General features: G+C 41.0%; 8 protein-coding genes across 15 annotated transcripts; 1 reads left to right on the top strand and 7 right to left on the bottom strand.

Moving 5' to 3' along the window:
• Positions 1–41295: 41295 nt before the first annotated feature.
• Positions 41296–58829, bottom strand: mst1rb (macrophage stimulating 1 receptor b). The gene is made up of 21 exons (XM_080460629.1): positions 58697–58829; positions 54856–56165; positions 49643–49819; positions 49438–49560; positions 47872–48042; positions 47610–47770; positions 47355–47490; positions 47105–47241; positions 46608–46787; positions 46140–46239; positions 45786–46001; positions 45542–45688; positions 44795–44948; positions 44545–44634; positions 44235–44450; positions 44023–44103; positions 43650–43831; positions 43423–43532; positions 43101–43266; positions 42795–42931; positions 41296–42239 (listed from the first exon to the last, which is right to left on the bottom strand). Exons 2-21 carry the CDS (start codon positions 56059–56061, stop codon positions 42008–42010), a joined length of 4122 nt encoding a protein of 1373 aa, XP_080316755.1. The 5' UTR covers positions 56062–56165; positions 58697–58829; the 3' UTR covers positions 41296–42007.
• Positions 58830–59753: 924 nt separating this feature from the next.
• On the bottom strand, positions 59754–69288 carry mon1a (MON1 secretory trafficking family member A). Of its 3 annotated transcripts, none has more exons than XM_080460730.1 (7): positions 69004–69288; positions 68473–68624; positions 64397–64765; positions 63541–64306; positions 63248–63395; positions 60598–60771; positions 59754–60542 (listed from the first exon to the last, which is right to left on the bottom strand). In XM_080460730.1, the coding sequence occupies exons 2-6, from the start codon at positions 68594–68596 to the stop codon at positions 60631–60633; spliced, it is 1548 nt and encodes a 515-aa protein (XP_080316856.1). In that variant the 5' UTR covers positions 68597–68624; positions 69004–69288; the 3' UTR covers positions 59754–60542; positions 60598–60630. The 3 variants fall into 3 exon arrangements, with proteins under 3 accessions (XP_080316856.1, XP_080316857.1, XP_080316855.1); XM_080460731.1 differs by having other exon boundaries at positions 60703–60771; positions 69004–69284; XM_080460729.1 differs by having other exon boundaries at positions 60686–60771; positions 69004–69143.
• A 244-nt stretch (positions 69289–69532) lies between these two features.
• On the top strand, positions 69533–75985 carry traip (TRAF-interacting protein). The gene is made up of 16 exons (XM_080461824.1): positions 69533–69709; positions 69846–69964; positions 70050–70107; positions 70189–70275; positions 70393–70432; positions 70520–70647; positions 70751–70845; positions 71037–71150; positions 72650–72737; positions 72825–72914; positions 72998–73086; positions 73179–73334; positions 73420–73462; positions 73575–73679; positions 73752–73802; positions 74917–75985. Exons 2-16 carry the CDS (start codon positions 69867–69869, stop codon positions 75022–75024), a joined length of 1350 nt encoding a protein of 449 aa, XP_080317950.1. The 5' UTR covers positions 69533–69709; positions 69846–69866; the 3' UTR covers positions 75025–75985.
• Positions 75506–94837, bottom strand: grm6b (glutamate receptor, metabotropic 6b). The gene is made up of 11 exons (XM_080461823.1): positions 94472–94837; positions 92778–93364; positions 88655–88871; positions 86893–87028; positions 86582–86736; positions 86138–86278; positions 85806–86006; positions 84914–85053; positions 82799–83422; positions 82409–82720; positions 75506–76957 (listed from the first exon to the last, which is right to left on the bottom strand). Exons 2-11 carry the CDS (start codon positions 93306–93308, stop codon positions 76718–76720), a joined length of 2697 nt encoding a protein of 898 aa, XP_080317949.1. The 5' UTR covers positions 93309–93364; positions 94472–94837; the 3' UTR covers positions 75506–76717.
• A 772-nt stretch (positions 94838–95609) lies between these two features.
• On the bottom strand, positions 95610–103756 carry comtb (catechol-O-methyltransferase b). Its single transcript, XM_080462180.1, has 6 exons — positions 103595–103756; positions 102305–102476; positions 97058–97175; positions 96765–96958; positions 96554–96685; positions 95610–96476 (listed from the first exon to the last, which is right to left on the bottom strand). Coding segments are annotated over exons 1-6 (798 nt in total). The 5' UTR covers positions 103597–103756; the 3' UTR covers positions 95610–96296.
• A 110-nt stretch (positions 103757–103866) lies between these two features.
• LOC308109019 (SRSF protein kinase 3-like) lies at positions 103867–111681 on the bottom strand (the record flags this gene model as incomplete). The annotated part of the gene is made up of 14 exons (XM_080462358.1): positions 103867–104735; positions 104946–105038; positions 105121–105190; positions 105315–105422; positions 106762–106859; positions 106991–107336; positions 108931–108987; positions 109079–109104; positions 109268–109433; positions 109536–109642; positions 109838–109925; positions 110196–110283; positions 111282–111390; positions 111468–111681. 14 exons carry the CDS (start codon positions 111679–111681, stop codon positions 104551–104553), a joined length of 1755 nt encoding a protein of 584 aa, XP_080318484.1. The 3' UTR covers positions 103867–104550.
• An 8249-nt stretch (positions 111682–119930) lies between these two features.
• On the bottom strand, positions 119931–125339 carry ccdc120b (coiled-coil domain containing 120b; the record flags this gene model as incomplete). The annotated part of the gene is made up of 9 exons (XM_080462143.1): positions 119931–120042; positions 121202–122239; positions 122462–122563; positions 122715–122868; positions 123715–123774; positions 123881–124001; positions 124097–124198; positions 124836–124966; positions 125291–125339. The coding sequence occupies 9 exons, from the start codon at positions 125337–125339 to the stop codon at positions 119946–119948; spliced, it is 1854 nt and encodes a 617-aa protein (XP_080318269.1). The 3' UTR covers positions 119931–119945.
• An 8040-nt stretch (positions 125340–133379) lies between these two features.
• On the bottom strand, positions 133380–143887 carry mbd1b (methyl-CpG binding domain protein 1b). 6 transcript variants are annotated; one of them, XM_080462136.1, is made up of 17 exons: positions 143765–143887; positions 142757–143287; positions 142281–142421; positions 141582–141723; positions 141213–141487; positions 141031–141113; positions 140860–140900; positions 140527–140667; positions 140351–140422; positions 140250–140270; positions 140070–140162; positions 138573–138734; positions 138312–138491; positions 138110–138163; positions 137941–138018; positions 135624–135746; positions 133380–135526 (listed from the first exon to the last, which is right to left on the bottom strand). In XM_080462136.1, exons 2-17 carry the CDS (start codon positions 143125–143127, stop codon positions 135056–135058), a joined length of 2448 nt encoding a protein of 815 aa, XP_080318262.1. In that variant the 5' UTR covers positions 143128–143287; positions 143765–143887; the 3' UTR covers positions 133380–135055. The 6 variants fall into 6 exon arrangements, with proteins under 6 accessions (XP_080318262.1, XP_080318265.1, XP_080318263.1 ...); XM_080462139.1 differs by having other exon boundaries at positions 138312–138470; XM_080462137.1 differs by having other exon boundaries at positions 140070–140159.
• Positions 143888–144179: the final 292 nt, after the last annotated feature.

Below are 144179 nucleotides of genomic sequence, written 5' to 3'. Positions count from 1 at the left end.
TTTCTGGATTTATTTAAATTAAGAGGCTTGCTTTAGGAAACTTCCACTATCATTTAAATATTTTGAATCACTTCCAAAAGTATCTAAAGTTTTTGAAACACCAACGCCACCCACACGTCTCTTTTAGACACATTTTGCTTCACAGTAGTATGACTCAGTAAAACAAGTGTTGAACTGACCTGCCTGCAAATCAGGCTTTCCACCATAAACACATATTTGGCCTGAATGAGACGACGATGCAACGACAACTGGTCATCACACATCGGAGACAAGTAGGTGTTTTTGTTACAAAGAGAGGGAATATTATACACGGAGGTGGAAAGAGTACTAAAATATTCTACTCAAGTAAATGTACAATTACTCTGATAAAATTGTATTCAAGTACAAGTAAAATTACCACTCTACTCAAGTATGAGTAAAAAGTCGCTCATATATATAATGTATTCAAAGTAAAAATTTACTTAGTTATGTTTTTCGACAGCAGGAGAACGGTCTCTCCTGAGGAGCACAAAAAAGTCAATGTGATATTAATCATCCTCGACCTCTGAGCAAACACAGCTTACACTGCATAATCATGCTGTTGCCTTTCTTGTGCTTGAAGCCAAAGTGTATTTTTCAAGTTCAACTTCAGCAGAAGCAGACGATGTTTCGCTTTGCGCTGGATCCGTACCACTGATGTCCGAGTCAGTCTACACCTTCATTGTGACATTAGCAGCAGTTTGTTCTCCTCCCCATCATTCACTGCAGTATTTCCGGTGGCACGATATTTTTAATTCAATAATTTTATTTCTGAAATTTTTACTCAGTAACAGACATGATTGAAAATGTAGTGGAGTAGAATACTTAAACAAAAAAAAAAAACATACTCAAAAGTGAAATGAAAGAGTTCAAAAATGAATTTAAAAAGTAAAAGTACACAAAAACTACTCACTTACAGTCACGTGAGTCAATGCAACTCGTTACATTCCACCTCTGATTATACATCATTAAACTTACCCATGTCACGACCTTTCTGATATGTGTTGCTGCTGTCCTTCGTGTTTTTGGAACTGAGGGTGTATAGTTGCGTCACACTGGATTTCCCTGCTGCATGTTTCCCTGCTGCACCGTCACCGCCCTGACCTTTACGTAAAGTCTAATGCAATCCAGTGTCTCTTGATGAGCGATCCCTGTTGTTGCAGTTGATTTAACTCTGTGCTGTATGCAGTTCATGATTCAGCTCTGTCACTTTCAACCCTGCAGGTGAAATACCAGTGACCTATTACAATTATCAAACTCAAATAGCAACTACAGGAGGTGCTATCTTCAGGTATGAATTTTGATGCGGTGGCAAGCTTCTCAGGGTTGGTCCTCTGAGGATGTTTGTGTGGTATTAACTGGGGGCAAAAAGCCTACAAACACATTCCACTGAGAGTTGCTGTTTACGACAGAAGGAGACCCCCTGCCCCTGTGCGACGTTCTAATGTGCATCAGTAGCGAAATGTTAACAAACGATTATCAGACAATAGACCCCGTGTCTGTACCCAGGGCTCTGTGGACCACAACCCTCTCCATCCAGGCCGGAGTTGCAGTTGGAGCTCCGTGGAGTTCTCGACTATGTCATTAGTATGTATTGCCTACCTATGTCACCAATAGTAGAATACTTTCAATTTGTTTTTTGGTAAATTCACTGCATCCTTTTTTTCTCAAAACATTTCGAAATAGTAAAATGGATAGACAACTAAATCACGTTTTAAAGTTATTTACTATGATTTATTTTTTAAGAAGGCGAGCTGTGCTAAGCTGTTGTCCAAAGTTCATAGCCCGGATCACTCGGTGTCCGCCATTCATCTTAATGTAGTTATTCAATGTTTTTTAATGTGGGATACTCAGTGGTGATCTTAGGTTTCTCCATCTGGCTGTATTGTTAAGTGTCCTTTTCAGCAATGTCTCTTTGTGTACTTTTCTTTATTTGGTATCTCTGTGGTGATTTTGTTGTTTTTATGGCTTCTTTATTGAGATCATTCTAGTTTCAGGTGCCAATCATTACAGTCTTTTCATGCACTTTTTTTTTTTTTTTTTAATCCAGGGAGTTGTTATTTAAGTTACTTGAAATAAAAATAAATGTAAAGTATAATTACAACTAATGCTCCCTTCACCAATTTAGTACATCAACCTGTTCCCAGTCGGGAAACTCAGCAATCCATCCATGCATGTAAATATTCAGCTGTGGTTGATCTTTGTAAAACAGTCGTGGAACAACCTCACCTGCAGGTTTACAAGGAGAAAGCTGAGCTGACACTCCAGCATGGGGGTGGGGTGGGGGGTGGGGGGTGTGGGGGGGGGGGGGGGGGGGGGGACGACAATATACCCACAACCACTGGAAGAAACAACTGTGACCCTTCAAAAACACAGTGGGCATCACAGGATGTAGAACTGAGAGACAAGAAAAATGGAGATCAGATGAGTTGCAATAGTGAGTGGAAGGCGAGATGTGAATTAAGCCTCCTGAGCTGGCGCGCTGCTCGCTGCCCCCCACACAGTGTCTGCATTACAAGCAGCTGGTAGGTGGTGAGATGTGGTTGACGTCTGCTTGTGGGCAGATTGTCTGTAAGTTGTTGGGAGATAAGAAGCTTTCCATTGACTGGGAGGAGGAACTGCCTTCATATCGTCCAATCTCATGTGAACAACTGCCGTAAGAAAATATACAGTACAAAAACATCTTTTCCCTTCTACCTTACAGTAGCAACACTATAGTTATGGGAGGCAGGGCAAATACTCAGCTGAATGGCAAAATTATTAATAAATGATGACAACAACTCTCCAGCGTGGAGCTCGCCTGTGCACATGCACAGCAGAGTATGCTAATAGCACCCTGCCTGAAAAAAGACAATAGACAGTTGGATGAAAAAAATTACATGGCTGCAGAAATACGTCACTTGAGTAGTTGTTTTGGATGAGGTCCATTTAGTATTTCATTAACAGATTAGTGTATTTTTGGCCACGTCGATGGTGCATTTGCTGAAAACAGAAACTCTGAATGCCCTCCTTCCACTGAACAAAATTTGGCATTTTCAGCCGTCCTTAATCCAAGACCCACAATAGAGTGATTCATCAAACTGTGAACAGTGCCTGTTTTCATTTCAGGTTTGTGTTTAAAACTGATAACCGTGGCATATTGAGAACCCAGTTTTCTCTACGTGGAATGAAATAACAATAGAATAATCTGCCACCCAATCCTCTTGACTCAGATACGACATTGTTTGATAAGGCAGCAAAGATTTGCAGTGCTGGAGGTGGTCAACATTGTGTTGTAAATTGCTGCATACACATGTGCTTTCGATTCAGCAGGAAAGCTGGGATTATTGGTGTACTTGAGGCAAAACAAAAGTTGTGGGGGAGTCAGGAAGGAATGATCCTGGACTGTAAAACCATTACTCTTTTTAAAAAATACTTCAAACATTTCAGGAAGGAGAGTTTGGACGCTTCACAATGACAATTAAAAGACCAGATCAACGCAGCTCAGGAACAAGCATTAAACATAGATGGAACCAAAAGTCAGACATCTGCAGTCAGCGTGTCATCACCTTTTTTTTCATGCACACATTTTTCTGCTGGTATGGCATGTCACAACTGTTTTATGAACTTAATGATTAGACTGAAGAAATGGTGAAAGATGGATGATGTTGCATTAACAGAGGCAAAGGTACAATAAGTAAACAATGGGGGTGGTTGAATAGATTTTTTTAAGAAATTCCATAAGAGGTGGGAAAGATCCCACTTCTGTGTGGGAAAAATGCTTTTCAAGGTGGCCAAACTGGGAGTTTCCCACCAAGAGAATGGAAGGCTTCATAGTGCTCCCAGAGACAAGGCTGACGTCGTTCAAAACATCAGTAGTTTTAGTGAAAGTTGAGTACATTTAGTTGCTAGCGCTCAATTGACTTATTTTTGATTTGGTTGTACTCATTAGCATAAATTACCACACCTTTAAACTGAAACAGGCCTGCCATTTAGTAAATAACAGCTGTCCAGCAACTGCACTTAAATAAATTGGACCCGAGCTTAATTACATCGCATCTGTTTCATTGTGTCTTTTCTGGACAGCAGCAGGAGAGCGGCACAGCTGAAGGCGGCCATGTTGCTGGTTTGTTGCTGTCATGTAAATGATGTAAACTGAGACATGGGATGTTCAATGTAACTATCTGTCTACGTGTACATGCTGATTTACTAATGTGACGCGCTGCATGATTGCATCGAACGGAAGCCCAAATAACACAATATTGATTTAGTGCATTAGCCTTCATGAATATGAAATAGCGGGTGTGTCTACCAGACTGAGCAAAACAGATGTTTAAATTTGTGTCGTTTTTGATGGTCTGTTGTGAAAATTGCCTGAGCATTGAGAAGTGGTTGTGCTGTTATTGAGGTGAGAAACCTTTGCTCGGCTGGCTGTCCCATGACTTTTATGACATATTTTCTGTGTTGTGCGCTATTGTTTTTTCTCCATATTGTTTTTCTTTCCTTTTTGTTTTCTTCATTTGTTTTGGTAACATTTATTTTCTGTAATCCTATGTTATGTTTGTTCCACCACCAAAACCTCTGATTAAATGGTATCACATTACACATAACATCAGTAAAACTATTATTTAAAAATTCCTGTTTGTCCATGCTGTGGCTCAATCCTGGTCAATCGTCTGTAAACAGCGCACAAACTAAAAGTGCAATGTTGTTGTGTGAACATGTACTTTAATGCTCTACATGCAAGACTCGAGTAAATCAGGCCTGAGGTGTGAACAATCTACATGTGTTGAAGTGCTTTTGAGCAAGATACTGAACCCTGACTTGCTCCAAATTGTCCTCGAGCACCAGCGAAGCAGCCGTCACTATTGTTGTCTTAATGGATGAATGACACGAAGTGTAATGTGCTTTGAGAATAGTAAAAAGCAGTTAGACTGTGACTTTTTCATAAGCTTGCTATGAGACACATCATGATTACGTTAATTGTAATCCAAGCTATGGACCTTTCTTAAAACGAAAACTTCAACTTCAAGCTGTGATGGTATCACACTGCCCTCAACAAACAACACAGAAAAAGAACAAGACATCTTTAACTGATGTCCAAATGTATTTATATCAAGATTTCTTTTTTTTTATCTGGATGGGCCTGTTGATATGCTTCAGACAGAATAGAAACTGTACCTTTAAATCAACCATCATTTGATCCTGGCAAGCTGCTTTCTTTTACCCTTCTTCACCCTAAGCTAAACTAATCATTTCCACCCAGACAGGACACCGGATTCAGTCCTCTCCTCTAACTTTGGCAGGAACACACGTCAACATAAATGCCAGTCGTCATACTGAAGCTGACAGTTGGCAACACTACATTAGTTCCTTCAGGGCTGCCAACGCTTGACTCCAACTTGGAATTCATTGTTTTTTGGGGTTTTTTCCCCAGAGGTTGGGGGGGATGGCACATATGTGTATACATGCCTGCACATAGCTACACACGCGAATATTATCCTCTATATTTCATTCCATCTATATTATATTCTGATGAGTAAAAACTGCTAGTTTGTCATTTAGGGAACTTGAAAAAGAAGATATTGTAGAAAATGAGAAAAAATTCTTCCAAAACGCACAAAGTGTACTATTTTAATAGCAGCAGTAGGAAATAAACAGAGCCTTACGATCACTTTCAGGAAAAGCTTCAGACTGGCAGATACCAAATTGTCGCCTTTGCCTCAGTATCCTAATTATACCCCAAACATATTTTTTTAAATGGAACAGGAAGTTTGGCATTTAACTAATGCCTGCAGCTCAGTGTGACAAAAGGCTTGTAGGGTGAAAGAGTCTCACTCTTAAGGGGTGAGAGCTGGCACCCCTCGTGAATTTCTGTTTGCTATGTATATAATTTTCAACACTGTGTGTTGTCTTAAATTTGTTGTGTGGGCTTCTACTTTGACTTCACCTCCACATAGACCCACATGTTTGACTTTGTGAACATGGATCATTTTGAGTCTGAAGTAGAAACAGGGAGCCAACAAAACTTTGTTGACGTATTAATATAATTGATTCTATTTACCCTGATCTATACCACTATCTTCATTCAGATCAAGTTAATATCTATTTTGAGATCTCACAGGTCACAGTACTCCTCCACTTGTAACTTAAAGCCAATATACGTATCCGCCGAGACTGCAGTCGTCTGTGTGCGGGCATAGCAGGTATTTCCATGAAGAGCAGGATAAAGCATGACGAGGCCTTGGATTGTGAAGCAGAAGAAAGACCCAGCCTTCAGCTGTCTCCCTTTATGCAAAACAGTCTTATGAATCCAAAAAGATAAATACATGAAGAGCAGCTCGAGTCAGCAGAGTTAGAAGGGCACTCGACACGTTGCTGTTTTCTCACCCCGAGCCACATTGACACCTTTCCGACCCAGGTGCTTTCTTCACTTTCAGCTCATCAGTACATATTCCTTTCCACGTGGCACATATCAAGGATCATCGTGCTGGGAAATCACAATATGTCTCCTGATGGGTGAACAAGTGAACAGAAGAAGCAGTGAACTTTGTGTTCCCAAGTCAGGAAAGGGAAAAAAAGGGTTTAATCTTAATGATGAGCAATTGTAAAATAATTTAATAAATTATCTTTGTTACTTTTTCAATCTTTGTTAATTTTATAATACCCACCATAATATCCACATTGATTGTATAATGTCCACCGACTTACCTTATAATAGGTGCATGGGTGGAAGTCTCTTTTGGAAATAGTCATTTATTCAGGACAAATCCTCCCAAACACCAACCAAGGACTTGACAACACTTGGCAGTGACCTCTGCTGTACAGGCGAAGCATCTCTAATCAAGGGCCTTAAAGCATCTAACAAGCATCAATTTTCAGTGATTATTTTCTCAGTTCACAAGAGGCCCTCGATCAGCCCATGCAATAAAGTGGCCTCTCAAAACTACGTTCCATGAGTGTCTTCCTAAGCCCACAAAAAGAACAAATAGAGAGGGCCACATTGGTGGTAATAAAGACGAGGAGGATTAAGACATAAGGACGAATCTATTCTTTGACAACAGTTTCAGCTTGTAGGAAATTGATTGGACGGTCCCAGAGAATCTGCTGAGATCAGCCAGGTGAATAGTGCAAGGAAGTGTTGGGTGGGTGGGCAGGTGGGTGGGCTGTGCCTCTGGCGGTAGGCAGACCTGTGGAGCGGAGGCAGTGAGTGTGGAGCTAATGGTTTGTCAGCAGGGGGAGAGGTTGCTGTGAGGGCTCTTCATTGCACTTGTGTTGGCTTAATGACTCCACAGCGTGATTACTCAGATTGGTCCACACAGTTACATAAACCACATAAACCTCCTCTCCTGTCTACATGCTAAATGGGGCCATCAAGTCTAAGCTGGTGACATGCAGCTGGTAAAAATAGTTTTGTTTTCTAACGCAATGGCTCAGAGCTTTTCATAGAATTGGAGGATGATTGCCAACATAGGGCTTGAATCACATTGTCCCTCCAACTCGGTTCAAGGCCGCTGGGATAGAAAGGTATTGGAAATATTTGATATGTTCATTTATGAATACAATATATTCTGCATAACTGTGGTTACGCAGTTCGCCATGAGAAATACTAATCAATATGAATAGGACCCATATTGGTACATGTCATTGTCGGTGCTGACAGGGGAAATCAAGATCATGATGCAGAGTAAAAAAGTCAGTTCGGATGTCGGTGGGTGCTTGATTGACCTTTGACCCGGGGGACCAGTGCTCAAGTCATTTTGGAGTTATATCAGTTATAAGTTATATCAAAGAAAAATGTTGTAATTTTAAATTTAATACTATTGTTGCCCAAGCCAAGCAAAATTACCTGTATTTTGCTGAGCGCAATGTGAGTAAGGGCCTCAGTGAAGGGGCACACTGTGTACGAGGTGCCCAGAGCGTAAAACAAGCCAGGACCACCACTGCATGGACCATCTAACTGTTTGCTGTGATGACAAATATGTAGACCATATGTGTAGACAACACTCTACTTGTGTGAAATTGCATAATCTGTTTGTTTATGAGGACATGTTGGTCCTATGGTGTATTGGTTCTATACCTGGGGTCTTGAAACCCCTTTGAGGCATTACAGGGAGAGTGTGACGCTTCGCCACCTCCGACATGAGAAATACACATTTCTAGAAACAATAGCAGAAACTGTTCACTGCTTTTGTTTTTACTCAGTTATAACTCTTTTGTCCGCCTCGTATAATTTATTTAGTGTTGGTAAAACAGCAATCAGTTAACTTTTCTGTCCTGTGAGGAGTTGTCTGGATGATACATCCTGCAACCAGCAATTCCATTCGAGCTGTTTGCATCAATAATAGATGGTATATCGATTTGCCATTAACAGATGGGACGTTTTCACAGGAGAAACTGTCATTTCATTTGTCTCACTTAAAACGTTGTCTAATTTATGAGGTGTTATTTATGCTGTTAATAGGTTTTTAACAGATGCAACCTGGTTTGGCACCGAGGTTGAGATAGCTACTGATTATTGCCTCTGTCTCTCCTGGCAGTGAGGAAAGCCAGAGATGTTAGCAAATCTGTAGGAATTGTCAAACGTGTGAAAAGATTTTTTTTCTCTGCTGCTGACTTCAAATTAAATGTCCAACATCAACAAAATGACTGTTGCAATTTACATTGTCTTCTTTGTTTTTTCTGTCCTTCTGCATCGATCAAAGATTTTTCTCAGTGAAAAAAACTCCTTCAGGAGCTGTTGCGTATGCTACGCGATAATACTTGGCGTGAGTAGATTCAAACATCAGTACGGACTCCTTTAATATAGCTCCAATATGTAGACAGGGGCAGTAACCCTCCATGTAATTTTAACAGGGCTGTTAGCGAGCAGGCAGTAGGGGGACCACTTTGCTTGTCACCTTCTGCCACTCTCCAAAAGGTCGACAATCTGAGCTCCAAGGAAGCTCCACCGCTCTCCCTTTGCTTTAATTACAGACTTCCACTGGACAAGAGTTGGCAATTAGAGAGTCTCCTCAGCTACTGTATGTCCCCAGGGAGGTGCCAGGGGGAACTCCCACTCTCCCATTAATGTTTAAATCGGACTGATTGAGCTGAATTATTCAGCAAATCCTTCATGGTCTTGAGGTAAGTACTCGTATTCTTGTTGGTTTGGTCGACAGTCCTGAAAGCATGCAACTGCTTTGATTTACATTTTGAAAAATATAAAAATGTACATTTGAATAAAAACAGGGTTATGAAATGGTTAAGATCTGCCTGAAGTGTTTATTCCTTCAACCAGAGAGCAATCCATTTCTAAATAGCTTTGGAATGAAAAGGTCAACTGTAGTTAAAAAAATAAAGAAGCGTCTTCATGTTATTGTTGTCTTAAGGCCCTAAAACTAACCTTACTACTTAAATCGTTTGGATGAATTGTTAGTTAAAAAAAAAAAAAGAAGATATATAGTTTAGCCAAGTTTTTGTTTTTGTTCTGCGTTTGTGCGGCGACATGTTTGTATCAGTCCAACGTCACAGTTGCTTGTACCGATTTCTTTCTTTGACTTTGCTGTGTTGTTTGAATTAATGGTGATGACGAGTGGTGATTAATGGTTTGTTACATGATATCTCACCATAGTGTGTGAAGAATCAGTTTAGTTTTTTTTTTTGTTTTGTGGCTGTGTTCCCACAAATGATATGTCTGTGGGAGAGGTCTGCCTCTCTCGACACCGGGTGGCTTTCCATGGTTTGTGTCGACAAGATCCAAAAAATGTGAGGTTAAGAGACGGAGGGCTTGCTGTTTTTGTTGACATGCACTACCACTTTGATGCCATATGTGAGATTTCCAACTGTTGTTGGTGACATATGTCCAGGAAATACTTGTTTTGAATGACTCTATGTTTTTTATTTCACACAAAACCTTTTTTTTTTCCATCAAGAATGGACATTTTTCTAAATGAGAAGAAACGTGTCTTTTTCAGATTGTTTGTTTGCTGTTTCAGCGCGGTATGAGCATCCTCACGAGAATCTGGAAATGTCACTGAGATATCCTACAATTTGTGTGTTGCGCGTGTGTTTTTCTGAGGCCGTTAACTTATTTTTCTTGCAGATAATACTTTTGCTTAGTGCGATAAAATGTATCTGAACAAGGTCAAACTGAAAACTGGGGAAGAGGGAGGCCTAAGAGAGCCCCCAGAAACCGATAGAGGTGGTTCTGATGAAAAAAGAGAAATGCAAAAAGATTAGTTTTTGTCATATTTTCCATTTGTACTTATCAACATGAATCGCTGTCTCTCAGAACTGTTAATATAAATACTGTTACTCACTGTGAAGTTTTATGGTAATAACAATCGTCACATTTGTTAGAGGCAATAAATAAATACCAGCTGTTCACCAGATGTGCATAAAGAAGTGCAGAAGTAAATTATTCTTCCTGAGCTTCACCTATGGCCTTGTTATTTTCACTTTAAAATGTAAACTTCTAAACTGGCAACAATCACAGTTACCAGCTAGATAGAGGCACAATTATGCTTTTTAAAAACTTTGAGGAATATTAAAGTATCTTAAGGCTGAGTTAAGGCTCTTATTCTTTGAACAATTAAATATGGTCACTCTTGTAAGATCCCATTGTGCAACGCACCACATCATATAATAACTTAAATTAATAAACTATGCCATCACTAACACTTTTTTTTTTAACAAAATGTGATTTATTTGCATTGTTTGCAGTGTTCATTAAGAAAGCCTAATTTCATAATAGTCGAAATATTCTTCTATGACATTGTCATTAACAATATGATACACATGTTTTTCCCAATCATAGTTATGAATGACATGAATAAAGATTTTGAAAGAAAATACTTATGGTCTTAAATTAGGTTTGGGAGGTATACTTGAAGAAAATGAAAGTTATTAAAATGTATAATGATTTTTATGGATGAAGACATTATTTGTGTCTGGTTTTTATGTAATACAACTGATTACTGCATTTTCTAAACAAAGAGATAAAAAAAACCTTCATCTTATCAGGACCACCACAACATAGAACAATCTATTTCAAAATGCAATAAAAGCTGTTACATGTTGTATTTTGGCTATTCATTACAGATTGCAGCATATTATTACAAAATGTGCATGTTAAATGATTAAGGGAAAATGTATTACATCTTGTTGAGTTTTTAATATAATGTTGTGTTATTACATTTTGTACTGTCACATCGTTATATCGCTTGCCGGCAGCCAATCTGCTAATAAATACTTATCACCCCCTAACTACAGTTCAGTATCTCTGGACACTTGATGAAATATTGAAGTTCTGACTTTTGCAAATAACGTAATGTTTAGTAAGGCCAGTGAAAGACTTATATGTCCTCTGTGGAGTAGTTTATAGTCTCTTATGCAACACAAAGCCAACCATTTGATCGTGAATAGAGTTGTGATTCTCGATCTTTATAATTCATGACCGCTTCCATTTACAGGCAGCAGCACAAGAAAAACATTGTTAGAAGTTTGATTCATAGAAGAAGAAAAAAAACTCAGTATACTTTGTCAATGTCCAATTTAGGCTAAACCTGTTTTGGGGAAATGCATTTCATGACCCAGTGGAGCTTATGTAACATTTCAGAAGAGGTGCAATTTTGCCTGCAGTTCAGATTGTCCATGTACACACAATAGACAGAGTGTCTCCAGCTGATCCTAATCCATTATTCACTATGTTTCTTCCTCTCACAGAAGCAGTCAGAATGGCTTTTTCTTTTTTTTATATCTGTTTTGAGAAAAGAGAAAAAAAATCCTTCAAAAGTGAACTGACTTGGCTGTGCATTCTTACTATAACGGGGGCATTTGTAGTACATATCCATTTTTTAACAATCCTGTTGCAATGTGCAACTAAAGCCCGGGTTATCCGTATTGAACTGAATTCTGGCATTGCTCCTGGCATCCTACACATTCTCATTGTGAAAACAGCAGTTACCTTGGTAACAAGCACACCACGATAAGGGCATCTTAGGAGACAAACACATCGTGCAATGCCGTGAAGGCTTGGGCCGTGTGATAGATTTACGTAATCAAGGACATTTACTGTACAGCCATTCTTACCGTGATCTTGAGCATCTCCATGGCAACGCTCTTAGTGGTTGTTCTGCTGTGTGGACACATCCCTGTCTCTGCCACCACCGCGCACACAGACGCTTAATTCGCACTGACCAACCCTGCTCATGTTCCCTGAAGCCTTTCCGCACTTGAGCAAGAAAAAGAAGGGGTTCAGAGCAACGGCTCTCGCACATGGAGGCAAAGTTTCCCTCAACAATACAACAGCGCATCAATGTCTTCCCCCTGCACACATGCTCGGGGCAATCTTCATTTGGTAATTGGATGAGTTTGTTCACTTAAGCCAACAGATGTTCCTCTTCAGTCACAGCTGTTTGACACAGAAGACATTAGAGAAGATCTCAAAGCAGTTTTCCCGAGAGAAAAATTATGCAAATTCATGTTTTTGAACATCAAGCTTTGCTTCCGTGGACTGTGAACAATAAAGACATTGTATTTGTGGCTTGCACTTCACACGGTTTGTGCTGCCATGCTTTAGTATTTTGGGAAATTTGTCATATTCCACTAGTTCAGAGGTTTTGAAGGCACTTGCACCACATAGCACATCGACTCAAATGTCATACAGCACATGTAAGTTTATTTATTTGTTATTTTTTTCAGATCATAACAGTAACATTATGATACCAGCTGTTGGGACCCAAAGGCAGTAGAAGCCATAACATGTGCAAGTTAGATACTATAAATCTGAATATATAGTAATCCATCATGTATAGGGCTACATTTATTAAGACCTTGTGTAACACGTCCACAATCAACATATGAAGAATTACACCATCGGGCTCCTTAAGACAAGGATAATCGGCTGAAAAATATGTTGCTTCAGTGTTCATTTGCATGCTTGCACCACAGATTGGTTGGATGAAGAGATGAGCCTCCACAAGCACAAAATGAAACGAAATGTGATACCATGGACTTTGACATATTGATGGAGAAAATTGTCAAACATATCATAACATTACAACATGTAAATCTGAATATGGAAAGAAAAAAAAGAACAAGAAATAAAAGCAATATGGGGGATGATCAATCACAGTTATAGATTCAGGTACAACACAGAAAATACTCCAAAGTCTTGATGAGCCAGTAGAAGAAATGCATCGCTCCACAATAGACGATTTATACCTAATTTTCAAACCTGTTAAAAAACACACACAATCATAAGTGACGCAGGCCTTTTTTAGAGGTGGTGAACAACACTGTGAATCTTGTATATCTTATTAGTATAAAACCATGCCAGCAATTTGGGAGTGTACATTATTCCATATTCATGAAGGAAAACACAGTAAACCATTAGTGTGTGCACTTCTCAGACACAATCATGCCAACACAACTGTGTGCGATTTCTCTTTTTTAACATGCAAACCTTTAGTAGGACGCACCGATATTCAGCCAACTTCACTAGTCTGGTTTACATCCTGCATAAAGTGTGTTACATTTCCCCTTCACACAAATCAATTGCACTTTCAGTTTGCATGAATCTGGCGATAGATTTACACAAATAACAAAATGACATTGCATGCAAGCAGGAGCACTTTAAAGAGGATGTTATGCTCTAGACTTTGTTTACAGGAGGACGATCAGCACAGCTGGGGGAAGTTGTTGAACATGTTGAGGTGTTTCTGCTAATAAATCTGAATTTGACAAAATAAGAAAATCCTAATCGGTCACAAAGTCGAAATTTGGCTCTTAGAAAAAAGTATCCAAACAAAATACTAGATATAACAGCAAGGCATTTCAAACGCATAAACCATTACTCCATTTGAATACACTCGCAAGATTGTGCACCAACTGGTAGACATGCCCAATGCTACTGTACATATTCATGGAGGAAAACCACTAAATAGATAGTGTGTTTCTCATGAAAACTCCACATAGGAAGGACCCCAGCCCAGGGAACGTCTTACTGAGAGTGGTAACCGCTACATTACCATGCAACTTGGCGGTCATCGGCAGTCATCTAATTCAGAATTATAGCACCAAATACGGCATATTAAAAATGCTGGAGCTTTGTGTCACTATTGCAAAAGTGAGCAAAAAAACCAAGAATATTAGTGAGAGTTTACTCAACGGAGGGAGGGAAAGGGAGAGGAACTATTTTATGGGGAGGGGCAGCAAAGTATTTCATGTTTTCTCAGGGGGACAGTCATCTTTCTAGATTTTGATACCTCTGTGCTCACGCTAGGTCGAGCTTCGGCTCGCACGTTTATCAGACTCCTACTCCCGGGCCGCTGGGAGTCGCACTGTAAAGTTGGCTTTATTGGGGGACCATCATATATTGGAAACTGTATAGGTGGATACTGTATGTGTGTGTGAGCAGCAGTGTCTCACTACAGAAACAGTCTCGAATGAATGTTGACAGCATATATTCCGTGAGCCTGGAGGAACAGCACCCATCTCAAATTTGATTTGCCCCACCCTTGCTTTTCTGTGCAGCGAACCAGATTCAGTTTGTTGACACTAAGTCAGTTAGAAAGTTCATTTTTGTCCCATTATCATTTCCTGCCACTGAGAGACTTTCTTTTATGTAATATTAGTTCTTAAAAATATATGCTCTGAAAAGAATACCACCAAGTTTTACATTCATGATAAAACATTTGATGTGTATTGACAAATCTACATATATAACCAGATAGAGATACATTTCTTATGAGTAAAACCTTGTTAGGAAGTAACCAAGTATTTCTGTGTGTGGTATCATTAGGCCAATCACTAAAGAGCTTTCTGAGGCCTCCAGATGAACAGTGGTAGATGCCTCTAAGCTTTGCAGGGGTGAAATTAAAAAAATATATATAAAAAAAAAAAATCCTCTGAAGTGGCTAAAATAAATCATTTCACTGTGAGGCAAATCATTTATAAGTGGGATAGATGTCTTTGCTCTTGACAGTCAAATCAAAGATGCAGTCACTCAGCTTCAGTATCAGTGTGCACGATATTGCAGAAGAACCTCTCAAACCATCTGAGAAGCATGTTGGTGGAAATGATATGGTTTGGGGCTGCTTCACTGCCTCGGGGACCCGGCGGCTTGCAGTCATTGATTCAACTATAAATTCTACATCACAGGCAGAACACTTGAGGATAATGTGAAACCATATGTCTCGAAATTGAAGTCGAAGTAGAAGTGGACTTTCCAAAAAGATAATGAACAGCATCGTATAAACAAATCCACCAAGGAATGGTTAAAAAAGCATAAAAGGGAGTTTATAAAAGAGAAGGCAATCCAGTGTTCTGTGGGAACCGTAGGTTTCATACAATGTATTTTAAGTCACATTGGACTCCTAACCTCAGGATATGGCCGCTGTTGCACAAATGATTACTTTCGCTAACGAAAGTTGTGGCAAACGTCATTTATTTATTTAATGGTATGTATGTATGTATGTATGTATGTATGTATGTATGTATGTATGTATGTATGTATGTATGTATGTATGTATGTTACCAATGTTTTTGCAAAAACTACTCACCCGAATTGCATGAACTCTTCAGGGAGGATTTATCGTCATCCAAGGACCAATCGATTTGATTTTGGCTTCGAGCAGATCCTGGAGAAGTAAGAAATTTACTCGGTCGTGGACATACTTCATTCTCCTCCAACCGCCCGCACACACACAGGCACTCTCCTCACCCGCACACCTGACCCGCCCCCTTCCTCCACTCTCAGCCAATCACATGCCAACTGACTCTAACAGTGTGTTCAAGTGACGTAAAATAATAGGAACCAAGAGAACGTCATCATTTAACCTTAATATTGCAACAACATGAAGCAGTTCAAACGATCATGATAAATGATCGAAGGAGTGGTGTGGTGTCTCACATTATCTTGTAATCCATTGGTTTCCATGGTGACAAATGTGGTGTTGGCAAAGGTAAGTGCTCTACTGTGTGTCCGTTCTAGTTAAAAATGCATTCAGTGGAAATGTGCTTCAGTTTTGCTTTCTGTCAAACCAACTTAATAATATTACTTCCCTGTTAATATCAAAAGTTCACTGAATGCAGCATACACGGTTAAACCATAAAACAACATATCTAAAAGAAATTATCTGTTTTAAGATTCAATTTAAAAATTTCGTTGGGTTTTGGAGCTTACATTGCAGCTTATATTAGTCATTTATTTGCCTCAAATGAATTTTATGTCACAACATAAATGCGGACAATGAGCTGATACTGTTATAGCATTTAGAATGTCCTTCAAATTGATAAAATGATGTAAAAGTAAAGATGACATTTGCTTTACTTTTACATTTGGTCAAATATGATGGGTAAAAAAAAAATCCTGATATAACTATTCATTCTAATATTTTAAACAACCAAAGCACATCAGTACGTCAGTATTTTACACTTGTTTCCTCATGTTTAGCCTGAGAGACACAAGGAGTTTAGTTCAGTAAATTAAAGTTACCAGATCACACTTTACAAAACTACAAAATTACAAATGTTTAAAAAAATATGTGTACATGTAGTAGACGCTAATCCACAACCGAAAATACCAGTTCTACAAGTTTGATCACTTATGTTGGAGTCCAAATAGCACCGTCCACATTAAAAGGACACAGGGACCATCAATGAAGTACGAACCTCACACAAGATACAATTTAAAATACTTAATGACTTTATTCCTGTGCGAGTTGTGTGACCAAAACAACTGTATACATAAATTCAATTTCAGAGATTACACTTCTACAGCTGAATGTGTGGAAATGCTTTTATAGCCCATGAAGTGGGTTAATAATATCAGCGCTTAGAGGAGATTATTGTAATTTAGGGCTGTTCAACTTCTTTATAATTTTCATTACAAAGAATTCATGAGGTCCACTTAAACTGGCTTTACTGGATGTGAATTTCATGCTAAAGTGTGAGTCCCATTTATCCACTTACCCATTTCTCCACCTTCCTAAGAGTGCTAACCCCAACACCATCGTTGCCTTTAGGCCTGTTTAGGACCGACAATAAAATGTTATATTTGAGTTAACAAACTTAAATGGTTTACAGCAATCAGTTGCCTCAAGTGGTTTCAGTTGAACTGACTCACCGTGTTTTACAATGTAAATCCTGATGAGTTCGATGCAATTCTGACCAGTGGTAGTTAATATTAAACATGAATAATATTGAACATTTCAAATGAGTTTTAGAACAATTTCACTTGTTTGCCATTTATTCATCTGCCTCTTTGTACAGTGTGGTTGTCTTCAGACACACTAATAAAAGCTTCCATCTGTATCATTGATCATACATTCATTGAATCTTTATAAACTGAAAGTATAATGCTGCACAAGTCTCTTACTTTTTTGTAATGTTTGGTTTGCCTGACCGGTGATGATGTTCTTTATGATGTATTACAAAAACACAGATTTCTGGAAGTAGTGTGGTATGAGTTCATGCTCCATAAATCTAATGGGTAAAGAAATCCCATGACCCTCCGATTTCCGGGGAGTGATCCTCTATGTTGTCAGGACTCTCTTGGGGAGAAAATAAAGAAATAAATGATACAAAAGATAATATCAGCAAGACTGCTTAATTAAATAAAATCAGATAAATAAATATGAGAACAAAACACCAAACAAAAGCTGCATTAAATTGATATGGATCTGTTTCTGACACATATAGCCTGTCACACTTGAATGCGTTTCACAACCCTGAGCAGTATCTTTGTCATCAGAAGCTTCCAGTCTGTGGAACTGATATGAGTTACAGTGTTAAGCCACAGCCTCAGAAGACAAGACCAAATTGGTTTTATGAAAGTGACGGTGTAGAATTACGTTGTCATAAACCTGTCTCCCAATGCTGTCACGTTTTATGCTGCATAAATGTAATACCCACACCACTACATACAGCAGGATGGTTTACTGACATGTTTGTACAGTATATTTTGACAAGATCTTACTGGAGGCACATTGCAAATGTGCTAGTTAGACAACAAACTATGCAGGGTACCGATCTATTGTCAGAAAGCACAGTTAACACATTGTTTCTTATTCTATTGAAACACAAATATGTTTGTACAGTAAGTATACATTTAATATGACACTTTTGTTTGGTAGAAATATTTGTTAAGAATTGCATTGTAATGTTTGTTGCACACATTGCATTACTGTTGACCCTGTTTTTAGACTGACCTGTGTGAATAGTGTTGGTGCAATGGTTCTAATGCTGTTTTCTGATTTTTGGGTGAATCTTACCATCTTACCATAAAGTTTAATGTTGTATTGCTTCATATCGTATCATATCATATCATATCATAATGTGGCTTGGTGATTATCCTGTATTGTATCATATGGTATGATAATGTATCATGATGTATTGAATGGCATACTGTATTGTATCATACAGTATCATATCATGTCGTATCATATCGTGTCGTATCATATCGTGTCGTATCATATCGTGTTGTATCACATCGCATCGACTCACATCACATCGCATTGCATCATATCATCAGTCGCAGACCTGGCTTGTTTTACACCCTGGGCGATCACCCGCCCCCTGCGAGCACAGTGTGCTGACAACTGTGTTCACATGGGGGGTGGCTCCACATGACCATATCTGAGGTGGTGTAATTCTATTTTCCACTAGTGCACGGTGCACCCCTTCACAGATTGTGCCCGGGGCTGCCCACTTCGCCCATAGCAAAATGCATCACTGTGTATCATATCATATCATATCATATCATATCATATCATATCATATCATATCATATCATATCATATCATATCATATCAAATCGCATCGCATTGCACCACACCATACTCTACTGTGCCATACTGTACCGCACCGCACCGCACCGCACCGCACCGCACCGCACCGCATCACATCGCGTCGCATTGCATCACATCGCGACGCACCGTATCATACCGTGTCGTACCTTAAGTTTTTTGCAGAACAATGCACCCAATAAAAAAAAGTGATGAATATTGACATTAGTAATGTCTGTGTTTGGATTGAAGAAAGGACTTTTAGTGAAAATTCTACTTTGTTTTTCTCTGTGTTGTTGCCGATCACACTGTGATACGTGACTCTGTCCCCACTGTAACCCATTCTTGTTGTCATTCTGCTGGTGGATCTAAGTTAAAATACCCTCACCTGTATGGACACTGGGTTCTTTTTTTGGGTCAAATTATATTCAAATATGAGCAAATAAAACCCACTGAACAAACAGTCACCATAATAGAAAGCCCATGCACAGCTTGATATGTGACTAAACCAGGCATCTGGTGGAGTGTTGAGTTGTTTGGCTGAAATTTAGGCAGTGTTTTAATTGGCCCATGCAGGGAACAACAGTATTTTGTGAAATCACAGCGAGCAGGTTGAGCTGAAAAATACAAATGAGGTAATGCAGACCTCTGCTCCTCGGTTTTGTTTACCTTCGCATTAGACTGACAAAGAAGAAATGTGGAGCTGTCTGTGGTGCTGAACCTGCAGCTGTTGAAAATGAAGTGTTTTCTTGTTGTAAGGCTTTTTTTTTTTTTTTGTGGAAAAACAAACTGAAATAGAGAAAAAAGAATGAGTCAGTGAACAGCATGAACTTCATGAATTTCTTTTGTATTTGTTCATTCAGTGACGAAATTACTTTACATTTTCTTTACCAATATTATGGCAGCTGCTCATTATGGGTTTTCTACATTTCATCTTTTATTCCAGACAGACTACTTTTTTTGGCCTAGTTACACTTCTTTCTTGCTGAGGATGATTCGATGATGCTGAATCTCTAAAACAAAGTGATCGCCCGAGCAACTACAAATTACATTAACACCAAGTAGTTATACTGCAATGTTTGCACAACATGAGGGCTTCTTGAATTTGGCTCACCCAAGCAGTGTGCATCTGAGACCACATGAAGGTTTCATTAAAAATATTTATAGTACACAATAAAAAAGAAGCATGTCTGCAAACGCAAATAGACTGCAAGCTGTACTTAAAACACCAGATGGGATCATGTATTTGAGGACTGGGAGTTGAATGTTGGGAACTTTTGGAAGTAGAACTGAACAATCCATCTCTGTGTTCTCTGAACCCTAATAAAGAGAATTCTCTTTATATTTAAACTGCAATTTACACCTCAAAAATATTGGAAGGGCCAAGAAAATGAGCAACATTGAAGTCCGGGCAAACAGATAGGACTGCCAGAAGTAGCACTGCAGCATGAATGGAAGATAAGAGAAGCATTTTGTAGTATGAAGCAGGCTTCTTTTATTGTATGATTTCACTTCTCATTCCCAAGCAAAAAGCATTTTGGGTCATCTAATTATCGAAAATGGCTTACAAGAATAAATAAAGGGTGGAAAACTCTTCTGTGTATCTGTATGGACATTTGAAATAATTGAAAAGCTGTTTGAAAGGTTGCCTTTACTACCTTAAAGTCCCAGTAATGCAGCGATGAATCTTTGCATTTTGCATTTTGCATTTGTCACACCACAGACAATTGTTCCAGGATTCACTTTTGCACAGTTCACACATCTCACATGATTTCAGCACATTTTGTCACAGGTATTGTGCATTTAGAATCAAATGTCTGAATGTGTTTTACAGAGGCTTACATTTACACCTGCCCACTGAGACTGACACATTTGTTGGCCATGCAATGGAAAATTTTGCAACCATCTCTGGCTCCCAGTTCTCCCAGTAAAGGGTTTCAGCGTATACTGGCTACAGCTGCTGACATTCACTGACACTGAGCCTCCATGTGCATGATAGACAACCTGAACTGGTCAAACAGTATTGCAGCTTTTGCCAAGATAGCTCAGGAACAACATAATATTTCTGCAAAGCTTGGGAATGTAAATTAGACTCATCACAATTTTCTACAGAAACTAAGCATTGTGACAAAACAAACTTTGGTGTGGTCTGTTTTGGAATCTGCAAAGTCGCAGAAAATTGCCAAGACACCACTGCTGATCAATCATAAGAAAAATAACTAAAAACAGCAAAGATCAACATATGCTAGTTGGATTTGGATTTGGTTAGTATGACCAATAACATATTTACTGCAGGGGGCAAAGACATCTGCTAAATGTTTTTTAACTTCATCCATAGCATAAAATCTAACACAAAAAACTCAGTATAGCCTCATCAGTTACTCACAAACCAAATGACTAAACCATTTTAGTTTTTTACCACCTACTGGCATACTGAAGTATTTGTTGTACAGTTTTTTGTACCGTGTACAGTGTTTTGGGATAATACGAAATAAGTGGGGTTCTGTAAAAATGTACAGATTTTCATTCCACATCAATATACAGCTATACTCCTTTATTTATCTACGCACTGTTTCTAAGATTACCAATTAGCCTTTAAACGTATGTTTTTAGACTGAACGAGGAAGTTAATTCAAAGCTACCTCTCACTGATCCATCGATTCCCACCCGCCAACATTAAGCTCAGAGTCAGACGACACTAGAGTGTACAGAGAAAACACGTGAAAAATGTGCAGGGAGAACATGCAAACTCCACCATGAACTCGAGCCATAGATATTCTCCCTGTGAAGGGAAAGCGAGCTAACCAATACCACACTGAGCAACTCCAACTGGCTGGAACTGAAATCTAGACCTGCTTGTGAGACCGTGACTGTTTTACTTTGCATTATTCATCCAGAGGAGAGCAAGGATGCTCAAGGATTTTTCTATAACCGCAAAAGTGAAATCCACAGAAGTGAAGAGGATTTTGACACGGTCATTATGTGTAATGATTCACAGTCTGAGAACAACTGACAAACGGCTCGTCTACTATAGCTTTCTTGGTGTCTCTCAGTCTGAATAATGGTGTTGAACAAACTGGCCAACACAAAGCATTTCAGAGCCATTGCACATTGTTAAAAGTAGAAATCTTTTCTATTATTCCTGATAGAAATTTCTAAATGAAACCAATCAAAACAGATATCTGTGAGAAGGTTAGATGGATTATGTTGTGATGACATTTGGCAGTTCCAGGCAGTTTCCAGCAGGGCCCTTGAGGTAGTGAAATGCCCAAATGTCCAAAGCTATTCAGGAGGGTGCTTTGACAGATCTTTTCTGTAGCAACAGGGGACGAGCAGCTCATCTCCTCCCATGATCTGATCTGCCACTCTATCCTGACAAGCCCCAGCAACGATTCTCGTGGGCTGTCTGCGAAAAGCGTTTTGATTAAATGTATCAGTTTTTCCTAGAAATGTCATTTCACGGCGGAGCCGGTTTGCCTCGTGTTTGTCTCGCAGCATCAATAAGCAAAGTCTTATTTTCACTTGTGGTTAATGAACCAGATTTCCAAGCATTAGTCTGCAGTAAGCATTCCCATTTACAGTAATCATCACAGAATATAGGGCACACAATGGCATGCTAGATGAGCTGTAACCACATACTGATACACAAAGATAAAATATGATTCACAGCCACAGGTCTGTACCCAGTTACTGCTGAAAATATGACAGTTTGCTTTCATTTTATTTTTTAATGGAGCACGTTTCAGGGGTTTCATGCTTTGGAACAGAAGATTTTAATTAGCTAATGCTTTTAAAATGCACAAAGCACCATAGAGTTCTGAAACAGAAACCTTCATTACTGCCATGCATAATGTACAGAAAAAGTATGTGCAAAGGAATCTTAGCTCTCTCCAGTTTGGCACGTGATTTATTGCTGCTCATCTGATCATGCAAGTTGAACTCACTTCCCAGTTTGAATTCCTGTGAGATGAGTACGTTGTCAAGGTAAAAACACGCATGATAATTCTAGAGATTCCTGATTATGTTTAGTTTGGCAGAGTTTGTAGTACATCACTGTTTCGCACTTGGCTGTTAGTTAAGAAACTTTCCAAACATTCACAAAGCAAAATGACAATTTCACTTCCTCCAAAGGAAATAGAATAGACTATGAATACACTGAGACTCATTAACTTTTGCCATCTCAACACGAGTCGATATCCAATAATAAGTATATTGACTTTCTACGCACGCACACACGCACACACGCACGCACGCACACACGCACACGCACACGCACACGCACATGCACACGCACACGCACACGCACACACACACGCACACACACGTACACACACCGCCTTGCACCTCAGTTTAAGAAAAAAATCTGGATATCTGTGATGAATGCGACACAAACCTACCAGCAGGACCTTTTTGGAAAGGGAACAAAGTTAAGAAGATTTATTTTGGGGGTTTTGTAAGAGACTGCACTAGTTGCAACTGCATGTCCCTAATAAACAAACAAGTGAACGCCCATCTGTCTTTGTAAAATATGTACTGGTGAGAAGAACGCAGTAATGCACAGTTAATGAGAGAGGAGCTGCAGCAGGAGGGAACATCACCTCATTGTTTCATCATTCTCACATACCTTATCAGAAAAGCATGGCCTGTGCTGAACTCCTGGTTGATATTGTTAACGCTCCACCTGCGGAAACTCATCCAATTCAAAGTCTAGTTTCGTCAAGGTATTTCAAAAGATACTGGAAAACTTGAGGAAGTCTCAACAGAAAGGTGCTTAGAGTGCAGTCCACAAAGAGGTTTCCAGGTTGTAACATTGAGTAAAATGATTGTTTTCACATCAGGGCAGAGGAAACAACTATGTATTAGGTTAGGTAAAGGCCTATTCAGTTGATATCGTGAATAGATGTGAACGAAATAACTATCCAGAGATTTTTATATGACAGGTTCTGCAAAAATTCTATTGACTGAATATAAAGTGTCAGTTACTGAAACAATAAGCTGAAAATCATTGACATGTTCCTGGTGTTCAGGCAACCTACTGTCAGCCCCAACAAAAGAAGTATACACAGATGAAAATACCTCTTTAATAGAAATGTTACCGTTGAGTCCAAAATATAACCAAACCTGAACCTGATCACAGATTAAAGTCAAACCTTATTGGCTAAGTCTAGCTAGTGACAAGCAGAAAACACAGGGGGCAAATCTGAGACCCAAAAGACAGAATGAAATTAAAAACAGACGGGCAGGACACAAACTGCCAGGAAATGGGGACAGCTAGTCTGAGTTAACCACCATGAAGGGAAGGGACAAGAACACACTGGGAAGTAATGAACACCCAAGGGTGATACAAAGAAAAGGTTGCTCAGCTGAACACATCTTATCAAAACTCTGAAGACATCAGAAGCAAGTGATACATTTTCAGTTGTTAGATTCATCTCCTCTAGGATGTTACTAAAACTAATCTCTCTCAGTCATTGATAATCTAATCTATTCAATAAAACAGAGGTTTTTGGGGATTGTTGCTCTCGTGGTTAAAAGTCTTACCTTACAGCCAGAAAATTCCTTCTTCTGTTCAGGACTGCATTTTCTTCCTGGCTGTGGAGAAACAACAGGGAGACAATATTTTGAATTTGATAAAATTCTGACACTTGGCCCAGCTTTTCAAGATGAAACTCAAAGTTTACTTACATCTAGTGCAAGGCCAGTTCATTTAAATACATGTTTAATTGTCTTTTTATTTTTTTTTATTCAGACTTTCTCATTAAATTATTGGGAGAAAAGGAGCTTGGATGTCTTGGACCGGACCTTGAAAAAGAACATATCCAAGCCAAACAGGCCATTTTGATAACCTAAGAAACTATAGATTCTGAATTGGCCATAGCAGTGAAAATAAGTCTCTGTATTTGTATAACTCTTTGCTCTTTGATGAAATCCTGGGTGACGAACCAGGGCGTATTGTTCTTTTGCTCACTGTCAGCTGGGGTCAGATCCATAATAGCTCTGCATTATACTGGCCACACAATGTCTGTCAACTCCAGCACTGAGTAAATTGCACTTACATGCTTTAGTCTTCAGCCTAGCCATGCTCACGATAGCGACACTGATGCTAATGAGGAAATCTACAAGTCCCATATCAAATTAAAGCTTCTGATCAATTGGGCCTTTTACGGTCACTTTCTTATCGCGGACGGACAAATCTGAGGACAACACTTTTAAAGCAGCCTGAGCTATATATACTTTCCCCTTCATTTGAAACCACATGAGCCATGAATCAAGACACTGAGACAAATTCTATACAATTATCATGTGAATGAGCATGGGTAAACCCTCTAAACAAGTAAATGCAGTGTTCTTTGCTTAAATCTGGCACAGAGAAGCGTAAGTGTAAAGCAGAGATTTCAAAGGAATTAATGGGAGCCGCGCTGACGGCCACCCTTATATTCTAGATGATTGACGGGAGACTTTTCAGTGGGAGATAAGAGGTGAGACTGTGTGAAGCAAGGCGTCAGTGGAGCTGGAACGATAAGTCCAACAAAACACCCAAAGAAGACTGCAGCTGGAGAGTCTGTCGATCCTGCTGTGCACCAATTTCTGTGAAACCATCCTCTGCAGACGCTGTATGAAAGGTTGTCTAAATGACTACTGTGCATTGAAACATGAATTCACATAGGTGTTGGTGATCCATATACAAAGTACAGTAGACTGTGAAAACATACTGACTCTCCATTCAGCTGCATGTGCTTTCTAACATTACTTAATTTCAACCATTACTTTAATTAACTGTGATTGAATTTCACCGTCTGTCTTTACAAGTGAGCGCACCAGACACTGCTTTAAATGTTAATGCTTCATTCACCCAATTTGACTGATGACCATCTTTTATTCTTAACCATATATTCTAAACAGAACTACAAACATAAACCACATGCTATCAGTATCAAAACCCTAAGCTAATCTAACCCTAAATTATACAAATAACTGTAACACTTCATGTGGATGTTTAACATGCGTTACAGGTTATTTCAATGCACTGATTGTACTCCTTTTGTTTTGTATTTTCTCTCAGCACAATATGTCCCGAAGAAGTTACTTTAAGAGTTATTTTCTAAAATGTACAAAATCCATGTGAATTTGAAAAATAGGAAAATATCTATTTGTTGTAAGCTTATCCTATAAACTTTGTTGTAATATGATTCTGATGCACTGTAGCCTGTTTTTTTTCTGTCCTACTTCACTTTCTTTTAAATGAGTAAATCAGTGTCCTCTGCTGTGTATAACAGGAAAAACATCTTTAAGTTATGTTTCAATGAGGCATTATAGCCTTTTATGGACAAAAATTCCAGGTGTTTTGGAAATAGTTTGTATTGTGTGTCAAGTAAGTTATTTCAGTTATGGTAGATTCATTGAGTTTCATACTGTCACTCCACACTAACATAGTTTTTGGACACTGATTGTAAGTTTATTGCTCACAGCAACACAGAACATAGATAAACAGTAAACCAGCTTTTAATCAGTGTCCCGTCACTTTAGTTTTTATTCTTTTGACTTTTCACGTGCCCTGAGGGAGAAACTGGAAAAGCTGGGTACCAGAAATGTTGTAGTACAGCCGACCAATCACAGCCCACCCTTGTGGCCTGCATTGCTTTGACGTGTGGTTGACGCGGTGCTATAATCTGGGATTAATGAATCCTATTTATTCCTCTGGGTCTCCATGAAGGTACCAGGCAAACCTGGACAAATCGTGTCCTCGTGTTATTTAGGAAAATTAAGATTGGACATTTTTCAAGCCTTTTCTGGTTTCTTAAGCTGAAGTTGAGCTTTAAGTGAAAGCTCTCTGTTCACCAGTGGCTCTACACCCTCACGCTTATATATGGCCAAGAAAAGTCCAAATGGGATTAGTTTTTGTTTTTGTTTTGTTGTTGTTTTTTTCTTAATCGCTCCACCTCTATTCAAATCCAAACCTGAATCTGAAATCTCCAGACATTTGTGAACAGTTGTAGTAATCAATCAAGTATCTAGACTAAGAACAATGGCCTGACGCGATTAAAAAGAAGCCTCAGCTATTTTTACTATACGTTGAATTATACTTGTTCAGCTGGCAGGGGTTTGTTTTGCTGTCCTCCCCCACTGTCTTCGCTATGCTGTAATTATTATGCAAATTCCCATCATAGGGATTGAAGAGCGTCAGGTTTTTATTAGTTTGGCGATGAGTGCTAAATTTTTAAGGGGAAGAAGCTTTGTATATCTAATTTTGTGTAAAGATGAACCACAAACGTCTTGTTATTCTGGGGGGTTTTGTTTTGTATTTGTTTGTTAAACAAGTGGGCTGGACACATTTCCTCTCTATAGTTGAAAGATTTTCAGAGACGGCAAGATATTTATTTAGCCCGTTGTTTACAAGCCATAATGAGATGACCCTCTGTCTTTTGAGGTCAAAGGTCAGTCCAGCTTCATTGTGTGAAGACATGAGTCATTTTTGAAAGATTACGTTGGTATTTGCGCTCAATCTTTTTAACAATTTATCCATTTCAGGGTCACGAGGTGTTGGAGATCCCATCTCATAGTCACATCTTCACCTCAGACTTTTAGACTCTGCACAGAAAGACCCCGAACTGGAAATATTCTCACTGTGAGGCGAGAGGACTAACCACTACAGCACTGTGTTATTATGGCCCCTTTGACAGGTCATCGTCTTCCCCTCACCGTCGCGCCGTCACTCTCGATCCATCAGCTGTTGAAATGACTCCCGCTGCCGCCTCCTCCTCCCACTGAAATGCCTTGCACCTAGGTTTGAAAGACACTCTGTCTAATTGCACTTTCTGTTTTGTGACTATCTTCTCTCCCAGAGAACTTGTTGGAAAACTGTCAGTGTGAGCCAGCTTCAGGCTAAATCACTTAAAATGAGCCTTAATGTGTCTAAGTATGTTTATACAGCGCTGCTGATAACACACCTTGTGTTATGCTCCCTACAATCATCTCTCCTAATGTATGTGCATCCATAAAGCTACTCATTTCCTTCACAATCCTATTACGCCCTAGTTAACCAATTCACAGTCTCAGATGACTTATTATGCTCGAGAAGTTCATTAGTGGATGATAAATTGGAGTAATTTTTCAAACACGGGGACTTTAAATAAGATCGTAAGAAATAAATATCAATTATTTCACATTTTGCATAATTTGGGTTTTATATGAATACAAACTCACAATAAAAGATTAAATGAGATCTACTGGTAATCTATTCTGTTATTTCATAATAAAATGACACAAGAAATATGATTTTTCAATTAATTTGTGGAGCATCAATTTGGTGTTTGCTATGCTTCAGCTTGCCTGCTAACACTGTGAACTGAATACTGATTTTTCTTTTTCCCATCAAGATGAAAACCCTGCAGACCTATCGCTGCAGTGTGTCCAGAGACCATCTTCGCAGATTATATCAGTAAAATGGACCATCATGGGGGCACAATAACTGCATATTAGGAGGTCTTGTCTGATATGCAGAATAATCATAAGACAATATGATTTGTTGGATAGCTCCCTATATTATTACAGATGCACCCCCATGTTTCAACAGTTTTCAACAGGCATTGTGGGCAGGTGGATCACCCCAAGCGTAAGCTTTATGAGTGTCAGAACACACAACAGACGTACACAGCTTATTGACATTGAAGTTAATGATTGCTCTGCAATATGTCATTCCAGTCCACTCAGAACCAAAACAATTAGACAAAGTCTCTCTGTGCCGTATTGCATATAAAGTGGCACATTGATTAACTGAATAATCAGTGTTTAAAAGTAATGCATCATAAAGTAACACGATGCAGTATCGAAAGAACTGTTGGTTGTAGCATGGAACTATATACTATTATAAAAACACAGTTACTATTACTGAGGCGTTGGTGATCTCGTTTCTTTTGTTTCTTTGTACATGAAAACAATTTTTTTTTTAAAAGACACTATCATTAGGAGTCATCAGCTTCTTGTTGTAATTAGCTCAAAAATCCCATTCTTTCAGGGGAACAGGTGTTACGTAGAGTACTGCACGGCTCTGAAAAAGTGCATCCTTCTCACAAGTTTTGTTTTCTGGATTTTGGATTGTTTGCTGGTGTCTTGTCTTGATTTCCCTCGTTGTTCTGTGTGTCCTTTTGTTTCATTTGTTTCTGATTCATGTTCACATTAAGTTTAGTCATATTGGGGGATTGCTTTAAATTCATACCTAACCTGTTTTTGGTTCCTCACTAGTGCACACACCCTCACAGTTGGAAATACTGGACTTTCACCTTTTGTTCGTCCCATGTTGAAATACTTGCTATTAGAAAATGTTGTTCTCCCACAGTGTGAATATAGTGTTAACATGTACATATGCATACATTATGTGCCACATTTATGTCATAAAATAAAGTGTGAAGTCAATAAACCAACCCAAATCATCTATTCCAATTGTAGTTTTAAAAAACAAATTCTCACTAGATTCCTGCAAACAATTTTCAATGCATTATTGAGCACAATTGTTGCAAAAGATGCATTATAAGTAACTTAAATATGGTAACGGGCATAAATACAGTTCAGTTCAGGGTGCTCAGTGCATATCTCAGTTTTCATGATTATCTTTCTTCATAATAATAAACAACTAGTTTCTCACTGAGAGGAAGAGAAGCTCATTATTATACCAAAGCAAGAGGTTAAACATAACAGTATCTCCTATCTCAGAACAACATAACTATACGATCATATATTCAGTGATTCTCATCACTTTACCATCAATACTTTGAAAGAAACAGGAAGTTATCCTATATGGTCACTGATGATGAGTTAGTGATGCCTGACAACCTCAAACAAATAACAAATTATAAAGTCACTTCAGCCAGACTTAATAAATGAATCAGTCATTAGGCTGACCTAAACAGTAATCCAAGTAACTACCTATTTGTATCAGTAACTGGCACAGCATTAAAAACTTGCTTTCTTGAGACCCGAACGATTTTTCCAATGTTTGAAAGAAATCTATGCTCTTCCTGTCATATAGAGTTATGAGGAAAATATCAGTGGCTTTGACCTGACTTGGCAAAAGTGAAGAAACTACTAACACAGCAAGTGCTTCAGGGCAGCAATAATCCATATTAACAATGAATAACATGAGTACATGCATGTGACAGTGGTCCCTCATTCTGTTGAGTCTGCAGAGGATTGATATTGACTCTGCAGCTTATCCACAGCTCTGTGGACCTTTAGTACAACACACATCTCGCTGGAAACACACAGGAGAGTGTGATTTAGGTATTCAACATCCTCTCAGCTCTCTTTGCTGTTTAAAAGGTACAGGACTATGTACAAATAAAAACCTGACTTCAGCTTTAACAATTTGGGCAGCAAGCAGAAGAGGAAATACCAACAGGAACAGCAATCCCACCGCAATCTCTGCAGAAAGTGCATCGTGCTGCAAATAGATTGTGCAGTGTGTGATCAGCATCGACCAGCAGACAAACTCAGCAACACAGTGATCATCCTAGTGGAGCAGTCAGTTGCTAAAGTGCAGATATTTTGCTGAGACGTTGTTTGCGACTGTTGCTCCCATACATTTGTTTGCAAGGCTGTTTGCAAACAAGCTCATATCATTTTAAACTGGCATTAAGTCATATTGTGTTTTCACATATTTTTTCCACTGCTCTCTGTGGCCAAAGCTATGCGCAATAGTTGTTTTGTTTTTCTTAATGCAATAGGCTCCTGCATCTTCTACACGTCACAGTTTTGACCAAATGCCTTCCAGTATTTCCTATGATGTAATGATCAAAATACTGAACCTGTGGGGGGTGGAAAATGCATAGCAAGACAAAGAGATTCAGTCACCACCATCAAACAGATGGAGAAAGATTCTGAAAAAATATATACAGCATACACAGCTGGAGGAATAACTAGATACTGAATAACAGAACAATGCAGTTAAAGACATTTCAAGACGAATATTCAAATTATTTGAAGGACTTGTTAGCACAATGTGGGAAAGAGAGGGCCTGTTGTGAATGCCTTACGTAATAATCGCCCAACTCTGCCACTCCACAGATGGTCCAGGAGAGGTAGGCAGTTGTACCAGCACATCTATTTCCACATAGCAGCAGTAAGAGCTCTTATCCCTCTCAGCAAGCCCACACTCTGACAGGAGGCTGATGCACTTGACGAGCAGCAGCGAGGCCAGATACCTGATTAAAAATGGATGCTGATGCGAAAGAAAATGTCAGCATGATGCTGCCATAACACATTCATGTAAAAAAAAAAAGTGAGATCGCTGTCTCTCGATGTGGCACTCATTGGTGGGTTATTGATTATGGTGAGTGAGCAGAGTGTGCAAAGAGACCCGGTGGTGTCCAGAGATTTGCATGACTGATGCGTTCTTTATGAGACTCGTGTCCTGTGCTTGTCAACTAGTCAGCTCAGCAGAAAAAAAAAGCCCATCCCATGCCTGATGATAAATGGGAACTTGTTGCAACGTAATCTCTAAAATATTGAAGATCTATGGACCTGCATGCAGCGTATGGCAGCTCGAATGGGAATGAGCTCCTCATTATGAAATTTCTCCAAGTGTGAGAACAGCTTGGTTTCCATGCAGGGGGAAATACAGCTGGCACTGCATGTTTGTGTATGCAGATCTCACAGCAAGTTGTTCTAATTCAAAGGAAACATCAGGAAATGTGTGCAATGCTGAATCAGATCCACATTGCATGTATTTAACATTTGCAGCAGTGCCCTTGGTTGGAAACAAATCCCGACTAAAACAGGCATTTAGACTCTCAGGTCAAACAACCATCAATGCAGTGGAAAACAGTTAACCAGAGAGATTGCGTCAGTCACATAGGTATAAGGTAGTACAGCTGAACCTACGGGAGCAGGAACACAATAAGATGCAAAATGACCAGTTGTGGCTGCATCAAACATGACAGAATTATGGTGCATTTCAGCTGATCACTGCCTGGATCGCTTCAGTAGAACATTTATCCTGTGAGCTGGTTTTCATGATGCAACAGGAGCAGGCTCCTATTTAGCAGTCCTTGTTGCTCATTGAGCCACAGTGCTGTCCTGTCTGCAGCAGGATTTAAGCTCTTTTGTTTGTACTTCATGTTTCATGTCCTTTAACCTGACCGAAACAATGGAGAAAAACATGGAGATAAAGTATGATATGACAGAAAGTCGACAACAGTTTGTTTCTTATTGATGGCTGGTTCCTCATTTACCTTTGCCATTGAAAGTACTTTTGATGTCGAAACCTTTTTAGATAATAGGTGTGCTTCAGCATTGACTGTGAAAAGCATTGCTGGAATCAAATGGATAAGTAAGTAAGTTAATCAAGTAAATTAAAGACATTTTTGAAACTAAAGTACCACATGTTGGTACTTCAAAATCACAATTCTTTCATTATCATGAATGTAAAGGTGCAATAAACTTGTTCTTACTTAAACTTGTTACTCACAGTCTCCAGTTTTCATTCAACAATGTCCAAAGAGCATATTCAAGATTCCTTGGCCACGCTAAGAGATTATATATATATGGAGTGGCTAAATCCTGTCCAATGAGCTTAAACTACCCTAATAGGTTTACATATGCTCCCTGCTGTCAGTGATTAACTGCACTGATGATTATTGAAGGATTGTGGTCACTCTATCACCTCATCAGTTTCCTATATGAAAATGTGTGGAGGCTGAAAAGAACGTTCAATAAAAAGTGCCTAATAGCAGAGAATGTGCTAAGTATGGGCTCTTGTGCGTTCTATTGTGTTGCAGTGTTATCAGAGTTCAAATTACAGACATGGATGTCCAGAAAAGATGTGTTTGTCGTTCATTTTGCTCTGTCCTGTAGCGATAGAATATAGGACTCAGGAAACGGTTTCACACAAAAGCATGGAATGATTGAGCTCTGCCTCCTGCTGCTGGCATCAGACAATTGTATTCTCAGAGTGTCAATGCCGCATTGACGGCTGAGCAAAACACATCTTTCCCATGTCGGTGAGCAAAAAGTGCCATTCGGGTGGTGGATGTTTGAATGTATAACACAAGGATGTATTTCTGGAAGCTGTGCAGCTTGATGCTCAGCTCCGTTTCTAAATGTTCCTGTGCGGAATAAAGAGAAGACCAGTTTCATGAAAAGAATAGAGATGTTTTTGAGGAAGATAATTTACACCACTCTATATGCAGCCTGAAACAAAGAGGATAGTAATCCAGTGGCCTTGCTCCTGATGAATAGAATAAGTTTCTGTGAAACGGCTGAACTTCCCTCGACCCTGCAGAAAAATGTAATGAGATAAACACTGGCAGGCAAAGACTGGGGATATTTTTAGGGTTCAAGAGTCCGCAGATCGATCAGTTCATCACCGTTGTAGTTTTAAGTATCCATTATTAATAGCCTCATTTTTGTGTGCTGTTTCTCAGCAATAATAGGCGGCGGCCGTCTCATCTCATGGTTGTGTTCAATGCAATACAACTAACTGAAATGAAAAGATTTGTCAAGGTGCTATCACTGATAACAAATGTGTGAGGCTTTGGTCAAAGTGTTATCAGTTCAACGTGAGGTATTATATGTGTAAACTTTTTTCAGTACATGTTGCTCACAGTAGATTTCCTGTCGACTCTTAAGCAACCGCCCCTGAGCGCCGATGCTTCAGTTTCCAAAGATATGCAGGATGACCTTTCTCAGACAAGATCTGATGGGGTTAGTTTGCATCCGCACAAGAACAAGTGATGTCAGCCTGTGGCAACAACATTGTTTGTTAATAATTACCCACCTGGAAGTTTACCTAGGACATTGCTCAGTGTTCGAGCACTGCTCCACTTTATTACCTTTGCCTTTGGTTGTTTTAAGCAGAAGCTACTTTTGCCTTCGGAAAAATCCTAAATTATTGAAAACCCGGATTCGGTGAGGTGCTAGGAACCCACCATAGGGACTCTCAGTCCATTCACAGATGATGGTCTCATCGCTGCTGCAGATTTTTTGATGAACCGTTGACTCACTTTCAGCTCTACTTCCTCCCATACAGACCCTGCAAAGTTGAGATCAGGGGACACATCAATCCCTGTATCTTTATGACACGTGAATCGTTCGCTTTCCCTCTCCAATATTCCTCAAGGTAATTCCCTCTTCAAAGGACAGCTGTGACACCTTTTTGAATATTGCATGAGGCACCTAATGGAGAGGAGGAGACACTAATGAAGATCACATTCAATAAATGTTTTGTTTGGTGCAATGAATTATTCAAATAATGTGCAATTTCACTTACCTCGTGGTGACATTGTAGGGCCAGCAGCACAATTTTATAGTCACAGGGAGATTAAACAAATATTTCACCCTCTGTTACTAGAGAACATTTTCACATGCCGTGTCAAGAGCATCGCTACGAGCGAGTTTAGGCGGAAAGAATGCAAGACACTAAGTCCTCAGACACAACCAGATCTCCAGGTGATGTGAGTCAGACTGAATTCACATCAGTGATGATATTTTTATAAAGTACTTGATCCTTGTTGTTTTGTCAAAAGTCATCTTATGTGAGCTAATTAACATACAATAAGCCTACATCAAAAGCCTTCATACACTTTTTTAACTTCTCCTAATTGTAATATTGGCCTTGCTCACTGACAAAGATCATCAATTGAGTGAGTATTTGAAAGGTTTGAGCGACATCTTTATTATGTTAACATCCCACTTCTGTTTCTAGAAATGTCATTGCAGTTTAGCATATCAATATCTGGTAGATAGTACATCTGTGGATATTGACAGATGAATTGATGGATAATATCTTGATGATCTGCAGGAAATCCACCAATTCCAGGAGTTCTAATCATTCTTTCTATGTGCAGTATTTGGCCTGGATTTGATGGAACTATATCTGATGCTTGCATAGACATTTAAACACAGAAACACAACTTTTAGCTTCATTCTGGTGTCCCATTATGAGGTGGAACAATTCAGCTGCTTATCACTCGCTAACATTCAAAATCCCAAGTTGATTCATGCTGGGAAGGAGTGAGGGAACATTTCCTCTTTTTGGGGCTGAAAGAAAAACACAAGACCATTTATAAACTATTCTCTTCACGTGGTGATCCGTCCCAGAGTTGTTTAAGTCTGGGTATTGTCATCGGGATATCAGGCAACTTTCCAGAAGGAAAATAGCTTCTAAAAATGTTCATTGTCTCTGGCTTGATATGCTGTTAAAACTAAAATATAGCTTTTTGTGAATAAACTGGCAAAGACACTTTTATTCTATGTGTCAGTTATTTCAAAAACAATCAGAGGAGAACTGTTATTTTAACCTGATTTTACCTTTAACATTTATTTGACCCCAAAAAAAAAGTGTTATTGTGGCTCTACAGGTCAGGTAATTCAGATCCGCCACATACAAACCATGGTCTTAGGCAGAACTCTGTGTTTTTGGTGTCCACCCAGAAAAATCTGGGTGTCTTAAATGTTTGGCCATTATTTTTGATGCTGCATCCAATAAACGTTCTTGCTTTGTTAACAAGTATTTTTTTTCTTTTAAGATAAAAGCTTGGTGATGGTTTTCACCTGTACCTGTGCCTGTGCCTGTGCCTGTGCCTGAACCTGTACCTGACTCACCTCACTCCAAACTGCGTGTATTTGTTTATGCCCACTGTAGTTTCACATTGCTTCCATCTGCACCCCTAAACTGTACACCTGTAAACTCATATTAGTTTTTAATTGAATATTAGATGCTTATTTGTTATCTGCAAGCCTCCTATAGCTCGGTCCCAAGACCTGAGTATGTCACAGTCACACATAAATTGGTGATGGAACAAGCATGATTGTCAATACTTAAATCAAAATCAGCATTTTCACAGCAAAGAACATTTGGACGCCTGGCTACCTAAAACTATGATACAAGATAACAACACGCCAACACTAAGAGCTGTCTAAACCACTTGCTGCTAAATATAAACAAATGACGGGAAACAGGTTAGATATAAGTTTGGTTTAAGCCTTTTTAAAGAAATTCTTTTGCTATTTTGCTCTGTGATAAAGACTGAGGAAGCCTGGCACCTTCAGTTGCCAGATACATTCTGTGTATCACCTCATAAATGTAAGGCTATACAAAGATAAACAATGTACTGAATTGTGGTTTGCTTGCATTTTCCTAATGTGCCAATTTTTTTGCGATTTGTGTTTTTAATTATGTGGAAAAGGAGAAAAGTTTACATTTTCACAAGCTAATATTCTGGCTCCTTAAAATGTATTCAAGGTCGCCCCAAATTAAAAAAAAAAACACAAGCAGTGTCTTTCCCTCCTTCACTTCCTAGATAAAATAGCTCAGCCATGATGTTGTAAAATCAATAGCTTTTAACATCACTGTAGTTCAAACTCGGGTACTGAACTGATAACAGGCTGACAAGCACAGCTCCTTTCTGCTGTCAACACTGGCAGGGAAGAAAAAGTTGGATTTTTTTTTCCCTCTGTCAAGAAAAAAGTTTAGAAGAAAGAAGCGCGTGTAAATTAATAATGGATTACATTACAGATGCAGGCAATAATTCTCAAGGGACTCAAGGTTTTTCTTACCAATGCAGACCCGACTTTGGCCCGTCAACCGGCAGAGCTGAAGCCGGACTGCAGGGAGGCCGCGGCGGCTGATGGACGGCCAAACACTGACGGGCTACCTTGTTAGCACACTGCTGTTGTTCAGATGCGCAACACTAAAGGTCAGGGGGAGTTTCCGCCAAGACTCAAATCATGAAGCAAATCTTAGAGGCAGCAATAGAAATAAACAGACTTAATCAGCTCAGGCTCCATGGTGAAGATGCCATTCAATAACACTCAGTGACCAAAGGACAAAAAAACAGGTATAGATGGTTACTTATAGCTTTTTCTTGTTTAATTAAAACTAACCATTGTAAATTGATAACAATTACAGAACACGACATTTTGGGGGTAAAAACTGATATTTGCAGGACTGTAGTGCCATGTGGTGATTAGGACGTAACAAAGATTTTTTTAGAGGCATTCAGTGAGAATTTTAGTCTATTTAAGTTGGCAAATATGGTGTCATTCTGGTGAGTGTTACCACTGCCTCTATAAAGACCGAAATGTAAAATAGCAGTTCTTGAAATATTCTTCAACAAGACCGGAGTGACATTTTTCATTTTCAAATACTTCAGTGAGTGTCCTAGCAAAGGTTGTTTGGTTTTTCTGTTGTTAAAATGACATATGTGCTGCATGTAAACCTTGACTGTCCCCTTTACCAAGGTAAAACTAGTTACATTTTTGTTTTGTACTGCTGCATGGTGAGAAGTATCAGGAGTTGTGCTGTGGACGAAGGGTTTTAAAGTGTGGGCCCTTCAAAAATATCATGCCATATTTTATATTTATAAACATTTGGGTTGATTTCCAGGATTTCCTCATGTATACTATTAGTAACTGCTGCTGTGGATAACTCGTATAACACTGATGTTATGTATTTCTTTAAATATCGCCGGCATCTAATTGTTCTACTTATAGTTTTTGGGCTAGGGCTTATATATCATTTTATTTTGTCTCCAGTACTCTTACGATGAATTCAGTTCTACAAATGTGTGTTGTTGTTTTTTTTAAAAACTGCTGGTTTTACCCTGAGCTTATTCCTTTTTAGTCCAAATTTGTTCTCAAACATTAAAAAGAAGAAAAAACTATTCTGCTGGACCATACAATAAATCTCTTTGACATCCTCAATAAGGACCACCACTCACTTTTAAAGCCGCTGGTCCAAAACTGGAGAAAATCCAAGTCTGCCAATACAAGCGCCACATCTCTCTTTAATATAGATTTATGAAGTCTGTTGATGTGCTTATTGAATCTCATTAATGTTTCTTCTTTTATAATGTTTTTTCTCTGCATCTCTGATCAGCTTTGAATTTCATATGAGACTCTTTGAGTTGCACAATGATAACCTCATATCCATTTTCTATACTGCACACATACACAGACACTGTGCGTCTCCAAAGATGATAAATATTCAATAATTACGGTGGGGATGCGTGTTTGTATAAAGTGAAGGAACCATAGTTAACAGAGCATGACTCAGAAATATCCCATTTGATGTCTACTGTCGGTTAAAAACACTGATCTTAAAATGTGAATTTTAATGACGATAATTGATGAGTTTCTGTACAGAAACCATTAAATTGCTTTCAATAGTAACTGGGAGACTCTAATGAGGAACCATCAGAGATGTATATTCAGTTTACATGGTTGTTTTGGGATATAAATGCTAAAGATGGGTAAATTAATAGACTTTTCTTCCAGCTCTCTCAGTTTGAAGGGGAGCGACGATGAATTTCGCCCACAACTCCTTTTCAAAACACAGTCTCTCACTGACTGTAATGTCAAGGTTACATAAAGGATTCAGGAACAATTTCAAAATGATGCTAATCTGACTACGTTCACTGAGTTCCACTGGGTATTTTTATTTCTGGTGGTTTTAGTAGTTTCCGGCTGTGTATATAATGATTGGATTGGACGCTGGTTCTATAGACTTCTTTTAAGCTCCAGATCCTATTGAAGCCGAATTCAAGAGCACTCACTTTGCCCTTAGCATTTATTTGTGAGCGTGCCATCATCGTGTGGCAATGGAAATAATTAGCTGAGCAATTTCAAAACATCTTCTTCTGATGGCGAGCCCCACATACTGTGCTTCTCCACCACCATCACCCCCCGAAACTTGAAATAGCACTCAAGCACCGGTTATTCATGTTTCCATTGATGGGGCTGCCATGTAGCACGTGGACATAAATCATACACACTCTTCTGCAGCATGATCGACCGGCGTCAAAGGACTTATTTTATAGTCTGTTCATTCATTTCGAAGCTCATGTCGATAAGAATCAGACGAGGAAATTAATGTTAATGTGCGAGACCCACAACAGAAGGCCGACAGTATGGGACCTCACGCTGAACCCACCTCAGGGGAAAACATGGAAGCCTTGAGACGGTCACACAGCTGACAGCAGCAGCTCCCTTCACAGGTTCTGCACTTTTTATAGCCCCATTAATGCAACTGGGAACGAGACACCGAGAGAAACAGGACAGAGGGAAAGAGGGGACGATGGCCATCCTGCTTTTTTCTTTACTGTGGCTCCTGTGAGCCCGATCCTGTGAAATGTGGTCTCTCTCTCTCTCTCACACACACACACACGCACGCACACGCGCGCGCACACGCGCGCGCACACACGCGCACACACGCACACTTCTACAGCTGGACTCAGATTCTGTGTTTTATATCAAAGGCCCCTCCAAGCAGGGATTGACTTTTGTTCTTGGTAGCATGAAAAAAAGAGAAAACTTTGTGATGTCTATCTCCCTCCGGTTTTATTTGACTCCTGTTTTGTTGTGGGGAAAGGGAGCTCAGTGCGTGTCGTCTGTTTACAGCTTTGGGAGTTGCTACTGTATGCTGCGGAGGAATTTGCTTGGTTTATTTGTAAGATTGACAGATGGCGTGTGTGCGTTGGCCCTTTCTTCGGCTCATTTAATTGAAAATGCAGTCTTTTGGTCCTGCCAAATGTCTGAAGGCAGAACAAGGGAAAGAAGGAAGAAAGCATGAAAACAAGCCTTGCTGGGTCCACTTTAGTGTTCTTGTCTTCTTTTTAATATCTTATGTGGCATCTAGAGGGCTTATTGGTTGATATTCAGAGATGGGGGGATAAGACCTGGGTCAGTCGTGTTGCTATGCTACTGCAAAAATAATAAAAACACCACACACAGAGATGCTGCTGGTTCCTCATGGCACAAAGCATCGAGCAGGTTAGACCACTTTTAACTAAATACTGACCTCTAGTGGGGAGCTTCAATAAAGTAAACTGGGATTTAAAGAAATCCATAAGATAAACTCTCACTGTGTGATGCAAATCAAACAGCTGAATTTTCATATATATGCAAATTCCACAGCATAAAACCAAACTTATAAACAAATAAATATTTAATTAGACTCTACCCCGAAAGCATTTTGCCAGAAATACAAAGCAACATGGTGATGTCAGATTTCTTATGAGATACAACACTGTCAAGCAGAGGAGCAACACACAGATGAATGACAAATTAAAGGAAAATAATCAGAATGCTTGACTGTGGTCAAGAGGACACAGGCCGCTAGTAACATGTGGATGTTAGATGTGCATTAAAACAATAGTTTTGTTGGAAACGGTTCACTCATTCGCCGCCTCCTACTGCTTGTATAGAAAGTGGTCTATAATTGACAACATGGTAAGCGCCTCCTCATAGTACTTACTTAGTACATACTCTTTTCAACCTTTACTTTTTTTTCGCAGGAGCATATTTGACATTATTGCCGTCAGCTGCCATTTAGTCTTTTTTGGGGGTTTTTACAGATGCAGTGCATGATGATATATCGTGTGATACTGAGGCTATCTAACAACCAATAATGTCATATTGGCCATTAACAAAATGACTCTGGCCTTTTTCAATGTAATAAAGCCAGTAAGGTAATAACTTGTCCATAGTGTGATAGAATAGTTGAGCCAGTATCATAATAAAAATAATCTAATAAAATATTAATGAAGGTGTAGCATTAAAAAATCCTTAGAAAAAGTAAAAAGTGCAGCCAGTATTGTTATGATACATAAAAAGGGCTGTATTTCTTCAAATTAAAAGTGTTTGTTTTGTACTATGCAGCATTCTCTTTTGATCATGGTTAAATAAAAATATATTACTATTTTATTACTTTACTGCCAAGTTACTACATTATTGGCTTGATCACATTCAGAAGGACCAACAATATTACATTACTGGAAGGTATTACGTTAGTAGCCGTCATTATATTAGTGTCGTTACAGGTTATGACTCCTTTGTACCTTTTCATCATAGAGTCGTAATCCACTGAGAAATTGAGGGCTCCCTTAAAAGAGCTTCATGTCGGGATATGTAGTTGAATTGATGATTTTGCTAAATGAATTTCAGTATCTGCCTTTGCAACACAAAATGAGGGAATAGTTTTCCATCCAGCTTCAGAGAATTGTAGAATTAATGTAGATTATGGGATTAATTTTAAGGTCTCCCATCATCTTAATCAGATGCTTTGTGTTTTTTTCTTTAATCTGTTACAAGTAAAGTTATTAAAAAAAAAAAAAAAAAGAAGAAGAAGCTTAAGCTTAAGTGTTTCTCGTCTTCACTACATGGAACAGTTGATTTCTCTCCAGCATTATCTACATTAGAAACTGTTTTACATGAAAAAAACAACAATAATTCTTAAAAGCTGTCAGAAGAAATCAGTTGAAACATAACAGATATTTGGTTCTTTTTACAGTCCTAGTCAGTGCTTTACTTTAAATACTTCAGTGTTTTAAACACATAGCCAGTTTGAGCCAACTGTAACAACTGCCAGCTACTTTATCTGCAACATCATATATCAAAAGAACATCATGTTAATTCGTGTCTAAAACTTGTGCTTGAGAAGATGTTTTTTGGAAGGATAGTTAAAAAGCTACAGTCAAGTGGATTCATCTTAATAAGGACTGCCACAGTGGAAGTATACACAACTAAAGTCCAGGTTGAAATTAAATTCAGTTATTTAATATGGTGGCGACAAAATGTGTTTTATTTCTAAACCTCCAATCTGAGGCTCCACAAAGTTAAATAGATTATCTGAATGCAGTTCAAAGCCTTTATGTCTCAGTTTTCCGTGACTAAAACTTGTTTTCTTCTCAGCCTCAGGTTTTTAATAATTCAAAAAAGTAATTATTCTACACAACCAGGAAATTTCTATAAGATTATGCTGATATTCCATTGTTGTCAGTTTTTAATACAGATGCTGAAAACACCCATCAGCATTTTAAGAAGAGGGAAAACAGTGGAAATTATTCAACATACTTGTTTTTCTAAAACAAATCATACTTTTTGAATTTCAATGGGTCTGAAAAGACTTACAATAATACAACTTTCTACAGGAATACGTCTTTGACATTCAACCACTTTTTGTATACTTTAGAATATTTGTTTCAAATTGATTCATTTAAGCAAATACATAAAATTCAGGTTGTCATTTTAAACCTCTGTTTTCTTTGTTTCAAAGAACTTGCATTTTCTCCCGTCCGTAGTTTAACCGCCTTGGCTTTGCCAGCTTAAAAGGTGTCATGATACTTTTCATGCCCTGAAACAAGCCCCAGCATCTCAGTTTTAGATCCTTTGAGGTAAAGAAGTTCTGGTTGCAACCTGGCAGAGGCTTTTGAACCAGTTTGAAAAACCGAGATGGGACAAGCAGTGGATCAGGAAGACACAGAACCCGAGTCTTCGACATCTGTTGAGTCATACTCATCAGCGGACTCTGTGAGGGCGGGGTACGGCTGTGGCTGGTCCAGGTTGACATAGGTGATGTTCAGGCTGATATAGTGTTCTCCCTCCAGGCCCGAAAGGATGGTGGAAACCGCTGACATCAGCGTAGCAAAGCTGGGCCGAAGCTCTGGGTCGGGGTCCCAGCACTGCAGCATGATGCTATACCTGGAAAAGACGTGATCATAGTGAGACAGTCAGTACCAGCTGTACCCTGCCTTCATCAATCCTCACATAGAATGAGCTCCAATGCCCCGCAACCGTAAGTGCCTTTTTTAACCTATAGTTCCTGAGCAAATCTCTTCTAGTGAGTGCCGATCACCAATGAAATGTATGACAAAGCCTCAGTGGACATGGTGTATGAATGGATGATTCATTTTCCACAACTCCATCAGTTGGTGGAAACACCTTGACCAGCAAGAGATTTGTCATTAAAACGGCACAGTGTGCAATTACTCAACTGATTTTGTGACCTTGTGTCAACATGACTCACTCTTCCCTTAAGTGTTGTGCAAGCATACACATTTACTTGATAACAGTATTGCCTAACTTTGAATACCGAGAAGTTGACAATTCACAGACTTGATAATCCTGAATGACAGCGAACATCCTGTTATTTGTACACTTTGCCGACTGCTGCCTGGTCGATGTAAATCTGTACAGGTATGGCTAAATGCTGTGCAGTCACACTAGTGCAACTGACAATAGCATCATGATACTTACAGAGGGTCAGGGCAATACTGTGGCTGGGGAAGCCTCCTGCCCTTTAGTAGGTAATGTGTTATGTCATATGGGTCCACCTCTGGGTACGGGCTCGCTCCTCTGGTCAGCATCTCCCACATCAGAACACCAAAAGACCACTGCAAGAGAGGCAGCCATCATGCAGGCACAAGTAGCAGCACACATGTTGGGAACCTCGCTGTCACTCAATCGGTAATTTAACATCAAAAGACACTAACAGATATCAGCAATGTGAGGAACAGGCCTAACACTTCAATTACTCATAGTATCACAAAACTTCATAATCACCACGTCGGACTTGGAGGTAAATTTCTGTGTTTGCAAGCTCTCAATAGCCATCCACTTGACTGGCAATTTTGCCTTCTTGTGGTCCTGAACACTGTAATACTCCTTATCAAAAACATCTCTGGCCATCCCGAAGTCCGCCACCTTCACCGTATATGACTCGTCCAGCCTAAAGACAGGAAAATGAAGAAAGTGTCTCTGAGAAATGCACAGTAAACATCTTTCCAAACTGAACACAAAAGAAAATCAACTATAATGGCATTGAACCTATTGAACTAATTGAGTTACTGATGTGTCACATTAAGAAGATGTTTTTGTGACTCACATGCAGTTACGTGCAGCGAGATCTCGGTGTACAAATTTCTTCTGAGCTAAATACTCCATCCCCTTGGCAACCTGCAGGCCAAAGCCGATCAGATCTTTTACAGTGGGGTTCTGAAAACATATGACAAGAAGACTCCATTGAAACAAACTGAAATATTCAGTAGTTTGACAGACTGTTGGACACAGATCAGACAGATCCTTCTCATTGTTTCAGTGCACATGTCGCACCCGCTTCTCGCAGCGTATAAAGTGCCGCAGGTCCCCGTGTTTCATGTATGGCAGCACCACGAGAGGGAGCCCTTCCTGGGGCAGCAGGATGCCCAGCAGAGACAGAACATTGCTGTGGTGGAAACCCTTCATTATGATGCCTTCCTTCAGAAACTGTTCAACCTCGTCGACATCTGTTATTCCTGATGACACACACACACAGAAATGCTTAAAATATGTCAAACCAACAACTTCAAAGTGCCGGTATATCTATAGGCCCCCAGAGAACATAAATACTGCTACAATTTGTCCCACAGCAGAAGAAGCAAAGTGGCTTTGTGGTGCTTTCTTAAGCCTTATGCATAGAAAACTGAAGAAAAAGACATTACTCAACTATTCAAAGACTTGACAGCACAGTGGATTTCTCTGTGGCTGGGGTCTGTGAAGTAACCGTGATAGACAGTTCCAAAATGGCCTGCAGCAAAAACAAAAATGACAGATATGCCCAATGACAAAGGACTCACGCTGTTGCTCTAAAAATACAATAAAGCTGAGACTTTAAAGAAAAAGTTTTTTGATTTGGATTCTGACAGACAAGTTTCTTACCCTTCCCTATGATCCGATGGTGCTGCACGATCAGCATCTCTGCAGGAATGAGAACATCCTTCACTTCTTCCAGCAGCTCCGGCCTGAAACTGGAGATTGAGACCTTCTCTGCGGGCATGAGAGGGGTGAGGGTCGGATCTATGCTGCCTGCAGCATAGGCCAGGCTGGGGAAGACCACGGGACCCACCAGGGGGGTGGGAGGACTCCGAGAGACGACTGGTGAAAATCAAACAAGAGAGTGTTATTGAGACGAGTTCTAAGAAAATATAAAGCTTTTGTAGTCTAAATGCCTTCTGTTCTGGATAATCACCTCTTCTGTAGTCACCAACAGGTGAAAGCTCCACATTGTTTGATCCAGCATGACTAGCACTGTGGGCCAAACGCATCTCTACCATGGAGGCTGGAAAAAACACCTGATATAATCATGGACTCCCAACAGCAGAACACATGTACAACCCATGTGCAAAACTTAAGATGCTCTAGTTAAAAGACTTGAGCAATGTATCTGCTAGTTGTGCTAACAGGTCAGAGCAAGGTCCACGCAAGAGAGAGGAGCTCACCTTTCTTCTTCTTCCTCAGGTGCTTCATGACAACAAAGGCCAGCACCGCTCCGGCTACGAGAGCTGCAAGAATCCCCAGAACTATCCCCACCATGTAGTGGCTACTGACCCTCACCACCGTGCCAACATTGTGAACCTGCCCATTGATGGAGATCTGAAGGGAAAGGGGAGAGTGAAAGCATCAATTTTGCAAAATTGTCCATGTAATGTAAACATCCTTCACATGAGCAAGCTCACCTTTTTTAATTCTTCATCTCCTTACTCCCAAATCAGTTTGACTCCGTATGGATGTTTTTAATCTACTAGATTCTGTGTTTAGGATACAGACTCTATAATCCAAAGTCTATCTTTTAAATTGAATGACTAATTTAATGTTATCCAGTGATCCTCAGACAAACAGCATGTGTGCTCAGCAAGCACCAGTGTGATTTTAATAGAATTTCAGTTCAGGTTGATTTGTTTACCCATCATCATAGAGTGCAGGTAATAAATAGAAGAAAAAAAAACATGTTGACCCTGGGTATTCTTTTTATTACGTGTGTTCTAATAATGAACAGAGCTTCATGTTTGTGATACATGATTTGATAGACTAGCTGTGTAAGTCTGTTTGGATTTCTAAATGGTTAACTGCCTGTTAATAATATCCACCCTACTTTACAGATGTTAATTAAAGTTTTCACCTCTTGACAGCAGCTTTATGGACACTAACTAATGGCTAGTCAGTGTCATGCTACTGACAATGCTTACCTTCACTGGTAATCCCTCACTGGGGAAAGTCATATTTTTGGGGATTCTGCAGGTTATCTCGTTATCCAGGACCTTAGCATCACAATCGACACCGGCCACCGTCATAACAATGGTCATGCAGGAGCTCACCAGGTTCAGCTTCTGATGCTGCAGAAACAGGCATCAGAACAAGAGACAGGACTTTACAGCACAATTAATGCACGTCAAACTTCAGAATTCAAATAAAAATGACTTCCTGACTTACATGCAGCGACACTTCATCAAATCCTGGGTACAAACTTAGCACATGTCCTTCGGTTTCAAAGGGTATCGGTTTGCCATACGGGTGGTAGGAAAACTCTTTTTTCCACAGACCCAGCGCTCCATCCATGTCGAAGGACAGCTCTCCTTCCTCAGTCTCATCTTTGTGGAACACGGGAGTGATGCACTCCATCTTTGTTGCTGACTTACCTATGCACTCCTGTGGCAGAATAGTTTATTTAAAGCTTAAGTGTTCACTACAAACAGTAAAATATCATCATCCTGCAGGAAATCATAAACTGTATTGTGCAATGTTCATTTGTATGTATTTACTATGGTATTTCTATAAATACCTTACCCCTGTTACAGGTTTCAGGTGGCTTTCATTTGGCTTGAAATGGATGACGGTACGATAGACAGAATCCAGGTTCTCTCCTTCGATCACAATCTTTGAACCCCTACATGTCGAAGACACACATAGAATTAAAAAAAGAAAATCTTTTCACAACTGAGTCAGTCCATGTGTTTGTCAAAACATTGTGATTTTTATTCAGGAAAATACAAAATGCATTTATACATTGCATTGCATTTGTCATCTAAACCACATTTTTAAGTGGAAAAACTTACAATCATATTTTGAAAACCTTAACAGTTTACTGCGTTTGAAAAACATTTGCACTGATCATGAATGTTGTAAATGCTTCATTGAGCAGTTGAGGTTGTTTAAAAACTAAAAACAATTTGTCTGTTTTTAATTCACGCTTTAGACAAAGCAAAAACATTATTGGACCTGAGGCTGTAGCAGTCGGTTGTTTCTGTGACCTACCTGTCAAAGCTACAGTCGGGCACGACGGCTGTAATCGTAGGGTTTTCCTTGTAGTAAAACACCTTTGTAGTGAGGACGGGGGACTTGTCAATAAAAACACTCAGAGGAACATCCCTCACCTCTGAGATGGGCTTGGACAGACAGATGATGGATGAAACATTGTTTTTTGGCTTTGTGACTCTGCAGAGTGACACAAAAGTGTAAGGACAAAAGAAGAGAATTGAAATGCTTTGTGCTTTAATGTGTATGCGTTCAATAAGATATCATCCACAGCACATCATAGCTCAGAGCTGACTCAGTCTTTAACCTCAAAGCTCGTCGCTCCAAAACTGTAATTATTCCACAAACAAGACTGAACAAGCATGTTTAATAGTTCAATAAAAACGTCATGAGCAACTTCTTATCTCCTCAGACAGAGAGCAGCTGCAGGAATCTGCGAGAGAACACTTAACTGAGATTAGTGTGATGCAAGCAAATTTTAAAAAGGGATTCAGGACCTTTGTATAGGACATTCTACGCCATTGAGATTGACCCTCCTGGTTTTCCCAGCATCCAGGTGAGGCCCAGTCACTGTGATGAGCGTTCCTCCAACCCGAGGCCCGTAGTTTGGACGGATTTTTGTGATATTGGGAATCTGGACACACAGTGAACGTCAGTGTTTTGGTAAAACAAGCAAACATGGAAAGTTTAGATCTTTTTTTTCTTCTTTAATAAAATAAAGACTGGTGTAGTGAGCATGAAGATTACCACAAACGTGAACCCTGGCATTTCTGCCTTCCCGTCAATAGAATAGCGTCCCTCCACCTTGCCCTCATGCACCTCCACTGTAATGTTGACTGGTTTGGACAGCTCAGTGGCACCAGAGCGAATCTTACACACTAAGCTGAAGACAGCAGGAGAAGACACTTGTCTGCAGTAGATTTGGTTTCATTCCTGCTACAGCAATTCAGTCTTATAAAATGATTCTATAGATTTGATATTTCTTTCTGAATGGAAACTCACTGCGTGTTGTTGCTTTTAACTGGAAGCACAGTGCAGGCGGTGTGTCCCAGTCGGACCTGGTGAGTCCTGGAGGTGATAGCAGGCCTTAGAGGGGACTGGAACTCCCAACCACACACTGTCAGCTCAGTTTGACCATCAGGCGGAGCGGTCCGGGGAAAGAACTGTGTCAAAAGAGGCAGAATACATAGTACAACTTCGAATTAGTTTTTTTTTAAGCCGCACAGGGAAATATCTGTGTCTTGGATTACAGACCAAACCTCACCCCGGTGATCCCAGGCGGGCAGGACTCGTTTCTCCAGCGACTGTGGCACTCGCTCTCCCACGAACACACTCCGGAGCACCAGCCACAGCCCATGAACTTCGGGGCTGTCAGGCACATGGCACAAGTCATGAAGTGTTGGCAGCCCGGGCCCCTCTGGGGTACCTGAATCATCTGAAAGGTCGTAATAGAGATTTACAACATTAAACGTTTTGCATAAGGTAACCGGTATCCAGGAGTTTAATCTGCAGTTTGTCATTTCAAACCTGAAAAGAATTTATTGCAGCTTTGACATGTCTAAGGTAATTGGATCCCCTGTATCTTGTTGCATGTATTCAGAAAGAGGGGAAAATAGCTAATTTCACAGTAAATAAATGTTATTTGTCAAAATGAATTTTCTATAAACACAAGAATGGAAATGCAACACATCCATGCATGCATGCATCCATAAATCATATGGACAAAACCTTAATTAAGTGTTTAATAACTGATGCAGGCTGTAATCTGACACTGAGCCTCATTCAGCAGCTGACCTTTTAGCACATCACCTGAACAGCTCTCAGTACTGAGGTGGAGATTATATAAAGATATCATGTTAAACTGTTTAGATCATTGTGATGAACCTAGTAACGGCCACAAGCACCCCAAGATAGCCCCGCAAGAGTTTCAAAATTGTCACGAACAGCCTTGAACTTTATGGATTAGAAAATTTCAGAGAACTTCAAAGATTAAGTGTCTTTATCATATACTTGTATAAAACAAAACTAGGGTACTATGATAATACAAAACTAGAGGAGAAAACTATCTGTACTGTATAAGTTTACCCTCATACTCAAGGTCATTAGATATTGAATAACAGCATTACAACAAGTTATCAAATACTGAAATTTAACTGGCTGATAATTTTAGTTTTGTGATAGAGGGCTTAGGATCACTTTATTTCTAAATATCTGTGACATGTTCTGCATTTTATTGTTTAAGTAAAAGCTTAATTAAAACTGCCTTTATATAAAGAATAATCTACCTCTAACAGAGCAAACAAAGTCAAATGCATCTAAACAATATGATATAGTTTCATCCAATACCATGTCTTAATATTCTAATCCACAACAATGTCATATTAGCCAGACATCCATAAAAGATTCTGTTAAGCTGAATTTTTGGGAGAAAAAAAGCATAACCATAAACATGGGAAGGGTATAAATGTGTCCCTTTCCAATGTGTCAGACCAGCTGTCCCAAATGAGCTCAAAATCAATGCTTTTTTTTTCTGATTTGTTGTCAGCCTTCAATACTAATCTCAGTCTAAACTACAGTATCAAATCAAGCTTAATGATTTTATTTTGCCATGAAACTCATTCTTAGGGTTTCATATCAAAGAATGCACTTTTCAGGAAACACCCATCCAGGTCTGCTGGGCCTCAAAACAATGCAGACAATCAGCCATAGAACTTCTTTCATTGAAATACATTGTGATCTGTGTGTTTCTACAAAGTCGAAAGACAGTTTGAAAGGGGTTAGGGTTACCCTAGCCCCTTTAAATTCTCCTGTAAAGAAATTGCCACCATACCTTGTCTCCAACCACAAAGAGGAGATACTCTGAGGAGTACACAGCAGCAATGGAGGAGACCCTCTGGTCCTCTACCAAAGAGTAGTTGGCAAAGATGATCGGGCTGGATCTCGTCAATACAAGCTGCCAACACAGACACTCCATTAGAATTGGATCATTTATAGACGTCAAACACTGAAGAACAAGTCAAGTATGCATCTTCTACCTGCAGCAGGCGTCCTGTCGAGGTGCCGATGTGGGCAACAGTTTTATTCTCTATGGTCGTGACCAGCAGAGAGGTGAGCAGGACGTTTGTCATCTGCCTGTTGAAGAGGTCGACTCTGTAGTAAGGCTTGGATACCATGGTGGGATGGTCCCTGCATGTTGCATTGTTCTCCATGCTCTAGTGAGAAGACCACAGAAACAACGTGCAAACAGAGGAGGAAGAAAGTGAGGCAGAAGATCCAGCCTGATGCCACTATAGTAGTGAATTCAGATATGACTACCACTTCTTGGTTTACTTATGTCGCAATTAACCACTTTATGAGTGGACTTATATTCAGGATGCCTGGATTTAGTTTCATATCAACAATTAAAAATGATCAAAAACTGTCAAATAACTTAATAACAGTTTCTGCCTCCTTTGTCCAAGATGAGTTCAACTTTGAGTACCTGGCAGATATTGATGTCCTGAAAAACATTTTATATCAAGTGTGACTCTTCTTGAAAACACTGTTTAGACTAAATATCTGGTTTCCTCTGCAGTCAAAAAGGATTATTTAAACACACAACAAACAAACAAACAAATAAACAGTGGAGCTTAAGTCACATTTTTGGTAAACTACTTGTTTCCAGGGTCAAGAACAATCCTACATTATGACAGCAGGAACCACTCTATCTTCATAAAATCTGAGCAAACAACATCCATCTGTCACTAAATGTGATGAAGCCTGAAAGCTTTTAAATTGAAGTTCAGCTTCTCAAATAGGCAGTGAAAAACTGAATAAACCACATTCATTATATATTATAACCTTATTTTGCCGTTTACTGCTACAAGATCAAACACCCTTTATGTTGTTCTACTCTTTGCAGTAACTAGTCTGAATAAAAGTGTTAAATTGTTATGACTTGACAGCAGCTCAGGGCTTTCATACAAGCCCCGGAGGGTAGAGGAAAATAAAAGAAAAACAATATTTGATCTCTTGAAAATTCAGACAGTGAGACAAGCCTAACCTTTCTCCTCTGAGGGAAGGCTGTGCTGTTCGCCAAGGTGATCATGAGAAACAGAGTACCTGGTACAACAGGACCACATAAAGTGTCTCTGTAGTGATAATATGATTATTTTGTTATTTAAGAGGCTGTGATAAACGAGCAAGGGCCGAGTTACTGACAGCAGGACAGCTGCACTGTTCAGAGAGATGCAGATCAGGGACAATCACAGCTTCAAAGCTTTAAAGTAAACATATATATTACTCCGTTGACCTCAACGAAGTAAACATCTATACTACTTTGTTGAGGTCAAGACAAATCCATTGAAGAAATCAAGCTACATTAAGTGGTTTTCTAAATATATAAATTAAGTTTACACCCAAACAAAAAGTTGTGCGCATCTATGTAAGTGTACCCTAAGACAAATACTGTATGTGAACTGGTTGAAATGAATGGTTTCAGAGACAGTACATCTTTATTAGAAAGATTACAAACACAAAGCAAATAAATGCATATGAATAAAAAGGCAATATAATGATTATGAGCTAAAAATTAGCGTGAGCGTAAACACGTATGTGAAACGTTTATTTGATGCTATACCAAGCCAGGGGAAATATTACAAGACTTGTTTCATCCGTTAAGGCAGTGCGATGTGGTAAGAAGGTGAGCATTGTGGATTTTGTGATGTACTGAGGGAGGTTTTCTTTGGCAGAGAACAGTGTTTTGATCTGCAGAGAAATGGAAGCAGGATTTCAGAATGTTGGAGCGTCTCTGTGGCAGGTTACACAGCATTCAGACCGCCAGACAAAAGCCATTCAGCAGAAGACGCCCCGAGAGAAAAGTTCATCAATCCAAGTGAAGAAGGTTCCTCCCAGAGACAGAAGCCTCCAAACCAGTTTGTGCTGCACCAACCAGTGCTGATTGTAGTGCTTGAAAGCTTTGTAAGAAGTTTGTTTGTTCCTGAGTAAACTATGAAGCGTAACTGCACCTGAAAGGAAACAGCAACTGAGTCCTGGGAAAGTAAAACCTTCCCAAACTCACTGCATTGACTTCAAGTAAATATGGCATCAAAATTTTACCACAGTTCCCCTTTTCCCAACCTCTCCCTCAAAAAGTCAACAGGAAGCAAGTCCAAACTAAAAGGAGGACCTAATGGGAACTATGCACAAAATCTGGAAATACATAGCTAATTCCCCAGGAGGATTAACAAAAAACAACAAAGGCCGTCATATTCTAAGACATTTTAAAATATACATCTAAATGCCAGACGCGATGCCTGTAAATTCTATAAACAAACATATCGAGACAGTATGAAGCAAAGTGGGTTTTCTATTAAGTTAATTTCTTTATCATAATGTATTTTATTTAACTATTTGGCCTGAAAATATAACAAAAAAATAAGTGCTCACTCCTCTCCCTTCAACTTGGCGTCTGTTTAGTCGCACTGGTTGTTTGTGAATAATAATGCCTGGTGAGACTGTGTCGAGAGTACATTGCCTAAAAAGCCATTTAGATCCGTTAACAGTTTTCTCTCAGTATAACAGTTAGAAAAACCTTCCCATAAACAAGACATGACACACAGTGATGATCCACTTTATGGACAAGGAGACGCTTATATCTGCCGGCTGAATATGAGCCTGGAGCCTGGAGGCATGAAGTTTGTTTAGCGTAAATGCATGAAGTTAAAAAATAAACAAAACATGGAAGGAGAAAAAAACCTTAAGCCTAATTATTAACACGGTACATAAGTCTTTTTTTTGGTGTCGAGTGGCAATCTCAAAGCCACAAGCAAAATCCTAGATGTTGGCACATAACCCAAACGTTTCTGATTTTATAAGTAAACATCTGTATACATCATGTGCTTGAGTCAGTGACAGAAGCTCACTTATTTTACTCAAAAACAGAGACACACCAGCTGTTTTACATACACATTTTTCCAAGAGGTATTACTTTTTCATGAACAAGCAAATATATATTTAATCATGACGATAACTTAAAATTTCTATGAACTAACACCTTGAGATGTTGGTTTTAGTGGAGTGTAAACAGAAGGGGTACTCTGTACAGATTTTGATATGTGTCCTCACTCCTGCAGAGACAATGGTTGACTCAGAGGATACAGTCGATAGTGAAGATGCCATTCAAAAGCAGTCAATATTACATGTTTCATGTAACCTCTTGGCAATATACAGGTGGAGACTTGCACTACATACTAGTACCTTCTTGTTTTAATGCTGATGATTGGTTTTTCGGGAGCGGTAAAGATGGGGTTGCTCCTTGTTTCTGTTGGTAGGATTATTTCCCCTGAGTTTAATAAGACCTGCAGCAGGGTTTCTACTGGGGTCAGTGTACAGTGACACATTTGACAATGATGAGTCCATTAGTTCTTTATCACTAAGACGAGGACAGGAGGGGTCATGATCTAACAGCAAATGATGGAGTGTACCTTTGTACACTAACGGCCGCCGTGTTGACATACGGTCACAGCTGTCACAGCTTTTCCGATACACAGCGAACTGTTTTTTGTCCTGAGCTGAAGCTACCGCTTTTAAACATGCTGCAATATTTGAAAGCAAGCGTCTTATGCTTACTTTTTTTTTTTTTACCATTCTTTTAACTGATTTATAATTATTCATTTATTTTACTTTTCATTTTTACTCATGGATTGAACTATTTATCTGACCCTCTCCTTTTTACTGATATTTTATTATTACCATTTTTTTTTCATCACAATGTCTAATTTTTATATTTTAAATTACTTTGTAATTGTTTTTCTTTGTTCTAATATTCCTCTTTTTCATTCCTATTGATGTGTGCATGGTAAAGGGAAGTTAGTACTGTGATGGTGCTCTGGAACTGTGATTTATTCAATATATTACGGCTGAGACACACCTATGATTGAGTAAGAAAAGATGTACAATTCCTTTGACCATCTACTAATAAAATTGCAGAGACATTCTCAGCAGTGGACTAGCAGCCTCTCCAAGCTGTGCCCTGCCTTTGTCCATACTGAGCTGCGATCTGGTACAGCACCTCGTCACGATGGATGGACTTTCAGACCCCAACATGAAATAGAACTCTGGTTTATAGACCCTTTCGTTGAAGGTTTAAATGATTTCAGCAAGGTTTGTGGCCACCATATTGCATCGGAATCAAACTCTGACATCCACACAACATGAAATTGAAAACATAATGCTTTCACACATGTTTTGTTGATGGTTGGTAAAAAGGACTGTCGTCCATATGTGTTCGCTTGATTCAAGAAAAACTGCAAGGTCATTTGCTCCGGTCACTTCCAGAGCCATTGCATACAATTCATATCAATGAAAACTTTCAGTAGCCCCCTGTGTGCCCTGTGAATCAAAGCAGTTATTATGGAAGAATCCACTGTCGTGAGCATAGAAGAAGTCAATTTAATTAATGTTCCTCCTAATGGTTCCTTCACTTTTGTCTGACAAAATAAACAACAGAGAATTTGATAAAGAAAAATAGTGAGTCACGTGATGACACCAAACAGCAACTATGATGAAATCCAATTTCATTTTTTCACTGTGATATTACATTAGTTGGGTTTGGTTCTACCTTCTCCACTGAAATAATGTTGCTAGCAGCAGTTTGAAGTACTGTTGAAGGATTAATGTGATAACATTTCATAGTTTCCTAAACAACCAAGAACATAATCCCTAATGCCAGCACATTTCCCATAGGAAGTCATATAACTAACTGTTTATTGTACTGAACCAAGTGTAACACTCCGGCTCACATCCAAAGAAACAACCTGTGATCTGATTTCCTTCAGCCAGCACAAGGGTTCAGTAGCCTGTCTTGTTTTATCATCTTCTCAGTGTTCATAGACACATGAGAAAGAAAAACATGCCACACATAAATTAAAGCTCCACACACTGGGTAAGATTTTTACCAAACAGCCTGCACACTGAGTCAGCTAATAGTTATCCACATGAATGGATACAGGAAAAGGAATTTGCTGTTTTCTATTTTCAGTGAGTTCTAAATCTTAAAGCCAGTGGTGCGTTGAAGAGTCCTTATATCATCTAAACTTCGCATACAGGTACTTCTTTCTGCTTTTCCCCTGCTCTCTACTGCTTCACTGAAGATACCTTTGTTCTTTGTGTGCTTAAATCTGACTTTAGGAAAAATAACTGACACATTTCCAGCTAAATGAAACACGTTGAGTTGAATTGTTCTGCGGTAGTGAACTGATACGCTCACCTCATGTGGACAGCTCTCACACTGCTGGAAATGGCAGAGGCCTCTGGAGAGCTGTTCTGGTCCGGCCGTGCAGCAATCATCCACCCCATCAACAATGGCTTTGTTGACATTGTCCATGGGGAAGGCGCACAGGGCGGAGTCATTCTCCGTGACTCCATTGTCATCAGTAACAGCGAACACTCCATAAAGGATGTCATCCTCCTCCTCTGCCCCCAACTCCTCCGCCAGCTCCCTGCCTGCCTTGCCAAAGTGAGCTGCCTGGACCACATTATACACAACGTCCTTATACGGCTCACTGGCTACGTTCCTCCTCCTGCGTTTTGGTTCAAAGCGACACTCCAGAATCAATTCGCGATATCTCTTCATTTCCCACTCATTACGAGGGAGACGTCCCAGGCGAGTCTGGAACGGTGACGAGTCCTGATCAGGGCTCTCTCTCTGGACTGAAAGGAAGTAGACGTACTCCTGAGTGAAAAAGCTGTAGACATAATCAATATGGTAGGTCCGCCGCAGGCTGGGAAGGACAGTCAGGCCGCGCACGTCATTGTAGAAACCATCCTCGGTCGCCAGCGGTCGGCGAACTGATATAGACTTCCTACCATAACGCTGAGTCACACTGTCGTTGACAGAGGTAGCAACAAAAAAGTAGACGGTCTGACCTTCCTCCACCATGGTGACCTTGGTACCAAGAGGGCTGGCCACACAGTCAGGACAGTAAGCAGCAGAGTTTGATTCCTTTCTGAACAAACACTTTGAAAGAGAAGGAGGCTCTCCATTTGAGTTCAGTTGGTGGAAATAGCACACGCCATACTGAGAACTTCCACAGGAATATAAATACATAAAGAGTGTATCCAACAACAGAACTTGATTGTTAGTGTCCTCTAAAAAGTTGGGATCCTTGTCAATGTCGCACAAATCACATATGTGGCACTCTGGGCTTCCCACTGGCCCCGTGTGGAGCTCCCACACCTTCTCAAGGCTTCTGTTGACGGCTTCGATCACATTTTGAGACGCCACATACACTTCCTGGTAATACGAGTTGTTGATTATGTTCTGAATGGGGCCTCGAGCTTGGAAGAAAGGCATGGTGTACGTCACAGAGAAGTTCACTGGACTTGGGGTCTTTGAGGGACAGGTGGCCAGGGCAACTGCCAGAAGAGTCTGGAGCCAGACACATGTCCCCCACTGTGTGGTCCAAAGGACCATCTCCACTCTGGGTCGCAGGAGGTGGGGCCACAGCACAGATGGTGTGGGGTTACCTCCAGATCTGGTGTGGTGACAAAAACATTGTCCGATCCAGCCACAGACACCTGTATGATGAACACAGAGCTGAGTGAGTTATTTTGAAATGATTGCCTGAAACCAACGCTATGACACAAAATGACATTTTGGCAAAGACATGTATTTGCTCCTCAGCGTTAGTTAAAACATCACACTTCTCCTTTCGGTAAAATGTTTCATTCAGCTTGAGGGTACCTTAGTAACGTCTGCAAACAAAAGAATACAAATACATTGCTTTGTATTGTGTTAGCAAAAAAAAAAAAAAAAAAAACTCATGAAAAATCTGTAGAGCAAAAGTGAATATGTCCCTTTGGTGCTAAGAAAATGCTCCATATAGAGTTCTCTGTAAAGTCGTCCATATTATAGATCACAAAGTAGACAAACATACTTGTGAATTCGAAGTGTTTTTCACTGCATTGGGTATAATGCTTGGAATCATGCTCTTTTATATGTTTTCTCATCTCATTCTGGCCATTTCAAACCAATGTAATCCACAAATACCAAGACATCCATTTTGTAAGTTTGATTCATAACCATCAAATACATGTTACATTCTTTTCTACGGGGGAATCAGTATGGCTTGATGGACTTCTCATCCCTATTGTTTGCTCCATAATTGCTGCTAAGACTACTTTACTGTCAAAAGCATCATTCACAATGTGTCTCAAGTGTAAATTCTATTGAGACATCTTGATTACATCCTGGTCTTGATCTGGATCACCAACAACAGTGTCTCAATACAGTTTGAGGAGGAAAGAAAAACATGTCATCCTTAAGTTTAAAATAAAAATGTATTCATGTGAGTCAGTGTAGTAGACATGGACAAAGCCATTTTCATCGGTACTTTCCACACAAGTCATTCAAATCTGCCTGGTCATGTTTATTCTGGTGAAATCAAAGCAGCAATCTGAAAATGAGTCATGCATTTTTATGCAAGAGAGCTGATGGTTGCAAGCAGGGTTAATGGCCATTCCCTATCTTAAAGCTACCAAATTCAGCCAATTAAACAATTCCATGGGTCAACTTCATTAATGTCTGCACAGTGAGCAAAACAACAGCACGGAGTTTCAAACGCGGAGCCTCATCTCTTTCGCTGGGCTGATCATTAACCAGACACATCACAGCACGGCTGTGTTGAAGACGCCTGGTCCCCTTACTTTGCATTCATGTCACAACCACTACGTGCCTTTCAGGGGGAAAGACGTGCATGGGTCATAAGACAAGGTGTACTATTCAAACTCCCAGGTGGAGCAGGAACTGCTTACACGCAGGAATGTCTTGATCATTTCACTCAAACGTAGGGAAGCTTGATTATGGCAAATTTCGTTCACAGAAACTGTTTTTTTTCATCTGGTCACGTGGAAAGGTTTGAAGTCAAGTCTGATGCTTTCGCATCAATAATTCTTGGAATCCCACTGACGTTTTGTTACATTTTAACATTCGCAACCACATGTGGAACTGAGGTTAATGTTCGGGGACATGGGTGTACATAGTAATGGCACTGATTTACTTTCTTCATGTTCATGGTTAATAAAGCAAATGGTTGAAGTTGAGTTTCCGCTCATTGCTACAAGCCAGTATCCAGGCTTCTGCTAAAAGATGCATCAGTACAGTCCAGCTGGACTGATTTATACCAAACTAAAGTACAATTTCACTAGATCAATGAGACTTTGGTTGCAGTAAATGAGAGGAGGTGGAAGAAGAAGTAAATCCTCTTTGACATTAATTGGTGAACATATGTCCAGGACTTGCACACACAATTTGCTTTGCAATCAATGATCAACATATATTGTACGCTGGGGACACATTGTTTCAGCAGTGGCAGGAAACACATTCCAGCTATGATGGAGTCACCTGAACGCATCTGTGTTGAACATTATATCAACACTGACTTTACTTTGAGAGCGCTTCATCCTGCTGTCTGAATTCATTATTCTAGGTGGTTAAAGATTGACCCAAAAATGCCAAAGCATCTTTAATTTATTTTATTTTTTTCAAATTTAGGTCTTCTAATTAATTTTGCACAGAAGCGGCACTGTGGCCAACATGTGTGTTTTTCACTCTTGCTCATTTTTATCTTTGGCCTGTACGTTTCTTATCTCCATATTTATGCATCGCTTTCATATTCAGGCTGTCCGCTTGAACTTTGGTGGGAGGATGCCAGTGCACATTGGCTCTCATCCACAAGAAATGTCATCTGATTTCAGCAGCAGCAAGAAACCTGAAAGGTTTGCTGGGGAAACACCTCACCCTGAGAGTTCATACAAACTATTATAGTAAGTCAGTGTTGTGCTGCAGCACACAACATTAATCACACACGTGTAAACCTCATCGAGGACGATATGTAAAAGGTAACGCCAAGATATTCTGAGATCATCCCACACAGCAATGATCACACCTTGTAGTTTTCACTCAGCATTCAAAGAAAGAAACAAAAAAACAAAACTGAAAGCAAGTTTCTTTACTTACTAGTGGCTGTGGCCCATCGGTAAACTGATATGCTGACTACTTCTTTTTTTTATTTTGTTCTGTGTTTTATTAAGTGTACGTGAAAGCTTACCTGCACAGGTTTAGGCTTCCCAGGGGAAATTACAAACGCCGCCTGTCTTCCTCGTCCAGTTAAGAATGGATTAGCGCAGAAAGTAGGGGATGTTTCCTCCTGTAAACTTGGGAGAAAGTTGGTTATAGTTGGGGGGAAAAAAACAAAAAAAAACAAAGAACAAAACCCAGCTTGTATTCGTTGTTGGTTTGGGACTGAATCTAAAGTTGCTCTCTCTATCTCTCTCCCTCAGTGAGTCGCTCCTGTGTGGGAGGGAGCCTCCCTGCCGTCATCCTGCTGCTCGCTCCTCCCTCAGTGCGCCACAGACGCTCCAACAACCATCACTTGTGTTTCCGCGCGACTTTGTGTAAACCAATGTTTTTTTAGGTAACTATTACTTTCATCAGTATTTGTTTCAAGCATATATTTTTAATCATTAGTCAGTAAACACTATACCCTGTACGCTATTAAAAGTAACTCTTGCATCCAAAATTTGAAGTATTTAAAACTTGTTAGAATTATTTTGAAACAGAGAAAAGTCATAATTTCTTCCTACACACGTCACTTCGGTGTAATGATTTTTGCAGAGATTCTGCCTGGCTCCAGGACCTTTCAGTGTGCAGGTTATGCATGCATGAGTGTCCTCCCACTGTCTTTAACTAATCACACTAATTTCCCTGCAGGTGTAATTATGATTCAATGTCCAGTCTGTGATTCCCCTGAGGTGGACTGGTGAAGTGTCTTACCGTACATTGTAAAAGTACATTGACAATAATGACTGCCATTGACATGTAATTGGATTAAAAGTAATCAAAACCTCCAGAACCTTCACTAGTAAGTGAATTGGGTAATGTAAACGTAATAGTAGTTAAGTACAAAATGTTCAGTACCCTTTCTTCAATGTTATTTCTGTCATGCTCCATTTTACAAGTTGCCTTTGTTTAGGCAACAGATCCGCATGTGCATCAGTGTGGCTTCAAACATGACGGCTGTTAGTAGCTGACAACTGACAAAAAGTATTTGCAGCAGAAAATTGGTGTTAGACTCAAAGAAGACACAGAAACTAAGTAGTTTGTTTGCTTAGTCTTTTATTTGTTCAGATGTCGTTTTGCAACTGACAAATATGTAGCTGCTGCAAATCTATGTGTGGGCTTTGCACAATGACTGTTGGTTAAGGCATGATTAGTGGAGGGAGATGTGGCAACCCTTAAGCAAAACAGCATCCCATGAAATACAAAGAACAGCACATGATTAGACACATTTCGTTTGATATCAATAGTCAAATGGCACATAAAACATTAAAGCTAACGGCCGCTGGAATGTTAAAGGGTTTTCATTTGGAGTCCTCGATGCAGACATTAACTGTACATGTCAACACACACCACTGACAGCAGTACACAGGTCACAGTCGTTGTCCTGGAGTGTCCTTTAGCATAAACAAAGTGCATAGAGGTAAAATGGCGATGGTTCACAGAGTCGTGAAAACACAACTGGAATGTAGTTGCTTTGACAACAAGAGAATATAATCTACAGCAGCTCTTGAACAATTTCCAGTTTCTGTTTAATCCAATTGCATTCTTTATTATCATGAACCAAGTTCATAGCATTAAAAAAGACAGCGTTATTTTTAAAGGCATAATAGCTCTGTTGCAGTAAAACTATCCTTTATGACAGAACTTAAACAGTATCACTCACACTGCTGCTTCTAATTCGATCTGCTGTTACTCAAATTAAAAGTCATAAAAATCTACCCTGCTAAAATACTTTCATCACTTTCTCTTAACTGCACTGTCTACCCCATCAGGGCATTAAATCAGATGTCCACGAAGCAAGAAATGTGTAGCTTTGATGAGCAGCTGCTGTTACACTAGCACCAGGACAGTCGGTGTTCAACACCGACTGTCCTGGTGCTAGTGTAACGCCTTGCGTTTGAGGAGGACAGAGAAGGCGAGGGTTCAGTATGTCAGAGGGCTCAAGATGAAGAGGCGATCCTCCTCCTTCCTGATCCACTTCAGCAGTTTGTTAACAGCAGAGACCGCCGAGGCCTTGGTCGCCAGCGGGCTGAAGCAGAGGTAGAGCTCGAAGCCGCTCGTCACCTGCAGGGCAAGAATGCAAGACAAGGCAGGAGGCATGGAAAGGTTGTGTGAGGATCAGTTTCAATACAAACACATTTCAGAGTCACTTTGTCGATCACGGATGTTACACTCACTCACCTGGCATGACAGCATAACTACTAATTGTGTTCCAGTGTACACCCACTTCTTTGGTGTATTTATAGAAGGTACACTTATTTATAGTCTGTAGCTTATTATTGGCCTCTTTTATTAGTTACACCCTGCAAGTACTGAAGTTTTGCCCACAGACCTGCCTTAATTCCTCATGGCATAATTCAACAAGGTGCTGGAAACATTCCTGAGAGGTTTTGATCCATAGTAACGCGGCTGATTCTCGCCGTTGGGGCAGATTTGTGGGCAGCAGCTTCACGATGCAAATCTGTTCCACCAACAACTCTCCAGGGTGCTATTTGGATGCAGATCTGGTGGCTGCAGAGGTCATTTAAGTCCACTTGGTAAACTTATTGTGATGTTAAGGAAAGTAGTGACTTGTGGCTGTGGGGAGTATTTATCAAGACGTGCACTGTGATTCCAAGGGGATGAAGATATCAACAAAAATACTAAATACACCATGTGTCCATTGCAATCGAACTGTATATCAAACAGGTAGTGCTGGAAGAGGACGGGCCATTGGAAAACCATTAGAAAGTGAATTTTGCATAATATGACCCCTTTAAAGGATGTGTGTTGTGACGGTGTGACGGAGCCATGCCTCTTACAGTGTCTTCACTGGCTTCCATGGTAACTGTGGAGATTTTACAATAATTGCTGCTGATTCATTAGAAATCCAAGGTACCCCCTTTACGTTGTCACGGGATTAAACATTTTCTGTATGACCCTCAAATTGGAACCACCACCCAAATTCTGGAAAATCTGGGGTCAATTCCTAGAGATAGTTGAAAGGATGAATCTCCTGCTTATTTCCTGCTGACGCTTGTTTAAAGCATTAATATTGTGTAACGCTTGACAAAGCGAAGGCTGTAATGACAGCAGACTGACACAGTGAAGTTTTACTGTTGTCTGGCTGTGGGGTGACTTATTCATTTAATAATTTCACATTCATATATTTATATTTAACCCTTTCACAGCTTTTCTTCCCCCATTTTTTTTTTTTAATCTTTTTTAGATTTTGAATGGAATTTTACTTCTTACTATTATAGTTATTGATAATATTGTTGTTTTTGCTTTCTTTTAAGATGAAGGGGCAATTTGTGCTTTAGGTGGTGGTGGTGGTGGTGAGGTGTAGAGACTGTTTGACTAGATGTTTCTTCCAAAAAGTTAGTCAGTTATAAAGAAGAAGCCAGCAAATAGCTAAACACTCAGAGAAACAGCTTTTTGCTTATTTACATGGATATAATAATCTGGTGTTTGCCATGTTATTTAAGTTGGAATGAGTCCAAAAATGTTCATCCTGATTTGAAATGGGACAATTTGTTAATTTGGGATTTTTAAAAGTAACTTGCAAGTCAAAAGAGTGTGGGCACCCCACTTGGTGTTTTTTAACTCAGGTCCTGTTGCGACTAATGGGCCCAGAGTGTGTCAAAAATCCCCTCACATCATTGTACTACCAGCTGAGGCCTGAGGTGTTGTTTTCAGCCAGGATGGATCGATGCCTTTATGTAATTTGCACCACATTCTGATGCCATGTACCAGTACATGTCTTGGCCGTTATCAGTGGGACTCAATGTTTTCAAGGATTTTCATTTCACCCCTGAGCCCCCTGCTCCCCGTTATCTCCTCATTCAAAAGGCATCCTGTGTGGTCTCTGCAAGCTGTGCTGTCACAGCCAATGGTCCACTGTACCAAGTGATTAGGAGAGGTATATTCTTCTAGATAACACTGAAAACAAAGTACTTCCCTACCTGCTCTAATTTCTATCCTCCTATTCTTTAAACATGGTGGTTTATTGCGATCTCTTTTTATTACTAGTTTTAATATGTGGTTTCACCTCAAGCAAATATCAAAATTTCTAATTGAATAAAAATGTAGTTGACGAGCTGAATAGATGCTCTTCGTGAATTGTATACAATTATAAAATATATATATTTGTATTATTACATTAAATTGTACTTTATGTGCACGAACGTCCTCCCATAATCCAAAGGCATGTGTTTGGTTAGGTGGAGACGCTAATGGGCAAGTGGTGGCCTGCAGGCCACATGAAGCCTGCCTACATACTTTAAGAACATTAATACATCCCTGGTTTCAAAAAGTATAGCAGCAATTGCTGGTTGATGATCATCTTAACCACATTTGGTCCAAGTATCAGGGTTTTACTTGTTTCAAGGTGAGAAAAAAAATGCATGCATGGTCATTAAAGTAAGTAACATACAGGTAGTGTACTGCTTTTTATATGATTAAAAACTCTTAATTTTCACAAGGGCCTGTGATGGATGTACTCTGTAACAATTGGAAACTACAGAAAATGATGGATTTCATCTTCTCATTTCAGACTTACCCATGCCAGCAGGTTCTCGGTCTCACCGCAGCGGTAGAAGGAGCGGAGAGGTCTGGTTGGATGGTGCAAGCGACTGTGAAGGTTCTGGTACAATCCCATCAGTCTTTCCTGCTCTTCATTAGACTCGTACACGACAGGAAACTCTGGACTGGAAGAACATGAAAAAGGTTAAAAATATCAGAAGAAAAATTGAAATGTAACCTGACATGGACTGTTTGAATAGTTTAAGATCTGGGATTTTGCAAATTTTGCAGCTTGAAAAAGTCATGCAATCAGCAGACAGAAATACCCACCTAGTGTACAGTCCTGAGCTCTTTGATTTGTACAGGAAGTGCCTGAGCTCTGGGATTCCCACCTGAGCCACAGAATAGCTGGGACATTTCAGGGCATCTTTGAGCGCCTGGTAGGCACTGCGCTTACTCAACCTCTCCAGGAAGCGCTGTTTGCAGTCGGACATGTTAAAAAAGTCCTCCCGGTCAGTTGAGACCAGGATGAGGCAGAGCTCCGACGCAGGCTCCAGGTAAGAGATGTGAGCGTGGAAAAACCCTGCGGTGTTGAACTTGGGCAGACAGATGGGTGTCCAGCCTTCCCCTTCCCTGAAGGACGAGGAGGAGCCAACAAGGTTGAAGACCAGGTGCAAGTCCATGTGGTGCAGAAACTGGTCTTTTTTTCTGACCAGAGTAACGAGGCGATCGCCAGCCAGCAGAATGGAGAACACGAGGCTTTTGGCTTTGGCGGCCTGCAGGCTGGATGACACCACGTCCCTGGACGAGCTGGCCAGTGGCAGGCAGGTGACGGCACTGAGAAGCAGGCCCGGATCCCGGTCGAGCCGCTGCAACAGGTTGTCGGTGAGATACTCGGAGCCGGCCAGCAGGCGGCGCAGGTCATAGTTCTGCTTGTGCTGGAAGATGTGGTTGAGCTGCGTGAGCGTGAGCAGGCTGACAATCTGGTAGTAGATGTATTGCAGCTCCCGCAGCAGCTCCCTGTCTGACTGACAAGTCCGGGACACGCCCACCAGAACCAGAGGACTCTTCGTGAGGAAGACCACCTTACAGCCATCTAACGTGTCAACACAAGTTATAGAGACATTATTGTTTTTAAATCATCTGTACTTAAGAACTATACAGTTCTTCCAATGTATCATCTGACCTGCATGAATGGAGCGGATAATATTCTTCTCAGCCTCCACAAAGGACACGAGGGCCATCATCACCCCCATGGTGCTGGACAGGGCCTCCTCTGTGCCATAGCGGGTGTAGATGGGTTTCCCAGCCTCGCTCAGCACAAACACGTGCTTCCTGTGGCTCCGCCAGGCCTCGCTGGACACGTCCTCCTCCTTCGTCCGACCATCGGACGAAAAATCATTGCTGTGTTGCTCCTCAAACGCCTTCAGCTCCTCCGTGCAGTCTTCTCCTGGTTTGTCCAGTTCTGCCTCCCTCAGGGCCTCTTCCTCAGCTTCTGCAGTCAGATCCTCGAAGGACTGTGCATGGATGAACATCGCACTCTCCCCACTAGCACCTGCAATCAGGTAAGGACGTACAGGCAAATGTCAGAGTGAGCTATGATTTTTACTATGAAAAGCCTCGTCTGAGGTGAGCGGTTCTGACGAGGAGCTTTCATGTGAAGTTTGCATGTTGTCACTGTATGTCTGTGGGTTTTCTCTGGGTTCTCTGGTTTCCTCCTACAGTCCAAAAATATGCACGCTAGATGAACTGGCCACTCCAAATATATCCCAGGTGTAAATGTCTGTTTCATTCTGTTTGATCTGTGATGGACTGGTGACCTGTCCAGGAGGTAATCTGCCTGATTTACTCCAGTTGTTTACAAATCTAAATCGAACAAAGTTAGTATAGAAGATGGACGGTTGACCATATTTTCACTTTGTAGTTTGTTTTTGTTACAGTGTGGATTAGGTTCCCGTCTCTCTGGCAAATAATCCTCCTCTTATCACCACACCTCTATTAAAGCAACAACTACTTCCCTAAATGCTTTCAATAAGAACAGTAAATGATTGTCTCCTATGTCATGGTTCAGGCACAAGAAATGATTTAATGAACAGACAGGTCAAATAAGGAACATTGTCTAATGTGAACCATGATTGCTGTGACCTCTGGTCAAGAAAAGGTGTTAACGGCTGCATGAGTCGGTCTAATAATGGTCATAAAGTGGTCAGAAAGTAGACAAAATTTAGAGGAGTCACACTGGGATAAATGTCTTTCTGAGTTATATTTCTGAAGCTTCACTTCAAAGTGAATCTAGTTTAGAGAAGAGAACTGATCATGAGTGAGGAAGATACCTCTAAAAACTAAAAAAAAACATTCCTGACAATTTTAGGTTCAGAGGAAATCAAGACTAAGCTCCATCATTTCTCCTGTCACTTTTGGATTTGTCGAAGCAGAATGTGGGATGACAGGCGGGAGCGGCTGAAGCCCTGTTTCCACTGAGACACACACTGATATATATATATATATAAATATATATATGTACATATATATATATATATAAATATATATATGTACATATATATTCCGAACTCTACTCAAAGAAAGTTTATAATATAAGAGAGAACGTGGCATTTTCTCATTATAACACTGGAAATACAAATCCTTCCATGTGCTTTGCGAATTTTAAGCATAAAACCTCATCGTGTCAAGGGTCACATTAAAAATGCATTTATATGCTTCTTATTCGATGATAAAAAGCATAATTTTGCATGAGGATGAACATTTGATCCAATGCAGCCAGAAAGTGGGAAAACATTCTATATATCTTTAAACAAGCTGGATGTCTCTTCATGAAAGCAGACACGGCATGTGAATACACCTCCTACTGCCGCGTCCCTGCAACAATGTCAAATGGACAAATTCATTCATTCACACCATCAAAAGAAGTCACCTTCGTTATTGTGCTGCAGTGTTGCCTAGATACCGCAGCTCAATAGGAAGTGTTAGTCATGGCCCGGTTCAATCATGAGGGAAGTTACTGAAACATATCACATCCTTTTTTGTTACAAATCCAAAAATGTTAGGACAACATGTAAAACCGGAAATATTGTTTTTCAATTGTCAGCAATTCCAATTGAATTTCTATCAAATAGATGAAATATGGCATGTTAAATGCAAGATGATTTAATATTTCAGTGGAGCTCCTACTGAATGTGATGGCAACAAAACATCTCTAGAAAGTTAGAACACAGATAATTGTCCGATTGTATAGATTCCCTCTCTCTTCTTGTAACAATTCTTGACACATCTGAGGAGTGAGGAGCCAGTAGCTGGAGTATGAAAGAGATTACAGCCTTCTAGTTGGGTTTCTTTATTTATTTTACACTGCAAGTATTCTATGTCTGGACTGTCTGGCATCAAAATTCTGCACCTGGATCCTTCTCCTGTGTGACTGTGATAAGAATATGATACTGTGATATTAAAGTCAAAGACGATTTTACTTCAGAATTGATGTATAAGCAGCTCAAACTATAACCACAAATCTAACTACATACTAACGTAGGTGCTGGTTTATAGATTGTCACCAAATAAAAAGTAGAAAGATTCCTTTCCTCTTTAGTCTGCAGGACACCGTGTCTGTGGGTTCCACAACAACTTGATTTTTTTTTTTCAATTTGATTCACCCTCCCACAGTTTTTCATTGGTCATGAATCCCTTTCATATTATGTTGAAATTATTTAATAGAATGTTAGGAACTTCCAAGTCTTCACAAGTTTTACCTTGAGGAACAGTTTTCTCGAAATTGTTTCATAGTTTCTAGACATGGCTTTTCAGAGACTAATGAATCACTGCCCATCTTCACTTCAATCCACTTTCTTTCTAATTATGGCCTGCTACCAATAAATTCAAAATAAGTCAACATATGTTGTGCTGTGTATATTCTTCTGTGAGTAAAATGTTGCTTTATGGAAATTGCACATTAATTTATGCTGTTTGTTTATATTTTACAAGTCATCTCAACCTTTTGGGAACTGATATTATATATTAATCTTATACCGCTATCCACACACACACACACACACACACACACACACACACACACACACACACACACACACACACACACACACACACACACAGTTTTAAAATAAAAAAATATCTTGGGATTCATCTAAACCCAAGACGTGATATCTGATCATTTCAATCCAATCCTCAAAAAGACACAATTCCCTCTTAAAGGGTGGGATGAATTGCAGATCACATTATGGGGGAGAGGCCAGACTATAAAAATGTTTATAGCCCCTAAAATGAACTATCTGCTGAGCACGCTTCTTTTGAATATACGCCCAAACATATGTAACGCTATAGATACAGGGTTTAGCCAGTTTATTTGGGCTGGAAAAAAAGCCAGGGAGCCAAAGGAGTGTGACTTTACATATATACTGTATCTGACATGCATGAACCAAAATTTAATTTAAAGTGCAACATCCATGACTGGTGGGAGTGGGGTGGGATTAATTAAAGGAGGAAAAAAGCTTCCCTACAGATCATTTATTTTATCTCAGTATAATGCTGTCTTGATTTTACAGCGTCGTTATTCAATGTAACATTACTTTTATTACTGTTATCACTATGACCAATTTTACCTCATCTCAATACTATTTCTGGCATTTTTGTTTTTATTTCTCCCTTTTTTTTTTTTACCCACTCTCTCTATATAGCTTATGAACTTAATATTATTTTGATTTTGTTATGTAATTTTTGGTTCTATGTTATGGACTAATATGAGACAAACAATGGAAATTAAAATGAAAAAAAGAGTTTACAGGTTACCAGTATATTACTGGACCAGTGCTGAGAGACAATCACACACTCCTGTCAACGTGCAGACACTCATTTACATCAAATAAATCATTGGACTGTGGAAGGGAACCGTGTACACATAGGGAAAACATGTTAACATACATAACACCCCAAGTCCGGGATTGAATAAGCAATATTTCTACTACAAGGTGAGATCGCTAACTATTACACTGTGGTTGCACCATCCAGGTAAAAAACCCAAATATTACAGGCCCGGACTGCTGCAGATACTACAGAGCGTTGTTGGTTATCCAGACACTCAAGCACTGAGATTTTTGTCATCTATTATTGTATACTCTAAGCACTGCATTCATGTATTGTAAATATACTGAATGTTTTGTAGTGTGATGATTCTGGAGCATATTATCTCACTGTGGGTGGCTGAAGATGTATCCATCCTGCCACCACAGAGCTCACCTGGTTCAGTTCCCTCCACCAGACCTGGTGTGGGGCTGTCTGCCCTCTCTGTGCGAAGGCGATCCACCGGTGCCAGCATGCCAGTGTCCCAGGACACGCTGGCCTTTTGTCCCTCCGCATCCATCACTGCTGTTCACTGGAGGGGCACACAGCTGACAGGACATGGAGACATAAAGAGACAGAGAGGTGTGACCAAAGGTCAGCTGCTGTTATGGCTACCCAATGTTAGAGCCCTGAGCTTCAACTATGAAGTTGGATTTCACTCAAAGTAATATCTAATGTCACTGAATAAGCAAGCAAAACCAGATACAAAGTATTTAACCTTCACGTCCAGGTCTTTAAACAGTTCAGCCCTTTTCTGGGATGAATCAAAGAGAAGCTTCAGACTTACAGACAGAAAACTTAAAAGGCAACTTTGATTGCTAACTTTAGCAGAAAATCAACTAAATCTCAAACTAAAGACGTGTTCTTCAACGTCTTTATTGTCAAAACAAGAACACATGGCTCAGTAAAAGCCCTCTAAATCGTTACCTTTCATTTCCGCGGTTGTCTTCATGTGAGAGTTTCTGCAGCTAGCTAAGAAGCGTGAACCAACACGACGATGCAGATTGCGGAAGTAGAATTCTGGGATGTGAAGTTCTCTTCCTCAGAAGTTCGTCAGTGTTGTGAAATATACATCTTGACAGAGTAAAAACGGCAAAACTGTTTTGTCAAAAGAGATTAGCAATTAGTCCGATCGCTCATGGTTTCCCATCACATATTATAGTGCACATTTTGATTCAGCTTTCGTTTGTTGTTCTCGATGGTGCTTTCAAGAGATTTTGGTCCTTCCAGAATTGTGCTTGTGAGCACGAGCGACAACACTTGTTTATAAAACATTTAATGCTGCTGGAGTGACGGGCATGTTTCGTCGTGACTATTTTGACTCTGTTAAAACAAATTCTCTGATTAAGTATAAACTCGTTAAAATATTTTTAAGTCGATTTTCAATACTAAGTAACTCCGCTGACGTTGTATACAGTATCCAAATGCACGAGGAGTCCTGAACGCACCACAAAGGGGCGGGACTTGCGTTTGAACGTACAGCGCGTAAAGAGCATTGTGCATCGTGTTAGCCGCGTCGGTTCTGTTTGTTTCGTCACTTACGTCCGTACTGAATTAAATAACACGTTGTACTTTATATTGGGGTTGTTGATTTTGTTCCGGATAGTGCTGCTGTAACTTCGTGCCGTTTTTGGTAAGTATAAAAGTCGCTAATGAGTGCAGCTGAGTCAGTGACGTTAGCTGCCGTTAGCTCCGTTCAAGCCCTACGAGAGTCAGCCGTAGAGAGTGTGGCCTGGTTTCACAGCCCTCGTTTTCTGGTTTCAAAACAGAGCGATCAATGAATCGGAAATATGCCTATCCGAGCATATTGCACGATCTGCTCTGATTTCTTCGATCACTCCAGAGACGTTGCTGCAATCCACTGCGGACACACGTTCCACTATGAATGGTAAAGTGTATTGGGACATGCAGAAACTCATATCACCCATCAGAGGTAGTTAGTTTGTGACTAATAGATTCCCTCTCTCCTTCAGTCTCCTCCAGTGGTTTCAAACTGCCCCGACTAAAACCTGTCCGCAATGCAGGAAACACGTAAGAGACCATCAACCCAGACTGAGACAAACACAGAGGGAAGCTTCAGCTGTGAGCTGTATTGTTGTGATGTGCTTGTAGGTCAGCACGCGGCACATCATCAACAAGTTGTTCTTTGACATTGGTGAAGAGGGGGAAGGGGCAGCAGTGGATCCCGAGAGCTTGCAGGTACCAGACGTCTCCCAGCACTCATCAATATGTGTCTGAGAGTTTGTTCTAAAATCCACAGACTGGCTTATTGCCAACACATTGTTTGGATGTGTCATCTTCTTCTGTTTCCCTTAGAATGAGCTTGATCGAATGCGGGCACTTCTAACCTCTAAAGGTACAAAATAAATAAAACACATGCTTGCTTATGATAAAAAGGCACGAACGATTGACCGATTTTCTTTTTTTCCTGGTTCATTTGCAGAGCGAGACTGGCGGGACAAACAAAAGGTGGCGGACAGTTTAAAGGACACGGTGGAGAAGCAAAGAAGAGATCTGGACCGTATGCGGAAAGAGATTTCGGAAAAGGAGCTACTATGTTCTTCCCTCAGAGTATGCTCTATGTTAAATATTCTCCAATCCCCTCTTTAACACAATAATTATTTTTTTTATCTTGGTCTAATTATACATGCATAATGGTTTATTCCCCTCACAGAAACAGATGATATATTTAGAGACACAACAGAATGAGGTTCAGGTTTCCAAGGAGGAAGTCCGGAGACTGAAGACCAAAATAAAAACATTTGAAGGGTATGTACAGTTAACTTGTATAATCTGCGATCAGTTATTTATTTACCATTGTGTTATTTCACTTATATGACAGGAATATCTATAAGGAATCAAAAGTCCCGATTAACAGATCCCATATTTGCAGAGTGAGTCCATTCGTCTTTTTGATCTGTGTTAAAGGTGCTCACTCACACTCCTGTGTTGTCGTCCAGCTTGGATGTGTTGTTACAGGGCCAGAGAGATGAGGTGGAGTCCATGATTACAGATATGGGTGTCAGCCAGGCGGCAGTGGAGCAGCTCTCCATCTACTGCGTCTCACTCAAAAAGTAAGACACCCGATAGCAGTTCAGACTATTGTCTGCTATTATGTACCGAGATGTCATTTGTTTGTGTTTTCTGCCTCTATGTTACACCACTGGGTTTTTCTAATGAAGTGTCAAAGAATATAAGAATTACTGTGAAGGTTCAGTTTGGACAGAGCTGACAACGGATTTCTTTATGCTTGGGACACAGTAAGCAATGACGCTGGTGACAAATAACTCACTAATATTGTTTAGTTTTCTGGTGTTACAGTCCAGTCTGCCTTTAATGTTCAAATGTTGGGCACAATGAGCCTCATGCAAGAAGCACTTGTTCAGATACATTCATCCCTGGAGTTGTCACCGTGTTTAATCTTCTCTCAGGTGACGATAAAATTCACCATGACTCCAGTCCGGATGAAGGAATCTTACACAACTAGTCTTCTATTGTCCCAATTGTTTTCCAAACTTTGGTCAGGAGTAAATCAAAACTGAAGCATTTAATTCTTTGTTATTTTGAGTTTTAACATTTTAAGGTGAATGACACAGCTTTATGATGTATCTGGTTTAACGCTGAGATTTAAGTTTTAAACCTCAATTGTAATTCAGTTAAACTTAATGTTGACGCTTTGGGATCATATTAGCTTCGCTATATTTAGACGTTTCAAACCTGGACTGTGTGGTCCATGTAGGTCTGTGCTACCCACACATAAATGGACGTGCATGAATTTATTATTACTCTGCTCTTCATTATGCATACGTTTTGTTTTTGCGAACAACTCTGTAGACATAATTCATATCTCAAGTAAGAAGAGGGTGAGACAGAAGCTTGTAGCTGTTTTCACGTCCCTTTCATTGGAAATGTAAACAAATCTGTCAATTCAAACCATATACTGAGCACCCTGTTCTTTTGTGAATAGTTATTAAATATTCCAATTTTCAAGTCGTAGTCTTCCGGTTTTAATTATTTAGCCATTTCAAATTTGATATTTGTGATGACCACATCACCAGCTCCACCGTTTTATCCTGTTGTAAGGCCTGCTTAAAATCAATGTCAACAGCTCAAACTGCAGCTGTTTCCCCCCATTTCTGTAACAGCGACACAACCTTTACAACTCTCCTTAGTTCTCCGCTGATTTGATTTGCGGTTCCTTTTAATTTTGCTGAAGCTGGAACAAAGAGCTTTTTTTCCTGCTTTTTTAATTCCCAATGGCATGACATCTGTGTTTGAACTGGTGTGGGGGCTGTTGTAGCCTAATATGGACTATTTTGGGACATGATTATCCATCATGTTTGCAAGACTTGAACAGAAGTTGTCTGAAGTGAAGGACATATGTTGAATCTCATGTGGCCAACTCGCAGGAGTTAACGAAGAGAAAGTTACTAGAGTAATAACAAAACGTTGGTGCATGAGGCCCAGCTTCCTCGTATTGGAATATTCAGTCCTTTGGCGAAGCTGAAGGAGAACAGGCAGCTGATTCCCATCCCTCCGTTATTCACTATGCATTAATCTCCATCTTTCCCAGAGAGTATGATAATCTCAAAGGAAGCCTGAGGTCTTCAAATGAAATGTGTGAGAAGCTGAAGAGAGAAGTGCTCTCCTCAAACAATAAGGTAGACGAACATCAGTGAATCAACAGACTCGGAGGAACTGGCTCCCTGCGGGATATCTTTAAAAAAAAATAAAAATCTTTATTTCAGTTGCAGAAAGCTGCAGTGGAGGTGAATCACACCAAAGAAGACATGAAGTCACTTCAGAACGATCTGGCCAGCGCTGACAGAGAGATCTCAGTAAGGCACACTGAAACAGGAAAGACTCGACTTACTGTGTGTGATACGTCCGCAGCTGTGATTCCTGGGTGTCTTTGTTCCAGAGTCTGAAGAAGAAAGTGGAGTTCCTCCAGAAGACTTTGAGCACGCCGACTCGGACGAACGAAGCCCTCAGCCGGCTCGTCTTTGAAAGGTGCGCTCTCCATCAGCACGCAGCCATTTGAAAGCACGTCTCCCCTCACCTTGCTGAAGTTCTCCACCTCAATGTGTGCGGTTACCCATCAGCCCGGCCCCGGTGGAGCTGAGGCAACCTCACCTGCACCATCCGACCAACAGTGACGACATTGACCTCAATATGACCTTTGACGTCACGACACCAGATGACGTAGGCAAGAAACCCCTGCAGCTCCTGATGAAGAAGATGCGTTTCGACATTCCTGAGTATGTTTCATGTTGCCTTTTGTTTTTTACTGTGGCTCATATTAACATTTAAAGAGGTGAGTTATGCAATATTTTGTTTTTTCAGATCCTTGTCTAACCGCAATGATAAAACCTTCTCAAGAAACAAGGTAAACTTGTCATTGTCTCACATCAGGCAATAAGTGAAAAGCTGGTGAACAGTAGTGAAACATTTTGTTTGTTTGTGAGTTTATTTTCTTTCTTTCTTTCTGGTTACTTCAGGCTCAAGATGAAGATTCAGCTTTGGACCCGTTCTTGAGGAACTCTCTGCTCTTCAGGAAAAAGACTTTTGGTAGCATGCTGGACCCTCAGAGGAAGACCGGAGCTGTACGTACAACACAGTCGCCTCAGGGTTTTGTTTTCAGCGCTTTTTATTGAGAGAACTGTCTTTTGTTTCAGATCCAAAGTGGTTACGATGGATTAGGAGGACGGACGAAATTCTTCCAACCTGTATCCTTTCTTTATTCTCATGTGGTTTGTGTAACGACTGAGATCAGGTGGTGTCGCACATGAGGCCCAGATTCCAAAACCGGGTGTAAAAGTAAATAAATAATAATTACAAAGGTGCTGACTGAAATTGTCCATAAAAGTAGCTGCTATTTAAAATATATTTAGCAGAGTAGCGGACAAACCACAACACTGAGATAGCAGCAGTCAAAGCTCGCCATCTCATTAATGCTGCTTTTTTATTCATTAAAATATTCAGCTTCTTCAGATATTGTAAAAATATATCGATTTAAGTCGACATTTCTCTTTAAGTATACTCCTACCTCTTTTCACTAAAACAAAATAAGAGTTATCCAATAATGTGGATTAAAATGATAATGCCACCATTTTACTGGTCCGGATCACTTCAGTTTAAATCTGGCTGGATGTTTTCTCTAAAGTTGCTTTGACTGTCCTGACTGCGAAGATATTTCAAGGTCAAGTGTTCACAAACATCGATGAACTTTTAGTCCCAATTATTTTATATGTATTAGTATAAAATTGCAGTGGACGGCTTCTGTCCTGCTCGCTCAGGCCTTCATCGGATCAGTGTGTGAATGTTACACCAGTAAACATCACAGAGAATGAATTAAAATTAAGAGGCAGGATTGAGTGAACTCATCTGTCAGGAGTTTGAATTTATTGGATATTTGTCGATGTGTAAATGTCCCCAATGAAACAGTTGGAGTGTAAATGTATTTTTAATTAAGGAAAGCAATCAGTGCCGTTTCTAAACATTTCTAACTATATGATTTAACTTTTTCTTGATAACTTGCCTTACTTAATTTTTTGTGCAATTACATTGGAGTCAAACCTCATTACATTAGACATTCAAGTGGAGCCAAGCATTGAAAAAGCCAATTAAATTTTCTACTAATCATCTTCCACTTTTGTTCTGCGAGTGCAAGTTCCTGCTCCGTTTAGAGTCAGTCACTGGCGACGGCTGCATCTAAGGTCAAAACTGATAAATATTTTAATTATTTAGCATGCCTGCATTATTGTGAAAGAATTCCATGTGCAAATAGACTTTCGGTAGAAATTGGACTCGACTGTTCCTTAACCAGACGCTGCTTTCCAGTCTCCTCTGTCCGAGATTCGCCCACTCATGAAAGCCAAGAGGAAAAAGGTGGCGCGGCCTCCATCCAAGACGACCACACCGCTGACTCTGGATGGCTTCCTCGAGTGAATGCTGGGAGTCTCGGGTGTGTGGGAAGCGTGTTGGTGCTGCTTTTGCACAGAGAGAGAGGTCATGCACCTCAGGACTGTGGAGTTGAACTTTAAGTGCAGTCATTTTTTTGGGTGACGTCCGTGGACTTTTTTTTTGTGTCGAGTGAGCGTGTGCATGTAAAATGTATGAGGCCTTTTCTGTAAACCCGTCATGTAGCTTTGCATGTAAAATGTCACCTATTTTCACACCAGTCCTTTAAAAAAATCTCCAATAAGCCTACATGTGAACAGGCGGGTTTTTTTTAGATTAAATGGTAATTCCAGATGTAAAGTAACTCAAATAATAAACTTTTTTTTTTCTTAAATTAAGCTAGTGTGACGTTTGAAAAACAATATTTTCAATTACAAGCGTCACACAGATTGGGCCCTCCTGCAGAGGGCAGCACAAACATGAGGAAGACGTGCATCCTGCATTGTGAGTAAACACGTACTGCACATGGCGATGGCTGAAGTCATTTATATTGAAAAGGCTGCACCAGTACAGAAGGAAATCCTCAAGAAAAAAAACATCAGTCAAAACGGTAAAACCTGAGTCGTACATCATGATCGAGTAACAAAAAGTACACTGCAAATGACACGCTGGCAGGATGGAGGCTGCTGCGTTTGGTACTAACCAGGTTTCAGAGTCGTCTAAATGGATTTCAATGGTCACAGATGTGAGAAAAGCGGTCACGACAGAGGATCTGTCACGGCACCAAATCCAATTCAGCCACTGGGGTGAAGCTTTCTTCCAGGGTTCCCATGCATGAACATATGAAAGTAGCATGTGTACGATTTTGGCCTGTCTGCCATACCAACTGACCTTTGGTGCAGATCGCTTGATAATTTTAACGCGCACAATGTGGGGAAATACCAAACATTGTTTTCCACGGCCGAGAAGTAAAAGTACCAGGTGGGAAATAAACATCCTGTTCACAATCACTTGTATCCTGTTTCCACAGTGAAAACCAGCTCACTCCGTATGTAACACCTGCTCTTACGACACTTATTTCCACCCAAATGCTGGGTTGCATCAGTGATCCGATATCAATATTGATCGTTTTTTTTTCCTTCTTTTTTTTTCTTTTTTTCTGTGAGTGATCTTAGCTGTGTGGGGGTCATCATATCTTCCCCAAGGACTTGGGACTAGTAAGAGGATACTGTGGTGCATTTTTAAAAGCTACTTCCTTCCAGTGCAATCAGAAGAAACTGTCACGACACCCCATACAATTAATACCTCAAAAACATTCATGTACAGATAGAACACACGACCCATGCAGTGCTTATGGAGCCTGTGAACGGTAATGTTTCATCGACCCCGAGGGACTCCACATACATGCCCTTCCTGTAGGGCAAAGGTTGCCATTCTTCGTTTTTGTTTTTGTTTTTTTTTATCTCTAAACAGCATTCCCCAGGGAGAGTTACCACAAACTAACAAGACCTCTGCATCACTTTGAGGTTCACGTGAATGTTACAAAAAAAAAACAAGTTCAGGTTCAGAGATGGCTCGGCATCTTCCCAGTCTTTGCGTGCGAGTGCTAAACACTTGTGTGGGTGAACATGCCGTCTCCTTGTCTGTTTAGGAGTGAAAAGAAACATCCACAAGTCTTTCTGCTGGCATGACTATCCATAACTTGAGTTTAAGTGCTGATTTCACCGTCCTCCATGTCCTTTCACTGCGACCTGTCCGGCTCGATCTTGGACTCTCCGTTCTGTTTGTCGTTGGACTTCTGGGAGAGGTGCGTGGACACGGTGGCCGCCTGCACCACGGCCTTGAAGCTGCGCTTCCTCTTTTGGACGTTCTGCTCAGGGTGGAAGATGATGACGTAGACCTTGGGGATGTAAAGCAAGCCCAGGGACACGGTGGCGCTCAGGCTCATGGACACCGTCAGGGTGGTGGTCTGGATGAACATCTACAACAGAAACGGGGAGGTCAGAGGAATAACTGGCCACAGTGGCTGAGCACATCATTGATTCAGTCCAAGTCACTGCTGTTAATAATTGATTGTATTATTATGAGAAAGATCAGAACAATATGGGCAAGTATACGTATGTAATCTGGTGTGCTGTCTTTACAATTTTCATCTCAAAGAATAGGAGGCAGTGTGTTTCCCCTGATGAATGATTTATGACCTGGTATATGCAGTCAGGAAAGAAGGCGCTATTTATGGGCTTTGACCACGGCGCTTCCTCACTGCTCCTCTTCCTCTTGCAAAAATCCAACAATAATAATGAGGAGTGGCTTCTCCTGAGATCTGCCTCTGATGAATTATGAACTCATTATTCAAGAAAAATGTACAGGTCATGAATAAGTAAAGAGCAGTGTGCCATAAATAAGATATTTGTGACATGAATAAGTGATCAATTGTACACTATCCTCAGCCGCAGCACATCCTGATGTCACACATGCTGGTGTCCATGTGACAGAGCGTATTTTTCTATGGCGTTTAGCCTGCTTATCTTCTCTCTGTGACCTCTTCACTTCAACTAAGACCTCGGCTGTATTCAGGACAAAGGTGCTTTGTATCTACATACTATGTGGCCAGAGGTGGACAAAGAAACAATGAGCTGTGCTTCCATATGTGTTTATCCAACAGGTAGATCAGCTCCTCCTATGTGACCCTGAGCATGATGGGAGAATAACGGCCACGTCTTTCATGGATCGGACAAAAGTTTGGTCTATATTTAGCTGTTATTCTTCAGTGGCTATAAATTGAATGGGATGTCTGATTCAGTCATTGAGGTCCCTGCCGTCCCTCAGCTCATCTGACCTCTTTTTTTTTTTCTTTAAGTCCCTCTCTTTTCTTAATTCACTTCATTTCCATTAAGAGGAGGTGAAAAGACTTTGAAAGCACCTCAGGCTTTAATTGTTTCAGCCTGACCGGCTCATAATGCTGCTCTCTATTAGTCAAAGCATGTCTGTATTTTTCAAACACTCCCGAACAGTCTGGCGCTTTGTGACAGAGCAAAATTGCCCACAAGCTAAATTAAACTCTCTCCATTAAACAGTGAAAGCAGGAAGTCCCATAAGTATGGTGGGAGGCAAATATTACATGACAATATGACGACAAACTCCCATTTCATTCCGAACATCTGAGGGACTGGTTCATGATCTTCGTGTGTTTTATTGCATAATTCACCTTTTTGTTTAATATATGGAGCAATTAAGATAACAAATACATCCGCTGTGAAGTACTTAGAAAGTACTATAGATTATTGCAATGACGTTTAACTGTGTGAAATAAAAACATGATATGCAGAAGAATTCATTAAACAATCATGAGGTCAAATTATTACTTTACTCTTTCTTTTTTTTTAGCATTTCTTTTAGAAATACTACGAGAATTTTTTTTATTATTAAATAGAGACACTTTTATTCTTGATTTAAAATTCCACTTTTACTTTGGACCTGAAATAATTGATTGGCACATCAGTTCCTTTTTTGTGTTATTCAGAGAGACGATAAATCTTTTCTTGCATTATGAAGTTCCGGCCGTATAAAATAGGCCAACTGAAGTCATCTTCTGGGGGCCTCAGACGTTATAATGAGTGCTTCACTGTCAGCCTTTCTAAGGAGGATTTGAAAGTTTTCTTTTGTAGCTGTGGTCTTTCACAACTTGTTTTAATTCAAATATTTATATCAAAAAGCTTTAAGTTAAATCTCCATTAGAAATGAAAGTTCTGCATTTGTCCACTAAAGTAACTATAGAAAATGTTATCAGCAAGTATTGTATACTATTTATAATAGTTATACTAGTAAGAGCATATATTATCAATGGTGCAATAAATGGGGTATTGACCTGTCAATTTCAACAATGTAAAAAAGTCCCCATTCATACAAATACCTCAAATAAGTTTTGATGATTGTAAAGAGTAATAATTCAATGACTCTTCTAAGCAGTCATCAGTAACATGAAAATTTATGTTCAACACTATGTTACTGAAGAACTGCATTTTTCTAATAAATTAAGACATTTACATGTTATCAATACGGCAGCCTCTAAAACGAGACTGAGCAAGAGTATAGGACAAGACTACTCGACAATCCCCTCCAGATATATGTAACATAATGCTTCTTATCCATCATGTAATACCTGAAAGTGTCTGATTGGCTCTGGATTTCTTCTACAGCTGAAGAATACCACCCCAAACATACAGCCAGTGTTTGTTAACGTCCACCATCAGTGTAGAAGAACAAGCGGTCCTGGAAGTGATGGTGTGGCTCCCGTGGAGTCTGATCTTGGTGTGGTTTAAGCATATTCCAGCTGACACTGACGAGAAGCAGGGACATGCCGGCCATTGGGAGCACCAGGACATTCTCCACTGACCTTGTTAGTCAGAATAAAGTTGGCCAGTATATGCCCACTGAGGAAATGCTTTGTGGAAATGAAAGGATACAGTATTCTAAAGAATATGCAGCAATCTGCAGCAATGAACAAGATAAAGCCAATAAATAATCCAAGCTTTTTGTCCCTTTGTGGCTCTGGGTTGAAGGCCTTATTGTTATTGTGCCCACAGAGCCACAATAACCTGAACACATTCACACAAACAGCCAATTTAAAGTCGTACATGTTGTTAGATTGCAGCAACATGCAGTCTTTCTAGAAAGTGCTCTGTTAGTCAGCAGGTGGGAACCAGACACCTTCTTACTGGGCAGCAACATGGTATCAGGCCACAATCCCAAGCATTATGCACATACAATGATAACCTGTGGAGATCTGATAAGAAATTATTATTAATATGTTTTTTTTATTTTTTAGCACACTCCATATTTCATATTTGGCACAAGCTTTATAAGTTCAAAAGGGGGTAGGAAGAAGTAGAGACTTATTTAATCCTACCCCTTTGCATAGTCATTATTTCTCTTACACAATAGTCATAACAGTTTTTATCTTTTATCCCATCCGTTTTGTTTTTAATATTTTGAAACAGGCAGTTGGGGTTGGTGGTGTGTGTGTGTGCGTGTGTGTGTGCGTGTGTGTGTGTGTGTGTGTGTGTGTGTGTGTGTGTGTGTGTGTGTGTGTGTGTGTGTGTGTGTGCGTGTGTGCGTGTGTGCGTGCGTGCGTGCGTGCGTGTGCGTGACATGTGCACGCGTGCATGTGCGTGCATGCTCGTGCGGTCATGTGGTCGTGTGTGTGTGATCGTGTGCATACGTATGTGTGTGTGTGTTTATATTTTTCTCTTTATAGTATGTGAAGCACTGTGCTACAACCTTTGTATGAAAAGTGCTATAGCAAGTTTAATTTGATCTGATTTGATTTAATTTAACTTCAATATCATTACATAATTACACCCATGTATCTCCAGCGACACTTATACAACATACAATACAACATTCATCTATCATCGATCAATCAATCTATGCGACACCATAAACACCCAAACCCTCATTGCAGTAACAAAACCCTGCACCTTGCTAAAATCAACTCTTTATATATATCTTTTTTTTTAACTTAATTACGTTTGGTTGTTGGTTGATTTCGACACTCATTTTATTACATAACTTAACACCCCTGCAGTTGGTACAGAAGCTTTCCATGGTGTTGTGGATTTTGTGGGGTTTAAACTGTAATTTTCTACTGACGTTCTTTCATGAAACAAATTCTGAATGTTTCCCGGTAGCAAGTTATTCTTTGCGCCATATAGTATTTGAAAGGTTTTAAACTTAACAAGCTCAATGAATTTTAACATTTTCAACAGTAAGACCAGCGGATTGGTGAGATCACGAAAGCCAACATTGTGTAGAATTCTTATTGCGCTTTTCTGTAGGATAATAAATCTTTGTAGTGAATGTATTGTTATTTATTTAAATATGGTCAAATCAGTGAATTATAAAGAATGTGAAGGGATTTCGAATCTATCAGATCTCTGGCTTTGGTAAGGACTGTGATGCTTCGGCATAGCTTGTTTTGGACATGTTTAATGTGGGGTTTCCAGCAAACGTTGTCATCGATTATTACTCCTAGAAATTTGATTTAAGTCACCCTTTCTGTCTCTATACCCTCTGTCTGTCTATCTACATACATTTAATGATAACTTGTTATTATCAAACCATAATTTTATTTTATTTAATTCTGAAGTTATCAAAATCCAAAAGTGCAAATCCTCACCAGTTCGTACAATATTTGTGTCATCAGAAAATAATACAAATTTCACAAGTTCAGACACTTTAAAAATGTCATTAATGTGTTTTATGAACAGTTTAGGTCCTAACACTGACCCCTGCGGGACACCACATATGATATGTAATATTATCTGTAATATTTGTAAATATATTATCAATTCATGTCCATCTGAATACATTGTCCATCACTGCTGATATTTTTTCCACCACCATGAACTCAAGGTTCCTCTCTACAAACAAGGCAACACAAACCCCCACTCTTGTTTTGTCTGTTTATGTGAACCATCTCATAACCATCAATGTTGAAGTCCAGGCCCTGATCACTGTTTAACCAGGATTCTGATATAGCAATAATATTAAAGAGCTGTTTGAATTGGCTTTAAAAGTATTTGATGTTTTCGAAGTTTGGCATCCTGGCTTCTGCTGTTAATATGGATTATTGATAAACTGTTTTCTATATTAATGTTGTAGTTTTAATGATCTTGAGTATAGTAATAACAATTTTCATTAATGTGACAAAAAACTATTGTGGGGGTCAGGGTCTTGTTACATTTCAGGTTTTATTACTTTTAATTTTCTAACAAGTCGGGTCGTTGTTACATATCGGGCTCTAACAAGCCTCACATGTAAACATTAGCTCAGGCTGGAAAGCAAGTTGCAATAATTACTTATGATAGATACTTATAGACATTTCCTGATTTATAAGTTTTTTTTATTCTTAATGAATGTAAATTGGAGGCTTCCAAAATGTTTCTTATTGATGCTGAATGACCTTAGTTTTGGTTATAAAACAATTTCTGTTCTGACAAATAATGACCAAAGGTCTGTTCCTCAATTGAGGAATTTTCCTCCAGCAGCCATATTTGTGAAGTTGTTTTGACCTCTGCAAATACACCAAGTGTCAGAGTGCAGCTTGTAAACAAGAGAAACAAAAGGAAGTCCTTTTTTGAGAGGAGGGAAACTCCAAATACTTTAAACATCTTGATTTGCCAATTCCAAAGAAACAACATAACACCCCCCCCCCCACACACACACACACACACACACACACACAAATGCATAGAAATGAGAACCTTAGAAATGTGATCACAGAATCTCTCTGATGATATTCGCTCAAATCAGAAATTGGTTTTGCTCAAGACAATTTCAGCTCTAATACAAGGTTAAGGTTCGAACACTGTGTACTGCCCTCTGATGTACAAGTGACCAGTCAAGTAATGAAAAATATTAAATCACGCACCTTCTCAGTAGACTGAGCTGTGCCAAAGAAGATTGGGACAAAGGCCAGCCAGATGATGCAAGTGGTGTACATGGCGAAACCGATGGGCTTTGCTTCGTTAAAGGTCTCGGGAACTCCTCTGCTTTTGATGGCGTACACTGTGCAGGTGATCATCAGTACAATACTGTAGCTCAGACACAAGATGAGGGACAGGTCGGACATGTCACACTTGAGGACTCCACGGGCGAACTCTGGGTTTGGAGGCTTCTGCTCCTCGTAGTCGATGATGGTGTGAGGTGGCATCACACCAAACCAGATGAATACCCCAAGTAACTGGAGAGAAATAAAAAGGTGTTAGTCTGCTCCAAAATGTCTGGTGGATCTACGAGGAGGCAGCACTGACAGTCTTACCTGCACTGAGATGAGTATGAAGGTGATGATGAGCTGAGAAGTGGGACTAATGAACTTGGGAGGAGTGACTGACTTCTTCCCCTGTTCAAAGATCCGATAGATCCGGTTGGTCTTGGTGAGCATGGCGGCATAGCTGATGCACATGCCGAGTCCCAGCAGCAGCCTGCGGAAGGCACACACGGCCACGCTGGGCTCTGCAATCATGAGGAAGGTGATGAGGTAGATGAGGAAGATTCCCGTCAGCAGCACGTAGCTCAGCTCTCTGCCGGAGGCTCGAACAATGGGAGTGTCGTTGAATCGGACGAAGGTGGCGATGACCCCGGTGGTGGCCAGGATGCCCAGGATGGCCAGGAAGACGGGGATGATGGCCCAGGGCGAGCTCCACTCCAGTTTGATGATGGGCGTGGGCCGGCATCCCGTGCGGTTCTTTAAGGGCCTCATATCAAACGGGCACATGTCGCAGGAGAACTCATCCAGCAGGTACTGGTATCCATCACAGAGCTCACAGTGCCAGCAGCAGGGAACACCCTTCACCATCTTCTTCCTCTCGCCGGATTCACAAGGAAAACTGCACACCGACTCTGGGACGTTTCGGTCACCACCTGACCACTGCATCTCCTCTGCCTGGGGAGAATGAAACATCACTGTGTTAGAAAGCAAACAGGAAATGTCAGAAAGAAGGTGAAAACAGGCTGAAAGCATATATATCAGCCTAACTATGAATATATATGAATATCTATCTATCTATCTATCTATCTATCTATCTATCTATCTATCTATCTATCTATCTATCTTAAAGTTAACAGTTACGTACATTTAGCATAAAGACTGAAAACTGAGCCAACAAGTGTTGTAGTGGAAAAAAATGGCCTTCATTTTTCTCTGATATATTGAGAAGTTAGGTTAAATTACAACAAACGCCGTGCATCAAAGCTCCCTCAAATACATGAAAAATGAGTTTACTGAGGGACTTCTCGTGTTCATTTATCGGGGAAAGTGTTTACTGTTTAATCTTCATTCCAAATGGAGCCAACAAAATAACTTCAAAAGTTGTGGTATGACATTTTGACACATTGTACGCTCCACAATGCGATGAGCAGCAACAAAGTTGAATATTTAACGTAGCGTTCCGTGCTGGTTTAGTCTCCGGAACATCTGTGACACATAAATAACTATGGTAAGTTCACCAGCGTTGTGCAGAATTCTAACTGCATAATGTATCGGACTCCTGCTGTGAAATCCTTGATTCCTTGACGTGCAAACTCCAAGTAATGACAGGAGTTTTGGGCTTTGGCCACAGTCACAACGTTTCATGCAATCACCTATGTCTGTGTAATGACCTCAACACGGAGCAGCTAATCATTCATCAACTGTAAAAGTATCTAACAACTTTGCAGAAAGATGCCATGGACATATTCTGGGTCTATTATTCAGCTACTGTGTTAAAGCAGGTTCAGCATAGCAACAGAGCAACAGCCTCAGAAACAAGAGGAACATGCTGGATGTGATCAGCCTGACCCAGCCAGCGTTAGTGACAGTGACACGGTGATCATACCAGACGTGGGCTTTGAAAAGCTGCTTCTCAAATGTTTTAGATGTTAGTGAGGATGACACGCTATTGAAGGAGCAACAGCTGGAGCGAAAGCCAGCAAGGCAGGAGGTCTGCGGGCTGTTCTTAAAACTGCATGAAACATGGAAACACTCTACTGCAAAGTGGCACCATGTCCATGTGTCTATGTGTGAATCCATGGCCCATCACTGGTGTCTAAAACTATCAACAGCTGTTTAATTGGGAATTATTATTGTCTTTTATTTAAAACAGGGGTGTCAAACGTCAGGCCCAAGGGCAAAAAAACAGCCCGCGACAGTCTCCAATCTGGTCTGCCGAACTACCAAGCAAATGGAAGTAATTTCAAAGAGAACACTTTTTGGGGGGGCTGTTTGTGGAGCCTGAACTAAAATGTGTTTGGCACCCCTGCCTTAGAAAGTAAAAATCATGGTTTCACTAAAACAAGATTGGTTCTACTTTTTCCACCAATACAGTATATGAAGCGCACTATGTGAGTAAAAAGTTTTTCAGACGCTACTTCAGATGCACTAAAAATGGTTATTCACATTCAGTCGAAGGTGGTTTGTCCACTGCCCAATATCTTTGTAACCAGGGTTGCTGACGTTGGACAGCTGGTACTGGAAGATGTCGTAGCGACCTGGAGCATCTCCGTTCTCGTTGAACATCACTCCAGTCCCCGCGCTGCCTGTTGGTTGGAGACAAGAGAGTTTCATTCAATCCGTGCAAAGAAGTGAAAAGTGACTGGACTGAGAGCATATGGGAAAATCAAACAGCCTTTGCTTGAGACATTGCAGAGAGAACACCCACGCACTGTTGAATGTATTGCTTTCTTCAGTTTTGTGCAATCATGTGCAAACTGAGTGCAAGATGCTCTTTAGTGAACGCTCTCCTCCACATGTAAAGTCTTTCAATGCACTCTGCTCTGCTGCCCTAACGTGATTGAATGTTCCTCTCAGGTCCCTTCAGGCACTCAATCAGAAAATCTTCCATACAAGCCAAGGTCATTCAGCAAGAGCAGAGCAGTAAATAGGATGCTTTCATAGAACACTTCTTCTTCTCTAAAAAAAATAATAAATAAATAAATAAACTGTGACTTTTTTATGAAAGATGAGGAAAAGAAAGTGGGAGCGTTGTATATAAAGAGGAGCGCGGACGCAGCCCTGGGGAGGGGATGTGCTTTGAAGAAATGTGCTCTGTTCTGCAGCGAGGTACATTAGCAGAAACATCTCAGAGCTACCGTCTTCGAGCTGACCTCCCCTCTGCTGCTTCCTTTCTTAAATGTGCTTCTTTTCAAAAGGCTTCGCAGTGACAGGAAACAGCAGCTGGAAAGCAACAGAAATATGCCGTTCGCATTCTGCGAATGAAACATTTCCGGGATCAAAACTATCACACATTACAGGAGAGAGGTGAGATAGGGAAAAAAAATGGAGATCTCACCGTTAAAGTTCACAGAGCGAATGTAATGGAGGAGCATCCGTCCCTCCACAGGGTCCATCTTCTCACAGACGCCCATAGAGCCGGGACAGAGGTCAAGGTGCATGCTGTGCAGAGCGTGGGCCATGGCATACACAGCATCAATCACAAACTGCACCTTCCCCTCCTGTTCGTACTGAGAGTCTTGACTGATTCTTTCTTCACCTGGCAGACACAACATAATATCACACAAGGAGATTGGGTTTGTTGGGAGGTTTTTTTTTAGCACAATCCTGAGATAGTCTTCATTTCCATGTTGAATAACACCTCTGCAGGTTAAACTGCAGCCTGCGCACCTGTACATTTCCGCCTTCCAGCCTCATATTTGATGCCAGGACGAGTTAGTTTACACTTGAAGTCGTCTTCCCAGAATTCTGCGAACCAGATGTTTCTTCTGTTGTTTTCTAGAGACCTCGACGTGAAGTACTGGTCGAACCCTGAATTCATAAAAGTGCCATACACCCAAAACAACAGAGTATTGATTGATACGCTGGACTAACAGTAATCAGAAAGATATGAAATCGTCACAAAAAATGTCATATCAGCACAGTGAATTATGGCTTACAGAACAGATTTATTAGATCACAGAAATATCAGACATATCAATCATTCATTTCCTTTATTTGATGCATTGGTATTAGACTCATCTGTCATATGTGGAAGGCTTGTGTCTGTCCTTGAAATGCAATCTGTCAGTTTGAGTGAGATATAATAATCTGACATTTAATAAGTTGTCCTACCATCAATGGAAGCTCTTTTGGGCAGGATGGTGACAGCACCCTCGGCCACCTCCTCTAGGTCCTGAATTGGGGAGTTTTTAGCCCCCCAGCTGTCTGAACCAACAAACAGGAAGTGTCCTGTCAGGTTGGCCTTCTTGGCTGCTTGTAGCACCCGTCTGAAAACGAGAATTGAAGTGACATCACACACTGCTGCTCTGCAGATCAAATGAGAACGAATTTCAAACAAGAGGCCAGAGGATTAAATATGAAACAGAGGGCGTGTCTGGTCACTGTTAGTTCTCTCATCAAACACAAAGTGAAGCTCAACTCACTTGATGTCGTCCTCGTTGGCAAAGATGATGACTCCGCGAGCGTTCGAGGTCTCCATCAGTCTCTTGATGACTTTTTCAAACTCCCCTGGTCTGGGTTCTCTGGGAATCTTTATGGACTGTGCAATACACAGCCCTCCTATAAAACATGCGATACATTTATTTAATTTATATGTGCAAATGCTATCATGGACAACTATATATGCATTCACATTCCATACAAAATTATTTGGTATATTACTTCCACTTGAAAAGATTTGATTGCAAAATATTTCAGAATTTAATAATAATACACAAATGACATACTGTACATTTACGCAATAATCATTGATCACAGTGCGTCATGTGTATTCAAATTCTCAACAACACTATTAGTCACACCAATAAAACCAGAAACACAAAATTATGACACTGTAATAATTATAGATAATGCAAATTATGAGTGTAGTGGCGTTGAGACTCACACTAATCTGACCGGAATGTCTTTGTTTACAACCTACTATACTTATGTAGTACAGCCTTTCCCATTTTACCTTGACTAGTTGACATGTCAACATTTGCGTTGAAGGTGAAAAAAGCCTGAGGCTGACGGTTACTGCTTCTCTATGAGTTGTACATGAGAATCAACATCCAAGTACAACTTTCAAAGAGGAAACATTTAAAATACAGCTAAATAATCGAAGTAAAAGCAGTGGTCTGGTTTGTGTCTATCTTATCCTTTACTCTACTTATTGTTTGTTATTAACTTAAGCAGGTGCAGGTTTTTTTAAATACGCTTTGATATATAGATAGATAGATAGCTAGATAGATAGATAGCTAGATAGATAGATAGATAGATAGATAGATAGATAGATAGATAGATAGATAGATAGATAGATAGATAGATAGATAGATAGATAGATAGATAGATAGATAGTAAACTAAATTGAATTATAATCCATTTCTGATTGTTATATATGACATTATCGAGCAGTTTTTACTGATGTTTCTGCTACAAAATTAAGTTTAATTTAGTAATTTACTTTAGTAATTAAGTAAAATTTCAACTACTTTATACACAGTTTCATAAGAGAAAAGAAAGGAACTTGAGCAGTCATCGTGTATTTTGATGAAAAGAAAAAGTTTCAGCTAAAAAAAAAATCTATTTAAAGTTTTGAGAATTTTAAATTTTGTTCTCTTTTTTTGCTGAGCAACTTCTGAATATCCTAACATTTATTCAAATGAACCTCGACAAAGTGCCGAGTGTGGAACAAAATTCGCTTTTACTGAAGCAATTCACAGAGCTAGAAATGTGGCCTCAAATGAATGCTGCTTTTTGTAAAACATCACAATCTAGACATCTTTGAAAACCGCTGCTTTAATGAACTGCATTTTTAAGCTTGTTATAATTTCAATTATGTCAAATCATTGAAAAAGTAAGCAAGGATGTTTTTAAACTGTCATTGACTGGAAGAATCAAGTGGCACCAATGGAAATACAGAAGTGAAGCACCTCGAAACTCTACCTTCGTGCATGGGAGTGTACCTTCAATACATTTCTACCGATTCTAAAACAAAACATTTTCAAACTAGACCAATTTTGTGAACTCAAACGGCACTTACTTTTTTAAACCCCTATCATGGATTGCTCTGTTAGTCCTCACGTATTAAAGGACTGCTTGTTCCTATTTTAGTCTTTTAATAAGAGAGAACAACCCAGCTTGACAAATGAGTAATCCTTCATTATTGCCGCAGTGAGTTCACATTTGTACAGCCAGACACACGACCTGCTTCTCTGGATATCTGGAGGAAGGCGTCGACTCCACTCTCTCCATAGTTCCCCTCAGAGGCCAGCGTGGAGACATAGTTCCATCCCATGGCTTTGACTATGTCCACCATGGCCTGGGCCTGGTAGGAGTCGGGAGGCACCACACGGGAGAAGAACTCGTAGCGGCTGTTGTCGCTCAGCTCCGGGGCAGTGGAGGCATAGCTGATCTGGGGGATCTGAGACATACGAGGGGGGTCAAGTGGAAAACATGAGCGCCGCTGATTATTTGGCCAATATGTGAATCTAAAGGTAAAAGGAATGATAAGAAGAGGCAGTGAACCACGTCAGAGCATGATGCACTACTTACTCACAGGCAAAAAACCTCTGACAGTGTGTAAATAAAGGCTTTCCATGTTAATGCTGGCCCAAATGTGGTGCATTCAAATCCTGAAAAACTGAACTGCCACAGTATGAAGTCACCTCTTGAACAGCCTGTTCTCTCAGCGGTTCTCAGAACTGAGGCAACCTAGCACAGCGTCACAGTGAAATACAGATGGTAGGAACCAAAGCAGTAAAAGCATTTGTTCGGCACGGGGGGGACAAAAATGGATGAGAAGAGAAGATTATTTTACTGGTGTACTACTTCTTTAATGACACAGCTGATGTCAGCAGTCTCAACCCTGAACCTGCTAATGCCGGTCACCCAGCGTGGCTTAACGTTGGACCCTCTGGACGGAACCAAGAGAGAAAGGTAGACACAAGGGGCAGTAAACTGAGAAGGAGAGAGGAGCGAGAGAACCATTTCACAGATTATCTGGAAGGATTATAGGGGTTTTAGTCAAATTACGTTAAGCACAGAGGGAGAGACAGAGATCAGGAGACTGGGAAAAGGTTAGCATTCCTCAGCTGTAAGCCATACAATATATTTAATTCTAATGGCCACATACAGCTTAAATTTACCGCTCTGTGATGACCCCACCAATTCCAAATCCACTGGCTCGCCCCAACATGTATAGGTTACAGATCACCTCCAGAACCTGTGGTGAGTTTCCTCCCTCCACGCTGATACTCTCTCCTGGTCCTCTGAGGGCGCCCACTGAGGGACATGTGACCTCAGTGTCCGGAGGGGTGTGCATGAGCGTCTGAGAGGTGACTCAGATGTTTGCATAGAAATTTTTGTAATGAGCAAGACGACACGTAATCCTCTCCAAATTAATCCCACAGGAGCATCTGCACCAATTCACTTGATCAACTCAATGAGCCATATCAGTGACGCAGATATCCTCTTAGAGATCAGTCCTGCTGCAATCTTCTAACAATCACTGAAAAACCACCCAAAAAAAGAGAGAGAAAGTATTTGGGGCTTCACTGAATTTTGCTGACTTCTTTTTGGAAAATGGAGTTTTGATGCATTTCATTTAATGGTCCTGTAGAAAGCTGAATCTGTAGGTTTGAGGGTTGTTTTTTAGGTATTCGACTTTACCTGCATCACAGCAATCTTTCATTTTGAGGGTAAAGCAAATCCAAGTTCAACCCACAAATTCTAACACAATTTCCAAGCAGAGCAACAAATACTAAATGACTACCTTATTGCTACTTCTGATAAACTCTATTTACTGGACTGCATTGCATATAGCTTTTTTTGTTGAGTTTATTATTTGCCAAAAATAAGCAAATATTCATCCTATTTCTCCAACATTTGGAATTTCATTCACATTTCAGTTGTTTGTTGTTGTTGTTTTTTGTCTTTTACACTGACATAAATAATAGAAAAACACCTCAAGTGAATAACTGCAAGTCTCCTGATTATTTTCTGAGTTTTCAGGAACATTTCAGAAAAATCTTGTGCCGAAAATTCTTGATTGATATTTGATTTGTTAATATCAAATACTTGTTGTCATAATTTCTCTGCCTGTTTGTGTGATGCACTTCGGGATGTACCCTGCCTTCGTATATTGTTACCTAGGATTGACTCCAGCAGCCCTGGGCTAAAGCTGTTTAAAAGATGGATTAATCGTACCAACTATATATATATACTATATTATCTAAAATTTATAAACATGTGTCCCCATTATGTGATCAATGTCAGCAGTCAGCCACAAACACGATTCACTCTTTCTGGCTCCGTCCCTCTCTCTGTAAGTACTGGACAGATATTTCTGATACTCTGCTGGTGGTTATAGGGAGGCGAATCAAACCAAGTGCAATTTGTGCTTAATTTGGTGTTTCTCCTTCAGCGTCACTCCACAAGCCCCGAAAAGATGTTGTAGCCTTCACAACTGTCTCAGTGTGAGCTCGATGGCTCATACTGATCATCTGGAAATTGAGTCGACCTCCCTCTTCTACTCGCTGGATAAGAGACATTCTATATTTCATTAAACTGGAAAAGCTCCAACTCTCACCTATTGGCTTATCCAACAAATTTAGCAATATCTGGGGTTAGGGTTAGGGTTTTTCCTTTAACATGTCACAAAGATGATGTTGCCTCAGAGTAACCTCGACATCTGAGCATTTAAGATGCGTGACCAGGGTGGAGGTTGCTGCAGGTCTCGAGTTTTCAGTTTTCTTTTTTTGTAATGACTGATGTGTTTTTGTTTGTGATGTTATTAGGTTGTTTTCTTTTTTGTTTATTGCTTTATGGTTTTTTGTGGGGTTGTATGTGTGAGTGATTGGGGTGCTTTTCAGTTCTGCTGTGTGGTTATAATTGACTGATAATGTACATTTATGAAGTATACCTATGTGACTGAACATGGTCTGTTGAAAAATCCCAATTTAAAAAATCTAAAAATTTGGCTTGCCTTAATTAATAAAGGTGCCTTGCCTTGTGAGATAAGTTGAATTATAGAAGAACATGTGAATAATCCCTGATTCTTTAGAAATACCATCTACCTTGATCTGTGCTAACCTATTGAAGAAAAAAAAATTATAGTATGCGTCATGCAGAGGCCTCTCCTGCCCCGGTTAAGAACAGATGTTTAATGTATAGTGAACATCATTCTAGAGGAGCAGTCGCAGTCCGGAGTGCAGCACATATGGACAGTCGAAGAGAAACACACCATTTAGTTAAATCTACTCCACACTGGTCACAAGTTGCTGTTATCCCAGAACCAATGTCATCCCGCTGCCCTGATGCTCTATTTTCAGCCCAGGGTCCTGAGCTGCTGAGAGGGGCTTAGCAGAGGTTGGGATCTATAATGCTGTAGTTAACATCTGCCCTGTATGCAAGCATCTCCTCCTTGCTTCTCAACTCTGTACACCCTAACTAGAAAAAAAAACCTGCAACAAGTGTGTGAGGACGAAAATCAAATGTTCATATTTGTTTTCAACACAATTGGCCACTTTGACTCAGGTTGATGATTGCATTTTAGCATTGCTTCCATTCTGAGACCAAACAATGTGGGATTTACACCGGCTCAGTGTCCCATCATTGTTAGAGTAATGTGTTATCAGTGTAATCAATTATCACAGGTCAGTCATCTGTCAAAAAAAAAACAACTGCACAATGCACACATGGATTAGTCTGTGGAGACGGCACTTGCTGTAATATTGTTCTCACACCCTGAAATACAGACATTCTCTCAAACTATATAACTATCACTATAGTAACTACATGAAATTCTCTTGTCACGTGTTGTCGAACTAAGTGGTGTAGTGTTTAGCACTCTTGTCTCGTAGACAAAATGTCAAGGCATTTTCAAGGCTTGAACAGCAGTGTTCAACCTTTTGTTGTTGTTTTTGTGTGTGCCATCACATGACGATTGAAAACAAAAGGACACATGTAATTACCAGGGACTCCCAATATCCACTTTTACAACACAAAAATTTGATTTACTAAGGTCACCATTGACAATTAAACTTTTCAGACCCTCCCACCACAAATGGATCCTCAAATGAGTTTGTGTCACTGGAGGGTCCAAACCCCGCAAGTGCAGCCCACACTGGTGGTCGTCCTGACCCTGGAGGGGTCGTTGTTTTACTTTGCCTGATAGTGAGACAATAATTCCCCCTGGACGACCATGAGAAACCATCACCATATAAAACAGTTCTTAGTTCTTTCTTTTCCTCTTTAGGATCAAATGTAAACTCTGTGAGCTGTCCTGTCCTTTTACTGGCTAACAGAATTAGTGTGGTGGAATTCTCACCGCAAACAATCTCAGCACGTTGGCGACCATGATGGACACCGAGCTGCCAGATGCCCCGATGACTCCGACCACCCTCTCTGGTTTGGGAATGATGGGTGGTTCTCCGTTGGAGCAACGCACATCTGAGGTGTCCTTCTGGATGAGGGCCTGGACGAAGGTGAGTGACTGCTCCAGAGCGTAGGTGTCTCTGGAGCAGGTGTCCAGGATGCGGGCCCCCAGCGTGATGTTAGGCAGCAGGTCCGGGTCACTGTTGATCTGGTCCAAGGCGTACATCATTGCTTCTAGTCGGTGGATTCCCTTTTCTCTCTTGACATCGCCACAGGGGACCCCAGCGGGCCCACGAGAATGCACCGGGAAGAGCCCTCCCAGGGTGATGTCGCCATCGATTTTGATGGACTGAGGCTGGGTGCCCTGCTGGGACCACGAGGCAGGACTGAAACCCATCAGCAGGAGCAGCTGCAGCCATGTCTGGTATCCAAATGATGTACTTATCCAGCAGCACTGTATAGATGAGCGGACCTCAGATGTCATGATGATGACAACCAGAGGTACTGACAGCACCAGGCCACTCCCTCTACCTTTGACACCTGAGTGCATCGGGGAAAAGACATGAAGATATCAACAATGTCACATTACAGAGGGACAATATTGAAGGAGTCTTATTAATTAGAAGAGGAAGGCTTCAAGTCGTCTAATTTTTTTGAGTTGTATTGTTTTCATTAAAAGGTTCCATAACCTCTTGTCTGACACGTCCATGAATTAAATGTCCCCATAAAATGTCTAAATACAACCTTTCAGGTCACTTTCATTAATAAATTCTAAGTGATCAATAGACAATTACAATTGATTTTTGTATTTCTTTGACTGTTTTTGCCATACTGGATGTTTTAGGTGCACAAAATAACATTGTAATTGCAGGGTTGTGGAGCTGCCAGTAAAAGTAATAACTTGTGGAAGTAAATGCTAAAACTAATTCCTTCATTTGGTAACAAAGTGTATTGAATGAATCCCTGCACTTACAACTTCCATTGTGGACATAATAATTTCAACTGGAATTTCTCTTTCTAAATGGCCAAATATTGTCGAGAGAGTTCAAGTCTTTGAAAAGAGAAGTTGTGGTTGAAGACATTATTCAGACAGCATTCGGGATGACATGGAGTGAATGCTGAGGGCTTTTACCACGAAGAGCTGAGAGCCGATGATGGAAAACACTATAAATTTTGCAAAACAGAAAACATCAACTAAACCTTCCCAGCATTTCATGCTCCAAAAGCTGGAGCAGGTTAATTATATCTTCATGCCTCAGGAGCAAAGCCCACAGTCATCAATAGAGCTCTTGCGGGTTTTTTTTTTTTTAAAAATCCGTTTTTAGAGTGAAAATTAATTTTGTATTTCCAGGCAGAAGTTAAAAGATTAAAAAAAAGAAAAGAAAATATTCTGACGCCTTGATTTTTGTGACAATGGAAAAGAAACACTTGCATGCTTATTTTTACTTTCTTGAAATAAACAACATGTATTTATGCTTTCTGTTTTCTACACTATGATCCGAGGCTTCATTTAAATTCAGGTTTGTTTATAACACTGGGAACAGCGTGTGAATCTGCAGAGCTCTAAGCTGCAGAAATGGCACAAGTGGAGCCAACAATGCTTTCTTTCCATAGGAGAAATTCCTTCACATAAAGACACTTTCTTACCTCCCCATTCTTCATCGACCAGTCGGGATTTTAACCATCACACGAGCTCTTCCGTGCACACCTCCATCCATGGTCCAAAATGTGATTATATCTCTAGAGGCAAGGCTCTCCTCACCAAAAGTAAATCCTCTGTCATCTCAGACAGTCTGTGCGCACTCCCCCCCACCCCCCCCAAAAAAGAAATATTTAAAAAAAACACTCAAAAACAATGGTCTGAAAGAGAAGTGTTTGTATTTGATTAGGACTGAAATAAAAACACTTGACTTTTGAGGCTTTAGGCTATGGTGTCATGGCAGAATCGGAGAAAAGTGCAGGAAAAAAGCGCAACATTACAGCAGCGAGATTCTACAAATCACTGCCAAATCCCTTAAAAGCTCTCTCTCTCTCTCTCTCTCTCTCTCTCTCTCTCTCTCTCTCTCTCTCTCTCTCTCTCTCTCTCTCTCTCTCTCTCTCTCTCTCTCTCTCTCTCTCTCTCTCTCTCTCTCTCTCTCTCCTCTGTGGGCATCTCTGACCATGCACCCCCTCCCTCCACTCTTCCTCTCTGTTGAACCCTCTCCTCACTCTCTCGGCGCACTAATGGCCACAGATTGGGATTATCATGCAGGCGTCTGTGAAGAAAGCACTAGGTGGACGAGCCCATATTTTCCCCCTACATTCAACTGAAATGCAGGACCCTCCCCCCTTTGCATGATGGAACTCCGTCACTTTGAGAGATTAGATGAGCAGCGATTTGATTCATACGCACTCCCTCACTCTCTCTCCCGCACGCGCGCGCGCACACACACACACACACACACACACACACACACACACACACACCCACACACACACACACCTGCATGCTGGTAAAGAATATCAGGGCACAGAATGGGCTTCTGCACCACAGAATGCAACTGGATTAGATTTATTATTGATTTGAGTTGATGCAGGGGAGGGGGGAGGGGGGGGGGGGGGAGGGGGGGTGGGGGGGGGAGGGGGGGGGGCAGCTCCAGATCAGTTTGCAGTTCATCTGTCAATTAGAAGCTCTAATTTCGTTCCCCTGCTGAAGTCTTCTGGACTAGTGTAGACACTTCCAAAGAGTGCATCAAGCAGTTCACCACAAATAAATTAAAAACTCACAACAAACACAGGTTTCTTTCACTTGTTACCTTTAATGCCAATGTAACACCCTCTGGAGTAAAAAAAAAACCAACAAAAAAAACCAACACATTTCACTTCTTTTTCTTTTATTTCTGAACATCTTCTATCAACCAGTACCTGTGGAAAACATGACGCATCTTCCTGAAATAAGGGAGCCAAAAATACGGCCCCGGGGCTAAAATCCAGACTGCAAAGAAATCATATTTATTACGAGACAAAAATTGTTATTATAACACTGGCTGGAATTTTTCCTTGAATGTAAAAGATGTTTCTAATCTATTTATTGGTCATTTCAGTAGAGTCGACATAGCAGAATATTGCAGCCTGAGTTGTAAGTCAAAAAACAGCTAGGGGCGACCTTATTGAAGATGTAGCCTTCACATCAACGCCGGTGAAGCAGAGTTTGTGAAAATGCTACCAATAGAGAACATCAGGAGCCAGGGACAAATTAAAACGGGTATAATGAAGAAACTGCGCCTATTTTTCTCAAAAATGTTCAAGGTTGAATAAAACATAAATAATTGAATGCCATTTGTTTAGTACCTTAATAACTACTATGAGCTGTTAAAAGATCTGTATTTAAAGGTTATTATGCAATCATTTAACTGGTCTGGCCGACTCCAGGTCTTTTTGGCATGTTGGTGGCAACTGGACTGAAATGAGTTTGACAACCCGAACCTGAAAACTACCCTAAGAAGACAGATTTCTCCAAGCCGTCCTCCACTTTGGTGTACTCCAGGTGGGATTTGAAATACTGGCTTTCATATCGGGGGCTGCTCCGGACATACTCAAGGTAGTCAGGCGTCCCAGGGCAGATGACGTTGTCAGCCAACAAGACGCTTCCTTTCTTTAAGAGGCCACACTCCTGAGAAAGTAAATAAATAAAGGCAGATGTTGTGGTAACAATTGAAGAGACGTCTTTATATGAAATGGTAAACTTACCTCCATTAGCTTTGCGTCAGGGAGATAGCGGTCTTTCCAATGATCCAAGAAAACCAGATCAAATGTTTTCACCCCAAACTGCTCTCTCATTTTTGGGATCCAGTCACCCGATGCCCCTTCAATGAGCTGGACCTAGAATAAATAACATCATCCAATCAATTGTCCTTACACAGTCGTCAAAAGGGGATTTCTCCCAGACAATCAGATTTACCTTGTGTTCAAGTCCTGCCCAAGCGATCACCTGCCGAGCTATTGCCGCATAGTCTGGGTTGAACTCCAGAGTGATGAGCTTGGCATCAGGGGGCAGCAGGCTGGCGATCCGGACTGTGGAGTAGCCGCAGTAGGTACCCAGCTCCAACACCGTGGCAGGGTTCAGCTCGGACACCACGGAGTCCAGAATGCAGCCTGTTGCATGAATAAATAAACATTAAATCAAAGATCTTTTCTTTATCAATTGACTTGATGTATAAATGCAAGAGATCATTGATTGTGTAAATTCTGCACCTTTCTCATCCCCTACATTCATGGCCCACTCCTTCTGTATGCAGAACTGATCGATGGCTTTGACCACGCTGCGAGGGTCCCCTCTAGTGGCGCTTTTCTTCACTGCACCAAGGAGCCGCTTAAGAAGAAAAAACACACACACACTCACTTTTGGGACAATATGGTGTATGATTATCACACTGATCAAATTGTTTAAAAAGTTATATGTTAATACATTAATACATTCCATTGATTGCTATGTCTGCTGATTTTGGATGTACTGATGCCATATTGTGAGTCCTATATCAGAGAATCCACTTTTTGCAATGATTTTTGTGTTAGGCATCAGAATCATGTTTTTCTGGATATAGTCTGGAAAAAATGTTAAGAAAATGAATTATCTTGAGGTATCATTTATGCTTTTGATTAATTATTAAGCTATGAAGGCCTTAATTAAAGGGTGTCAAATATACAGCATTTGGGGGGAACAAAAACACCAAAAGGTTCAGTCTGGGCGATCTGAGGACCTTTCAAAGAGAAACTTTCCACGGGGTGGTCCCCCGGCTAGCTCAGTTGGTAGAGCATGAGACTCGCAATCTCAGGGGTAGTGGGTTCGTGTCCCACGCCGGGCGTCACCTTCCCGTGGGCTCACCACCTGCAGGAAGGTTCTTAATCGGTGCATTGTGACCTGGGTGGCTGTTCTCAGACTGTCACCCCCGCGACCCGGAAACGGATAAGCGGAAGAAAATGAATGAATGAACTTTCCACGGAGAGGAGAACTGGAAAGGAAGAAGTAAACACTGTTCCTATATTGTCCACTGACAATCAAACTGTTTGTAGTGAAATATCAATGCTATTGAGGTAGAATTAGCATCAAAGCTATGATGTACCTATATTTGTTCATGCTAAAAGCTGCATAAATCATGCATGTTTAAGGAAAGTAAGACATGACTTTTGGCTACATCAGTTTCAAGAGAAACACTTTGGGATGTAGGATTTTAGAATACATTTTTTTAAAGAAAATGTGTTATTGTGCAAAAATTAAATAGGGGTTGTATTCAGTCCACTGCAGAAAAAAGGTTTAATGATTTCCTGGATGATGAAAATTTCTGGAAGCTTGAATTAAAGGGAGGTAATTTGCTGAAAGTGTTTAAAATATGTCAAACATTGATTAGCCATGATACAATAACATAGCTTCCCCTATTTCACTCAGATCAATCAAGTTCTGAACTTCAATCGACCCGATGAGGTGTCCAGTATCAGCCGTTAAGCCGCAGATGATTTAACTCTTAAAATCTGGGAAACAGCTTCTCTATGGATTGGACAGGTTTGTGCAGCACATTTTACAGATAATCAATTGCAGTGAGGTTTTTGGGGAATTCGTAGCTCATGTGAAGCCTCGTTGTGGTGTTTTCAACTCGTTCCGAAAATGTTTTGGACTGTGACCGTGCTCATGACTGCAGTGAAAAAGACCTCAGGTAATCATGTTGCGTTCAATTTTGTATTTAGTCTGCAACAACAATATCTAGGAAGATGCTGCAAATGAAAGTACCCTCCATATGGACAGCAGGACCCAAGATTTCCCAGCAGACCTTTGCACATATCATCTCACTAGATCTGCCAGCTTGCCTTGTTCCAATATTCCATCCTGATGCGATTTCCCCAGATGATCGCACCCTAACCAGTCACATGATCTAAACCAAAAAATGAATTATCAGGCCAGTTCACCTTTATCCATTGCCTTATGGGGTAGATTTGATACCTCCATGCTTATTGTCGCTTCATTGTCAGTGGACAGGGATCGGGACGAGCTGGTAGGAACAATCCATTCATATTGCAGTTACTTCATAACGTGCAATGCTTTGCAAAACAAATGAGAATCATTCAACTACTTTGCGGCTTTATCCAATTCAGGGTTGAGGTGTGCTACAATTGATCCCATCTGATTATGCGTGAAGGCCGAGTACACCCCGGACCGAGCAGCAGTCCATCACAGGGGGAGACCACCAGTCGGGCTCACATGCACACCTATGAGCTATTTCGGTCTCAAATTGGCTTCAACTGCATGTTTATAGACTGTGGGAGGAGACTGGAGCGCCTGGAGGAAACTGGTCTCCTCTCCCAATGACCCGACTGCAGTTTACTGGCTTTCCTTTCTTGGAAAAAAAATAAACAGCAGTTTTTTGGAACTCTGATCACTTCATCACACTTTGCCCTGTCAGATTTCCAATTTTCCTGTTCCCAACACATCAGCGTTTCCAAAAAAAGTGCTTACTGGCTGTCTAATATTTCTCACCCAAAGATAGATGCCAGTTTGATCACATGGTCAATATTAGTCACTTCATCCTGTCACCGCTTTTGCTTTGCTTTTTAAGTTCAGGTAAATCTGTTGTGATGTCCTTTCTCCTTTGGCCTGGTGTCAGCGTGTTTCCAGCTCCTGCACACCTGCTTCCTGTCAGCTGATCACCGCTGTGACCTGACACATGCCTGCACAGCTGTTTCACTTTAACTCATTAAGCGTCTTGTTTGTACTGAGCTTCCCAGAGCGACTCGTTCAACTATCCTGTTTGAAGAAACAAGACCTGTTGGCAATCCGATTGTTTTCGCAATTCAATAACTAGATTTCAATCATCCATTGGTGGAGAGAGTTCAAGGAACAGAATAGAGGTAATCCAAATACTCAGCTCTGCTGTTTCATCCCACAAATGCATGCACTTTACAAATGTCCCATTATTTATACGGGAAGTAAACAGGCTATCCAGTATTTTAAGATTTATTGCGTCAATGCATTTTTACAAAAAGTAATCTCCCAAACACAAATTTCCTTACTTTTTTGTGCATAAATTAGTATTTATTGCTGATTTAGAAATATGATTAGGGAATTCTCACATAAAACAGCTTCAACCAATGAATTTCTCTCCACAAGAATATTTTCAGGCGAACTGAGAAATACAGACAACAAAGACACAGTTTGTTTTTGTGCCTCATCTACATATTTTTGCTTTAATTTTTAATCCTGTGAGAAGCCCTTGGAAACAAAACAAATCTTCTGTTAAACACACCCAGCTTTGTGAGTTGAGTCCACTTTTAATTTCACATCTTAATTTCCAGAGAAGTCACACTGTGCCCACGTTGTGATCAAAGGAGAAAAAGGCCCAAAGCTTTTATCAGACAGGAATAGATACATCTGCCCTAAATTGCACAAAAAGAGGGAGCAGGAACAAGTCTTACACATACACTTGCAAATTCTAAGCTTCCTTTAACTAGTTTATTCTTCACATCCTATTGGATTAGTATCGTCAGTTATGAATGTTTCAACATGATTCCATGTCACATTTGTCTTACATTACTTTTTATATTTTTACTCATGTAACTGTATTACTATTTCATTGAGCTAGTACAAATAGACTATGAAACCAATACTATTTGTATAATTTTGTGTTCTTATAGTACAAATAATCTCCGCCAACACCCCACATGGAAACAGTTCCTTCCTCAGTCAGTCATAATGAAGCTTAGACAGGTTTTAACTGCATGTTAAAAGATGTTCGACAGGCACAGAATATTGGCAAAGCCTCTGTTTCACACATGTTCCAGTAAACTAACAGGATAGAACTGTTAAATCCTTCAAAGGTCTATTGCTACAGAGATACTCTTATCCGGACCTGCTCTTTTCTAGTTGACTTTAAAGCTAATACAAAGCCGTGATGCTACAATCCAGAGACAAGTCCGAATGAGGATTTGCTGAGACTGCAGATTGTCCCTTCATTGTTTGTAGTAACGTTTTTTTACTTGATTAAGATCATTTCAATCAAGCCCTGAAAACAACTTACGGCCACTCTGGAGATGTAGCTCAGTGGATGTTCAGACTGAAGCGTCTCCACTATTCGAAGAATGGCCCAGGATCACTTTATGAAAACATCTGTTGCCCTCAGAGGTTGAATCTTGACTTTTGCTTGCTCACCGCTATGAGTTAGACATGCAGGCTTTTAGAGACGTGTCTTAATAATCAGACAAATCGCAATAAAAACGTTGATACCAACTCTCATGATCGATGAAGTATTGGACCATTTTGATTACTTGTTTTACATCTAGTGTAAGCAAATAGAATCACTTTATTTTAATTTCTTCTGTCCTTTGTTTTATGATCAAAAAACCTCCAAATGATGACATTTGTCAGCCTACTTTGTGTTTACAAATTATCAAATACTGAGTAATCAAAATAGCAACAATATTAACTGAGAAATATCAGCATGTTAACATTGTTGTTCAAAGCATTTTGGGTTTTCTGCGTGTGTTTACCTGTCAATGATAGTAAGTACAAGATTCACTGACATCCCTAGACCCATGTTTATGTGCAGCAAGCACCTATCTGGGTCAAACAAACAATTCATAGGTGGAGCCCCTTCTGGGCCTGTAAGCAGCCTACTGGTGTCAGATTCACATTCATGACTCAGGTCTGGTTAGAAACTACTAAAGTGCACTGAACTCACTGTTGAATGGTGAATTATCACGGAGGAAGCTTTTCTATGATAAGACTAAACTGTGCTCATCAGAAAATGCACATTGTCAGCACAGATATCAATTCAGTCTGGATTATTCCTCCCTGTTTGGGTAAACCCGTTTTCCCCACAGCCAAAGCCTCCCATTCTGGGCTGACAGCAGGGGAACCCGACCTGATCCTCTGCTTTTGTACGCCATCTGCCTTCAGACTAGACGTGTGGTGCTTTTTGAACAGCTTTTTACCCGGCGCCATTGTACAAAGTAGTGCATCTATTGGTTTTTCTGTCATCGCCAAACAGTCCTGCCATTCTCGTTTGACCTCTGTCATCAACTATTCATTTTCTGCCATTCAGGAGAGGTTTTATTTCTCTGTGGAGTTGCAGGATGTGTCAACTAAAGATTACAGTCTCTTATGCCTGGTCAAGTATACAAGATAGCAGGTTTTATTTCCAATGTTGATGTGAATATCAATATTACCTTGTACGTAATAGAGAGGTCTGCACCTCATGACTCCTTGGCCATTATTTTAGATTTTGCTGCACAGGAGGCAATGTTGAAGGGACTCTGATCTCAAAGTGACAAATGTGACACTTTAAAGAATTGTTCAATAATTTGTCATCTTGTTATGTTATATTTCCAGTACTTTTCACGGTAGTTGACAGGCTAACTGTACCTCTCCAAATAAATATTGTGTTTTATCACCTGTCAGTGTAAGTGTTTAGTAACTATGGCTTTTCTTTGCTTGAATCTCTCTGAGGTACACACCTGAGGTCGAGTGGACTGGGTCAGTGTGTCCAACAGTCGCTCCACAAAAACATCATGCCACATTAACGCCAGTCCTGCGTGGTACTGCACAACAGTGGGGATCACCCATCTGTACAGCGCGTAGAGAACAGCAGCTCCACCAGCACAGCTGTAAATAAGAATATGCAACATCCTGCAACCGAGGAAACATCACTTTAGCATGGTTATATTGCAGTCTTGCATTGTATGAAAACGCTCTTAGACAATAAGTACAGGCGCAGTATGATAACACATCTGCATGAGATAAATGAAAGCTCTCATGTCTCTCCTTACCCTCCCCTTTGTATCGGGATAATGAGATGGGTGTTTACTATGCAGTGTACAATACTGTTACAGCTCTTGTTTTCACTATCAGCTGCTGCCGCCATGTCCAATCTTTACACCCACACACAAGCCAATAAGATGAAATCACTGCTGGGTATCCTCTGATAGGAAATGTAATGAACACAACCACGCAGTGCTGTTTTCTGTGCCGCTGTTCCACACCAAGGAGCACGTATTCTGTGGAAAGAATGGAAAGGAGAGGAACAGAGGCACAGCCAGAAACCTCAAGAACAGGGCTCCTTCTGTGAGAGTGCAGTGGGATGAATGGTTAGAAACAACTCTACCTTGCACAAACAATGAAACTGTGAAAGACAAACGGTGGTTGAGGTAATTCCTTTTGATTCAGAGTTTGAGTTGCATGGCAACTGGCTGGGGTTGAAGGGCTGTGTCACAAAAGGCAGAGCACAGGGGCTTTAACCTTTACTTTGGCTTCTTCTCAACATACAACAGCAGATCTACAGCTGAAATGAAGAATGGTCTCGACAAACCTTCATATACACACATGCTCACGTTTCACAATGTAGAGGCAGCCATACCACTCTCACCCTCACGCTCTAGACATTGCCTCCATACGTTGGATTTCTAATCACATCACGGAATAAAAGTAACAGAAAAGGAAAGACTAAAGATCCTTTTAAAAAACATTTTTTTACAAAACTTGTTCATTAAAGACAGTTTTTTGCATAATAAGTGACTAAACTGGAGATTTACTGCAGCTACTTAGTAAATCTAACCTTTGTTTTCCCCCAAATTTCACAATACTACAACAGTAAACACTCTCCAGTCCACAGCAGGAATTAAAACCAGATTGAGCTGTGGTCTCCATTCAGCAGCACACAAGCAAAGTCTTCTAAGGGAATAAAAACAGCCAACTCATGCATTCCTCAAAGGGTTTCTCATTAAAACCGAGTAGAAAATAATACTTACATGTGAAAGCAGGCAGCGCTCTCCGTCCTCTTCTCACCACCTCTGCTCGCGAGAGGAAAAGCTGTGAGTTTCAGCAGAGCCGGACATATGCCTGGATTTACATGAGACTAACTCCTCCCTCCTCTTCCTTCCATCTCCTGTCTCAGTGTGTGCTGAATGAGAGCATGCGAGGAATGTACAACAGACCTAATCTCCACACACACACACACATATGAAAGCACACACTCTCTCACTCTCGGCACTGCAGAAAGGGAGGGGAGTAAGTCCTGTTTGGCATTTGAACGTTTATTGGGGTCAAACCTGAGAGCTTAGTTCATTATTTCTAGATCAGTGATTCTCAGCTCTCATCCAAGACACCTACTGCCCTGATGTTTGAGATGTCTCTCTGCTCCACCGCACCCAGTTCCTCTGAATGGCTCGTTATCGGGCTTCTTGCAGAGTTTGAGAACCACACATTTGAAGTGCGGCGGAGCAGAGAGAGGCTTTATTCGGTCAAAGGTACCACACATGAAGCTGTTGTCACTTCCTGCTGGTTGGTTTTTAAGATGCCAGCATATGAACAGCTTCGTTCCTGAATTGAGCGATCTTTAAGCTGACTTCTGGGCAATCCCAATAAATCAATCTCTTACATTACTTCTGCCCTTTCAGCGCTTCAACAAATTGTAATCACAGAAACGTATGAAAGTATAATTATGTGATTTTAATGAAACTCAAAAGCTGTATGCTTTTCAGTCTTGTTTGAATACACATTTTCAGTAAGACAAAGGATTTCTTTGGTCAGTACTACGCCTATAATGAAGGAACAAACAACTCAAAGGAGAAAAGCCGACCAAGTCAGGCTGATAAATATTAATGAAAGCTGTGCTCATGATGCCAGCACCAGGCTACTTCAATCAAGTCCCATTTAACAGATTCAGACCATTGAGCTCTGAAAGACACGCAGCCAAGTAGTGCGCCTAAGAAGCAATCCAGGGGTGTTTCAGACACTGGGCAGCTGTGGCTCTTTTCTCTGGCAGCAGCTCCAGCATGGTCAAGAGAAAGGAACTGAACTGGAGCGCCTCCTCTCGCTGCCACTCGTACTTATCCAGCAGGATCTCAAACAGGCTCCATAGTTTTAGCTTTGAGATGTGTCGCAGATGTCCTGTAAAAAAAGAAAAATGGAAGCCAATTACCAATAAATCACTAATTATTTCAACCACTAATTATTTCAATTATTTGTTAATTTAAAAGTCAAATCTGTATCTACTTAGGGGTTTTATAATGTCACAAATGGCAAACTATGTCACAATGAAAAAGTCTGAACTGCAAACAGATTTATTAGACGTTTCATCATTTTATCACAGGACTTTACCTTTATGGTTGAAGTGTTGTTTGGAATTTCTCCCCGAAAGGGCAAATTTGGAAGGAAGGGGTCCCAGCAGCTCGATGATGTGAGCAATGTGATCTGAGAGGACACGGGCACACACTGTATTATAAGCACATTTATTTCAGTCAAGGACAAAAGTGATGTTCTCATCTCCCCCGACCTTCTTCACGGGAAAATGTTGCTCCAGCCTGGGGGTCAAACAAGTAGTCTCCTGTGGCCAGCTCAAAAGCCTGCAGTGTAAAAGAAAGGGACAGAAAACAATGCAATGTGATGAATCTCAAACAAAGAGCCATGCTGGACTGAGTCAGAAAAACGAGTGATATTTGTTTCACAATGCTTTTCTGTGCCGCTCACCATGCAAGCGGTGCTCCAGATGTCAGCTGGCGTGTCGTAGTCGGCGCCAATCAGGACTTCCACGGAGCGATACTGACACGTCTGGATGTCTTCGGTGAAGTGTTTGTGCTGACAACGTGTGACAGCTTACATTATTACATGACCTACCTGGAGTGGCACATTGAGTATGTGCTATGAAATCTAAATTTCACTCCCAACACTCGCAGTGCTTCCACTGTATGCAAGAGCTCGGCACAAATGTTGTCATACGTTAGGATCATCGGAGTTGCAGTTTGAGGGTCTTAACGGTGCTGTGGGGGTTCAAAACCCAATTAAATCTATAAAAACACCCGGCTTCAACCAAGGTGTGATAAAATAAAACTGTAAAAGCTTTACAGTTTACAGCAGACTAATAATTCATTATTTTGTGTTATTTAGAATTCACTGTGGGTGGCTCAGTGGGGTAGTGGTTCACACTCTCGCCTAAAAACAACAAAGATATCCTCGGGACAAGCCTGAGCTTGAGAGCCTCTCTGTGCATATTCTTCTTCTGCATTCGATTTCTCCGGGTTTCCCCCCACAGTTCGACAACTTTGATGCATTAAAAATGATTAATGAAACTGTTTGAAATCATGAAAATATCTGGTTTTCCTTTTTAATAGCATGTTTTAAAATTAAAGATTTGTAAATTATTTTTTGCACTATTGACTTATTATGATTTAGGCATAATTAAGTTGTCAAACAAATAAAGCAGGTAAAATGACCTCTGGGAAGCCCACCTGAAAGAATAAACATCTAGTTATTAGGAGATAAAACTGAATTTTCTATCAGAGAGTAAAATCATACACTGAGTATACTCATATAATAACGCCTCTCGGAGTAAGCATCGTAATTTAATTTGATCTACTTCTGCAGTATTAAATATGAGTCACAATCATCAGCGGGTACAAAGTGCAAGATGAAATGCCAAAGCCTTCGACTGTAGTTTTCCAGCTCCGTCTGAAATCAACCTGCATAGCCGTGTCTCAGTGGCGACATACAGCAGGTGTGTTTTTCACAGGACGGCAGGCTTAATAAGGTCACACAGCGCTCCTGTTTCAATAAGTTACGGAAAACAATGAGTAGAAGAAGTTTTCTAAATAAGCAAAAAAATAAAGCAAGCTGCCTCTAACTATTTCACGAGGACAAGCTCAGTTATTTTTTTATTCTAGAGTACAGTGTGAAAATTAAGCTTTGTTTGTTTCAGCTTTTCTATTTTATTTAGACAGACCTTTAAAAAAAAAAAAAAAAAAAGCCACAATGTCAGGATATACTGCACTGAGCAGCTGAATCCATGACAACAGATATACATGTACAGCTATACGTACTTGATGAAAGACTGTGAAATCATGAAGGATTTATGAACCTGATGTCATTTAATTTGAAAATGATGTGAAGGATTTAATTTTCTTGTTCAATAATTACTCACCACCCAGCAGGCGTTTCCCAGGTCAGCAATCTTGATGAGGACTTGTTCAGCACATTGAGGCTTCAGTAGGTCCAGAGGGACATCTGGGTCTCGGAGGCCTTAAACACAGAAAATTCAGGGATCCAAAATCAATTTGCTTTTAATGTGCTGAGGTTGAGTCAATTTGAACACAGTGCTGTAGGTATAGAGTGTCCAAATATCAAATGATTTATGTAATGAGACTGACCACGGGTGGATGGAGAAGGTGGAGGAGGTTCCTTGTTTGCTGTCTGATGAAATAACGCTGCTCTGGATCCAGACGCAGGTCCACCTGTGCTGAAGTCAGACCACGAGCAGACAGAGCTTCTGTGGCTGAGCAGAGTCGAGTCACGTCTGTCTTCCAACAGCAAAGTCTGTCTCCTCAGTTGGAGGTCGGGACCTGTGATCTTGGACTGGCGTGTGAAGCTGCGGGTGCTCGCAGGAGTGGCGACATCAGAAAACGACACCTGTTTTGGCTCAGCCACGCTCTCCTGCCGACGCCGACTTCTGTCTTTGCCCGTCAACCGCTTAATCGGACTCTTGGAGACTTTGCTGGACTGAAGGACATCAAGTCATCAGAGATTCAAATGGAAAAACTATTCAGAAATTATGACAACCACAGGCCTGCATCTGAAGTGCGTCAAATCATGCATATTAGGTCCATTATTAGTCTATTAATGATGAATCATTACACCTTTACTCACAGTGTGTCACAAAACAATATAGGCATGTAGTATTACTTCTATTTCTATTTCATTAGTGACTTTTCAAGCTTTATGTATACAAGGATCAGCCAAAACATTATGATAACATTGTGCGGGTCAAATCAGCTCTAAGCTATGATGCATGAACTCCACTAGACCCCTTAACATGTGCTTTGGTATCTGGTACCAAGATCTTATCCGCAGATAAAGTCCTTTCAGTTTTAAGTGTGGGCCGCGATGGGATCATGTGCAACAATGAAACTTGGCTGCTCGTGACCCCGGCACCCTTCTCCTTCCTCAGAGCTGCTCTGACTCACTCATCTGGCTTTCACAATTTGGCAGTTTTTAAACTCACTCAAACTCTTACTCTTCGCTAATTTCCTGCTTCTAAGACAATGTTCACTAAGCTGTCTACAATATAAATCCCTATAACGAGCTAATGATTGAGAGATATTCCGTTCAACCATCAGTAGTTGTGATGTTATGGCTGCTCAGTGCAGTCCTCATACCCTGCAGCAGTGTGAATGTTTCACAAGCTCATTCATTTCAAGAAAACAAAAGATCCTCCAGGACAAAGCAAGAGATGCATCATTGTACAATAAGTCATAGTTAAATAAATGCAGCAGCTATGGGAAAGGTAGCGAACTCTGCAGCTGTGTCCTCTTTACACAAACCTGTCAGCAAGCAGAGACACAACAGAGCTGTGCAGCGAGAAAAGGTTTGGACACCCTAAAAAAATATAACTGGGCCTGTCTCCGTGTCTCGTTTAAGACTCTGGCTGTGACAAGTAGAAAGAGTTGTCCGCTTTGAGATACAAGAGCTGCCGAGAGCAAATACATGATTACATTCTGGATGATATTTTTTAAGTCCACAGCAGAAAGAAGCCTGAACTGTTCCAATGCAAGCTGGAGAAAGATGTTGAGAGTTTCCATTGGTTTCTTTAGGCTGTTAGGATCCTTCCACAACACAATGAGGATGGTAGACACCTGTTTGTGTGTGCAAAAAATATAGTCACTGAGTTTCTTACTTTTACTTCATTACATTTTGTGACAATTAGTCTCTCACTGTGGATAGTACTGTTCTAAATACTACAATGCTTGTGCAGCATATTAATATGTCTTGCAATTGATTTAAAATATTACAAATGTAAAAATGTGTGAGAGAAAAATTGATATGTTTAATGAGTCTATATCATTCCTGCATTTAAAAAAAAAGGTTACTTAATTGAAAACTACTGCATTGCATCTCCTTACCTGCAAGCATTTGTTGAATCAAAAAATACCAGTGAGGTTTAAATCCTTTTTCCTTCATTGTCACATGCATCAAAGTTAAACACAATACAAAATGTCAATACTAAGAGCAGTGGGCTTGTATTAATGACAAATCTCTCACATGCTGTTTCAAGCTATTGGTGCTGTCAAGATGCAAAGCACAACGTCCATCTTACCCAGTCCCCAATAGTGTGGAAAACTCCCGTCAGCTTGCCCAATAAGTTAGACAAACTCTTAGACAAATTACAGAAAAAATACAATTATCACAGCGCACATGGAGCAAAATGTACAGAGGACATAACTGATATATTTGCGGCTGCACACCTGCTTCTCTCTGGAGCCTCGGTTCACTGTCAGAAGGGGAAAAGAGGCCCATAATGAAAATAGAAGCTGCAAATTGCTCACATTTAATCGAGATTACCTCCAGCATGCACTCACAGTCTCTCATCACAAGTACGGAGCCACAATCTGCTCCTAACATGTTGCCTTTGTGCGCTGCTCAGTGGCGCTAACCTGGGGAGCCGGGAAAAGCAGGAGATACAGGAAGCTGCCACAGCTTGGTGTTTGACGCAAGCTTTTGAATAGAAGCCTCGTCCGCCCGTAGCAGGATGTTTTCTGGCTTGATGTCCGTGTGGATAATCTTGCATTTCGTGTGCAAGTAATCTAAACCCTCCAGAACCTGTGATAAGGAATGACAGGTGAGCCACAGTCAATGCACATCATGTAAATAAGGAGGAGAAAAAAAAAAAAGACGATTCAAGACGAAACAGCTGCACAACACCTGTCTAATGATGCTCTTCACGCAGGGCAGCGGGAGGCCTGTGTAGTTGGATTTGATGATCCATCTTAAGAGCTGGTGTCCCAGAACCTCCAGAACCATGCACACATCCAGTGAGCCGTTAAGGAGCTTGTTTCAGACTTAGGAGTGGTTTTCTGTTTTTAGAATGCCAGAGCGTAATGCACATCAACGCACAGTGCAAAGAGAAGAAATTAATAATAATAACACCTATTGGAAAATTTGTGTTTGACACACAAGCTCCATATTAGATTACTGTGGGTACTGAACAATGTTAGAAAGGATACGCTGTCCATTCACTCCAGAAACCCTGAAGTCATCGATGAGGTGCACAATTCTCTCACGTTTCAGATCTTTGGGGTCGCTGTCTCTTACCTGATGACAAATATTGTTATGAGAACACGTGATTTTATAGCACAGTCACTAATGTGATTTTTAAATTTTTTTGGAATAACATACAGTAAATGACTCTGATTAGGTAGTTTTTAACACACAAGTAGTACATTTATTAAAGATAAACTTCAAATTTGTCAATTCAAACACGTTTTTACTTCCCTTGGCATGTTAATGTCCTATTAAAGTGAACTGAAATAAACAATTACTAGTGAGTATATGATTTTAAATAAAGAAGAATGTCACACTGACACATTTCAGTAGTTTGATCTCATCCAGTGCCGTCTCTGTGAATGTCTGAGCGCTCTTTACCACCTTCAAAGCCACAAAATGACTCTTCCTGCGTGCAAACAACAGTGTTGTCGAGTTACTACAGTGTATATGACATTATATATACAGTACAATCATCAGGTAGGATTGCTATATTTGACCTTTTGTTAAAGAAGTGACCATATTTGGTAACTTCAGCCTCTTTCCTCATATTTTTAAAAGTAACAGCAACAAGTTTCTAAAGTTGTACAGGACATTAGGCCGGGAGAACTTGTACAAGATGTCCAGAATTAATGGAAATTGTGAAAATGGTTGCAGCTTCTGCTTCACATTTCTCATAGAAAACACAGTTGTGTTTTTGTCCACATTGTCAACATAATTAATGTGCCCATTAAAATAGCGTAAGATACAGTCTGTTCATATCTTTACTGATTCTATGCAAACAGCCAATCATAAGGTCAAATAAAAACACTCAATAGTGTATCAAAAGAGGAAAGATTATTGTATAGCATTTTTTCAAAACTTAAGGTAGAAATGATTTCCCATTTGGAAATATCATTTAGAATATAAAACATTAAATATATGTGATTTTGGTCAATTAATCATCAAATACAAATGGCATTTAATCATAGCTGAATTATGTCAATTTTGTCATTCTAAACATATATTTAATATTCTTTTTTTTACGACAAGTGAAGCAGGAATGTCTTTACCAGGACGAGGGGGCCTACAACCCCTCGCACCCCTGGGATTCCATCCTCTGGACACCACCGGATGGCAGGAGGCGTGGCCTCACCTGATAAAGACCGACACGTCATCACACATCAGATGACGCTCTGAGGAAGGCTGCAGACGCAGCTGAAACATGTCAGCAAGGTAAAAAACATTCCTGCTTCACTTGTCGTTAAAAAATAATCTATAATAGGCATGTAATCACGTTTTCGTTTTTTCTTTCTTTCTGGCCACTCAAATGAAAAAGTCCTCAAAAATACTCCAATATCAAGGTTAAGTATTTTAGTGAGTGGCCTGTAAAGGGTTAAATGAAGGGTCAGGAGCTCATATACTTACACCATATCCCAGCAGAGCCATACTGTAGAGAAATGACCCCATCCCAACTTTCTCACCACTTGGTAACGGTCAACAAAAATTTCTCCGATCTCTACGGGGTAGTAACCACCTGCAAGGCACCACGGGGCAGATAAATAAAAAGATCTTGACCAGCGTGCTTGAGTTCAGTGCTGGGCTCTTTCTTACCTATGTCATAGTCTGCAGGATTCTCCTGTTGCTCCTCATCAGACCCAAAAGACTCAGGTGGATGAGATTGCTTCTGCCCCGCTGGGGTGTCTTTGCTGAGTTTAGGAGTCCGATGTCCAGGGTCTGAGGTGGGCTGAGGGCTGGCTTTGATGGGGGGATTAGAAGAACTGCTTGTAAGCAGGGCTGATATTGCGGCAGCGTACGATGACGACATGTTTAACTGGAGCACGGCTGAAGATGAGCCAGGATGACAGCACTAAGAAAGAAAGCTACAACAACAAAACACATGAAGATACTTTAAGATAATGACCGGAGCCCTGATAAGAGTTTCACCACTTGACTTGTAGGTCGTTGCAGCAGGTTGTCTGCAATGACATTTTAAAGGGTCTGGTGAATGTGAATTTTTATTTTTAGCTGGACGAATGGCACGTCAACGTAAATAGCTCCTGACACTGGTCCAGCTGCAACTGAACTCTTACTGATATTGCATGGACTGCTGCAAAGTGGGAGCCACTGTGGTCAACAGGACCTCAATCCTGAACCATAAACCTCAATCCTGAACATCTGGATACAGCAATTATTTATTTAAACATCAGCAATAGTTGGTGCTGGTCTGCACTATTTCTATTAAGCCAAACAGAAATGTCATTTTGTGTGTTGGTGCAGTTTATAGGATAGAACATTTGCTTGACATCCAGAGATCAAATCATCGGACACTAGATACAAATTATAACAATTCAAGATAGAGGTTTGGAATAATAATAGCTCTAATTCATATTTAACAAGTTTTTAAAAATAGGATAATCCGTGTGTGCTATGTTACATCCTGACAGAGATATATTGAGATGTTTTCAACACAAATGTAGGTTTATATTGATCAAATGTGTTGCCTGTGTTGTTTGGTTATAGTAACACATTATGACAGACCGGCTGCCCTCACAAGGCTACCAGTTGTATTATATACTTGTTTTAATGTGGGGTTTTTTTATCATCTGTGTATAGTCTGGGAGTTATGTAGCAGTCTCTCTTCTTCACTCTTCACTCAGTTTGTTTCATTCTGGTGGGGGAAGATTTCCTCACATCAAGTGCGTGTGGCGCTGCCGGCGGCCTCGAGGACCTGGGGGACAAAAACTCCCCGCTTGTAATAAATACCCGACAACATCAGAGGAGCGGACTTACCCGGTGTTTGTACCAAGTATCCAGCTTTAATGTTTGCAGTGCCGGAATTGAAACGCACCTGGAACGCAGACAGGGGAGCTCCTGAGAAGGCGTGCTCCGCTGCTCTGCGCGCGTCTTGCGCTCGTGCGTCCTGCGCTCCTTCGTCTGCGCGCGGCACTGAAAACACTCCGCTCCAGAAATAGACTATTTCTTCTCACTGTGCTGCGACCACCTCTTGTTCCAGGAGCAATACGGTGGCCCATTTCTCTTTTATTTTTGAATCATAAACATTGTTTTCCCTTTATACATTCACTCGTTGTGCAGTCAGTTTGGTAAACTGAATAGAGAAAGATTGGGCAGAGTTGTAACTCATGTAACTTCTTCATTGTGAAACACTTTAAATTCTCTCGGTTTGCTCGAAATATGTCAGATAGCACTGGTCAGTTTGAAACAGGGGGAAATATTTTTAGGAAACACAGTGTTAAATATTACATGACATGACTTGTTAAACTTAAAATTATATTACATTTCTTGTTTTTTTCTGTAGACATATGTTATACTTTTAGCTGTAAACTGAGCTGGCTCATGGCGATAACAGTTTGGGTTCAGTCTTTTTTTTTTTAAATCTTTTTATTAGCGTTTTCACTTTTTTTTTTTTTTTTTTACAAAAATGTGTATATGCCGATGGGTTGGAAAGTAAGAGGGTCATTCAATGTAATGCATGTTGGGAACAAGAAAACTAAAGACATAAAGACCGTATCAATTGAGCCCAATCTGCTTCTACATCATAAAGTCCATGATTGTCCGTTGTCCCTTCCCAGCCTTTAATGAAAACTTAATTCAAGACACAACTGAATAAGGAACACAAGTAAATAATAATAATAAAAAAAAAAAAGAAAAACAGAATTGGACGGGAAAACTAAGAGGTAAAAAGTTAATTAAGAGAAAAAATAAAAATAAAACAACGGAAGGAGACATACAAAAGAATGTAGTTTCCGGGTGAATAATAGTGTTGCACAGGTGTTTTATAAAGGATTGCCAGGTTTCTTTGAAAACAGAACTAGAATTTGTGAGTGAAAATCAAATCTTTTCCAGCTGAATGTGGGTTAGGACCTCCTTTAGCCAGTGGTTGTGTTTAGGAGGGAGAGGATGTTTCCATTTGAACAAGACAAGGCATTTGTCCAGTAATGTTGAGGAGGCGATTACGCAGGTAGATTAGCTGTTGTAGTTGGAGGGAACCCAAACAGTGTCAAAAATCTGCTGCCAGAAGCCAGTGAGGTTTGGAAAGGAGCAGAACATGTGTGTATGGTTGGCGGGTCTTGCATCTATTACACTGGTGCCTGGATACATTTGTGTAGTGCACTCTTAGGAGAACCTTGCATTCCAATAAGCCGTGCCTCGCACATATTGAGGAAGAGTAGCACACGAGTTTGGTCCCATCGGCTGTCTGATATTGATGTTCCTATTTCCTCCTCCCAGGTCTGTTTCAGTTTGGTCATCTGGTTTGGGTTGAGGGAGTCAATGGAGTTGTATAACACTGAGATGGAGCGTTTCTGTACCGGGTTGAGAGAGAGCAGTGAGTCAATCAGAGACCCGGGTGAGTGGTTAGGGAAGTGGGGGTCGGTGGACAAAGTGCCTGGCTTGAAGAAAATTGGAAGATGTGAGACTGAGGTAGTTCAAGCCTGGTTACAAGCTCCGTAAAATCAGTAAATATGTTTTCTTTATAAAGATCCTTGACAAGTAGCAGGCCCTTGTTTTGCCAGATTTGAAATGCAGGATTTGATAGGGAGGGCAGAGATAGATTGTTTTTAACAATCGGGGCTGAAGTTGAAGGGTTACTCAAGCCATAATGTTTCAGATGTTTCAGTTGCCAGCTTTTCAAAGAGTTGTTGACAACAGGTTTCTGTGAGATGTTGTGGATCTTAACAGGGAGGCGAGAAGTGATGAGGGACTGTAGAGAGAACCTTGAAGATCGTCGTTCTATTTGAGCCCATGAAGGACCTGTGTCAGCGTCTTTGTCCAGCCAATGACAGAGCTTATTAATATTGCATAGCCAATAGTACTGTATAAAGTCAGGTAGTGCAAGACCGCCTAGCATTTTGGGAAGTTGTAGAATAGTTTTTTTGATGGGGGAGTCTGGTTCAATCACAAAAATGATATTATTGTCTGGTCTATCTTTGATCAATTTAATTTATCCCCCGAGTATGTGCTGAATTGAGTTAGAATATCCACAATAATTGGGATTGATAAGGCAGGGTTTGATATATATAATCATAGATCATCCGCATATAGTGAGAACTTATTAGTGATAGTATTTCTGGTGATGCCGACAAATTTGTCTTCCCCTTGGAGCCAGATGGCCAACGGTTCAACAGCCAGAACAAATGGGAGGGGGGAAAGGGGGCATCCCTGTCTTGTGCCCATGAGAAGGGGGAAGGGGGGCGACCTCACACCATTTGTGAGGATGTGGGCAGTTGGGGACTTATAAAGCAGCCTAATCCAGGCAATAATGTCGGGGTTGAAACCAAATTTTGACAGGAGGTTGTAAAGGTATTCCCACTCAACCCTGTCACACGCTTTCTCTGTGTCTAACCAGAGTATAGCCTCAGGTATGACAGGGTGGGGGAGCCAATTATGTTGAGGAGTCGTCTGGTGTTGAATGAGGAACTTCTTCCAGCCAGGAACCCAGTCTGATCAGCGTAAATCAAGGGAGGCAGAGCTTGTTGTAGGCGTGTGGCTCGGACCTTGGCGAGAATCTTTTGGTCTACATTCAAAAGTGAGATGGGTCTGTAATTATGGCATTCAAGGGGACCCTTGTCTTTTTTTGGCAGAAGAGAAATGTTTGCTTCAGACAGGGTTGGGGGCAGTCTGTCTTTAATAAAGGATTCATTATAAACACTGACCAAATGAGGGATTATTATATTTGAATAGGTCTTATAAAATTTTACCACAAACCCATCTGGACTGGGGGATTTACCATTTTGTAGCTGTCTGATTGCCTCTCGCAGCTCCACCGAAGTGATCTGTGTGCCAAGTTTGTCAGCTAAATCGTTGTCGATTTCAGGTTATACAAGCGTCTCCAAGGGATTGTGATTCATCCAGAGTTCGGGTAGATATTCTGAAGTGTATAGTTCTGAGTAGAAATTTAGGAATGAGTTATTTATCGATTTCGGGTCAGTGACCACTGTGCCTGCCAACAGTTTTCTCTTGGGAATCAGTTTTGAGAGAGCTGCGGTTCTGGCCTGGTGTGAAAGAAGTTTTCCTGCCTTAGCTCCCATTTCAAAGTAACATTGCCTTGTTTTTAACAATTTAATTTCTACCTTTGATATTGATAAAAAGTCAAACTGGGTCTGAAGTTTAAGACGTTGGTGGGAGTAGGTGGGAGTGGGGGTGGCAACATAGAGGGTATAAATTTTCATTGTAGTTGGTCCGAGAGCCAAGTCGTCCTCTCCATGTTGATTTTTTTAGTCGAGAGGCGAATAAAATATCTTGTCCTCTCAAATTAAGCTTTACATGTCTTCCTTAATGTGCCTCTCGTGATATTTGGGGTGTTGTTTGCTTGAAAGTGGTTATCTCTTCTTGAAAGAATTTTTTAAAGCTTGTATTATTCAGTAGAAGGTGGGAGAATTTCCATTGCATGTGTGTGTGGGTGGGTGGGGGGGGGGGGGGGGGGGGGGGCTGCGGTTTAGAGCGTTTATGACAACTGATGTAGATTTGTGGTCTGAAATCATTTTACTGTGAAAGTCACTGGTATTAACCCAATGCAGGAGTCCATTATCAACAAGGAAGAAATCAATTATAGAGTATGTATGGTGAACGTGGGAGCAGAATGAAAAGGATTTGGTGGATGGGTTGAGTGATCTCCAGAGATCACTTAGGCCAAGCTGGTCTGTAAGGGATTTTAGTGTGGGAGCAGATGTAGACAGCACTAGAGGTTTGGAGGAGGATCTGTCTAGAGCAGGATCCTGAACAAGATTGAAATCTGCACCTATAATAGGGAAGTAGATGTCTATGTCAGGGAGAGAGGAAAAAAAGATGAGCAATAAATTTGTCACCATCCCATACAGGGGCATAAATACTTACTGGAATAACTGAGATGTCAAATGGTCTTCCTGCAACAGCCACAAAACGGCCGTTAGGGTCTTCAACAGATCTTGTGGGTTCGAATGTTACATTTTTGCTGATGATAAAAGCTGCCCCGCTTGCACTCACAGACATGTAAAAGGTAACAAACAGACAGAAACAAAAAAAAACACACACACACACACACAAAAATAAAGCATGGGTTTAGTCTTGATTTTCACATCAAGAGTCTTGATCCAGGTTTGCTCATTTTATTCCAACAATGGCACATGTGTAGTTCTAATTATGAGACCTGAGTGAGCCATCATCTCCATGTTGGATCTCCCGCACGTTTGAATGTTTTATTCAAGTTTCCTCTTCTTTTATTTTTGTGGAAAAGTCATCCTGGGCCCAAATTATAATTCATTGAATATTTAATATGTCTGAAGGAGACCGTTAAGTATTTTGAGGTGTGTTATTGAATGTCACCACAAACAGTTTCGTTATGACAAAAGCCTGATTGGGACAATGAATTTCACTAGTTTCCTTGTCAAACAAAATAAAGTTTAGGGAGTCATGTGGGAGGTTGCAGTGAATCTGTATTTAGACCAGATTGACTGGGGGGGGTTACTGGGGGGGAGGCAGGGTATATTGTTCAATCAAAGAGCTTACACCGACACAAACAAGCAAAACAAACACATTCACTCCCCTTACATACAAAACAAAGTCACACCTTCAATTAAAAATGATATTTCCAACAAAACTTTGCTGTATTTCCATAGCCAACAAACTCATCTGACATCTTTCGTGTTGATTTTAACATTACACTTTATTTAGTAGAATGAATGCACAACCTCATACATACAGCATAGAGCAGGTCTATTCAGTCTTACAGTCCTGCCTAAAAAGAGAAAACAGCTGTACTTAAATATCTTAAAAAAGAGGAATCAAATATTAACACATCACACTGCTGAATGTAATGGTTTTAACACACATTACCAGTTCTCGCACTGATGAGAAAGAGCTACAGTAGATAGCTACAAAATGTTATAGGTTCATAAATATAATATAGTTTGAATACATTTGCTTTAGAGCTAAATTTATATCATTTATTTTGAACTTACAGAGTACAGTATATGAAAAATACCTTTATGACCCCCAGTGCACAGCAGTTTGGTCTTTGATTTCAGGTTTCAACGAGCTGAAAGAGGCTCGGAGAAGCAGGAAACTGACGACATGAACACATTGAACAGCAGAAGAAACAAGGTAACATCGCACAGTGTGCTACAGTCTGTAACCGAATAACTAAACAGTATCACTTATGACACACGTAATTACATTCAAATGAGTCCCGAGATGGCCAAGAATCAAGTATCTAAGAAGACAAAACAGTTTTTATTTTATATGACACACAAAAACATGTGTTGCGCTGTCACACCAACACAAATATTTTCACTTTCATTAAAGGTTTCAATTCTTTTTCATTTCTGAAGTTTACATTGCAGAATGCTGATGGGGATGAAATGATGGAAAAGACCAGCAAAACATACAAATTTATATCTTTACAAAAGTAGAAAAGAAATACTCCGAAGAAATGACATGAAATCACTGCAAACATATCAGCCAGCATGAATTATCATGAACAAATTTCCTGGCGTGAGACCTGCTCACACCTTCATTCCGCACCGCAGCAGCCCTGTTCTGTCCACACCTTCAACCGCACGCTTAGAGCCAATTGAGTAGTGCTCACTAGGGTGTAGGACGGGGTTAATTTGATTACATACTAATTGTGTAGTTAGTCAAAAGATTACATTGTTAGTACAGGAATATATCATTAGCTTGCAACCCACAGTACAACTTACGCTATATACATCCTAACATTCAGGTAGACCTTCAGTAGATGCTGACAAAAGTCACTTTTTCTTTGTTTTACCCCATTATGAACCCTGTCTGAACCCGTCAACTCCACGGTGACTATATTAGAGGGAATTAAGGCTTAAGATGTTCATAAAGTGCTCTGTATGACTCAAATCTGTCACAGCGAAGAGTAGGAATAACAGATTTGATACAATAGCTTGTGGCCATACAGTCATGTGTCAAACAGTATGTCTCACCAACGGTTCTCTAGTCTTCCTGAAACTGATCTTATAATTCTGTCAAGGTCATAACAGAGAAAGCTACATTTATCAGTCAGCACCGAGCTGGAGCTAAAAATCTAATTTAAATTTAAAAAAAAAAAAAAAAAAAAAAACCACACCTGACATCATTTCAAATGCTCTGAATGCACACATTTGTGACATCCTGAACTTTTTTCAGCTTTTGATTCGAGTTAAGCTCTCAGAGGTTCAATGCTAGCACTTTTAAGTTTTCTGACCAAGGTTTAGTGCTGATATTTAATCGTTGAGGCACTCCCGTCTGCTACACCAGTATGCTACAGTTCACGGCCCATTTCATTTTATCAAACATGAAAAATACAAATGGCTATGAAATCAATGGCAGATGAGGACTTAATCTGTGTGTTTTTTTTCCTGTTTCATATAGTCTACAAACACTTTCACTGGCAGGTAATAATACTTTTAAAATGAAGTGAGCTCATATAACATCTTTGTATAATCACACAATTAATGAACGATAAACTACCTCTTTAATATAACTGTTCTTTATATCTCAGAAGATACAAAATAGTAATTTAGAGTTGTATATATTCGGTAAAAAAGTATATCTGGGGAAATTTTCAGGGTTAGGAGGGAGAATCTTACTGCTCGCGTTAGACCAGAAGTATGTGAAGTACAGCATGAACATATTGGTATTAGATGCTCTGTCAGTTGGCCCCAGTGCACATCGGCAAGACAGCTCTGGGTGTGAAGTTCATACGGGTACGATAGAATATAACAAGGGGAACTTGCCAAGGCTTTTATAAACCGTACAGCTGCAGTTTGTCACTTTTCTCCACTCTCTTTTTGCTGAGGTCGCCACGTTTTGCTTTGCTGTTAAGGTCACATTGTATCAGCTTGTGTGTACCGTCGCGAGTCTATGTGAGGCTTCAGTGCTTTTTTGCTCATATGATGCAGCTGTGTGTGTGTGTGTGTGTGTGTGTGTGTGTGTGTGTGTGTGTGTGTGTGTGTGTGTGTGTGTGTGTGTGTGTGTGTGTGTGTGTGTGTGTGTGTGTGTGTGGGTGCTGCTGCTGCTGCTGCTGCTGCTGCTGCTGCTGCTGCTGCTGCTGCTGCTGCTGCTGCTGCTGCTGCTGCTGCTGCTGCCTCAGACCAGGGTTCCTGGGTCTGCACTGGGCTCCTTTGGTGTCACCTCCTGTGTCTGTGGATCTGGAGTCTCTTGATAGAGAGAGAACTCCATCGACCTGTGGAAGAGGCAAAACAAATCAATCCATCACTGTTAATACAGGAAGTCTACAGTGAAGCTTAAAGGGGGGGGGGGGGGGGGGGGGGGGGGGGGGGCAAACAAACAAGCAAAGGCCCATTATTGTGTCTTTCCATTTTATTTGGCGGGCTGTCTGAAATGTCATGTGTAAATTAGAGCGGGCCCCCACGGATAATTAGTAGAAACCAAGTGAGCTGTGCCTGAGAGAGTGTGTGTTTTTGATCAAGAAGTAATCTAGCCTGGAAGTTGGCATGCGGCAACCGGCAGAAGGAGACAATGCTGACCCAGCACAAAATGAAAAAAAAAAAAAAAAAAAAAGGAAAAAAAAATACCAAGGCCGTAAAAGAGCGTGACAGATGGATTGGTCGGCAAGCTAAAAAGAGGAACGGCACATCCTCTGCTGGAGGCCTCGCTGCCAGCTCCCACTAATACAGTAGACAATAATGCACCGCTATGGAGAGCGATAATGAAACAACAGGATTCGAACAAAGGAAAAAACATTTTTTGCAGAGATGCGACCATGTGTTGCCAGTTTCACAACTGCTCTTGTTTTTGCTCTTCTTGCGCTCACATTATAAAAAGATCAACAGTTTCCAATTCACAGGTTTTGTGGGTCAACATTTACATTGAAAGAGTATGAAAACTATATACAAGTATGCATTTTTACATGTTTTAGAGCAGAGTAATAATGAGGAATAGATTATATATTTTGCCATTACTGTGCTATAAACTCTTTCAGCCTCCTTCAATTTCAATACTGGAGTTTACTGGAAAAGTGTTTTGGATTTTACCTTTCAGTTACAGTGTACAGCCTGTCCACGGATATGTCATTTACAGCATCAAAAGTGTTTTGCTGAGTGTAGATGACAGTGTGTTTATCACAAATAGTTGACCATGTGCTTCCATGTGAACTGAATAGAACACCGTAGTTGAGGACATGGTGGGGCAGCCAAAGCTGACTTCACTAAAGTTTCCTCTTCCTCTTGGAGATTGTACAAAGTTAATTATACATCAGTGACAGAAAGTTAGGTTAAGACCTGCTTTTTTATGAGGATTTTGCAAACATGTTTGAATGAATTTTAGTCCTCAACAATGCTGATTACCTCCAAACACACCCACGTAGTGGTAATATTACTGACCTTCCATGGAGTGGGTGACCGTGGAAGCTGGCTGATTGGGGCATCTGCGGCCGTTGGAGGTTGGATGGTTCACCTTGCACGGACTGAGCCTGGTGCACCAGGGGATGAGGGTGTGAGAGGCGAGAGACCCCTGCCTCGTGACCCTTTGCAGCAGCGGGAGGATAGCCGAGAGCGTTCCTCAAGTACCAGTCCCTCAGCCCCTCCAGTGCTAGGGCTTTATGGAGGCTTCGAGTTGAGTCTTCTGGAGTTGGAAGAGAGAACTGTGGGGGTCTGCGGTTGAAGGAAGGACCGGACAGCTCAGTTTGGTATGGATGCAGGTTGGGGATGGAGGATGTGGTGCTACCAGAAGCAGGAAGGGGAGACTCGTATGCAGAGAGCAGAATTGCATCTTGCGGATGTTGCTGCAAAGGAATAAAGGGTCCACAAGACTTGGTTCGGGTTACTTTGACCCTGCGTAGCTCCGCTTCAGACCCTCTGAGTACCATTGGACTATAAGGAGGTACAGCACTGGGAAGGTGTACCTGGGAATGAGAGAAACCGTTGGAGTGAGGAGGCACCGCTGCTGTGGAGGAGCGAGGGGAGGACATGTCCTGCCAGATCCTGCCTGTGGACTGGTACAAGTGGTGCTGCACTTGCATCCTCTGTTGTTTCCCCCAAATATAATCCATCAATAGCTCATTGTAGCCTCCACTGGCTGCCCTGCCACCCATCGACAGACGCATTTTGACTGGGTCCACAGAGGCGTCCACGTGCCTCTCAGGGCTGCCCAGGTGAATGTGCCTCAGCTTTCCATCAGTTAGTGTTTCTGAGCTCTTGTACGGCCCTCCTCTCTGAGGCATCCCGTTTCTGGGTGTAGGTTCGTCTGGAAGGCTCGATCTATCCAGCAGGGCCTCTGAACTGTTGCTGCGTCTGGCCCGGGAGCTGTACGGACAGCTTCGGCGGTCAGAGGAGGAACCCTCTGGAGCAAGTGGAATCATATATGGCACATCCAGACTGCCGGACCACTGCTTCAAGCCGTTGCCATTTGAAGCATCTGACCTAAGGCAGAAAATTAAAACAGAATGAGTTTATAATAGGAAATGACTCTGAGCAGCAAAGAAGATAAAAGAAGCTTTCATTAAAAAAAAAAGAATAATTTACAGTTTTTTATTCCTTATGTCCATAGCATGTACTAAGATCCTTAGGGTTAATTCCATTTAACAATAACTGTTATCACAACCTGAACTTTCGCTGAAACAGCAACCTGGCCTCACACATTACCTGACGTGTACGCTGATTGGAGCAGTCCGGGCCAAGAGAGGGGTCGCCGGAACACTTCTGCCTTCAACGTTAGAAGCACTTCGAGGTAACGAATGAGTTGGGCTGTGACACAAGAAAACAACAGCAGAGTGCACATTGAAATACCACTTTTAGGATTATACGTATGTGGGCAGGTATGACAACAATATGTGCGCCGTCAGACGGATCAGACAGGCTCCACCGCCTGAGGCACAGGTCACCGCAAGATAAGCACCTAACGGAGCTCGTGACGGAGTTGCGGCGGGTTCTCATCTCGTAGTAAATCTCTACTGGAGACAGCTTCCTGCTGATTCTGTGATCTGGACTGCCCACGGTGAGCCGGGGCTGAGACAGAGAGCGCTGGTCAGCAGCCACACTCGGTGAAGACTCTTTTGGGGAAAAAAATTAAATTAAAAACACACAAAAATCTGTTTTTAATGAAGCCCACTCACATATGATTTAACATTTTCAGCGTAAGCATAACAAAACTTGTGTTGACAGCTTTACTGCTTGTATAAGTCTTAAAGTTTGTTCTTTTTTTTTTTTTTTTTTTTTTTTCTTTCTTTCTTTAAAGTTTGTTCTTACACTAAAAAGACCTAAAACGATAGACGTTAAAAACATATTGAATGTAGGAATAATAAATTATGGCAAATGGAGTCAGTTACTCCTACAGACTAAAAATTACCTTTGAATATTGATATATATAGTAGAAGTGAAGTGGTTCATATCGTACTGCTGCCGGGACACACTTGTATAAGAGATTATTAATCTCAATGTGGCTCTCCTGAATAAATAAAGGCTAAATGAAGAAAAATAAAATAAAAAATACTAATAATGACTCAGAGAATCACCGTTGAGACTCCAAGATCAGATCAATCGCAAATACAACGTCAGACTTTAATAATTATGTAATTTTAGGACGAGGAACATTTTTTTTCCTTCCATTCTTTCAAAAACAACCTGACCGCAGACTAAGCCACGATATTGACAATCAGTTACTCTTAAGCTTGTTTAAATCATACATATATTTATTTTATGCAGCTCAACAGCATCTCACCACCTTAATCATATTAAAATGTAACAACTCCTGTACAACTTAGTTTCACACTGTATCATGAAACAAATAATCTACAGTTAATGTGTGAGCCAGATATCGGTATGGATCACAGATTAACTCCGATCTCTTACACCACTAACATACAGTGATCGCTGTAGACAATTTGGAGCTGACTCACCATTATCATGTGATGTAGAATCTGACATTGAGCTGGTGCTCTCTGACATGACTGTGTCTTCTGAAAGATCAATTTAATGGAATTTAATACACAACACCATTTTATATTCCCTTATAAACTGAGCATGTTGGCACGACAAATCTCGGGGTATGGCTTGTGAGTGCACCTGTATGACATCCCCGATGGACCGTCCTCTTGCTGTTTGGAACATTTCGATCGAACTCTGAGTGTCGGTACAGCGCACCGGTGAAGATGGCTTTCATCTGCTTTCTCTGGGCAGCCTCATCCTGCAGCCAGGGACAGACAGCCACGTCACAACACAAGTACACACGGCGTTACAGCTGCTGCGTAAACACAATTGATATGCAAGGTGTTGACTTACCTCTGCCTTGGCGTTGGGCGCCAGGCCAGCCCTGCGCTGCACCAGTGGGGGTTTCTCTCCCGTCTCCAGGGGGAAAGCACGAGGCAACTTCCCAGTCAGCTCCTGTAGTAGAGGACATTCATTAGCTTCCAGTAACTAAAGTCCTACTCACTGGAATGTGTGAGGTCCAAGGCGTTACATAAGACAATTCCTCCTAATGGATGACTTTCTCAGAACAATCAGCCCTCAAATGGTTCATTACACTTAAATAGATACACCAAAGGAAATGCTGCCATCCTTATTTACTCTGAAGCAGAAACAATAATTCTGATAAGCAGCAGCGCTTCAGACTTTCAAGTGAGCCACACTTAACAAAAGAACAGACAACTTCTGACTCCAAAAATAGACTCAGGGAGACGGAGTGAGTCACTGTACATACAGCTAAATATATAAGGATGTGTTACACAGCTGGTAATGAAAAGCTCAGCCACAGCTGCCTGTGGCTTCATTAACATGCAGCGACAAACTCTCAGGAGAGATGAATATCCAACCTATTATATGTGAGAAGAGTACCATTTTCAACAAGTTGCCAGGTGCATCTGGTCTTAAATGATCAAATTTATTCTGTAAGCAACCAGTAAGTACGTGGTTTGACCAAACACAATCATGTATCTAATCTGAAACACTCGAGATGGATGTAGGGAGGATGGTGGTACATTTAACTTGTGATTGTTTCAGAGGTGCAGTGAGAGCTTCTCACCGCTTCCTGCAGACACACTTGTTTGAGCTCTCCCACTCTGGCATTGAGGAGAGCCTCCAGGGCCTGCTTCCTCTCTTGCAGAGATGCAACCCTTTCCGCCTGCAGCTTGCTGTCCTGGCAGCCTTGAACATCTATGCAGCACAACAAGCAGTCAAAATAACAACATGCGCTCAAATCCTTGAAACAGATCACATGTGAGGCACTCAGACAAAGACACTCAAGAAAACATTGGTTGATTTTACAGCGTCTTGGTTTTGATAGTGTGTCAGTTTCTCAAGGTGTTTTGCTGAGATTATCTGGCAGCTGCGGTGACAGTATGTGAACAAAAGGCCTTCACATGTGTTTTTTCAGCTGGATGCTCCCTTGAGAAACACAAGCTGATAGATTGGGTGTCAAGACCTGTCCTGACACGAAAGTCTGCATCTCCACAACGTGAGAAGTCATAATTAACTCACCAGGAGCCCCCAAACCCATGGATGTGATCAGATGTCCTTTGACCTCCATGTGATGTAACTGCCGGGACTTTACGACTCACGCTCCCTCCCACAACCTCACCTGATGAATACAAACCAGAGCGTCAACTGTGGCTGAGAGGCATTAACAAAGTATATGCGGGCTCTGGCATTGTCTCTTCTCTGACCTTGCTGCCATGCGTTGTCTTGAGGTGAACATTGTGTTGCCTTTCTCGCAAGTTAGCAGGAGGTTTGCATGGGCGAGTCCGAGATCAGACACCTCAGGGGATCATCGGGGGAGTTGCTGCGTCTCCGTTCAGGTGTCTAAAACTGAATCCTTGAAAAGAATAAAGATACACATAATCAACCACTGTGATGAGAAATGAACTCTAATCAATGGAAAAACGTAATAAAAACAGCAACAATTTCACTTAAAGAATTCAAGATGAAGAAAAGAAATCAAGATGTGGTGCAGTATTGAGTCATTTTTTTTAAAGACCAGTTAACCAGTTTTAAAGAACATTAACAGAATAATTCTGATCATTCATTAACTTACCACACTCTCGGAGTCAGGGTACTACACTAAAATTAGCTCTTTGATCCAATTAGTAACCAATTAATTTGCAAAGAGAAGAAAAAAAAATGAGACGGCATAAGTAACATTAATAATTTAGTCAGATACAGAGCGAGACACTCAATCCCTGTGTGTTTTATGTCTCTAAGCTCAATAACTAACAGCACAAAAAGGACAGGGTGCCAGGGGAACAGAGCCAGAACAAAGTAGAGGAATAAATAACAGGGAATAAATGTAATATTCATCCGAGTTTCCTCTTCTGCCATAAATATCGAGGATAACATAGATGTACAGTTACCTTTACTTGTGAGATCCTCTACAAGCATGAAGGATCACCTGTTTATCTATTGGCAAGGATATATATCAAAACCATTGCTCTAGACAAATAAAGTAAATTAAAAATAAATAAATATAGACAAAATACTTTTTCCATTTATCTGGAGCCAGGTTGTGATATGTCATGTTCACCCCCCCCCCCCAAAAAAAATTGGCGCTTCATTACAAACAAAACATTTTTCCCTCATACCCAATAGAGACTTGACATCTAAAAATAGCGGGATCATTTTCTGCCAGAAGCCTTTCACTCATCGTTTCTCACAAATCGCGGCCATAAACCAGCATCTTGCTGTCCTCTTGCCAGTCGTGTAAATCATGAAATGACTCCATTCAGCGCACAAATCTAGATGAAAGGCCTCAAGGGCTGGATCAGAAACACCCTTCCAAAGACAGCTCCTGCCAGCATCACATCTTTCAAAAAGGAAACATTTATCTATCGGTTAGTCTGAGCAGCTGTCTCAAAGCTTCGCTCACAACCGACCAGCTTTTTGAAATTCTTTTTTTGTGTGGCCAAGACACATGTCGCGCTCTGTTATTCTGACTCAAACACCATAAAGAGGGAGTCTCACTTTCTGTGAAGACATACTTGAAATACTTCCTCTGAGTTTGCATTGGCTCCTGTCCTGGAGCTGGACCAGTAACTGCTGTTTGCTCCTGTACGTGTAACCCCCCCCCCCCCCACCAGCATGCTTGACCTCCCGGTGACAGACGAATTGGAGCCTTTCACACAAACAAGTGGCAGAGTTACGAGCGCCGCTCAGACAAAAGCTCATCACATGGCTTCCCTCACACAAAGCAACTGTGTCCATGGCCATCAAAAGTCAAGGTAATCTAATGTACTGATGCAGGTTTTCAACCCCTGAAGTTGATTTCGCGTCTGTTCGCCGATGAAGAAGCAGAGCGGCAAACCCTCAGAAGAGAAGCGGTCAAGACAAGACAGACATTTGGTATTCATCTGGGCCGTCGCTGGGCAGCTGCATGCTGGAGCCAAAAGGTTGTCGTGCTGCTTAAGAACGGCTCTGTCTGGCAACCCAAAACATTTGCTTGGAAATTTGGTGCCCACTAAAACATGCAACTGTAATCCCCTTTTGAAAACAATCCTTTTACCTCAGAGATCCAAACCAGCAAACTCTGTTTCAGTCCTGTCCAATATTAGAATAAAAATAACAATCATCTTATTATATTAAATCTGTCGGGTATTTAAAAGAAATTTTTTTTTTTTTTAAACCACATCTGACATCCTGTCTACAGTAACTTGATCCTTTTGTCTGCACAGACCTGTGACCAGCATCACTTTGAGAAGATGAGATAACGATCATCTGCATAATACACCCAAAGTGAAGACGTCACTTCAAAATGTTATCGTGATATTCAATAGCTCACTTTCATTTCAGAATTTTGTTTAATGTGTTGGACACCGCCAGAGTAGCTTCTTTTCATATTTTAGTTTTAAAAACAGTTTTAATGTAAGTAAAAAAATTATTGTTTGCCATTTGTATGATAGAAAGTTGAGCAAAGCCTCACATATTTTATGTCTCATATCTTAAAAATGTCTCTCAGTGAAACAGTTCTGTATTAGGATGGCGATTCCTTGGACATCTCAAAAGAGTCCTGGTGTTCTACAATATAATGTATATTTGCCAAAAGCAAAAAAAACAAAACAACTTTGACTTTTTGCCACTGGAGAGGACATACTGGAACCTGGACTCATTTGCAGAGCACCATGCATTTCATCAAATATGGAGTCAAAGGGTCAGGACACGTGGGTGTTTAATGTTATTCTGAGAAGTGTGAAGCACAACTCCCAGCCATTTCCATAATTATCACAAAATCAAGAAATCCTAAAGCACATAAACCTATCCTAATACCCTGCTAGTCATTCATTTGTACGTTACAGGAGTAAATGTGGAAGCTCCCTCAAATGGTCACTTGCATGATAAAGGGTTAATGCAGCCTTTTCTTTCAGCATTTGAACATTTTCCTGCATGTCTCTCCGAGGCCCGACTGCTCGAAAAGACTTTTTTATCTGATTGGCCTGTCTCTCCTTCAACAGCTCTGAAGCTACTGAAATGCAGCGCCCGGGTGTTTGTAATTTCACACCAGCATCACCATCTTGTGAGCTGCTTCTGTGCTAGAAGAAGTTGACCATGTAAGGGCATTAGCTCATCTGAACTGAGCCTTCGTGGCAGTTTAAACTGTACGCTTCGCTCCTCAGCTTTGTGTTTGTCCATAGAACAATTTAGCATGGACACCTGGACACCCATATATTTATTTTTCCAACTTGGAATCAAATAAGGTTACCTTAAGCAATAGTTCTGAGAAAAGAACAGCACAGTAGTAATCACTTTACGACAGCAGCTAAAGGAAAACTAAAGACCAGGTGCAACAGGTCACGCTTGAACTAAAATCCCACTTAACACATAACACACCTGAGGATCAGTGGTCTCATTGGTTTGAGTTAAGCGCTAACTCCTCAAACATCTGGTCTGCAGATGTGAAGGTAGGACAGCGCAGGACCGTCTCAAATTTCACAGGAAGCCTGCAGGAGGGATGGTGGGACGATGAAGAATCAGATAAACGGAGTCAGAGCATCAAAGGCAGGATCAGACGAGATACGAATACAAGAGGCTTGAACGCCACGCCATCATCAAACGCATGTTGACTTTGCGCGTGTCGGGGGCTCTGGATGGTAGTATAGATACCACTGAGGGAGTCGTGCTGATTAAAACATGAGCTGTGCGATGAGAATAAGCTGCCCCTGTGCAGCTCGCATCACACGAATGCAAATCAGGGAGGAGTTTAATATTCAAGTCCAAAGGGCTAAACAGAGAAGCCTGGAAGGTAGGGCCTACCCTCCCGCGTCGACACAAGGAGTTGTGCTGCTCTCTATTCTCCTCAAAAGTAATACATATTACCTTGCAACATTCATAGCAAAACTACATTCCGACAGGCAACCTTTTTTTTTTTTTTTTTAATCCAGCCTCTCCTCCCTTGACAAACACAATGGCCCCCGGCTCTTAAAGAGATTCACTCTCTCTGCTGTCAGCTTTTATCTGGCCCCAGAGTCCCAGATACAGGATTCTGGTGTCAACAGCATTTATGTAATGCATATATACATGATTTACAACAGCCTTACTCTTAAAATGTTATGGCGGAAGCTCCAACAACAACCTCTTATCTGTTGCTCGGCGTGTTTGCCGGCGACTTTCAACAGGAGCAGCTGGGAAGCAAGACGAGCAGCTGAAGTCTCACCTCCAGCCCATTATGGACAGGTGAGACAGGCTGCCCTCATGTTGACTGTTAGTGTTGACGCAGCTGCCGCTGTTGTCAGCCGACACATGGTAACCAGAGCGCGTTTACAATCGGGTACCTCCTGCTGGACGAGCGGGAGGGTCAACCAGCCGTTCCCACGGAGAAAGTAGGAGCTCTGCAGACCTGTGCAGCATCTACATTGCAAGGCCAGCTCTCGCCATACCTCCAGGGACGCACCATCACGAGGACACTTCAGCTTTTGTTTCTTGACACGTCTGACCTCTGAACTCCACTGTGTTCATGTCTGAAATACCCATAGTGCAGTCTGGATCTGCACAACTCAATCTCAAACTCCCGAGGATGCCACTAAGCCCACCAGTGAGATAGGACTGTGGGGCAGAAATGCTGAAAGAAATGAAAAAAATGACGTTATTCAAAAGTCTATAAATGAGAGCTCAGCGTGGATCTGATTTGGTCTGTCTCCACCTGAACCAAAGAGTAGTGCCCCCCCACACACACACACACCCACACTAACATGATATTTTCTATTTCTCTCCATATCCAGACCCAGACCACACTTATCAGCTCACAGCAGGGCAGCTTAGCTCACCATGCTGCTCACCATTTCACCTCCCTGGCCTTCACGCTCACCTTTGCACATTTAACACGGCCACCACAAACGAAACAAAGCCCAACTGATTTCTATCCACCTGGATTCTGCTAAGCCGAGTTAAAGACAGCAGGGGGGGGTAGGGTGGGGGTGGTGAAAGGAGTAATAAAGAAAGGAATGTGCCTACTAATGTCCGAGGAGATTATTCCTATACATCCCTATATTTTCCCTTTGCTCCGTGACACCTGGAGGGATTTCTGTACGTATTTCCAAAGTAGTTTTCATGCTTTGCGGCGACCGTAATCCGCTTTGTTGATGTTGGAAACAGTACAAGGCTTTTGTTTCATTCAAGCTTATGAAGGGCACCCACAGCCATGCGGGTACATCTTTTACTACACAGTAACAGCTTGATCATATTCTTTTGTGTTTTTGACGAAAATGTAGGTGAAATCTCTCTGCTCCTGCTGCCAGTTGATACGGTGTGGGATTTGATTCTCTGCGCTCACACACCGAGCTAAAGACGGTTTGGACGGAGCTAAAAGCAACACTCCCATTGTAAATCCACCCTAACGTACACATGAAAGGGTTTTTCCTCAAGAGGACCAAATTGAAATCAAGGGGGCGAGTGAGTGACGTTTCACACTCGACACTAACCCTGCAAGTCACCTATTACTGTACTGTATGGCGAGGTTGTCAGTTCATTAGGGGCATCATAAAAGGAGTCATGTCATCTTGATAGGGTAGAATGATCATTTTGTGTTTGCACAAATCTAGGTCAGGGTCTAATTCCACGGTTTGAAAAGTCTTTGTTTTTCTAGAAAAAGCAGAACACCACACTTCTGAAAACAAACATCAGCATGTGTCCCGGATCCTCCTGATGGAGACGTAACCGAGCTCGGATGATCATTTATTTTCCCCTGAAATGAAACGCTGAGAACAAAACCCCACTGATGATACAGTCATCCATCTGTCGACCCCTCATACACACATTTTTCCAAGTTAGGGTCCCCACTGAGACAGAGCAAAGGCCGAGTACACCCTGGACGAGTTTCCATTGAAATACAAAACAGAGCAGAAGAGAACAGTTTGGGAGCTCTGTCGGTCCCACAGATATAAATATTTTAAGCACTTTTGTTTATGTAGTTATGGTCATATGGTTAATTAAATGGAAGTGTGTATGTTTTTATAAGCTACTGTACACACAAGAACATTCCCGTCACAAGACCATTGTAGAATCATGCAAGTTAAAGTGTCAGCGGAGGCAGAAAATCCACAGAAGCACAGGAAGAACATGCAAACCCGACACTGGAAGGCCCCAGGCGCAGAATGGAAACATGCATCTTCTTGCTGTGAGACAACAATGCCAACAAAAGCCATAGAACTGCAAATGAAGGGTGATCCTATCAGTTCTTTTATGCATGCATACTTCTTGCTGGGAAGAAAATCCTTCACTGTTCCCAGATAAGAAGTGAAACACCCTGGAGGCACATGCAACACATCTCTCCAAAAAGCATCTTCGCATCTTGACAGACACTCCTGCTTAGGAATCTTTTAATAACAGGGCTTTAATGCTGCTGCTGCTGCTGCTGCTGCTGCTACATGGAATTCCCTAAATGAGAACAGTGAAACCAAAAAGGCCCATGACAGACAGACAGACAGACAGACAGACAGACAGCAGTGGCGGGACGTTCTTCCCATTTTGCTCCACAACAACGCAGCAACAGGGAGAAGTTGTGTTTCCCCGTGAAGGCTTGACACCGATCTCGTATGAAGCTCCGGCATATGCTTGCAGTCGTGACAATGGTGCTCTTCGCAGCGGGTTTTTGCCACTCGGGCATTGCGATCCCTGTGCACGCACAAACGGACGAGACGCGTCGGCTGTCACTGCGTTGGATGTGCAAGACGTGTTATTTGGCCCCGGCGTGGCAAACATAAAACATGTGTTCCCCCACATCGAGCCCGGCGTGTGGGAACTGCAGACACCCCGCATCTGCATCGTGGGCGCAGACGGCTGCTGGTGAAAAAACACTCACTCACCAAAGATACTATATATCGCAGGTGTGTCACCGACTGTCGCGATAATGAAGCCGTCTTTTACGTCTTATCAACAGCTCGCGGACTCACGTGTGAGTGATTTATTTAATTTTTTTTGTAAATAACGGAGAATCTAAAAAGGCAGTGTGTATTCATTTATACGCCCAGATAGGATAGAAAGGACATCTTGGAGCAGAACCCCCCCCCCCCACCGTCTTCTTACCAGAGAGCATGACCGATGCCTTCGGAGGTCTCCGCGGTGCTCTGTAGCAAAACCAAGCCGAGAAACACCATTCCCGTGTCAGGCGAGTGGACGGGATCCCCTCCGGTGGAAAAGGAAGGCTTCAATTAGCAAAACGTGCGGTAATTGGGCAGCCACGCAAGAAAACAGCCCCGCGTTCATGGTGGCTCCGTATCCCGATTGTAATTCACGCGCAGCTCCGCGACCTGCGCTGCGTCGGAGCGCTGCGCATCTCAGCAGACCTGCTCCGACACACAGAGAGAAGAAAGCAGCCCCACTCCCTCCCCCCCTCTCCCCTGCACCGGATGAAAACCCCCAGATTCTCCACGGCCAGACCGAGTCGACGCTGTCACGGCGCAGGCAGACGCCCCTCCCAGATGTTTCACGCCGCTTCTCCAGCGCCGACGCACAAGCACACACATCCAGTTGTTGCACGGGCAAAATGCGCGTGTGTGGCGTTTCAGTGCCACTTCTACCACAGCTGCTTTCTGGAAGACGGATTCTCGATGGTACACATTTCCGGTGTATCAGTGGTGCATTTCGATACTTAAATAAAAGATGACAATGGTGCATCTAAAATGTTTTGGAGTTGAAGTTAAGACTGGCTGATGTGTAATGGGTTTCAAATAATTTAAAGTTCCAGGTGAAAATTAAGGCCACACAATTGTGAAATAGTCAAGCGATAGTAAGCATTTTTGCCTCATCGTGACATCGTCCTCAGTTTGAGTTTGAATTCTCTGAGGGATGTGTAAGTTCTCCTCCAGTATGATTGTTTTTCTGCACTTCTATAGTCCAAAATGTGTATTTGTGGTCAATCAATGACTCTAAACTGTCTCTTCATGTTTGTCCTGTAACGGTTGTCTGGGATTGGCTCTAAACTGGATAAAGATAAATCAGTACACAAAATGATTTCAACTGTTAAAAACAAAAAAAAAATCGTCATTGTATTTTACATTTTTATGTCTGCTGTTCTCAAGTGTTACCTCTTTAAATGTGCTTGTTTTCCTTGAATAAAATGATATATTGACACACTTCATTTAGACGTTATTTTCCATTTAAATTTTAAGAGAACATTATTTTCAAAAACTCACATGTATATAAAACTTTCAGGGCTGTGATCAATTCATGACAAAGTGTACAAAATGGCAGCTCACACCATAGCAAAGACAAAATCATATCCCACAGCGTTCGAATAATAGACCAGTATTAATGAAAAGATTATTTAAAAAAAAAAGAAAACGCTTCTAAAACATTTCTCTTAATATTTGCAACATTCCCACGTTCACACATGCTGTCATGGCAAATTTCAATTTGAAAATAGACCACATACAACAAAATAAGAGAAATATTAATGCAAACAAAAAAAAATAGGCTGACCCGTGTGGCAGTGTGTTTTGCTGTTAATATTAGAAAAGGGGTTTCTTTTGTTTTGGTTTAGGGAAAAACCATAGCTAATGTGTGTAAAACATGAACTAAATAACTTTAACACATGTTGAATAGAAACAAGCCTGTTACTCAACAGTCCCAACCTTCTTGAACCATGTATCACATTTTTTTATTATTAACTCCAACATAAACTTGAGCTTAGGATGCTTAAATGTTTTCCTCTGTACTATTTGCTGCTGAGGATGTAAATTACTTCGTTTCAACAGTGTTGAATTAAAACCAAATCAACTACTTTCCTTGGGATTGTTTTTCAAGCAACTACCAATAAAGGCCCAGTCTAATTTAAAATACTTTGTAAGCATCTACTGGAACATTGTTTTAAATACTTTTGATGTTATGAAATGCACGTCAGCAAGTATTTTATTTATTTTTTTAATAATTCCCCTGTCTTTAACAAAGACTGGGCTGATGGACTTTTCAAATATGTTTTAATTCAAGGCCTAATTATAACAAATATATTTTGATCGTGACCCCCCCCCCAAATATTTTTTGAAATCTGCACAATTACTTGAAGAAAGCGAGATAAGAAAAAATAAATCATGTATTCATAGACCGTCGAGAATGCATAAAGTTTCACATTGTCAAAACCACCGAGTTAAAAAATACCAAAATGCTACATGTCAAACAAACACTAGAATGAAAAGTGCAACCCATGTCATATAATTTACTAAACAAAAAAACAAACAATGGCTGAGAAAGACACAAACATGACCAGGTTTTTTTTGTTTTTTTTTCCTGTCCCGACTGCTGGTTCACTGCATTCAGTATAGTACACATTACACAGCATGACCACATTGTGATGCTGCTGGTGAAGAGACAAGTGCTTTCACTGCTGATAGTAGAGTTTTATTTGGAGGCTGAGAGACAAGATTTTGGGCCAAAGAGCCACTCAAATTAATAAAAAATGGTAAAGAGGGGGCGAGGCGGAGTCCTCAAGTAAGAGTGCGACTCAAGTCATAACACACCAAGCACACAGGGACACTTTCAGCTCCATTCATCACTTCGCCCGGACTCTTAACAGTCATGTTGAAAAGCCCTCCGACAACACTGTAAAACATCTGAGAAGTAACAAGCCTGGGTTAGAACGTCACAGCTCCTGGAATGCCTTTGGTGATTCTTTGAAAAATCAAATTGTACTATTACAGTCAGAGGTAAGTCTGTGAAATGTCATTTATATTGTCACCAACAGTAAAATAAGGAGGAAATGGCACAACGTTGCATTGGAAAACCTGGTGGTCTCCAGTGCAGTAACTGAACGGTGCATCTGCGCTGCAGTTAAAGTTCTTGCAGCTGCCGGCAGTTTGAACAGATGCTCACATCCTTATTAACCAAGAAATCACACGTGGATGCTCGTTCAATAATGATGGGGTCTTTGTGCGGCGAGTCCCTGGGCGGCAGCCCCTGGCACATGACGTACTTCTCCAGGCCTAAAAGCAGTTTGACCACGTCGGTCACCGAGGTCAGGCGTCCTGGGTGGCCGTCGTAGAGCGGGTGGGTGGGCAGCAGCGGCTGCTTCTGCACGGTGACCTGGTAGCAGAAGCCCGGGTCTATAAGCACCATGGTGTCAGTCATGTTGGACTGCTTGGAGCACTGGATGAGCTGCAGCCGGGGGCCCTCCACCAGTATAGCGTGCCACATTATGGGCAGCACGGAGGAGCGCAGCGAGTGGAGCAGTTTCATGAGCTGGTTCTCTACATCTGCACCGCTCCCGGCCGGGCTATCCGTGAAACTGAAGACGCTTTCAATCTGCAGACAAGACAATGAGGATGCATACATACAGCTTTATCTGCAGTGATGTCAACAAGAGAAAAGAAGAAAAAAAAATCCCCTGCAGAACACATACCATGGGCAACTCGTCTTCATCATCATCATCATCTTCTTCTTCTTCATCATCGTCGTCGTCGTCGTGTTTAGGCTCATTTCTGCCTGTACGCAATTGATCAGTATCCCATGTGCTTGGCTGGTCCTGTTTGGATGATTGGGAGCTTGTAAGTTAAAACTATTGACTGACCAGATCAGTTAATAACTTAGGAATATTAAAAATTTGAGAACATGTTGGGACGGTGTCACCATCTGTTGAGTACGTTCTAACGCCAGACCCCTCGGGCTAATAACTCACATTAGATGTGACATAAGAGGGCACAGAGAGGGAAAATAAGGATTGATGAAGAACACAGGAGCACATGACAGAGCAGAAGCACCCGTCATCCCAACCGGAGAGCATTACCTTTATTTACCTGAAAGATGGTTTTAGACTGAACAGCAACATGTTTTTCAATTCAGTTGGAACTGACAGTATCCAGGGATTTCATTCAATTCAATCCAAATCAGAGAGAAATGTTTTCTAATCCCGCTGCCAACAAAAGAAAATGAGACGTTTTCATTTTAACTGCAGAATCTGAGAGAGAAACACCATCTTTAAGGATCTCTGTAGTACCAGAGTACTCCACTGGGAGTTGTTGCTGTACCAGCAGTACAGAGCAGAGGGGAGCTGCTCGGAGGAACCTAGGAAAATGTATCTTTCATTACAAAACAAGAGCCGACTCCAGCTGTAGCTCACAACATTAAAGAAAGAAAAATCCCAGTGAAACGTAGCGTGTTTCGTGCAGACTGTTTGTGATGGGATTCAGAGTCAGAGCTCCATCTTCATTATGAGAAGAACTGAAAGACAAATCATGAGCCGGCATTCTGTAAGTGCACAATCAGACCAGCAACGGTGTGTTATGTTCTGATCACTGAGTGGAGGTGGTACATTGGGGTTACTGTAATAGAATCTTCGTCTTACCAAAACTGCAGTTTCACACCACGTTTGGATTTCTTTCTTCTCTCAGCTTCCTCCTCCGTATGATTTAAAGAAACCTTATCATGTCTGGCCTATGGTCCATGTGGTCAACCACAATACTCAAGGGCTGCATTTTTACATAGAGTAGATCTAATAATCAGATTTTCTGTTTTGAATTTTACCAAATGGGTGCGGCACCAACATAAAGATGTCGACAGACTACATTTCAAACGGTAACAAAAAGAGCTGAAAGCTTTTCCAGTGGCTCCCGAAGATGGATTTTCTTCTTTTTCTTTGTCCACGTTCGGCGATGTTTCTTCTTCTGGAGCTGTCCTATCAACACACGCCCCCACATCTGCAGTGTAACGTCGTTATCTGGTGCTAAGACACATTTTCTCTGAGTTTCTCCTCACGATAGCAATTCTCCTCGGACGTAAGAGTTTTATGCCCGTAGTTATGTTGCCTGGAGGAATGAACCAAAATCTGTGTGTAGGTGAACGACTGTCGGAAGGTTTCAGTGGAAAATATAAAGTATCTTTGTTCAGACACATATTTACATCAGGAAGACTTAAAAAACAACAACAAAAAAACAACAACTGCAATGTCAGATATTTTCATGAGATCAAGTAACCGTCAAGTGACCACAAGTACAAAATGAAGGATAGCCAAGAATAGAGGGGTGACAAGTAGAGAGAGCAAACAGCTTGGCAGCACAACGCTGCAATGACAAGCAGATCAAATTAACTTTGTGTGGGTGGCCTGATGCCAACTGCTTAAGACATGTACCATATACTGCAATTGCAACATGTTTGGTTCCAGTCTGTCCGGGTCGTGGGTTTCGTTGTATTTCGTGCCCTTCTGTCTTTGTCCTCATGTTGTCTGTGATGCCGCCACATTGCAAAGCAATAGAATAAGAGTTAAATATACAGACCGTTAATTGATGCCGTGCTGTTGCATAAATAAGAGGAAAACCTTTGTAGGAGCAGAAATCGAGGAGTGCAGTCAGGATGACCAAAGCCTGATTTAAAAAGGACAAAATCTGCTTAAACAAAAAGAAAAAAGAAAAAAAAAGAAGTTGGATCCAGGCCTGGACGTGAAGCACCGAGCCACCGGCCAAAGAACAGCATGCGAAACACATATGAGGAAACAGACAATGTGCCAGAGAGGCACGATGGCCCACCTTCAATAAGGCTTGGTGAGATTTATGAGCTTTTTGGTCGTCAATCTTTTGTACACAATCAGCCGATAACTGCAACAATCTGCACAGAGCTGTCAGGAAGTGAACGCCAGCAGCTCCAAAACTAAAAACTCCAACCGACTGGTGCCAATCAGAGCAGTGTCACATTGTGATAACAAGAAAAAAAGAATGTGAACTTACTTTTTGTGAATTATGGTTGCTGATGTGAGGGACCCGTTCTGACACTCCGTTCTGACACAGATTTGAGTGATACGTGGGCTAAAAGACAAAAATTACAGTTCTTATTTAGAACTGGAGCTGTTAGTGTATAAAGATAAGATTGATTTAAAAACTGCCGATGGCTTCTCACATTTAGGTCAATGGAGTGTTTGCTTGCTTCCACAGGATCAGCGTTCCAGTTCGCCTGCAGAAGAAAGACAAAAGTGGGAAGAGTAGAAAGATGCGGCACACCTGCCAAAGTTATAAACAACCACTGAAAGTTGCAAAACAAACAAACAAACAGACAAACAAACACACAAACAAACAGACGATCACAGCCAGCGGTCACTTACTGGTTGCAAATTACTGTCGTCGTCCTCGTTGTCACTTAGTGCAAATCCTGGCAGCAGCCCCTTGCTTTTCTTTAGGCCGGCCTTTCGGCTGTAGGTGTAGTGAGGCCTCGGTCTGCCGGGCAGGACTGAGCTGTCTGGACCAAAGTCGCCTTGTCCCATCTGGAAGGGCAGCAAATGTCTCTACCAAATGCAGAAAGATCATTTGAGACCGAAACTACTGGACCTTTAGCACAAAGAAGGATGGTGCCTTGGGTATCGTACCATTGCCTGTCTCTGACACTGACGTAGGCGACACTTTTGCCTCTTCTTGTTGCTGCCTCCGAACTTGGGTTTGTCCACGCAGAAGTCGCACGTGCCGCAGTCTCTCCTGCACAGACAGGCCTTGCATTCCCCGCAGGAACGCCGCTTACGCTTCTTATGCCACTGGAAACAAGAGTGAGAATAGAAAGCACAACAAATGAGCAGAAAGAAAGAAAAACAATTCTCCATAGTTCTTTTAAAGCACTTGGCTAAGGTGTAAATGAAGAGTGAGGCTGCTGCAGAGAGCGAGGCAGCACAAGTGAAAGCTGGTTAATGAAACAACCTTGACAGACATGAAGAATCAAACTGAGCAAAAGACTCAACCTTCTACAAAAGAATTAAAAGCCAGAGAATGTGACCTTCTATGAATGAATAAAGGAAAATTTCTTTTAGTAGTAATTGTAGCATTACTGAGGCTCCCGCTGCTGCTGCCTGTTGCTGTTCGCGGGATAGCGCATTAGAGTCCGTACGGGCCGACACTCGGACAGTTCACATTCCTAAAACGTACTCATCTTTTAATCCGGCTATGACCTTACGTTGCCATTTCCAGCAGCAGAATTCTGCAAAATCCCTATATGCATGAACAGATTGTAGCACGATCACATGTGCACTGCAGGAGAAACGTTAATTTTTCATTACGAGGGCCAGTGTCACACACGTTTTTTCAACCTGAAGGACATGAACGTTTCTAAGATACAAAGGACCACAAAGTCCAGCAGCAGACATATAGAATGATCAACGCTTCAGCCAACTGTGGATCACGTGGGGGGCTGCAGCCAATCCCAGCTGTGGATTAATGCAGGATACACCCTGAACGCGCCCGCCCGCCCCACGCACTCCCATTTCCTGACCCAGGGCCAAGCTCAAGATCAAGTTCTACTGTAACGCAGAGCCTGAACAGTGGGATGACAGCTTCGTGGTGGGAGTGTAAGAAACTTTCCTCTGGCTGCGCCAACATTGCTGAAATGATCCTTTCAAACATAAGATAACTTCCTTCATTTAAAAATACAACTTCTTTGAACTTTGACACAGAAACACAGAGCCACGACATTTCATGTGATTTTTTCTCTCTCCTGCAGCTATTGTTTGAAGTTTCTGATTGGAACGTGCGACTTTGTTTACGTCCCCTAAAATTAAACCTAACTTGGAGGGCTGCAGATTGCGCTTGGCATGCGTGCAGAATGAAGCTTCCCATGAGAGTCAACAGAGCTCGGAGCAGCGTATCGCTAAACCGAAAAGTGCTTTACAGGAATGGTAGATTTTTAAAAAAAAATTGTAAATCAATCTATTTTTGCTTTTTATATGCATAGTCAAAAAAACTTTTTGATGACACATTAAGCTATTAACATTAACCGAATGAACTCATAAAGTGGAGTTATTAAGCTGTAGCGGTTTCTAACAAGGAGCCTAGGGACACAACGCAGCGTCACAAATTAGCGTTCAGTTGATTCAACTCACATCATCGTCATCGTCTGTTGACATGTCGTCGTCGTCATCGTTGTCGACGTTGAGCGAAAGGTTCTCTGTGTCGCTGTTTTTGAGGCTTGGCTGCTGAGCGAAGAACACATTTGCAATGAGGACAGTGAAGCTTTAAGTCATAAAAGACTGAGGCACATCTGGCCACTTGGATGACATTACCTGTGAGTCTGCAAGTTCACTCTGTAAAATAAAATGGATGCATTAGAACACAGAAATAAGCTGCAGCATTGAAGAATAGATTCTAAATAGACTTGTATTACCTGTAAACTAACGTCATCGTCATAGTTTTCAGGAGTATCGTCGTAGGATTTCTGTTGCAAAAAACCACTGTTCTGATGGGACACACACACACACACACAACAGAGCTGTTGATGGAATAGTTCCACAAACTTTTAACATTAAGAGAAAAAAAATATCAGTGGGCACAATAACTAACCCTTCTTATGGGACAGATACATCGACGTTTCCGGCATATTCTTCTCCGAGTCTCTGGGCTCTGCAGGCCATGCTTGCAGTTGGCACATTGCCCACAGTTGATGGTGTTGTGACATCCCACACACTGGCCACAAGGAATCCACTAGAGATGGCACAAACAAGGACAGAGACGCACTTTGATTATGTGATATTCATGAGAATTCTGTGTTTCACCAGTTGATCCTGATATCACAAGAGTATGCAGTCAATGTGAGTATTCCATTCATTTGTAAGCACACTTTGCAGGAAGTAGCTGAAATTAAATCCTTCATTCTCAGAATTAATGGGACTTTACCTTTCTAAAACGAATCATTGGATGCTCTTTTGTCTTTGACGCTACAGAATTGAAACAGAGAAATAGAGCTGTCATTACAAAACACCTCGGTAATCACATTGTATTCTGTTTATTTTAGATCAAGTTGTTTTTGCATCAGATTGACGACGGCAGTCTCACAAAACGACATACCCCAGCAGGTGGGACAGCAGGGCTTCTTCCTCTGTTTGTCGTACCATGTCCCCGTGAAGGAGATTCCACATTTGGCACAGATCCTGCAGAGAAACAGCCCACCTGCATTTAGCAGCCACTCACAACAGGAGAGCATACTTAGCCAAGTGTTCTCCAACGAGGAATTTAGTGATACGACTCACAGTGTGCTGTCCCCAGATCCAAACTCTCCATTGATGGACGGGAGCGGAAGCGGCTTGGATGACGAGGGAAAGGGAAGTTTTATTCCGTCTGTTTCCGAGTGCCGAGTTCGTTGTCCTGGGAACCCCGCAGCACTGTTCCGTGAGTAGCTCATCTGACTGGAGTTTGCATTTTTGTGCGGGAGGTTTGGGGTAAGCCTGTGGTACGAGTCAGGAGTGTCTGCTTCATCTCTCTCCGTGTAGCTGGACTCTGAGGATGATCGCTCCCTGACTTTTTTCTGAAATCACCAGACAGTGTGGAGAGCTGATTAGAAAACATGCGGAAAAAATATATTGACGGTTATATGCTTTCAAGGATTATGGGGGCAATACCTTTGCTCTGTTTCGAACTTTGAAGGGTGGCGCATCGCTATCGATGAACTTGCCCGTCTTGTACTCAAAATGTGACAAGTCAAGTTGTCCGTCCAGCACGGACAACAGCTCTACTCTGCTTCTCACGCGATCACCCAGAGGACTGCAACAACAGGAAAGCGTTGAATCCACTGAACACAAATCCATACTGCTATCCAGACAAATCAAGGACCTGAAGCTAATCTTTTTTTTAATTGCTTTCTGGAAAACAAACCAACATTTCACTATTACTAGTTCACTACATGATTTCATTTCAGAATAAATAGTTTGGTTGCCGAAGGTCAAAAACACAGCAAACACACCGTCCCACCGTTACAGAATTTCTCCTTTTAACTTCAAATGAAAGCAGGTTAAGCACGTTAATAAGATAAAAAGAGTGAAAGACTTTGTATTTAACGACAATGAATAGTCATGACCACAGACTACATGCACACAGATTCATTTATACTGGGAAACAGTATAAACTCAATATTTAGTTATTTATACTTGAGGAGCACTGTTACAAGTCCCATGCAGAGATGTGAGAAGGGTGCAGCAGCCCTGTTTGGAGGCAGTCGGAAGTAAAAGGACAAGAGTGCACTCACTCCTGCGATATTTACATGATAAACAGATTCTGACATATGCAAAATAAACACATCGCTGAGTGTTGACCGTCTTTACCTGATGTAATACACATCCTTCTGACCCATGCTTGAGCCAGACTGTCGAACAACCTCTTTGCGCTTCCAGCCCATTCCGAGCACAGGCCACTCGACCCATCCTTCGTCAGGATGCGTCCGTCTCCGACGAGGAGTACGGACACTGAATTTAAAGCAAGCACATAGTAATCATACATGTTAGAAGTCTTTCTTTCATTGACATTGTTAAGTTAAAGAGCTATATGTGTTATTTTTCATTCAATTAACACGGACCTGCACAGAAAACCTGGAGGGATAGACCCTGATCTGATCAATTTAAAGTTATCAAATCTTTATTTATGTGATAACCATCACAACAGGTAATGTTGCTCGTCACAGGATAACAAACATAGCCTTCAGTGATGTAGAGCAAACAACAAAGTTTGACAAAATGCACTATGTGACACAATGGTGAGCTTAAATCTGCACAGAAAGAAATGAAAACATTATTGAACCTACTTGGAGAGCCTTCTGAAGGTCTTCTCACTGCCCGCCACACTCTCACTTCTCTCGCTTTCTCCAGCAAGACTTTCCACCTCTGGATCATTTCTACAACTGAAGTCCTCCTCATCATCCTCAAGTGGCTCCAACCAGTCAATGGGAGGCTCGCCAAGAGCCTCATTGTCCACAGCATCGACACGGGTTCCCTCTGCTGGGGTCCCCTCTACCAGACCTGAGCTGCCGGGGTCCTCCTTTGTGTTGTGGCTGTCTAAGGCAGCCCTTGTCTCGGTGATATCCGTTTCTCTGCTCTTCTTCTCGGTGCTTTGTTCCACATCTTCTGCCACAGGCTCTGTGCCAGGAAGCTTGCTCTCGACTGGTTGTTCGTTCATTGATACACTAGTTCAGACTACAGAGTGTTTTCCTGGTGTCGATTAAGATTTCCTCTGCAGTCAATCTCGCATCCCATTTAAAGAACCAGATGAGGTCTAGACACTTGGACCTCGGCCTGCGAGGTTTGGATGGGTGTTATTCATCCCTCTATGGCACAGCCTAAAACACACAGAATATGGTTTGTCAGGAGCGATCAGGCGCGCTGTGTCCGGTGAAATGTGTGCAACTGAGGCCGCTCCATGGTTGTTATTGTAAAGTTTCCATAAATATAAAGCAGCCGTTCACTCGCCAACATGCTAGCAGAGAGGCTAACAAGCAAACACAATGCTAACGACACACGCCGACCTCAAAAGCTGAAAAACAGTGTTCCTAGTGGAGGCTCTCAAATGGTGACAAGTTGTTTGCGACGGACGTGCACACACACACACACACACAGAGCCTCCAGTGCCACACAAACACCATCAACGACTTCTCGGCAGTGGAAACACTGACTGAAGGCGGGAGTGACGCTAGCGTCCGTTAGCACTAGCATCCTTCATGGTTGTTTCCCTGTTGGTGAGCTAAACTCATTCATGAGCCGTGTATCGCTCTCCGGCTGCAAATGCTAGTGGTTAATTGAGTCGGCAAAACACGCACCTCTGAGGTATTATTGCCCGGATGCTTGGCACTGTAGCCTCAACATGTCGCGCTCCTTAATACTTTGCGAGGTACGGCTAACACAACTGGTAGCCACCATGCATCTGTAGCGCAGCCGGAAACGGTCACGGGAACGAAGAGTAGCAACAAGTCAAGATAAATCCGTCACGTTAGTGTTTACTCGAGAGCCTGAGCACTCCAATTACTTCAAACCTCCCAACCAGATAAAACTACTAAATTGATTTGGAGTGTAAGATTCCATTTTAAATCTGAGAGAGTAATGTGTTTTAATGCTCACCTTTGTTTCAGAATGACCATCAGTTTTCGTCAATAGTTAAGTCACTGAAGGCCGCCCCATTATCATTGCCATAATACACTACTACAGAACTTCTTATAGTCTATGTATTGAATATAT

Source organism: Lipophrys pholis, assembly GCF_963383615.2.
Source record: "Lipophrys pholis genome assembly, chromosome: 4".
Classification (NCBI taxonomy): Eukaryota; Metazoa; Chordata; class Actinopteri; order Blenniiformes; family Blenniidae; genus Lipophrys; species Lipophrys pholis.
Note: the sequence above shows the minus strand (reverse complement) of the source record. Positions and strands in the feature narration are given on the sequence as shown.

Bases quoted from the DNA above. Each gene is read 5' to 3' on its own strand.
- traip (XM_080461824.1), top strand. From the start codon at position 69,867: ATGCCTATCCGAGCATATTGCACGATCTGCTCTGATTTCTTCGATCAC. The intron at 69,965-70,049 runs GTAAAGTGTATT...TCTCTCCTTCAG, and splicing joins CACACGTTCCACTATGAATG to TCTCCTCCAGTGGTTTCAAA. The intron at 73,803-74,916 runs GTATCCTTTCTT...GCTGCTTTCCAG, and splicing joins GGACGAAATTCTTCCAACCT to TCTCCTCTGTCCGAGATTCG.
- mbd1b (XM_080462136.1), bottom strand. From the start codon at position 143,127: ATGAACGAACAACCAGTCGAGAGCAAGCTTCCTGGCACAGAGCCTGTG. The intron at 141,114-141,212 runs GTGAGTCGTATC...GTTTCTCTGCAG, and splicing joins GGATCTGGGGACAGCACACT to GATCTGTGCCAAATGTGGAA. The intron at 140,423-140,526 runs GTTAGTTATTGT...GTGTCCCATCAG, and splicing joins GTATCTGTCCCATAAGAAGG to AACAGTGGTTTTTTGCAACA.
- grm6b (XM_080461823.1), bottom strand. From the start codon at position 93,308: ATGACATCTGAGGTCCGCTCATCTATACAGTGCTGCTGGATAAGTACA. The intron at 87,029-88,654 runs GTCGTGTGTCTG...CATGTTTTATAG, and splicing joins CCAGATATCCAGAGAAGCAG to GAGGGCTGTGTATTGCACAG. The intron at 83,423-84,913 runs GTGAATAACCAT...CATTCTCCCCAG, and splicing joins CAAACCACCTTCGACTGAAT to GCAGAGGAGATGCAGTGGTC.
- comtb (XM_080462180.1), bottom strand. The intron at 96,959-97,057 runs GTGCAGAATTTA...TTCATGCAACAG, and splicing joins GAATGTAGGGGATGAGAAAG to GCTGCATTCTGGACTCCGTG. The intron at 96,477-96,553 runs GTAAGTTTACCA...TTACTTTCTCAG, and splicing joins CTGACGCAAAGCTAATGGAG to GAGTGTGGCCTCTTAAAGAA.
- mon1a (XM_080460729.1), bottom strand. From the start codon at position 68,596: ATGGATGCGGAGGGACAAAAGGCCAGCGTGTCCTGGGACACTGGCATG. The intron at 64,307-64,396 runs GTCAGATGATAC...TTGACACGTTAG, and splicing joins TATCCGCTCCATTCATGCAG to ATGGCTGTAAGGTGGTCTTC. The intron at 60,543-60,685 runs GTGGATCAGGAA...TCCTGGTGCTAG, and splicing joins GCTGTTAACAAACTGCTGAA to TGTAACAGCAGCTGCTCATC.
- mst1rb (XM_080460629.1), bottom strand. From the start codon at position 56,061: ATGGTCCTTTGGACCACACAGTGGGGGACATGTGTCTGGCTCCAGACT. The intron at 46,240-46,607 runs GTAGGTCACAGA...TTCGACATGTAG, and splicing joins CCCGACTGTAGCTTTGACAG to GGGTTCAAAGATTGTGATCG. The intron at 43,533-43,649 runs GTGCGACATGTG...ATATGTTTTCAG, and splicing joins TTATACGCTGCGAGAAGCGG to AACCCCACTGTAAAAGATCT.